Source organism: Seriola aureovittata, chromosome 12 (genome assembly GCF_021018895.1).
Source record: "Seriola aureovittata isolate HTS-2021-v1 ecotype China chromosome 12, ASM2101889v1, whole genome shotgun sequence".
NCBI classification, from domain to species: domain Eukaryota; kingdom Metazoa; phylum Chordata; class Actinopteri; order Carangiformes; family Carangidae; genus Seriola; species Seriola aureovittata.
In genome coordinates, this window is record NC_079375.1 from 2217112 (window position 1) to 2339007 (window position 121896).

The 121896-nt window shown below is 41.6% G+C and overlaps 2 protein-coding genes across 2 annotated transcripts; both read left to right on the forward strand.

Annotated features, from left to right (window-relative positions):
- Positions 1 to 5610: 5610 nt before the first annotated feature.
- Positions 5611 to 102328, forward strand: tmeff1a (transmembrane protein with EGF-like and two follistatin-like domains 1a). Its single transcript, XM_056391405.1, has 10 exons — positions 5611 to 8013; positions 50399 to 50508; positions 56105 to 56234; positions 64886 to 64915; positions 79400 to 79496; positions 80771 to 80919; positions 92497 to 92556; positions 96349 to 96472; positions 97077 to 97238; positions 98556 to 102328. Exons 1-10 carry the CDS (start codon positions 7857 to 7859, stop codon positions 98638 to 98640), a joined length of 1104 nt encoding a protein of 367 aa, XP_056247380.1. The 5' UTR covers positions 5611 to 7856; the 3' UTR covers positions 98641 to 102328.
- Positions 102329 to 105935: 3607 nt separating this feature from the next.
- cavin4a (caveolae associated protein 4a) lies at positions 105936 to 119662 on the forward strand. Its single transcript, XM_056391411.1, has 2 exons — positions 105936 to 106558; positions 116531 to 119662. Exons 1-2 carry the CDS (start codon positions 106151 to 106153, stop codon positions 117110 to 117112), a joined length of 990 nt encoding a protein of 329 aa, XP_056247386.1. The 5' UTR covers positions 105936 to 106150; the 3' UTR covers positions 117113 to 119662.
- Positions 119663 to 121896: the final 2234 nt, after the last annotated feature.

Genomic DNA, 121896 nt, shown 5'->3' on the forward strand with positions numbered 1-121896 from the left:
TGTGTGAGAGGAAAGGCTTTTGTAGGAGAGGTCAGAGCTAAAGCAAACTACAAGGTGAAGTTCAGTGGTGGAGACGCTGAAGTCATGTGACCATGGTGTAGTTGGTTTATAGGCTAACATTAGCTTTTTTTGTTGTCCAGCCATCGTCCGTCCGTCTGTCCATTCTCGTGGACACGATATCTTAACATCTTGACAAAGCGGTGGTCAAAGGTCAAAGGTCAAAAGTTAAAGGTTAAGGTCACAGTGACCTCTCAAATGGTAAATTTGTTAAAAAAGGTTCACCTGGAATGAAGAATGAACTGATTAGATTTTGGTGGCTAAAGTTCAAAGGTCAAGGTCATGGTAACCTCGCAAAATTCTGAGTGGAGGAGGCAGACACCCACGAGGAGGTGATTGTGGTTACTTCTGCTGATTGTATTTAGGCTTCAAACACCATGAAGTGGTGTTCGTTAGTGAAGATGATCCTGTCAGTATCATAAACTGCTGTTTGTCACAGAGTTCATTCACTGTAATGATCCAAGAGACAATGTAAAAATCCCATTGGCTTTCTGTGGAGGAAACCAGGCTGACGCTAACATCCGGTTTGGCCCTGCAAAGATACATCGTCCCTTCTGAACCGTTGTTCAACCATTGTTCAAACTTAAAAAATCCAACTCAACTTCTGTAAAAAAAAAAGGTATAAAATGATGCACAGAGACACAGTCCTTGTTGTGAATATTACACTTGGTTAAATTATTGATATACAAAACAGACTGGGACACATGTTTGCTCTGTAGCTCCACTACTGGAGGGGAACAAATTGTTTTCAGATTTAACGGAACAAATTAGGAAAGGTTAAAGACCAACCAGTGTCCTCCTAAATGAGTTACATCACAGAGATAGACAGAAAGAGACAGACTGAGGACACGACCTGTGTGTCCTCAGTGGAGTCTCAGCTCCATCACTTGTCTCCAGGAGAACCTCAGATTCTCAGATTAAACGGCTCGTTAAGACTTTTTTCCAGCACTTGAGGGGATGTGTGGTGATTAGCGAAGGGTTAGACCCGACCCCCCTCCTCTACAGCCCTGCAGGATGGTTTGGATTATCCACCCCTCTCTGCCCCCCCACCCCCCCCACCCCCACCCCGTTATCAGCAGCAGAGTGGGTTGACAGTCCCTGGTGGAAGAGCTCGTGCTACAGATGGTGGAGGAAATTAGAGTCTGCACGCTACAATCAGGATCAGAGCTAAAACCCCCGAAAGCAGCCGTGTTCCCCTCAGGTGGAAGTTTCTGATCATCACTGCTTTAGTTTGCAAACGTTTAATTTGACTTTACATATCTCACTCTGCAGCCTCATGCTCAGTTTAGTACTTCACTAATTCTTTGAGTCCAATTCTTACTGCAGGACTTTTAGTCATTCTAATTTTTCCTGGAGTAACAGCGCAGTGTTTCCTGCTCTTAAATTATCTTTCGAGACATCCTCGCAGCGACGCCGCTGCGAGACGACAGACTCCCAGTGTCTGCCAATCCACAACAAACGCACTAAGCCAATTAGAGATAACTATCATGGAGCTTAATCGAATTAGTATTGCTGATTCGCCATCCCTCTCTTTCCATTTGTGCCGTGCAATCCACACGACATCCCCTCTCTCCTCCCCCCTCCACCCCTCCCATTTACACTCCATTACAGCAGGCAGGCGGCCCACCAACAAAGCCCCTGTGTCTTCATGTAGGGAGGAGACGTTCAGGCCTCAGAGCCAGTGAAGAAACTCGAGAAATTCAAGTGTGTGAACGCGTCTAAATAAAATGTGTGCGGCAGCGACGTTACACAAAGGTTCAGCCCATATACAGATGTAATATATGTACATATAATGAAATATACATTTTAATTTAAATGTAAACATTTAAAAATGATATATGAAACCTGTTAGAAATTGGAACAATTTAATATATTGACATAATATATATCTAGCCTATACAAATATTTACAATTATGTATGTATGCTTATAATGTAGCCATATGTTTCATGAATATATATATATCCATCCCAAAGCTTGTCAATATATGTTGATATTATAAACAGTAGGGTCCAAAAGTCTGAGACCACTTTCCCAGAATGTGAAGTTAGACGTTTGAAAATTTTAAAAGAGAAAAACATATATGACATGTAGCCTATGTTGTTTTAATAAAAACATACATTAAATAAATGAAATGTATAATGTTAACACATCATTTTTACATATGTGTTCAATGTAAGAATTCATCAGATATTTTAATATATGTAAATGTACAAATTTTACTATGGGTATTTCATATATTTTATAAACTCATATCTTCATATATCCAGAGGGTGTACATATGTGATAATGATATAGGTGACATATATAGCAACATCACTCTTGGTATAGGGACATGTACTGTATGTCATATATAACATTTCTGTATGGGAGATTTCACAGTTGTGAAACTCTGGGTGACACTGAAGGCTGCACCTGCAGAGACCTTTAAGTCACAAGGACAATTTTATGTCCCTGAAACGCTCGGCCAGAATTCATGTTTATTAAATGTCAGCACTGATGAAGTTTGTGCACGAGTTCTCGTTTCCAATTGAAAATCTTTTCTCCACAAAGAGGAGGCGTGGTTTCTTGACCAGTTTCCAGACAGTGATTTACAACCACAGGCTTTGAATTTATTTCTGAAAATCTTATTATATCTTCGTTGCCCAACCTTTCCCAAGATTCATTACGTGCGCTGGTAATAGCAGCAAACAACACTGAATGAGAGCCTGAGGATCACACTGTTAAATGTTAGTATTGTGTTTCAGCTCAGTTCAACAGCTAACGTTACAGCTGTTAAAACTAACGACCTTAAAACCTTAACTTTTTGTAAAATAAAAAAAAATTAAAAAAGCACATTGTCAAGGTTGCTAAGCGACAGGAGCCGCACTTTGCGATGCAACGGTAAGGACGGGCACAGCTGGTGAGGCGAAGCGGAAATCCAGGACAGGAAATATCGCGATATTCAGCCCAAACCTAATGAGAAGTTACTGAGCTGGGGAACAAGTTCACCCCCCCCCCGGCTCCTTTCTCGCCTCCACGCCGCCGACCGATCACCGTGGATCGTTGGTTTCACGAAGTTACTGAAAGGGTCGGACACAGCTCCTCCTATCAGAGGTTTATAGGTGGATTTTTACATTTTACTGTTTAGTTTCTTCTTTTTAAAGTTTTCATCTTGTTTTCAGAATTCAGTCAGGTAAAAAGCAGACAATGTAAAAATAGAGAAAGGTTTAATCTAACACAACATTTAGTACCAGGACACAAATAATTTCCAGTTTCCTATGTAAATACACAATTTAATACTAGACTAAAAGGAAAATACCCAAGTAAATATTCATTAAATATGTATCAAAATGTAACCCTCCTGAGAGACGATCAGGAAATCACCCCCCGTTACTGAATATAGAACAGGCCGGGTCGGAGCCAGGTGAGCTGTGGTTCTCTGTTGTGGGATTGAGACATATGGTGGGAGGAATAATCTGACAGCGACTGCCGGACGACCACCGGGCCTCAGTTTAAACCAAAGCTGATGAAGCTTAGTGAGAAATTAAGACAAAACCTTTTCAGCAGATCAGAGAAGCGGACGAGAGACCAGGAGCATCATCTTCCTCGTCCACCACCAGCAGAGCGTCTCTGTATATATGTTATCCTTCATGTTTCTGCAGAACATCAAACCTCTGAATAGACATTCTTTGGCGGATGTCAGGTCGATCTATATCCCTGATTGGATATTCCTACTTTGATCAAACGTGTGATCAATGAAGTCACTTGATAAATGTATCTCAGTGTGTCCTGAGCTGGGTCTTGGTCACTAGAAACCGAGCCCACCCACAAAACCCGTTTAGGACCAAGCACAACCTCGTCTGCTGCTCACGATATTTCATTTGTCTCGGTTTCTTTTTACAAACCCAGTGAGCACAACCTCTTCAGCCGCTCTACGTTCAGCCACTGAGCAGCTTTGGTCCGGGCCTCGCTCAGGACCGTCTCAGTCATTAGTCTCTCAATCTGTGTGGGGTTTTAGACTGATCTTTGGCCCAGTGTCAGCCTGAAGTGGAGTGAATCCTCTCCGCTGTGGTGTCTCCTTCCACACCTTCTGGAAGGTCTCCGCCTCCGTCCAGGAAGCTAATCAGCGGTGTTGTGAGTGATTTATAACAGGCGCGCTGCTCGCCGCTGTCTGGCAGGCGGTGATAGCGCCCGGGAGAGCTGTTAGAGCCGCCGGCGTGGAACCAACCGTGTCCAACAGCACCACAGAGGACTCCACGCCACCGCCGCCGCCGCCGCTGCTGCTGCTGCTGCTGCTCCTGGATGATGCGAGGAAAAATCTAAACTCTGAGCGTGATAGAGAGACGGCAAACCAACAGCAGCTGGATGAAAGGCGGTGTGCCAAATGAGTCCACCAGTCTGTCTTGGTGTGGTGCCAGTGGAGCCCAAAATGGAGCCGCGAGCCAATCTGAGCTGTGTAAATATTAATCCAGTCAACATGGAGGGGGTCTAATGAGTCATGTTGGGTCCTGTTTAAACAACCAGCTCAGGTGATCACATAGTGGTGATGATGAAATCCTCAATTTTAAATATTTCACATGAGAACAAACCGATCTGTTCGTACATCATCTTAACACAGCAGAGGTCTGAGGATCAGGACCAGGACCGGGACCGGGACTCGAGTCAGACTGGGTCCATATTCAGGGGTGGACAGTAACTAAGGATATTTACTTCATCGCTTTATATTTTTGAAATATCTGTACTTTACTTGAGTATTTATTTATTTATTTATTTTTGATAAACATGACTCTTACTTTGAAGCTTTTTATCAGTGGAATAAATTTTATTTTATTTTGAAAAATGTGACAAACCATACACTGTGTTTATCACAGGACAAAAACAATCACAGCCAACTCCTCCACTGTCAGTCACGTTTGAACCTGTCAGTGTCCTCGCCATGGCGACGTCAGATAAAGACGAGGCAGAAGATTCTTCAGCAGAGACCTGATCTGATCTGAAGTCTGTGTTCCTCATGTCTTATATTACTGGTTACATTTATTCACATATCGTATCAAAACCCTCAAACTGATCTCCTGCCTGTGCATTTGATTCAGTTCATTTGGAGTAGACTTACTGTATGAAGATTTGTCGCTTCAAGTTTGAACTGTGCATCCATGGTTTGTACTTTATTCTCTGAACCTTTGGGTGAGCGACCCTAAAACAGGGGGGAGGCCACATGTTGGAGCCCCCTGATCTACAGTCCGTCAGTCAGCAGGTTGTTGCCATTAGGTTCTGTAAATGTGGAACAATACAACAATGTGCAACAAAGTTTTCTGTACTGCAGTACATGAACTCAAATAAAACATCTGACTGAACAACTTTCACTTGTATTGGAGTCTATTGGACCAGGAAGGCTCTGACTCCAGCGATGGAGCCGTCTCCACCTTCTTCCATATTACACTCAGGTAGAGTCTCTGCTCCGGTCTGTGTTTCTAATGGATCCAGATCAACTGTTGTCATCGCCCCAGCAGAACACATATGAGAAAATCACAAGACTTTTACTTTTAAAATACAATTGCTTCTTTTTAATATTTGTGTGGAGGTAGATTTGTCTCGGTTTTATTTGTGTGAACAACTTGACAATCTGTGTGTAAATGTGCAATCTGTAAATATGAAGCACCTACCACAAATACAAAAAATACATTTTGTAAACTCACAAAAATATCTTGCAAATATAAAGCAGATCTGCAAGTATACAAACAAATCATATCTGTAAATACATTCTATTCATTTACAAATAAATGGGAAGTATTTGTGAATATATTTTCCGAACATTTACAACTTTCAAACAGACATTTGGGAATAAAATGTCTATGTGTGAGGCAGAAAAGCATTTGTGGATCTCAGTTCTACACTTGTGGATTTACATTTTACACACACAGAGTTTTGAGACAAACTCCAGTCATTTCTTTACCATTGAGTTTATTGTAACCATTCAGTCCATTTGCTGTTTACAGCACATTTGGTAGAAAGTACCATGACAACATGGAGGCTATACTCAGTCGGCAGTTATCTTCCTTCGTCCTGTACACTCGCTGGAACGGCAAACTCATCTTACAGGTGGTAACAGTGACTTCTTATTCATGCACTCATTTATGTATAACTTTTGTTTTGGTGAGTAACATAAAGGGAACTACAACTGGCACTTCTCCATTTAAAACTTTTATTGTAAATATCCAGTTGGGAGGCAGCTAGCTTGCCCCCAGTGGGAGAATAATAATAATAATAAATGTAAAAATACAGAAACAGCACTTTTTATTACCAAAATATTTTTATTTTACATTTATTTGTGTATTTATTTCGGTATATATTGATTTATTTTATTATACTTATGTAATTTTTGGTCCCTCATAGTTTTCTGCTTTGTATTTGTACACAGATGTTGACCTCAACCACTAATGTCATTTGTTCACAAATCTAAAATCAATCTTTTTTCTTTTTACATATACAAATCTCTTCAACACAAGCACAATTTCTTCACATGTGAAAAATTGTGCTTGTATGTGATGTGTTCTAGGATTATACTGGATTTTTACTTGTACTTGAATGTGAGCAAAGCAGTAGAAGCAGTCAGCAGGTTCCATTTGAAAGTATTTAATCTGTTGCTTGCCGTCAGTCAGGTGTTAGTGGTTATATTTCTACAAATGAAAGAAACATCAATCAATTCATCAATACATTCTCACTCTAAATGCGCTATATAACCATGTGAGAACAAACCAAGGAGATGAGATGTACTGCTTAACAACCAAATCAACATGACTTGAGGAACTATTATGAAATAAATTCACTCGACACACTCAGGGACAAAGGTGAAGGGCCAGAACAAAGAACACTCAGGTCACCTGTGTGAGCTGGCCAGTTAGCACACCTGTTCTCCTGCTGCTCTTCAGCTCAGCAAGGTCAAGATAACTAAAAAGAAACTGCAATAATCCAATTGGCATCTTCATTGTCACATCTGAATTTAAAGTCAGAATTCTAAAAAAGAAAAAAAGAAATTCACCTGTGGCCCTGCTCCTAAAACATGTACATCCCTAATCATCCCATTTTCTGCATTTTGCAGGTTGCATTCAATATTAAGGAGTGCGTGCGTGCGCGCGCGTGCGTAAGGGGCGTGGAGGTGGAGGGGTGTGTATTGCATCCTCTCACGTGACCAGCCTGTCTGTCCTCTCCTCCTCAGTCCAGATCTCTTTGTTGTGGTTGCAGCTGCTGCTCTCTTTACGCACCGCGTCTCCGCTCCGCTCCGCACCGCACCGCTCCGCCGGAGCCTCGAACATCCTCATTCGTACCGCGCGGAAAACGCCGCCGGAGCGCCGTGATAATCACTCGTCCTGGGGGATCGGGACGTGCAGGGGTCGTTACGTGTTCGACGTCGGACAATTATAATCTGTATCAGACAAAATCTGACGCGGAGCTTCGGTGCGGAGGAAGGACGGACGGACGGCGAGGATGCTGCCGCTGTCTCCTCTGCCTCTACCCTGGACGAACCGGACCGCCTCCGAGGCTTCCTGAACGCGGAATCAGGCGAGGAGCTCTCTGCACATTCCTCCATCGTCACCACAGACTTCTGCACTTTGTCTGCTCCTCTCTCTCTCTCTCTCTCTCCGGTCTCTGGCGCTCTGCTTTCAGCGGGGCACAGCGCGAGGCAGCCGGGGTGTTTTCTGCTGCTTCACCGGGGATTACAACGCTAGACTGTCCGCACGCCTCTGCACCTGAACCGAAAACCGAGTTGAACTGTCTCAGCCGGTGTCTGGAGGTTGGATCATTATCATCACCTCCATTATGATCATGGTGTCAGGCCCTGGGAGGTGTCCCGGCGGGGTTATCCGGTGCCTGGTGTCCGCCTGTCTGCTGTCTCTGCTGCTCTACCTGCCTGAGGCGCGGGCGTCTTATTATCCACAGAGCGGGGAGTGCAAAGGCAAAGGGAAGGACTGCACAGGTAAGAAAGCCGCCGCCGCTGCCGCTGCTGCTGCTGCTGTGTGTGATGCGTCTGCTGTGGGTGCACCTTGGAAAATAATCACTTTCATATGGGAGGGAACGAGCTGCACCTGTGGGTTCACACTGCAGGGAGAAACCAGTGGTGTGGATTTAAGATGTCTCCTGTGACTTCCTGTGTGTCAGAGTTTATTGTGACCTTTGCACCTCATGAGGAATCATATGAGTCTAATTATAGAGGAGTTCTCTGCCATCGAGTGTCTCATGTTGCTGTTGGTGTGTTTGTGCTGTGCACTGAAGTTTCCAGCCCAGTGAAAGATCTGAGTCACATTAATGTTCCTGCAGAAAATCAATGTTATGTCTGTAATATTGAGTATTGGAAGGGAACTGAAGGTATTTGGACCTGCTGCAGTATCAATACATCCTGACAGGGATGGAGTTTATGACATTTATTGCATGTTATCATCACTGTGTTAATGCTGGAGACCTGTAGAAGCTTCTGAGGGTCAGATGTTCGACCATAGCGACTTTATCTTGGCATTTTTAAACAGTATTAGTTTGTCACTGACAGTTTTGGTCATGATACGTTGTTTTAATACGAATACTATGTGGTGGCAAAAAGAAATTTCAGTTTCCACAATATAAAAATTAGTATGTTTTTTGTGTTTCATCTAATTTAAATTTCAGTGTTTTACAACAGTTTTATTTATTGAGCACATATATTCATCACAAATAAACTCAATGCAGCAGTGCGATAAATAACGTGTGCGGATGCAACAAATGAAAGATGAACAAGTCACTTTAGCTGTAAAACGAGGCAAATCTTAATATCAGTCTCATTATATTTCATATAGGAGGTGGTTTCAAAGAGCTTTATAGACTTTACATTTCCCTCCAGCCAAATGACATCAGTGAATTATCTCTGACTTCAGCACCTGCCTGTCTGCGGTCGCTCAGTGGACCAGCAGTAATGTTTTAAAGTCGGCCCCAAAGCCAAAAGAGACACTTTCTACCAGGTTTGGAAACTTTTTAGATTCTGATCGAAACAGCTTTTCGCCCACCTAAGAAATATTGTAGAAGTGCGCCCATTTTTTTTAAGATGCTGAGAAACTTCATTCAGGCTTTTACTTTAAGCAGATTGGATTTTTTTTAACTGTAACACTCTTTTTACTGTTCTTCCAAAGCTCTTCCAGCTAATTCAGAACTGTGATGAAAACAAGGAGTTTTAGTAGAGTACTGGCTACACTACACGGGCCCCCTCTAACCTAAGTCCTTCCCCTTGTATATGAAACTCTTAATGGTTTGGCACCTTTTACATCACTAATGAACTGACCCCCTCCCCATTTTTTACTGTGATTAAAAACAGTGTTGCGCTGGCTGCTATAGCAGCTTCAGAAGTGAAGCTAAAACCAACAAAATATAGTTATCCAATTAGATTTTTCTTTTTTTTTTTGTTGTTGTTTCTTGGCAGAGAAAAAGTTAGCTGGCTCACTTGTTGGTTAAGAGTTCATAACTGGGCAGTAAACTAACAAAAAACAAACATACTCACAGCCTCCCAGCAGAAACTTGAACATTTTTATGTGTCATCCGACTGTCACTTCACATGACAATATTCACCTTTTATGAAAAATGCTTTTGATTCTTTTGATCTGTGGACCCTTATGAACTAAAGGAATATAAATAATTGAGGAATAGATTGATAATAGGACTTCACGACTGCTTCAAATAATACTTTCTTGAACTTTAACTTTACAATTCAATGGAAAAACTAATAAGAAATACATAAAAAATATATTTTACATCTAAATATAGACAATTAATACAATATAAAAATTTATAAAAATAAATTAGATCAACTATGTTGTAACATTAGTGTACTTCTACAACCTACTGAAAACTAAACATATTTTGAGTATATAAAAATCATAAATACAGCTAAATATGAGCAAAATAAATAAGATGAAATATGTTGTAGTGCACTGCAACAATATATTGAAAACTCCAAGACATAAATTCAACATGTTCCGCTCAGTAACTCAGTCGACTCAAGATGAAGCACTCCTGCGTATGTCGCTAACTTACGCCAAAACGTAACCAGGAAGTGGATGGGGGGATGGTTTTTGTCGGGGGGGGGGGGGGTATTTTTACAACATAAAAATATTGGTCTACTTTCACTAGTACGGTATCCTACGCAATATTGTGTGATGTTATCAGCAAAATGTAATAAGTAAAAAGGCCCCTGTCATAGTATTTCAGAGAAGTAGTTTATTATTATTGATGCACCGACATTTAAGCTGAATATTATATATAATGCTGTAGCTGGTGGAGCTGATTTGAACCACTTTATATGTACATGTATATTCAGCAGGTAACACTGCATTATATTTAGATATATTAGGACAGCAGGTACAAATCTCCATTAATAAAAAGCTTAAATGAATATATTAGAGGCAGAGAAGTGTTTCTGTCACTCAGCCTTCCTGCAATATATCCTGACAGCGATTATAGACCCTGCTATCTGCAATCATGTTTGTATCCTGCTGCATTAATATATAATATTCATGAATTCATTATAGTGTTGTCCTGCTCTTTCTCTTTAGAGCTTTTTTATTAAATATTTAAAAGAAAAAAACAGCAGTCATGTAAATGAGTGTTAGCTGTCACTCTGGAGTGTCTGGAATAACCTACTTCCGCCATGTTTTATTAATGAACCACTGAATTGGCTTTTTCTTGTGCTGTTTGCATTGAGAAGTGGAGCGTTTTCCTCACAGATGAGCGACGCTGCCATCCTGATCCCTGCTCTCTCTCTCTCTCTCACACACACACACACACACACACACACACACACACACACACACACACACACACACACACACACACACACACCCCAAAACCAAATACCTATAACACAGGAAGTGTCATTCACACACACACACACACACTGGCCGCTCCATGTTGCACCGTACCAAGTCTTGATTCCAGATAATTGACTGCGCTGCTCTCAGAACCGTTGTTTGTCAGACAACAGAAGAAAGGAAGGCTTTTACAGATGCAGGAGAAACAGAAACAGAATGGCTTGTGGCACTTTGTTGGAAGCAGCGGGCCGATGTGTGCAGAGTTTGAAGGGAAAATACAGCCCTGGAGAAACATCAAGTATTTATAGCGAACCATTATTCACTGGTATTATGGCTGTACTGTAAAACATAGTGTGTGGAGAGTGTGGTTATGGGCTTTCTGACGTCAGTTATAAACCCCTCAGAGGACGATTTGAAGCCTGGAGTTTACTTTTCCCATTTGCTTCCAACAAATTTGTGCAAAGAACAAGGTGCCTGGGTGAAGATGAGGTGAAGATACAAGCAGCAGCCAACATATTATTATGTATTTTTCTTATTGTCATCAGATCCTGTGTGCAGAATCAACCCATGCTAGTCCATCTCTTCACTTTCTGACTTCCCTCCTCTGTCCATTGGCTCTTACTGATGATGTAAATGTAATGTGATGTAAATCTTAAAAACACTTTAGAAATTCATAGTTTCATTTTGAACTAGAATCTCCACCTCATGGTTGTATCCTTTCGCCAACCAGCCAAGCCGCAGGAGAAACCAAATCTTGCAAGGTTGGATGGTGGGTCCAGGTGGGCGGGGCTTGTTGCAAGGCTGAGGGTTGTGACTGTTTTGTTGTGACATCACAAAGTTCCAGAAGTCCTGACGGCTGGTTTTAAGACTCAGTTTCTGAATACAGGCTGTGTGCATTTCTCTGTGGACTGAGGCTTTGATACTTTCACAGTGTTAATATAGAACCTAGACTTGATTTATAATCAAACAACACATGGACATCTGCCTTTAGACTATATGGGACCTTTAATAGTTTTTGGAAACAATGGAACTCTATGGCTCAGAGGAAGAAGATACATCAGGCTTTGATATAGAGCTGCATTGGTTAGTTGTTTTATCGATTAGTCAAACAATCAAAAAATTAATTTGAAACTATTAAAACAGTCAGTTTAATTGATAATGAAAGTAATCATTAGTTGCAGCTCTAGTAGGAAACATCTTGATATCTTCTGACAGACATATTAAACACTGGGACTCCGAACTATTGTATTAAAAATATATTGACATTGTATTTTCTAAAGAGAAGCTGGAGCTTTTCAGAATCACTTCACCACATTAAAAGTCATTTTGCAGGTTTGTGGGTTCAGCTTTCCAGCTGAGTCTGTTATATCCATTGTGTCAGATTTGCCATCTTTTATTTTACCAAAATAGAATCAGTGAACAGTTGGAAATGTTTCTTCAGCTCAAACTGTTTCTTATTTGTTATTAAGACAAACCGAGTTGGAACCAAAACATCTACAGTCAAAGTTTAGTAATAGAAAAACATCAGCACATTGACAACTGTTCCACCATCACAGCAGTCCAACCTGGACAAACAGTTATGGGTGACCCGCCCTGACGTTCTGTCCGTCTCCGGTGTCGATCGTCCTTGAAGCACTCTGAGAACAAATGAAATCAATGAGTATGAATCTCTGCCTCTAATCTCCGCTGTGAATGTTCTGCACATGTTCGTCTTTCTGGCAGCTGGTTTGGACCACAGCTCTGTGCGCCACATGTTTGTGATGTGTCATTTTGTGGTGCATGGAGGCATTGATTCGGGATATACATCTGACACGACTGATCGTCTCCACAGTCTCTTGGATTGTGATTGTATTGATTGCTTCTCGTAGCGCACAGTTAGTCTCATCCAGCAGGTATGATTCAGATTTGATGGGTTGAATAATACCAGGCCTTGCTGCCACGATTCACATTTTATTTTATGTAAGTTTTCCTATTGCTACATAGCTAATGTTAGCATTAACAGCTGTTTAGCTTCCGTTGTTGTTACATTTACAAGTTCAAAGGGTATAATAAGTCCTCTGAGCAGCTACTTCTTCAGGGCAGCATGGACTCTACAGTGACTCGGTATCGGAAAATGATTAGATGGACCAGAGCGAGCCGGTTAGCATGCTAACTTCAGTAGAAGAAAAGAAGTGATAGAAGTAGACAGTAAAGGAATCACTGAGTTATCTTCAATCCAATCTGGGATTGAAAGTTCTTTATACTTCCCCAAATGTGTCCACACGCTGGGACTGACCACAGATACTGGCCACGTCATCTGAGATTGTGACTGGAGGATGAAGTCTGTGAAATGAGTTTTCAAAGACATGAGAGAAGTTTGTTTAGAACGGCTTCTAGCACAACAGATAACTGCACATTTCAGTAGAAATGTGGATACAAGTACTAAACTTGGCACAAATCCACCTTGGGTATAGCTCTTTCGATAAAACACGTTAGCCGCTCAGAAATTCAAGATGGCTGACATTTCTGGCAAGGAAATTTTATTTTTGCAATAAATTCACCCACAATTTTTCCCATATGAATGACCTAGGTGTCAAATCATACATTTTAAAAACGTTGAAGGCGAAATTTGGTACACTGTAAAAAATGAAATGAAGTGGTTTACCTACATTTTACAGTTTTACAAACTTTTTAATTGTATTTAAATGTCTTTTTACTTGTGTTGTTTTGATTTTCTGTCTTGATGCCTTTTATGCTCTATGTAAAGCACTTTGAATTGTTGTTGAAATATGCTATACAAATAAACTTGCCTTGCCTTACAAATTAAAATTCCTGCTGAATTAGAACAACCATAGTGAGGGACAGGCCGAAAACCTTGTCAGCATAAAAATTATTAAATTATTGTTTAATTGGCATTAAGAATTTTGAATTATGAAATTCTCATAGTCAAAAACATAGGATTCAACTACAAAATCATTTAAATCTGTTCAATGGGTAAAACTGTGTTAGAAATATATGTTTCCTATGCTGGACATGGTGGCCATCTTGGAAAATGGCGGCTTTTTAAAATTTCAACTGGCTAATGGGAATTTGCAAATGAATGGCCTCAGAGGGAAAAAACAATTTTGATGCTTGTATCCCCATTTGAAATATTATTACAGTTATCTGCTGCACTTATCATAAATGGAAATATAGTATTGACTCAAATGGCACATAAAAGAGAGATGACCTGACAAATATGCAACGCTGATGTTTCGATGTGGATGTGGTTGTCAGGGACAGTCTGGCAATTCATAGACTAGTCACATGACTGACGATAAACTTGTTCACTAGACACAGGAGCAGGTACAAACTGGACGGTACTTTAAATAGCCTCAGACTCCACTCATCACTCATGCTGATGTTTTACTTGAGTAGGTTTTCCCAGCCCCACTGCTCCACTCTGAAGTTACACATCTTTACTTTCTGTAATAAATCTCCTAAAATGGCAGAACTTGGCCGAGTGCCTGGATGAACCCCAACAGGTACAGCGGTCATAAACCAAACTCTACATCTGTGTTATTTCTGCTGAAATGTCGCCTGAAAACACATCTGTAAACCAGTCCTTGTAGCGACAACGGGAAACGACAGCACAGATGGTTTGGAGGTAATTGAGAAGCAGTGCGCTCACCCTCGCCGGGATAGATGAAAACCTCCTGAATAATGTGACCCTCTGTGAGGCTTTTAAACGCTCGCCTCCCGGGAGAGCCCCTTACAAACTTGTGAAATCTCTCTGCCTCGGTGGCTCATCCGTGTTCATCAGCCCTCTTCACCTCCCGCCGTGACGTCTGGTGGAGGGAAACTCCGTGTCCACGACAGACATCCCGCAGCAGGCATGATTAAAATTTCAACAGGAGCTCTGACATTAACGGAGCTGCAGATGAATATTGATGTTCTGTCTACGCTGTTTACAAGTTACACTCAGGCCATTTAGCAGGAGCTCTCATCCAGAGCAGCTGATGATGAGAACAACAGTAATCCTTCTGCGGCCCAGGAGGGATGCTGCAGAATAGTGAAGAGCAGGTAGAGAGCTGTGAATGTGGAGGGAGTTTTCGAGGAAACGCCGTGGGATGTAAAGCTCTTTGGCGTGGAGTAGTGTTGCTGTTGCCTTTCTGGGATTCACTGATATAACGACGCCTCGGTGGGCTCTCAAGAATGGCCCTTTGTGCTGCTGGGAAATCAGCACGTTAATAAATGGAGGGCGTATTCTGCAACATATAACCAGGATGATCGGCCTGGCAGCGGGATGCTCAGTTACAGAACAACCTTAACAAACGGTCGATGCCGAGCCTTTGCCGCGTCTGATTTGTTTGACTTTAAGTGTTCGGTTCACATCGTGAGAAACCTGCCGGAGCGTCTCCATTGTCTCTATATCTATATGTCCACGTGCACGTTATTGAAAGTGATAAACTTGAGAAGCAACTTGTATTTTTAGAATCCGTGTCCTTGGTGCTTCAGACGATCCCCAGACCTCAGTGTGAGCAGTTGTCAGGGAAACGGTTTCTTCAGCTGGAAGTGGCTTCAGTGAAAGCCCGTCTTTGAGCATTGTTCAGAACAACCAGGACATTGTCTCTGCAAAATGTTTCCGCCGAAATTCTGAGCCAGAACCAAATGAAATGTCATTGACTTCATTGTATTGGAGATTGAAATCTCTGAGACAGAGCTCCCAACAACTGAACAACCAAAGCCAGGTGGATGGACGGATGGATGGATGGATGGATGGATGGATGGATGGATGGATGGATGGAGTCAGTTATCAAAATTAGTGATTTTCTGTGTTTCTCCTGTGTTTGCCATTTGCAGCATGTTGACAGCATTTCTCTTGATGTGATTTCTCCTTATTTACTTTGATTTTTATTAATTCATTCCATTTTATTCAGTTGTCATTTTACCTTTCATAAACTTTTGACTTTCTGTCCTGCATGTGAAAATATTCCGTCCTCACAAGAAGCAACACCAGCAGTGAAAAATGGAATGCTCTTTAAATAGAAAGTTAAGTAATAAATAAGAGTAATTAATATGATGTAATTAAAATATATCCTGTGATACTTATTCAAAAGATTCTGACCTGAAAGACATCTGAATATTGAGCGTAAAAGTTGGTTCTTGGGCTCCAGAAATTGTTGGTAATTGTTGGTAAATTTGCAAATGGTCTCAATATAGTCTTTTGATATGACTAATATTAAATATTACAACAATGCTTTATCAAACTGATTTATCAACAACTGATGGCGTAAACACAGGAGTGAAACTTTATTTTCCAGTTTGTAGAAATGTAAACTGACCATGTTGAAGGTGTGTGTGTGTGTGTGTGTGTGTGTGTGTGTGTGTGTGTGTGACACTGTTTAACAAGCATTTTATTCCTCATGATGGAGCAGAAACAGATGATAAACGACAACATGTTCCTTCTGAAATAATATCAGTGTATTAAAAGAGCAGCAGACACCAGCAGAAACAACAACATTAATCATGTTTCTGGCACAGTAATGACACCACCCCCAGGTTTTTACATATCAGACACTTTTAAGTATTTCCATGCAGATGCGGCTGATTGATGACACTTCACTTGCTTTAATAAACACGAGGACAGGAGGCAGTGGGTGGTGCTGAGATTATTATTCTCAGAATCTGTCTTTTGCGCCTCATAAAAAGTTCATTTCAGAGACTCTCCCTCTCTGTACGAACAGTCACATCAGGACAAAATGTCCACAAATGTTCACGTCTAAATTACATTCCACAGTTAAATCCATCATCCCAAGATATTTTGTCTATATAAAATATTAACGCAGGAAGAATCTTTCACCGACAGACAAGGATGAGGCAGGTTGCTTTTAAAAAAAAAATTAGATTTAATGACTCGGTTTCAGACATAAATGCCATGATAGGAATATTTTTTCAGTGTCGTCACAGTAGTTTTGTGTTTGGTTTATTCCGTGGCTTTATAAAGTGTTTAATCCGGAAGCAGAAGTGTCTTTGTAGCCAGGTTTGTTTTTCATGTAGCTGGAGGAAGTTAAAGATGGAAACCCCCCCCCCCCCCCCCCGTGGCGGCCGTTGACTCCCGCGTCTCAGTCAAGGACGTTTCCCGTCGTCCCCTGGAGGTTTTCGGAGATGTCGGAGCTCGACTCTCTGTTCGCTATCATCGCCCGCTCAAACTCCCCGTCACTTACATGACTGACTGGAGCCCCTCAAACCAAATGCAGGTTTTTAAGTCCTGTGAGACCCGGCAGCATCGATCTGGTGAACAGAGACTTGTCAGAAGGTCTGGAGACGCGTGTCGAGTTCATTTCATAATTTTAATGGTCTTAAAAGGCGTCCGGGTTATGTAATGAAGTCTGGGGGGAAATATAGAGCATGTTAACAGGTTTAGTATAGACTGATGACGGTGACACACTTTGGATCGTTACTGGTCATCTAATCAGTTTTATGAAGTTTGAGGACAACTCTATGTATGGATATTTGGGCCCTGTAGCTCCTATAACTAAAACAATGACAGTTTGTGTTTGTCTGCTTCCTGTTTCAACGTGACACAAAGCTGGCGTGCGGCGTTGAAGACCTTGACTTTTCTGCACAGAAACCTAACGTACACCTCTGGCATGAGCTGGAACACCGACTGTGAACCAGACCTGATCAGCAGCACCGCACCTCCATGATGCTCTGGTGTCTGACTGCGAGTAAATCTCTGCAGACCAGAAGAGTGGAGGCTGTTAGAGCAGAAGGTTAATGATCATGAACACATGTGGCGTGATGTTCGGGTCTCCACGTCGCCTGTGGTGTAAAATATTGAGGTAACAAATAGGTTTGTTCTCATCAGAATCAACATCGCTGCTGTTTTAGCCTTGCTAGCGTCATAACTCTAAGGACGGCCATATTGGTTATTCGGCTGACCGCTTTGGTCCAGATTGAAGTTACCATGCAGTTTTCTGCAGACATTCATGGTTCCCAGAGGATGAATCCTAATAATTCTGATGATGCCTGAAATGAAAATTTGGTAGATATGTAAGGATGCAGTGTGTGAAACCAACAAACTTTGGTTATCCTCTGTACATTTTTTCAAGTGGAACCAAATTACGCACAGATTTTTATGGTCCACAGATGATGAATACTAGTAATAGTGATCCTTCGACTTTTCCTGTAGCACCACCATGAGGTTCACCTTTGTGGTTTTGAGTGAAATATCTTGACTAGACCGATTTTAATGAAATGTGTTTCAGACATTCATGCTCCTCTGTAAGTGACTTCATTGTATTTATTGTAGTCATACTGACTTTTCATTTAGCACCATCATCAGGTCACATTTGAATTTGTCTAATACTTTGGTTTATGATCAAGCACCTGCAGGACAGAAGATTGTGAATATGATAAACATTGTACCTACTAAACATGTGAGCATGTTAGCATGCCCACGTTAGCATTTAGCTGTAGCTGCTGCATGGCCAGACTGTTTGTGTTATTTGATGACTTTCAGTGCAGTTTCTCTCAGTGTTCATCTCAGCATAAAGTCGTTTATAAAAGTCAAAGAATCACTAAGAAAAATGAAGCAAAATGATTTTCGGGGAGTGTCAAGGTTTCTGAAGAGGAGAGACGGATAGATTCTGCAGTGGTTGATATTAGTTTTAAATAAAACCTCTTGTGGACATTAATTGATCCTCAAGGATTAAACCACCATGAGGTCTTGGTGTTCTTTTAGTCAGAGAAACTGCCTGCTCATTTTGAGTTGGAGCATCCTAAAAACGAAATGCCAGGACCAAGTGTGTATGACAGATTATATTTTTGAAGGCCAGATTGGATCAGCCTGCGGAGGGTTTTCATTGATGTCGCTTCACTTTCTCCGAGCGCCGCTTCGCTCCAGCTGAGAAGGAATTATCCACCGATCAGTTTTGCCGGCTGAGTTTAGGGCAAACCAATTATCTGCAGTGCTACAGGGTGACAGGCGCTTTTAATTGTCTTTCATGAGGCAATAAAAGCTGTTTGTCAACTGGCTGCATGTGTACTTTCTAAATCTGCCATGGTTCTCGGAGTTTAATTAAGCCTGGGGGATAAAACGTGTTGAAAAGTCAAGGTGCTCTTCGGGTGAAGCCACAGCTGTCTGTCAGGAGAGAGTCTGTCTATGTCAAACTGTCTGGAGTTGTTTGTTGTCGTTGTTGTTGTTTGTTCACATGTTGACTCTCTGATTCACTTTCTGAGTGAATATTTAAGCCCCATATTTTCCTCTTCTTCTGTGTTTTATTTGAAGTGTTGATCCATCAGAAGATATATTTGTGGTTTTAAGAAACAAAAACCATCTCAGTGTAGTTTTACATCTCCTCTCTCAGGCTTCTCTCTGGAGCTCTAGAAACAACAGGTCAGTGAGCCAATCAGAAGAGAGGAGGCTCTGAGCCTCTCTCCTGATTGGCTGACTGTTTTCTGAGTGATCCAATAAAAATGTAGCAGATATCAGGTAAACAAACCAAATCCTGCAAGGTTGGATGGTGGGTCCAGGTGGGCGGAGCTTTAGGCATGGTTGAGAGCAGTTACTGCTCTTTTGTGACATCACAAAGTTCCAAAAGTCCTGACGGCTGATTTTAATTACTTTTACAGTATTAATATAGAACCTAGACCTGCTTTCAAATCAAACAACACATGGACATCTGCCTTTATACTATATGGGACTTTTAAATCTGAATATTTCAGTTTTAATCATTACAATTCATTAAATTCTCAAGTAGAATCCAGTTTGTGGTTTGTTTTGAATGAATAGAAGAACTGGCTCATTAGCATTGGCTGTGGGGACACTCCAAACACTGTGGGGACCCCAGCCCTGTCATCCTGTGACCACTTACTCATTGCGTGCATCTGTTTACGAATTTGTTTTCCCTCCTTGTTCTAGTTGGATTTTGCTGGAAAAGCGATTTAGAGGAGAATCTGAAAAAATAAAGATTATTTTGTGCAGCAAAATATATTTCTGCCTTCCTCCCCTGTTAATCCCTTAGTTGGGAACATCTGGTATATGATAATTGGATGTACATTCATCTTCTTATAGCAGCAGTGTCATAAATTTGACATTAGATTGGCTTTTTAATCAAAAAGACATACGGTCCTTAGCCATACATTAGCTAGTGCTAAATGCGAATGGGGGCATGCCAACATGCTCAAATGCCGATGTTTAGCAGATACAATGTTAACCACATTCACCATCTTACTTACAAAGTACTACTTCTGCAGTCGTTTGGTCATAAAAAAGTATTGGACAAATTCAAATGTGACCTGATGAAGGTGCTAGATGAAAAGTCAGTTTACTTCAGTTCATCCTGAGGGGAAGATGAACATCTGAACCACATTTAATCACAATCCATCCAATGATTCATCCGCTGCACTGAAAACATAAATATAAACCTCATGGTGGCGCTAGAACCAAAGTCAGAGGATCACCTGAACAAACTTTCACACCAAATCAAACCAGTAGTTATTGAGGTTTTTGGCTTGGGACCAAAGTGTTGTTTCCTTTAGTGAAAGACAAAAAAAAAAGTTTTTCACATCTGTCATTTGGGGGTTTTGTGTGTAGGAGCCGAGAGAGCTCTTATTCCTGGGTGTCGCCTCTGTTTCAGAACAACTCTCAGAACCGTCCTGTCATTAGACGAGTGATTTGTAGTGGAAACCTGCAAACACCTAAAACCACAATCTGTGAGGCCAGCGGCGTTCAGGGAAAGAGCACTCATCAGCCTCTACATTGTGTTTGATTAGCAGTGGATGCTGCAGTGACTCACAGTAAGGTGATCTGGCAGCTCTACAGGTGTGTTGTAGCCTGCAGGCCCTCAGGTGCACATAGAGCCGCCCCCCCCCCCCCCCCGTTGTTTCTCTAGCTCCTCTCCATCGCCCCGCAGCGCCGGCTATCAGCCGCCACGGAAACACTCATGTTTGCACTTCAAACGGGGCTAATCTCAGTCAGCCGCAGCCTCAGATCAGGTTCTCTCCTAAAAATGTAAATCTTGACACCTTCCGACCGCAGGTGAGGACGTGTGGAGCAGCGAGCGTGTGATTGATCCACTTCTTTGATCTCGCTCTCGTTACTTCAGGTTATTTTCGCGGTGATTCTACTGAAGGAACATGAAACCTCACTTCCTGTAGGGGATGATGTTTTTTTTTTTGTCTCCTTACTCTTTGATTGCCACCTCCTCCAATGTGAGGTCATGGGTCAAAAGTCAGGTCAGCTAGAGAACAGTACAGTACAGCAGTGCAGGAAATGAGTCACTATCCTGCTCAAAAACTATTTACCTGACCTTTTCACCACTATTAACTGTGAGAATTTTAACCTATTTGAAATACATCATTCAACCGAGCGTTTCTTCAGGTGTGTTTTGGTCTGTAGCAGACTCACACCACCAACATCATTACCGTGATCATGGTGGCGCCAGAACAAAAGTCATAGGATCCATCTTCTGGGATCATGAATATCTCAACAAAATTGTACACAAAAAGCATGATCTTGTTGTTAGAATTGCAATGTAATAATTTTCATATTGTTTAGTTGTAGCAATGCTCCACACTCAGTGTTTACAAAGGCTAACATTAGCTTAGCTAACAAAGTCACAGCTCATAATGGGCGCTGGGTGCTCACAGCATTAGCAGGCTACTGTCATCACCATCCAGTCTGTCAGAACATAACAATGACTTTTTAAATGAATATTTTCACACCATCTGTCTCTCACCATGTTAGTCAGTTTAAACTGGAGTGGAATTTCATTGGTAGTGGTACAGACTACCAAACATCTGGTATCGTGACATCCCTAGATCTGAGAGACGGCTCGTGTCTCACACCATTTCCACGGGCTGACACGTTAACACCAAGGCTGCTTAGTAAAATTTTACATTGACTGGAGAAATGGCCCAAACAGACAGTAGCAGTAGAGCAGGTTGGCTATCCTTGGTGGTCAGACGGTTGGTGGTTTGATCCCCAGTTCTCCCAGTCCGCATATGGAAGTGTCCTCGAGCAAGATAATGAACCAGAAATGTGGTTCAGTGTCCATGTGCGGAGCAAAGCTGTGAGTTGCTTTGGACACGATGAGGCAGTCTGAGGCCGGACTAACTCTGTGCATGTTTGTAACGGCTCAGATCATTTCCTGAGTGACCGGGAGCTCCTGTTGGTTTTGTTGGTACTTGCTTCTACTCTTGTCTCTGCACAAAGTGATGAAATCCTGAACAAGTCCAGCAGGCGCATCTTTGCTTTGGTGCACGGCGCTGAGACCAAACACAGCTTTCCACTGAGTAGTTACAACGTCTTTAAGTTCACTTTGTGTCATGTAATGTGGATGAATGGCACCACGACTGTGATGATGGATGAGCGTCTGAGACTAGAGCCATTTACAGAGGGTTATGAGCAAGGAGCAGAAATGCATTAAGTGAAGCGGCATCAGAAACACAGCCAATAAGAGGTGAGGACCTCCAACATGGCTGCCAGAGAGAAGGGGTGTTGCATCACCTGAAAGCCTCTGCAGACTTTGTCTTATCATCTATGTGTTCAGGCAGGTTTGCCCACTGACGCAGCAGTCCCTGCAGCCCACATCCAAAACGAGGTGAAACAAAAACCCATCTTCCTGACATCATCCCGACATCGTCTCTTACACTCTGCCTGTGCCGTCGCCGCATCGCTCAACTGACACGTCCTAAACTCCCAGGACGTTTGGGCTTCCAACCAAGGGAACAATTAAGATTTGGCGACAACCTCCTCCCCCTCGCTGAGAAAATTAAAATGATTTCTCTGACACTGGCTTAATGTGTGGGCTGTCAATTATGCGAGGTAATACCGCATGTGTCGATTGCTCTGTAGATTAGGCGTGAATGGCAGGTTTATGAAGGCAGTGAAATTGCGGAGGCCTCATTTGTCAGATTTTGAGTGACTCCGGCCTCCACACTGCTGCTGCTGCTGCTGCTCTCCTTCACCAAGACATGTGTCTCCCTGTGAAACACAGGCCCGATTAAAGAAATAGGGCTCATCAAAATGCTAAATACAAGAGAGGTGATTTAGGTTTGGTTTGTATGTTAGGATGGGTTGAACCGCAGTGTGTTTCCAATCTGCAGGGAGCCAGAATCACTTATATCTGGAGAGCAGTGGCAGTACAGTCATTTGTCTTGGTGGTACTGAGGCTGACAAACAGTCAACACACAGCAGAGCGATGAACAGAGTGGTGGGGCACATAAGACACACAACAGGAACTTCAGGACGAAACTGCAAAGACTAAATTGCGACCGATGTATATTTTTTATCAAAAGTCTAAATCCTTCTCTTGTTACACAATTTAAAGCTCCATATTTTCTCTTCTCCTGTGTTTTATTTAAAGTGTTGATCCTTCAGAACATATATTTGTGGTTTTAAGAACCAAAAACCATCTCAATGTAGTTTTACATCTCCTCTCTCAGGCTTCTCTCTGGAGCTCTAGTAACAACAGGTCGGTGAGCCAATCAGGAGAGACGAGAGTCTGAGCCTCTCTTCTGATTGGCTGACTGTGTTCAGAGTGATCCGATAAAAATATAGCAGATTTTAGGTAGACACTCAGAGAAACCAAATCGTGCAATGGTTGGATGGTGGGTCCTGGTGGGCGGGGCTTGGGCTGTGGCTGAGTGGGTTGATTGCTTTGTTGTGACATCACAAAGTTCCAGAAGTCCTGACGGCTGGTTTTAAGGCTCAGTTTCTGAATGAAGGCTGTGTGCATTTCTCTGTGGACTGAGGCTTTGATACTTTCAGAGTATTAATATAGAACCTGGACATGATCTATAATCAAACACATGGACATCTACCTTTATACTATATGGAGCTTTAAGTTTAAGATTTTCCTTAAAATCTGAGTTAAAGTTTCCTTAAAATAAAAAGAGTTGCACAAAAGACCTCTAAGTCTTCTCCTTAAGATTGTTCACATAAGTATTTAAGGTTTTCTCCTTATATTGCTCTTATACTTAAGGAATCATTTAAAGTCAGTGAAACTGCACAAAAGACCTTAGAGACTGAAGTAAGGGATAAAAAACAGCATCATGTCTGAGTTTGTGTTGATAAATGAAGAAAATGAACACATCACTGTGATGTTCCTGATGAAGTTCCTGTCAGAACAGCAGGAAGATTTGATAGCTGCTTCTTTAATGTTACCGACTTCCCTAAAGTCAATAACAGGCATCACAAGTGCTAATGGAAGCAGAACAACAGTCTCCATGGAAACAGTAGAATTTTACTGCTGTAAAATCTCTTTCACTGCTGCAAAGAAGTAATTCCTCAGCTAAAGAGAAATTAAACCTTCAGTGTCAGACTTAAGTAGAAAACTTAAGGTGTTTTATTCAACTGGCCCCTGATTACATTTATACCAGTATTAATATCGATCTTGTCCAGCTCACGTCACAATCCTCCTCTCGTTTGCACAGGTCCAAGAAAAGGAAGAAACTGTGTATACTCTACTGTACAACACAGGACTGCACAATGAAATGAAGATGTACTTGCTACAAAACACACATACAGAAAATGAATAAACAAATATTTAAATATTTTCAGAATAAAACAGTTAAATAAGCAATAAAACAGATCAAAGTGTAGCAGCATTAAAGGAAGAAAGAAAAAGGAAAACTTGCCTTGCATGTTATATATGATTCAATTCTGTAGGAAGGTTCAGGTCACATGGTCCCACTGATGTCCTGTTGGGAACCTGGAAGTGTTTGGTTTCACTCTGAGACGGGAGGAGATGATGTTTTATCATCTGACCGCTGATCTACGTCCCTCTTTACTCTCAGACCTCCAGCTCCCGAAGGACGTTCTCAGCTCTCGACGTGTTCGCTGCAGAGAGCAGCTGAGTCTCTTTTTATTCACATGACGTTGTTCTTCATGTGTCGGATTCTTTCTTTTTGTCTTTGCCGGCGGATATTTATTCTGAGAGCAGCTTCTGCAAATTCAGCTGGTGTCAGTGGAGAAGGCTGACCTCCCTGTGTGGCTCATCCAGGCACAACAGGAGAGAGATGACATAAATCACACTTCCTTTAAGCTGGTGTAACGTTTTAATGTAAATATCTATATTATATGGATTAAAGGTGGACCTTTTAACTCTGATTTTTATTTTTTACTTGTAAAGGATGATGTAGAAAACCTGCAGGTAACATCAGCAGCCTCTCACTGTGTCTTTCTTCTTGAGGGTGGTAGATCACATCAACTGCAGATGATTCATGTTGACTGTGTTAACGTGTCCAGTGAAGCTTTAGCTGCTGACTGGACTCTGCCAAAGTTTGTTTTTGCGAGTGAAAAGTGATGCATCACTTTGTATTTTTGTAGTTCAATAAACTGTTCTCCAGAGCAGTGGTTCTGAAAGTGGCATCCAGGGACACCCCAGGGGTCCTTGAGGTGGTTCCTGGGGGGACAGATGAGGTTCCATGGTCCTTGATGTGAAAAAGTTTGAGAACCACTTTGAACCACAGCTCATTAAATACAGGAGAGTCTCACTTCTGTATTAACAACAATATTCCCTTATTGCTCTGTGTTTGGTCTCCACCAGCTCCTGAGGGAAATATCTGGCTCTTTAGCTGCTAGATGCTCCACTATGTTCACCAGCTGTTCTCTGACTGAGTCTGTCTGCTGTTTGCTGCTGTTTGATGAAAACACTGAGACTGAACCAGACAGGAAACATGCCACAAAACCAAAAACTAGGAGCTAAAAGAGACTGAAAAGCTGCAGATATTCTCAATGTGAGCGACACCTCTCATTAGATCTTTTGCTGATAGAAAAATATTGATTGCTGCAGCTTTTAAATTTCAATACCACGGCCTCAGAGGAGTCACTTATTCATATTCTCTGTTCCCAGTGAAACCACATCCCTTACTTAGAGCTTGGCATTGTGGTAAACACCATGGTAACAGGAGAAGCCTGGCGCCTCGCTCTCACCATGTTGTGTCTGCGTTAGCAGGAGTCGTCGTCTTTGTTTTTTCAGCCTCTCGGTCTCACTAAACCGTGATCACATCCAGATCACAGCATTTTGCCTCCACTGCTGCTGAGTGCATTTGCTTTTTTCTCCTCCACAATCAGGCTCAGGAGTGAAGCGCTTCCTGTTTCCTAAAGACTTGAGCTCCAGGTTAAAAGTGTATCTGAGATGTGGAGCTGAATGTGGAGCAGTGTTTTCCTGTCAGTTTGCTGTGGATAGATGAGACATCCTGTTAACATCAGCTGACTGTGAACATTAAAAAGCTGTTTCCAGACTGAGATATCACAAAATACTCTGATACGACTGATGACAAAAGACTTATCTCTCCAAAGCCAACAGACATGTTGGTGTTCATTATCTGTTTGGTCAAATTTTTCTTATATGTGAATGAATTATTGGATCAATTAACAGATTATAGTGTATTTTGATTATACTGTGGTGTTTTGGATGGGGTTAACAACATTAAGTCCACTTCTGAATTACTTTTAAAGGGCTTTAATTTTAATGAAGGTTCACATTAAGGGGGAACTTATATATTTTTGGTTGGTTTTAATTCTCTCTTCTTTTCTTCTGCAGAAAACCCATTAAAATTCCTTAAAATTGCATAATCTATTAATTCATCTATTAAGTGTTCTCTTAACACTTTATGAGAAAACAGCTGTACCTTTAAGAAACCTTATGTTTTGATAAAGATTTAAATTCAGGGGTGGCGTTATTGATTAAAAAGCTCCTCAACCACATGGAAATACTTAATACATGAATTACTTAATTAATTTTGCATTTCATTTTTTAATAATAGCTCAGTTCAGGGTGTGATGTTAATGTAATATGGTCAGTTTTCATGTTCATTTTAAGAAAACACATGGACATCTAGCTTTATACTATATGGGACCTTTACGTTGTCAATGGGCTGCACGGCAAGAAGGTTCTGGGTTCGAGTCCCGGCTCGGACGCAGGATCTTTCTGTGTGGAGTTTGCATGTTCTCCCCGTGGTCTCCGGGTACTCCGGCTTCCTCCCACAGTCCAAAGACATGCAAATGGAGACAAGGCTAATTGGATACTCTAAATTGACCATAGGTGTGGCTGTGAGTGTGAATGGTTGTCTGTCTAAAAAATACTTAATTATTATCAAAGTCCCTGAACCGATTAATTTTCCTTTTTTTTTTAAACCCATGAAAAAACTCAAGGTGCAAACACCAGGGTGGCTTTATATATATATTAGTTAGTTGATTGTCGTGGGTTTTTCTCCCATAAAACCAGTGAAACTATGGTGAAATCCAAAGAGAAATTCCTAAATATATTATTATAATCTATTAATTAAACCATGAATTTTCCCATTAAAAACCTTTTGTACCTTCAAAGAGTTTTCATTTTAATTAAGGTTAAAACTCAGGGGTGGTTTTAATGTTTGGCATTTAAATTATCGCAGGTTTTTTTCTCCTTGAAATCCTCTAAACCAGCAGAGACTAACTAAAAATACTTTTTTTATATTCTAATCCCTTAATGAAGCCACTCATTTGTCCCCCTTTTAAATGCACGACTGACATATTTTTTATTCATTAATATTTTCGGTTCTTCACTTCCACATTGAACATTTTACTCAGGTGAAATTTGAGACCTGCACGTGCGGAGATATTAGCACATCTTCTGGTGACTTTTGTAACAGATCTTCCTTCATGACTGAACATAAATCCTCCAATCAATCAACATTTTCCCGGTGAATATGTGTGAGCTGAGAGCCTCCCCTGTCTTTATGTCCCGTCACTCTTGTTATTAGCTGGAGGATAAAGAGCTGCATCTATCTGATGGTGATGAATTCTGCATGACAAAATAACCCACGGAGGCCGATTCAGACATTTATTTATTCTGCAGGAATTGATTGAACCAATATTTTCATGCCAGAGGTTCTTCATAATTCAGTGCTGCTGTGTTTTAATTCTGCAGCAGTCGTACATCATCCTCACGGTGGTTTGTTGGTATGCCTGTCTACAGCTCTCCGGCCTTCTTTCATCCTCCTCAGCCTTTGTCGCTGCGAGTTCGCTGTGGAGCCATTAGCTGCCACGGCGCTCAGGGTTAGCTTCCCCTCCCCATTGATCGCGGACGCACAAAGAGCCTCGAGCTTGAGCCGGGGTCAGCTCCTGTGCATCTCTAAACCCACAGAAGTGTCTGAAGGCTCCTTCAGACACACACACACACACACACACACACGCACACACACACACACACACACACACGCACACGCACACGCACACACAGCTCTGGATCTCTTTGTGCACCAATTAAAATGCATCAAGTGCAAATCACCTGCTGGTTTACTGTTTGAGCTCGGGGGACCGGGGTCTGGTGTCCTCCGCTGTGCCCAGAATTGGAATGGGACCTGATTAGTCTCGCCTGGCCGAGTCTTCGGGAGAATCCATTCAATGCTGCAAAAAGGCAGACGGGGGGGGGGGGGGGGCATATAAATCTGTCTGTGTGTTGGCTCAGAGAGGAAGATGAGCCGGTTTGATGAAGGGTGAAAGCTGCGTTTTTTTGAGTCGTGTTTTGACGTGTTTTCAAGACGTAACTCAGCATGTGAGGTTTGTGAATGTGTGTTCCTGACCTTGAGGTTGCTGCTGGTTTCCATTTCACTCACTGCACCATGAAAATCCACTGCGCTGAGCGAGTAGATTCTAACGTTATAAAGCTGCAGCTAATGACCAGTTCAAAGGGTCTGAAACGTCTCGACAAAACAATTATGTACAGACGGTCATGACTCCATCATGACTTCAGCGGCTTCAGTAGCTTTTCCTCAAGATGTCCACATGATATGGTATAAAAACGGGAATAATGGTGCACATTGTCAGACAGTTTCTCGTGGCAGACATTTATATTGCTGCACATGAAACGTGACAGAAATATCTGTGTAAAGGAATGAAAAAATAGAGAAGTCCAGTTCACCAATTGCAGCATGACGTGGGTGTGATCAGATTTCAGGAAAAATTGCAGAAAAAGGTCAAACACAGCTTCCGAAATCCGGTGTCCAATGTTTGGTGTTGGGTTGGAGGGTTTTTCTCCATATCTGTCCGACCGTCCAACAGGCAGTTCTGAAGAGACGCACAGCTTTAGTCTTGTTTAATAAAGCAGAACTTCGTCCGATACTGAAATACTGAACTCATTTTGTCGTCCACAACATGTATGGTACGTACATGAATCAGTTCTTCTGTATCTGTGTCCTAGATCGGACACATCAGTCATTGCACTCGCATGTCGTTCTCTGTGTACACAGTAGACTCACTGGTGTAGTGTGTGCTTTTCAACGTGGCTGTGTTTTCTCAGATCAGACACTGCTGTTGTGCAATCAGCAGAAATGACTTAACTTTCTTGGCAGCCATTTTCACTTATTTGAAAATACGATGGCGTTCCCTCCCTTTCCACCAAAATGGCGACTTTGGAGGGTGAGGAGTGTCCACCGTTCCACAATCGACTTTTTCACCGTTTTGAGCTTACTTTGCCTTACTTTGGCATATGACAGCAGTCCTTGTTCTGGTCTGCAGCCTCAGCGGAGTTGGCATAGCAGCACATGGAGCACTTCTCCACCTGAGCAGAGCAAGAACCACCATCACCAGCTGCAGTCCAAGACGGGTGGAGTTACAGTCTGTCCATGCTTCCATAAATCACCTTATAAATAAATAAGAGCGCTGTCCAAAAGAATATTCCACATGAACTGAGCAAAAAGTGAGATTGGTTGTGACAGTTCATAAAGAGAAGGCAGCATTGTGGGTGAAGAATAGCAACAAGCAGACAAACAACCCGAAAGAAGCATCAAAGTGGCGGGAAAATGTGTAACACCACCTCATAGTCTTGTACAATAAAACCAGAGTGGAAACAGAAAACGGATTGTGATTCAGATCAGGAATCTACCCAAGATGATTGCCATGTGATTTTCTTGCCAGATCGCCAACCCTCAAAATATCAAGTGTGAGTATGGAAGTACACAAACTGAGATGCGGCAAATGTTGTGCATGGTCATGCATCTGAATCCTTCACCAGATACAATGCAGATGAACATACACAGAGGTCATAGCTGGATGTAAATACACTGAATGGCTATAGCTGTAAAAGTGTCGGCCATAAACACCATAAAAATCAGGGTTTGCAGCTCTTAACTTTGTAGAGTGTTGAGTTTCTGTTCAGATCTGCTCTGTCTGTGTGATTTGCTTGCAATAAATCTGCTTTGTTTTTGGGGTGAAGTGCTGCTTTTACAGTGGAAAGCTCTTCAGAGAGTCTGCACACAGAGCCAAACAGAGTCTGAGAGGGGCTTTTGTCCTCCTCCAGGCGATTCTCACAGACTGTTTACTGCCTCTCTGCATGTTGGGACTGTTTATGAGCCTCGTGGACGCCGCTGTCAGGACGCCATGAGCTCACAACCGACCCGAAATCTGTCACAGCCTGCCACTGCTCCTGAGGAGCCTGAAACACAAAGACCAAAGAGTCATTCAGCCTCACGGCAGGAACAATACATTTAGAAACCTTAATTATAAAGCTGATGCGTTTTGTTTAACGCAGCTGTCATGAAGTCAAAGACACCTGACAGCTGAGCAGAGCGTCGTCTTGGTTTTGTGGATCCACCCGCATTTGCATTTTCAATTTCCAGCTCTCAGGTTGTTTTTATTCTCACTTTTTTCCTCTTTAACCATCTGTCAGACTCTGCCTCAGCTCCGAGTCTTTAACCTCATCATCTCTTAACCCGAGCAATCACATAAATCTCACTGTCAGCGTGTTAACAACTCTGTGGAGATGGGTTAACATTTTTTCACCCTGATATGGATTCTAAAGCAGCATCACATGACCCCCCCCACCCCTCCCCATTGTGATGTGAGCACTGTTCAATTTGCTTTTACAGCTTTAGCTTGACATGAGGCATCGCTCCGTCTCCTCTGGAAGACAAAAGGGAGCTTTAGACTGAACCACTCCCGTTGTGGTCAGTCGGCTGCTGAAAGAATAAAACCTCAGTGAAGAAGCTGAGTTACTGTGATAAACAAGCGGCAAGAGGCAAACCGCAACCAGACAGAAATCGGAGACTTCAGAGAATCACTGGGACTACAGAGTCGGACAGGAAAACCTTTTAATTGAGCAGATAGCAGTTCAGTGTAGACCACAACCACAAGTACTGATAAACAGTTTTGAGCAATGTGCAGTAAATTAAACAATACAGTTAGCTTTTACTCAAATCAAACATCTTTCCGAGACTGAGATGTTCAGATCATGTCTGTAGGTTAAGTACAGAGATGGAGATAGTATGTGGTTAGCTTACCCTAGCATACATGCTGGAAACGGAGGGAAATGACTAGCCTGGCTCTGTCCAAAATGCTACTTACCGGCGCCTCTGAAGCTCAATGATTAACATGTGATATGTAGTTTGTTGCATTGTCCTAAATGTAGGATCCATAGCATTAGCAACTGTTTACTTACCAGTCTAGAAAATACATTGAGAGTTCAGCATCAAACTGTCAACAGCTGTCTCCTCTTCTATTTAAATCACGCTATCTATGTAGCATTAGCAAAATTAGAAATGGCTTCTACACACTCCTACACACTAAGAGTCAGGAAGTCTCAGACCCCGCTTTTCGGCACGACCGCAACAGTGGGGCGAGTCCTACAAACACAAATGTGAGTGAGTGAGTGAGTGAGTGAGTGATGAAGTTATACCATTTGTTGGCTGGTCAAGTGTTGGAGTTTCCCCATTGGTCGGTGCTTTTTCAAAATGATTTGGTACAAATCATAGACTGTAAATAAAGATGGACATAGCCTCTGTGACGTCACTCAGATTTCTGACGAGCAGTTTCGAAGCTCAGAGTGAGCTGCTCCACCGTTGCCGTCTTGGCAGTGTCTGACTCCGCCCCCTAACCCCCGGCTAATCAAATAATGGACAAAGAGGAGGGGTGTGTGAGACTTCGATGCATGCTGGTTTGTAGCAAGCATACACTCATCCACCTGTCACTCAAAGACATCATGCCCTTAATTATACAATAACTTTAAGCCTAATAAAATGTAAACAGGTGAGTCAACAGGTGTCATGAAGGTGGAAATTAGCTCTAGAGACCAAAACTGTTTTTGTACCAGGCTGTAAACATGTTTATTTCTGCTGTAAAGTTGGACATTTTAACATGGGAGTCTATGGGGATTGACTCACTGTTGGAGCCAGACTCTGGTGGCCATTAGAGGAACTGCAGGTCATTGCACTTCAGTGTATGGTTAATGTTTCAGCTCCGGATGCTGATGCTTGATGCAACCACGCAGGCTTACCAACTTAGTGCCTTTGTCGCTAGATTTATTGACCACTTTTACTTTTCTCTCTGAGTTATCATGTTGCAGAAAATCCAGCTGAAATCACAGCTCAGTCTTCGTCTTTAACTGAAGTGTTTGGTGATTTTGTAAGACAATGTCGTTATTACATCAGGATTTTAGCAGTAGCTTGGAAGTGACTGTTGGTTAACATGTAACAACAGAAAGAGAACCATGTGAATGAGAACAGCGTCATTGTGAATGAATCTGTATTAAAATACTGTATGTGTGAGAGAAGAGAACAGACTGAATGCAAACACCACATGGTCCAGTCTTATACTACGTTTAGACCTGGTATGGTTAATGAGTCTGTTGGGAGTCAACAACCCAACAGAGTAACTATGTTTTCATCATCCGGATATGACTTGTATGTAGTAGTGTTTGTATCGAACCCTCAAACATTTGTCTTTTCCCTGACCACAAACACAATCTGTCACGTCGTTTCCTCTCTAATGTGCAGTGTTCAGTTGTAAATATTTGGCAGTTAACACGCCATCTTGTCTGTTTCCTCCTGTTGGATCCACATCTTTCCTCCTGCATCAGTTCACGTCTGTAGCAATGTTACATTTACAATCTGCTCTTAATGAGGCCAAATCTGCCTCTCGGTGTGGTTTGGAGGATCAGATCTGGAAAGCTCAGCTCAGCAGGCTGAAGAAGAAAATGCGAAGCGGTCGGCTGCCGATCAGAAAGTGACATGTTTTCACATAGATGTTGTTTTTTTTTTTTTCAAAGCTGAGATGAAGGAACAAAGGTTTTGGTGATTACGGATAAAAACCAGAGTAGTTTGAGGGTGAAGTGGCTCCGTGCAACAAAAGGCAAGCTGCAATACGACTGCTCCCCGCCACAACAACAACACAGACTGACATAGTGTAAGCTGCACTTCGCTGCAGTGTTCATTCACCAGCCGTTGTCGTATTGAGACAAATTATACTGTATGAAGTTATGGGGCTATAATTATGCAAATTAGATGATGGTTTGCGGGGGTGGAGGCAATTCAAGAGGCTCACACACAAGTTGATTCACAGCCAGCCAGTGGGGGTGATGAAGATGAGGATGATGGTGGTGAAGCAGGTTGCTGGTTTCACATCCTCCAAGCGCTGGAAGGAAACATCTGGAGGTGGAGAGAGAGACAAGTCACCAGAGAGCTGGCTTGCTGCTTCCATTCCGCACACACACGCACACACACACACACAGTGTTTAACAAACTTTGTAACAATCTTATTGTCATGTTGTTGTCCATCATTTAATTGGTTAAACACACAGTCTGTAACTTCTGCCTCTAGGGGTCTCTCATTTAAAACAATAACAAAACATGGTGTTTGTCGTAACATAGCGTGGGATCATGGGATTTGTTGTCTTCACCAACATTATCCTCCTCACCATAACAGACCAGGTGATTAAAACCTGAATGAAAGAAATAATCTGATCTTGGTAAACCTCTGATTTGACTGATGGCAGATTTTATGATATTGATATTGTTTATTAAATTTAAGGTCTAATTCCAAGATTACTCCCTGATTTCTGGCCGCATGGGTGCTCTGCAAACCATCACCTTATATCAGCAAGGCAGGCAGTGAGTGTGGTGACTGATAAATAACGGATAAATAAATGATATGTCATATTGGATTTGCAGATAACTTGATCCAGCGGTAACATGTATATGGAGAAGAGTAAAGGATCCAGATTAGAACCCTAAATAACTCCACAGCTGATAACTGCAAAGGTACAGAAGACATTACTTATTGAGAACATTGGGGCCTAAGGATTATTTGTTGATTGATTAATCTATCAATAATTTTTTTGATTAGTAATTAATTAATTAGATTAATTTTTTTATTACTCAATTAATATAACAACAAATTCACCCAAAATAAATTTTAAAGACTCCAGTACAGTATAATATTGGTTAATAGCCCATAAAACAAAACAAAAAAACCAAACCTTGAAATTTTCCTTCCTTATTTTAATGATAAAAACACTGTAAATCATAAGAATGAAGAAAAAATTCAACACAGAAAATTGTATTTATTTGTTTGAGTTGTTCTAGAGATGATCTGAAGTTTTTATCTTCATGTGTTCAGGAGATAAGTTCATTCTCTGGAGCAGTATTTATGGGAGTTTTTCGACTGGTCCTTGAAAAATCAGCTCCAAGTCCTCCGCTGCACTAAATATGTGACTGTCACATCCTTCTGTCTTTATTCTGCCACTTCAATAAACTCCAAACAACTTCTCCTCACTTTGATATCAGAGTAAAAAGGCACTGCTCCCATTCAGTCTGGGTATAAAACCAAAGATCTATACAGAAGATACCACATTACAGGCAGCGCCAGTGGTATGAAATGGGACACAGTTCCGGTCTCCTAAGTGGGCGTTGTCCCTCAGCCCCTCCCTCAAACCAAGGCAACTGGCATGAAATGTGACAGTAGCTAATTTTAACATCTATACCTGTCTAGACTTACCTCTCTGCATCCTTTGGGAAAGAAAAGATGGATCTGTTTTTCTTGTTGTTACAGCCTGTTGCTGCACAAAGCTCAGGCATTTTAACACTAACTGATGGATTACTTGTCCCTGCCAAAAGAATACAACAATAGACGACACAACACGGATACAGTGCAAATTTGCGCCTTTTTAGCCGCTGTTTTCTTTATCTACTAACGACATCTGATCAGCCCAGTACAAAGTCATGTCAGTTTAATAGGCTAATAATCTGTTTTAGCAATGAAATAAGTTTTATTTAAGTTTTAAAGTTTAATCCATGGTTTCACGCATAAGCAAGTCAATCCCAGAATAACTCTGGTCCATCTAAACATCTGGTTATCGGTCGGCAAACGATGTCGGCAGTTGACAGATCTCGTGAGAGTACGGCGCTGAGACGGAGGCAGGTCTCCAATAAAGTTCATTCTCTCCGGATCTGTTCGTCTGAAAAATGTCATTTTGATGTCAGAATGTTCTGAAGACGTGTGGCTTGTGAAAGATGGATCCGATATTTATTTCGGTGCCTGTGGAGCATATGAATCTGTCATAATGTGTGATCTCGTTCACTTCGCCCATTGGAATGAATCCACTCAAGGGGGCGGGGGGGCGGGGGGGGGGGGGTGGAGAAACCCACGTCACACAGATACAGGGAATAAACGGAAATGAAGAGTTTCAGTTTCCCTACCGTCTCTGATAAAGCGAAGGCAGGCCAAGCCTCTGAATCAGACACTCTGATTAGCTGTGACCCCACCCACTGGAGCCAATAGGAATGTCTGATTCAGTCACGTGACGCTAAATGTCACTGGCAAAGAATGTAGGCCTGGTCAGGGAGGTCCGTGTCCGACTGGAAACACAAGCTTAACATTGACGCACAACAGAGAACGTAAAGCGTATACGCTCCCACGGGCTTAAGAGGGTTAAAACAAACAAATATGACAAAAAAAGTGTGCACTGCAGGTTATTATTTACCTACAAAAAATAGTCCAGTCTTAACTGGTAATCTGTGTTTTACAGTCCAATATAAAGTCTGTCCAAAATAAAGCTCCGCTCCAAGTGCTCGAGCATGGCGGTAGTACTGCTGTGATAAGCCATTTCTAATTTGCAGAACACCATGTTGTTCGGTCTCTGCTTAAAATACTCCCACACTTTAAAGGATCGTGGGTGAGGTTTTTCGCTTCAGCTTGCTCTTCGGTGGAGTCCATGCTCTGACTAGAGCAGCCATCTTACTTCCTGTCTGTCGCCCCAGCCCTAGTAAACATGTTTATTTCTGCTGTAAAGTTGGACATTTTAACATGGGAGTCTATGGGGATTGACTCACTGTTGGAGCCAGACTCAAGTGGTCATTAGAGGAACTGCAGCTTTTGGTTCTTCACTGTTAACTTCACTTTCCAGCCACAGAGGTTGATGCTTGGTCTAAAGCAGTCCCAGTTACACCTACCCAGTTTTCAGGTCTGTCAGTTAGTCCATCTGAATTCATCCTAATGTTGTTTTCAGAAGTGCAGTTTCTGAGCTGTGGTGACTTTGAAAACCAGACTGAAAAATTTCAAAAGAACGATAAGATCTGAGAATAAACATACTTTTTCCAGTATTTTGGCAAGAAAGGCTCGTGTGATAGCTGACTTTTGGGAAGCTACGATGAACATCAGAAAAATGCTCACTGATCGTTTTGTGAGTAAATCTGCACTCTGTTTCAGGATTCAGCACCGTCCTGTTTCACACCCTCGGCCTGCATCGTTGCTCTACAGAAACATTTGTTCCCTGGATCAGCACATCTGTCCATACACATGATGAAGACAGTTGAACAGGGCAGATGTGGATGTTCGTCACTGGCAGCTGTTGAACTTGACTAGGCCTCATTCTCTACGAGGAGCTGTTAGTCCTGCTATTTTCTAAACATGTGTTTTGGGGGAAGTGGCTGGTGGAGGTTTGGTCTGCAGAGACTGGTCTACCTTCCTGTCCTCAGGAAGAACCCTTTACTGTCGGAGACACAGGACAAAAAGCTGCCTCCAATCACAGAACACAGAGAATGAAAACGCCTGCAGGTCTTCCTCTGTGCTGCTTTTCGTGTTTAGTTTTTGGCCTGAGTGCTTTGGACTCCTGTGGCGGTCTGTGGGGAAGGGGAGAGGGGGGGGTAGGGGGGGGGGGGGGGGTTGCATCAGAGGAGAGGTTCAGAGACCCTCAAACACAAGGAGCAGGTGGAGATTTCAAGGTACAGCTGACTGAAGAAAAGACTCCATCACTGTGACAAAGAAGCTAAAACTCTCCAACATTCACTGAGCTCAGAGTCACACCATCATCTGAATTTACTGCGTGCACCCCGACACACACACACACACACACACACACACACACACACCCACACACACGCACACGGTCTCTCTCTTTAATGAGCCTGCTGGAAAGCCATTTCATGGAGGCCTTTAGATAATAGGTGTCAGAGATCAAGTCATGATTCTTCCACTGTCCACACACACACACACACACACACACACACACACACACACACACACACACACACACACACACACAGATACACACACAGAGAGATTTTTATTTTTCTGTAATGGCTCCTATAATGAATATATATAACATGAAATCCTCACGTCTCCATGGAAACACAGTAACTTTATGATTTTATTTCACTCGGTGAAATGAAGAAATGTGTATTTTAAATGAGATCCTGCTTCATAATTAGAAGATAACATCTGTCATGCTGCAGCGCTGTCTGTACGTCTCCTGTCAGGACTCGGAAATAACGTCTGGGATTCCACAGAACTTGTATTTAGTAGTTTAGTTTTTCAGGTCATTTAAATGCACAAAGTGAAACAATCATCGTTGGAAGCATGTAACTTGTAGCACGTCAAACAGACAGTAGAGATGTTTACTGGAGCTAGGCTAACAGTTAAAAAAAACAAAAAAAAAAAACAATGAGTCCAGCCACAGAAATGTTGAAAAATGAAACACACATGTACATTACTCAGAGGGACTGTCTGACAGCCAGAAAAAAAAAATCTTTAAAATGCTCATATTGAAACCAAATCTCAACCTGATCCCCGTCCACTTCCTGTGTGTGGGTCCTGCTGCTCAGCCCTCCGTCGGGTTGAAACCAAATTGACTGAAAAATACTGGGTGTGCTGATGCTTTTACTGCTCATAACATGCACCTGTATAATGGCAGCGTAAGTCAGGCCTAGCAGAATGCCGCTTGCAAATAAAATATAGCCAGATTTATGGTTTAAAGTGCTTCACGTCTGCAAATTGCTTTTCCATTAACATTAACAACAACAATTTTTGCGACCAGTGAATCAGCGAAGAACATCAACAGCGTTTTGCTCCTTTCAGGATGTCTCTCTTCATTTCCCATGCACTTTTTATAAGTGCACCATTTTTAAAATGAAGCTTTAAAAGTATTAAACGGCTTTGGGGAGAATGTCTTGAATAAAACAGGAGTGAATAGAAGAAACATTTGACCAGTTCTCTCTGTGCTGGCTTGTTTTATTAATGCTGAAATGTTTATAATTTAAAAACAATGACAGGAGCAACATCATCTGTGATCACTCAAACATTGTTTAGCATCTATATCAATAATTATGACGACTACAATTATCATGATTGTTAATCAAGATGACTTAACGCAGTAAATGTTAAGGGTCCTATGTTGTGTAAAGGTAGATGTCCATGTGTTGTTTGATTATAAAGCAGGTCTAGGTTCTATAAGAATACTGTGAAAGAATCAAAGTGTTCAGACACTGCAGTGACTCGTTATCGGAAGGTGGTGAGACGGGAGCTAGCTGGTTAGCATGCTAACTTCACAAGAGTTCACATTGGTGTTTGTTTCCACCTCTGGAGACAGCTGTTGATGAGTAAAAGAATGAAGTTTGATGCTGAACTCACAACATTTCTTCTAGATTGGTGAGTAAACAGCTGCTAATGCTGTTAGGTATTTAGCAAATCGCAAAAACTTACATATAGCCACTTTAAAACCACAAATATATCTTCTTATAGATCAATACTAAAAATAAAACATGGAAAATGGAGCTTTAAATCTCTGTAAAGCAGGATGATTCCAGTAGAAACATGAAGCTCTGTTGGATTCCTTGGCTAACACGCTGCAGGTGAGCACCGCCAGCTGTGGGCTGTAAGGCGAATGAAATACTTCATTTCATACATGCACTGAGCTGGATAACGAGTCCAGCTTCAGTCTGCTTCAGTTAAACTGTAGAAATACCTTAATGACAAAACAGGTTGGTTAGTTTCTGATCTGTCTCCTCTGTGGTTGTAGGTTTGTTTGGAAAATATAAAGATTAGAAGCTGGGTACAATTCAAATCTGAGACCAGAGCAGGTTTTTATAAAAGGCCATGATGTACAACTAATAATTCAAAAGAGCACATGAAGATATTGGACGGTCCAAATGATTAACTCCTGGGAAATGACTAGTGCACATGTGATATTAATTTATCAACTTGTCAAAGGATGTAGATCCATCAGGTGTTTTCCTTCTACAGTTTCCAGGGTGTGTGTGGATCTATGACAATATTTAAATAAAATCTGGAAACTGTTTTGAAGCAGATATAAGGTTTAATTGTCTTGTTAGTGACAAACCGAACTGCCAGCAGGCCCGCGTGACCTGACTCGTGTTGGAGAGACATCCCTGGAGGTCAATTACTTCCTGCTCTGCCTTGGCGTCAGACTCCTGAATGAACCTGGAAGGAGTCTTTGGTGAACCCTCTGATCTGTTCGACATGAATAAAACATCAAAGCCGTTATCTCGCCGCTGCGCTCTCGGTTTCACAGGTGAAGATTAATCTGCGGCAACAGCTGATGAAGCCAAACGAGCCAAGCGTCGGCCGGGCCTCCGGGCGACTCCATCTGCCTTCGAGGAAAAAACACAAAACTGGACAAATGAGTCGCAGTGACAGAGGAGGGGGGAGGGGGGGGGGGGGGGGGGGCGGGGGGTGAGGTGATAATTAGACAGCAGGTCTCTCTGCAGCAGCTGCTCAGTGTCACTGTTGGGTTTGAGGTTCAATTCCTTCCAACTTCACGTTTCATATTATTTTTAAGTGGTCTACTGAGGTTATTTCTATGACGATGAAAACATCAACACTTATAGGATCCATAGGAGAAGGAGTGATCACAGTGTGATTGTGATAATCAGTTGCTCTGAGCCTCCCTTGTGATTGGCTGACTATTTTCTGAGTGATCCAATAAAAATAGAGCAGATTTCACATAAACACTCAATTTGATGGTGGGTCCAGGTGGGCGGGGCTTGGGACATGGCTGAGAGCGGTGACTGCTTTGTTGTGACATCAAAAGGTTACAGGAAGTCCTGACGGCTGGTTTTAAGGCTCAGTTTCTGAATACAGGCGGTGTGCATTTCTCTGTGGACTGAGGCTTTGATACTTTCACAGTATTAATATAGAACCTAGACCTGATCTATAATCAAACAACACATGGACATCTACCTTTAGACTGTATGGGACCTTGTAAATATGTAGTACTTACATATAAAATGAAAGGAAAACAATGGAGGCTGTAGATAAAATACATCCAAATATGTAACCAGCTGCAACCTGTGTTGGAAAACAGTAGGCAGCAGCTGGATCACCACTGTATGACTTACAGTATGGATGTTTACATCCTGTGTTGGTCCAGTGCTGCTGCAGCTGCAGGATGAGCAGTGTTTGTGATGTGTGTATGTGCTTCATCAAACAAAGCAAGCGTCCACTTGTAAAAAGCATTGTTCCATAAAACTCTACAGGTTACCTGTAAGACTCCGCAGCCAGGCAGCAACTCTGATAACCTGTCCAGTAGCTAGTTAAACGCCTCAGTCTGATCTCTTTGAGCCAACAACATGGCTGCTGAGTACAGTACAGGTGTGTTGAATGTATTTCCTTTTTAAGTTTTTCCAACTGAGATCCCTGGATATTTGTGTTCAGGTCTGAACTGAACTGTCTTACTTGAACTTGCTACTGGCTGGTGACAGGAGCTGACATCCAAAGAACTAAAAGCACAACTGAATATAAAAATTCAAAATACTCATGCTGAAGGACGTCAGCGTCGCTTTGTTGCTCATAGCAACAAGGTTGAAGGTAAAGGAGGAGGAGGAGGGAGGGTGGAAGCAGGGATTCATGTTTTATTCAAACAGCTGAGGAGAACAGAGAAAAGCTCTTCACACAGGAACTCATCCAGCTGCTGCGGTCAGGAGGTTTAGAGCAGATCCAGGAACAGTGGTTAGTCTTTATTAGGCTGAACAGGCCTCACATCCATCATCACGTCACAGCACACCAACACTCCTCCTCTGTGGGACCCTACGCTTCACATTTTACCCATGAAAACAGTGGAAATTCACAGAGTGGCCATGTGAACAGTGATGGGCGTGGAGTGTTGTGTTACTGTTGTTTGTCACAGAACTGAGTTTTTGCTTTTTTCAAAACATCTGCTTCTCATCAGGCATGGAATGAAAAATACAATCTGTGGTACAGTGGAGACTTCAAACCAGATTCCAGGATTATTTTCTGCATTTTAACGGTTTTATCACGTGATGAGATGAACGATGTGACCTCCTCTCACTCAGACAGGCTGAAGAGATGATTTTCATGCTTGTGCCTTGAGGTTTGTGGAGAAGATTTAGTGTGTGAAATTTTCAAGGACATGGTTTTTTAAAGCTCCATATTTTCTACTCTGTGTTAATCCATTAGAAGATATATTTGTGGTTTTAAGAACTAAAAACCATCTCAGTGTAGTTTTACATCTCCTCTCTCAGGCTTCTCTCTGGAACTCTAGTAACAACAGTTCGGTGAGCCAATCAGAAAAGAGGAGGCTCTGAGACTCTCTTCTGATTGGCCAACTGTGTTCTGAGTGAGTCGACACAAATATAGCAGATTTCACTAAACACTCAGAGAAACCAAATCCTGCAAGGTTTGCTGGTGGGTCCAGCTGGGCGGGGCTAGGGGCATAACTGAGGGTAGTGACCGTTGTGACATCACAAAGTTCCAGAAGTCCTGACAGCTGGTTTTAAGGCTCAGTTTCTGAATACAGCCTGTGTGCATTTCTCTGTGGACTGAGGCTTTGATATTTTCACAGTATTAATATAGAACCTAGACCTGCTTTATAACACATGGACACCTGCCTTTTTACTGTATGGAGCTTTAAGATTGTGATGAATCAACCTAGTTCATCAGAAAACGATGCAAAAATGCAACCATAAAGCAGCCCTGACATTTGGATCATTGCCCACCGTGGACTAATACGACAGGAGATGTTAATGGGATGAACACCTTGGTGTTAACAGTAAATTGTGAACTGTCTGAGGGTGTGTTTTACTGTCCAACCACGCTTCCAGGCAAGTTGCTTCTTACTGCCTTTGTTCTTTCATTCTGATCTTTTTTTTTTTTGGAAGTCCTGATTTCGTAGTCGTCTCTTCCATTGATACCTGGAAACAACAGATACTAAAACTGCCGTCCCATCCATTTCCTCCTTTTCCGACAGAGGAGATGGTGAATGTAGCCAGGTTACCTAACACCACAAACTTTGCAGGATAACCAGAGACTGAGGCAGAGTTTCTCCTCCCTGATCTGACAAGCTGGTGAACAGGTGACTCATTCTCACAGCACCTTCAGTGGTCACTTTAATTTCATGCTAATACTCAGATTTTTAAAAGCCACTTAGGAGACATGTTTCCCATGCATGACTGTCCAAACAGGCAGCTGAATATAGTATGTCCCTTTTCCAACATCTGTTTTGATAGAAAAAATGAAAAAAAAAGTAGACTTTTTTAGAACAGGAAACTCTTTGACCCTGGTGCGGTTGGGAAAGTTTCCCTGTGAGACGAGAGTCCTCCTCGAGAAGCCTTTTTCTCAGTCCAACATGAAACATGGTGAGAAGTAAAAACAGAATCATCTCCTCTGACATTAACAGTTTTCAGACTTCAGTGTGTCTGAGCATTTGTCTGATTCTTGTCTTTTCAGCTGTAAAGATGTAGGAGACGCTGTGAACTGGATTTCACTCGTTGCAAATTTATTTCCTCCTCAGCAACAAAAAACGTCACAGCAGCCTTCAGAAGGTCCTGCAGGTTGAACCAGGTTAATGAAACACTTTGAGCTCTGACTGATTAGCAACTTTAAAGTGACAGTTCGGGTTATTTGACGTGGGGTTGTGTGAGGTACTTATCTGTAGTCAGTGTATTGGCTGCAGTAGCTTCACATCAGCTCCCTCTCAGTTTAGAGGAGCAGCAGGAGCACAGGTACAGAAGCTGAGTGATGAGCTGTGGACAAAGTCAGCAGAAAAAATCATGTTTTAGTTAAAAAAAAAAAAAAAAAAAGCTAATATCAGTTCAAATGCTGATTTATTTTGAATATTTTCACGTTTTCTGCACTACAGTCTGTGAACTGTTCAACTAACTGTTCAACTCACCTTTCTTACGCACAACCACAACTCAGGTACGCACTGTATCACTCTGCAGATCAGCAGTTTGAATCAGAGTGTAGGTGCACTTATACGTAGGAATACGATAGTTCAGAGGGTTTGTTAATAAGTAAAACTGTCCAAGGTGACAATTGTTCTACACAACCCCACCACAATACTACTCAAGTAGTAACGCTATTGGTTTCGGGGATGTTGGAGGACTTAGGTGGTCCATGAGTTTTATTTTAATAGTTAAGTCCTTGGTCTGAAAAAGTCTGCGAAACACTGCTGTAAGGCTACAAACAACCCATAATGCAACACTCTCTGCATGCAAGACATGTTCAGTCCCAGTGACAAATAAATATTATGAAGATAAACCCCTGGAGGAAGTCATCCAGGACGTCACCTTAGACACCTTGTTAGTCTGTGTGTGTGTGTGTGTGTGTGTGTGTGTGTGTGTGTTTTGGCTCTTCCCCTGCAGCCTGTGAATGTTCAGCAGGTGTGAACGGTTCCCGTGTGCCGGCAGGTGGAGTCAGACTGTGGTTCAGATGGAGTAATTAGGCAGCACAGCAGGAGGCTCAGCTGAGAAACACCAGTAATATTAATACTCACTGTGTTTAATGAGGTTTGAGGAGCAGCTCCGTCTTTTCCCTCTATATTTTGAAGAGCCAGTCCAACATGGGGTCTCTGAGTGTGGGGTCTTGTCATAGACATTGAACGTACGTGCAGGTTCAACGCTGAAAGGAAATTTTAAAATCACAGACTCAGAACATTTGTGTCTTTGAGCAGGATGGGGATTCAAAGTCCCATCATGCATCAGTGATGTTGGTATTTTACATGAATGTCACGCCACTTCCCTCCCTCCCTCCTGCTTCACGTCTCTGCAAGGGATAAATTCACTGCTTTGAGAAAATCAAATCGATGCTGCACAGCAGTCCTTGAGAAGGCTTCACTCCTCTATGAAATGAAAACCTCACTGTGGAGATATCAGTGTGTGTGTGTGTGTTGTGTGTGTGTGTGTATTGTCTCTTTTCAAACACAGACACTTTTCAGTTTATGTCAAACAGCTCAGGAATGATCTGTTGTCAGGGGCAGAGCGGAGGTGAATAAATGAGTGAGTGGGTATTTCCAGTGATGAGTCTTTGTCAAGTTTCCTGCGGGGCTGAGTGACATCTCAACCAAAAGCTGCAGTTCCTCTAACGACCACTAGAGTCTGGCTCCAACACTGAGTCAATCCCCATAGACTCCCATGTTAAAATGTCCAACTTAACAGCAGAAATAAACATGTTTACAGCCTGGTACAGAAACAATTTTGGTCTCTAGAGCTAATTACCTCCTTCATGACGACTGTTTATATAACTCACCTGTTTACATTTTATTAAGGCTTAAAGTTATGGAGAATTGAGGGTGTGGCCTCTTTGAGTGACAGGTGGGTGAACAAATGCACCAAAATATCAGCTCCACCCATGCCCCTCCTCTTATTCATTTTTGAGATAGCTGGACACTGCCAAGATGACAATGGTGGAGCAGCTCACTCTGAGCTTCTAAACCACTCTTCAGAAACCTGTGGGTGATATCACAGGAACTATGTCCATTTTTATTTAAAGACTGTGGTGTGGACCTGCTGCAGTTTTACAGCCTGTCGTGACTCCAACCTTTTTTTCATGTGTGCTCTTGGTAAACATTCAGCTGGTTTCTCTTTTGACAACCAGCTGTTCTCCCTGTGTGTATTTGTTTCTGATGCAGTATATAATAAACATATTAACAGGAAGTAACAATCAATATTGCAACAGTCAAAAAGAGAAATATACATAGATACACATATTGAAAAAATTAAACTATGAAAAAAACTGGTGTTCTGTGCAGGGATAATACTCTGAGGTGTTACTGTAATGTGGTTGTTGATGGTTGATGAGGCCGGACGCAGAAGAAAAGGCAGGTGCTGGTCCATCACTGGGAGGACTGGACTGGAATTCTGGTCCTGATACAGACAAACATGTGACAGGACAATTAGTTCTTTATATTCAAACATGTCAGGTCTGTTGTGTGTGTATAATAAATGAACCCGCTGGTTCTGGATCAAACAGTCTCTTTGTCTCACTTATAAAAGAAAAGTTAGTGACGCATCAGGAGCAGGAACAGCCGCAGGAACAGACTAAATTCTGCTACATCGCTAAAACATCTGTCGACAACATCAGTCATACATTTATGCCCCTTGAAGTGTTTGTCGGTGCGGTTTGTCATTTGCACTAATGATACCTTTCGCTACAGAGCAACATTAGATGTTACTCACCAGTCTAACAGAAAAGATGCAGCTCGGCATCAAACTGCATCTCTTTACCCGGAGCTGTCTCCAGCGGCGGGAAGCCACACCAGGATTCACCCGTGTTTTCTTCTTGGTCGCTGAATGTGGTTTCTTGTCGGAGCGATTCTTTGGGATGGAGATAAAGATCTCTTTCTAGGTGCTTCAGACATCTGTGTGTTTCTGTGATGTTAGTCGGGAGTTTTTTCTTTAGTCGGGAGCTGTAGCGTAACTTTAAGCTAAGCTCTTCTTCTCTGTGGGACTGAGGGCAGACTAGACGCTACACTGACTCACACAGCATCTAGTGTCATAAAGTGGTATTACAACACGGCCCGGGATGCTGCTAGTTGGTTAGCATGCTCATTTCAGTAGATATCTCTTGGTCTTGACATCATCACTGTGGCTCCTTCACATACTATTGATAGTGTTAATTCATTTTTTGAACATTTTAAACAAAAATTCTGGCCAGATCTTACACATTACACCTTTAAACGCACAGTCCGTAACCTCACTTACTTCACAAAAGACAGCGTTTGGTGATGTCATGAAGTAGCGTGGGATCATGGGAGTTGTTGTTTTCACAGCTATTGATTCTCCTGGTTTGGATTCCTTCAGTGTCAGTGGTTCAGGAGGTTTTTACCAGCAGCTAAATTATCCACAGAGTTCATCTCCTCTCCACAAAAAACAGACCAGCTATATAGTAGAAACACTGAATGAAACAGGTTCACTTTGATAATCACTGACAGGACGTCTCCAGCAGCTGGGAGCTGAGCTGTCTAACATTTCCTCAGCTTGTTTCTCTGATAACTTCAGATCCAGTCGTCCGACGACTAAAATCCTTCATCTGGTTCAAATATAGAGCTGAAAACCACCAAGGTGTAAAAAGAGTATGTGGCTTAAAACTAGATAAAAGCCAATGTTGAGCTTCTGTCAGACAAACACATGGACACATGATCATAGAGGATGTGATGTCACTGAGACGTGATCAAACAACATGTATCATTACCATGATTAAAGTCACAGATTTCTCTGGTTTGAGAATTGATGGAAGCATTTGTGATAATGTAAGAACACAACTCAACAACATATAGAACAGAGGTCTAGATGTTTTTAGACATTTAATGTTGAGAAGTTACAGATTAGAACTTAAAATAAACTGAAGTTGAATCGTCTAAATCACCAGACATTTGACCCAACATTCGCTCTACTCTAAAGCTGGAGTCTTGGATATCTGGCTTCTAACTACGACACGTGTTGCATCGCAGTTGTTGATCAGTGACTCTGTAACTATCAGCTGATTGGTCCGTGATCACAGCTGACCTGTGAGTGAAAGCAGCAGAGAATCATCATCTGAAACAAAAAGTGTTAGAGCAGCGGACAGAAGATGAGGCATTGACGTCCGTTTCTCCTGGAGTTACAGCCGCAGTTGTGGGGAGGTGGGGGTTGGGGGCCGGCTAGGTGGCCATGGTGACCGAGCCCGGGCTCAGGGGATCTAGGAGGTGGATCTGCCCGTGGGCGGCGGCGGCAGCTGCCACGCTCCGTCAGCTTCTTTAGTTCTGCTCCGGTCCAAAAGAGGGAATTATGTGCATTTCAAATCCCTGTTTCTGTTGTAAAATGTATGAGGGCAAGGAACCTGAAAACAACAAGGCCGAGGTTGACTACCAACACACACACACACACACACACACACACACACACACACACACACACAAAATAACAGTTAATATATCAGCAGCCAGCTTCTCATTCCTCAGATAAGGCATGCAGTGTTAAAACACACACACACACACACACACACACATACTCTTTGGTCTGAACACAGCAGAGACTCTTTCATTTGCATGTCAGTCTGTCGCCAGCTGGAGGCTGCTTGTTGTTCAGCATAATCCTAAATTGTCTGGATATTAAAAATTTGGCTTTCTGAAAACTGAAAACAGGAAACAGAACACACTCGCCTCCCTGTCTCACACACACACACACACACACACACACACGCATATATACAGTGTTTGTTGGCCTCCAGGCTCTGAGCTGCTGATGGATGTGGCTGCTGGTTGGACTTAATTAGCCATGAACAGCCTGTGGACCTGCACAGGACTGAAGACAAGGTTTCCAGTGACAAAAATTTAAACTGGGCTGAATCTGGTCACATCACTGATGTACATGTTCCAGGAGAGTGGCAACCTGAAGTGAAGCCAACACTCACACTAAAACAATGCTGCTGGGTTTTAGGTTTGGGTAGGTTTGACTTAGCATTACGTTAAGTATAGTGACCCATCACTGCATCACTCTTCGCAGTCCACCATTTTTATGCAATTTAGGCCACCAAAGGAAAGACTGGTATGAAAAACATGAATTTGAAATCTTTTTTTTTTTTTTTCAACCCACTTTTAGGAAGCTTTAGTTCAACAACATAGTCATTTGTACCCATTTTAGGGTAGAGAACATAACACAACCCTGCTTGTTTTAACATCCCATGGCTGGGTCAGACCCAGCACTGGGTTACCAAAATAACCAAAATTGAGTTACTTTCATCCCAGCAGTTTTAAAAGTGCTGAAGTTTTTAAAGCTGCAGTTCCTGTAATGACCACTAGAGCCTGGCTCCAACAGTGAGTCAGTCCCCACAGACTCCCATGTTAAAATGAGTGACAGGAGAGTATGCTTGCCACCAGAGGTGTAGTGCTACTTGTTCGTAGCAGAGTACCAGAGCACACCTATGACGCACAGTTAAGTTGCAGCTCGTTTCTAAGGTGATGTAACCACTGCTCCTACATAGATTACTCGACTGTGATCACATTATCAAATGTAAGACTGACTTCATGAACATTTTCATCATGTTGAGAATATGATGCAGCATCAGACAAACATCCAGCTCAGTCATTTTAAATGATACCATGGATGTAGCAGGTTGTAATTAGCGTAGCATTAAGCAGCAGGTGAATGAACACAAGTAGTTTGTGTTTTGAATGATTTCATTCACTGACTTGTGTCTGCTATATGTACATATATTGAATTTCCATGTATGAAATATACATTTTTATTTTATATGTACATATATATAAAAATTATATAGGAAACCTATTAGAAATTGGAACAATTCCATATACTGACATATCTAGCCTATACAAATACATACGTTTATGTCCTTCTATTGCAGCCATATGTTACATAAATATATATCCATCCCAAAGCCTGTCAGTATATGTTGATATTATATAAAGTCTGAGACTTTCCTAGAATGTGAAGGTAGACATGTTTAAATGAGAAATGAATAAGAAAAACATACATAAACATATAGATTTTTAACATGTATGTTGTTTAAATAAAATTGCATAAATAGATAAAATATAGAACGTTAACACATAATTTTCACATAGAACACTATGTGTGCTGTATAAAAATTCATCACACAGATATTTTTAATACATGTATAGATACAAATTTTACTATGGGCATTTCATATATGTTATATACTTATATCTTCATATATCCAGTGGATGTATATATGTGATGATAATATATTCCCTTATAGGTGACATATCACTCTTGATATAGGGACATATAGGTCATATATTACATTTCTGTATGGGATGAACCTCTTAACAAATGGTGGGAACACTTTATTTTACTGCTAATTTCCTGGAGGCTGTTCTTGGAAACATCCTTGTAATTAACAGCTAAATACCAGACAAATTATAGGAAAGTTTCCAGGGAAATTAGCTGGAAAATACAGAATCCGTAAAAACGTTTTATCACTCCTCCTTCATGTGTTTTTGTCTCTTGCCCGTGGCTGGTTTCCCTTGTTTCCTCAGTCCTGGTTTCATAGTCTCCGAGCTGGAGGTTTACATCTCGGTGTGTCCCCCTTTCAGGCGCCCAGCTTCAGGGTTTTTGCGGCAGGTTGTTACTGCGGCCGGCGGCAGCCATTTTTAGGACTAGGGGAGGTCTGCAAACAGTAATTACAGGCCATTACACGGCTCTTCTAAGTACACTCAGCTGTGGTCTGTGACACACACACACACACACAGAAAGAGAGAGAGAGAGAGAGGCAGGAATCTGTGGCTTTTATCTCAAAGAAAATGTGGATAATTTAAGTCGGCTGCACATTTCTGAGTTGTGGAGACCTGTTATTATCAGACAAGACAGCAGAGTGTGTGTGTGTGTGTGTGTGTGTGTGTGTGTGTGTGTGTGTGTGTGTGTGTGTGTGTGTGTGTGTGTGTGTATGTGTGTGTGTGTGTGTGTTTGTCCTCTAATCTACTTCCAGAAAAGAAAACGTTCTCCATGAGCTTTTAGTGAATAAATGTCAATAAGTCACATTATAACATTTTGTTAACTGATCAGTAATAAAACTGTTAAGAGCGTTCAGGAACTGACTCAGAAAGTTCAAGAGGAAACTTTGCTGAAGTGATGTCACATACAGAGTCAGATGAGATGATGGATCTCAGGTTCTCATTTCCCAGAGGCCCTGTGCGACTGCTCTGTCCTGACGGCTGGTTTTAAGGCTCAGTCTCTGAATACAGGCTGTGTGCATTTCTCTGTGGACTGAGGCTTTGATACTTTCACAGTATTAATATAGAAGCTAGACCTGATCTATAATCAAACAACACATGGACATCTACCTTTAGACTATATGGAGCTTTAATGTAAAGTTAAACTTAGAACTGACACCTTGACTCCTTTTTTTCTTTTAACTCTGGAGCTGGAATCTGATGTTAAATCCTAATCTCATCTGGTTCTGCTACTAGAAGAAAACTAGACTTATTATCGACCTTCCCTCAGATCACAGATGTGTGTTCTCTCTGAGCTTACCTGTTATTTCCCTGGTGGAAACACAGCACGCACACTCACCTGTAGCCCAGGTGTCTGCTGTGTTTCTGTGACATGAGGCCTTATTGCTCTGTCTGATAAACAGTCATCTGCTCTGCTTCAGTGTTTATTGTTCATAAACTCAGAAACCCGTCTGGGCCTGTGTTGAGAGTGAGCAGAGCGGGGACGTTAGGAGTCTGTCTGTCTGCCTGCCTGCCTGTCTGTCTGTCTGTCTGTCTGTCTGTGGTCTTCTCTAACCCACCCCCTTTACTCGTCTCTTTGTTGCAGATCTGTCAGAGAAGAAGAGCGACCTGAGGGTTTGCGATGACTCTACCTGTCGATTCGGAGGCGTCTGCAGGGACGACGGCGCTCAGCTCAAATGTGTCTGCCAGTTCCAGGTACATCAGGTTACTTCCTCTTCCTCACTGCCTTTAAAACACAGTTTGTGACACCTTCATTCAATTCATGAAAACACAATAGAATTGGTGGTGTGCAGCTAGACCACATCAGACCAGGTCTAGATGATCTGCGTTTTCACAGTTTATACAAGTTCTTACTGAAGTCTACATGTTATCGTGTTCAGGTTGAGTGTAAGTATAAATGTGAGGGTTTTTAAGCTGGAGCTGTAGTTGTCTGGATGGATCCCTTTCTTTCTTTCTTTCTTTCTTTCTTGCTTTCTTGTTGACAAATGTCACCACTGCCATCATGCTCAGACAGTTTGTTTTGTGAATGAATAAAAGAAGGCGGAGTCAAAGGGAGGTGTGTATGGGGTTCAGGACTTTGACTCTATAGAGACACAGAGTCCAGACAGGCTGGATGGACACCGATGGACACAGCAGTGCATCTTCTTAAAGACCACGTTGGCTCTGCTGTTGTACATAAGCTGTGTCTCAAGTCTGGAGTCGAACCGAAAGGTCCGGTCTGCAGAGGATTTCCTGTTTATCCTCGGCTGTTTTGCAGTCCACCGTACTCTCTTTTTGAAAAGTGATTCATCTACGGTATGCAATGAAATTTGGGATAGGTTGGGCAACAAAGCATCCACCCGTTGGAGCTTTTGTCGCCCGGGAAACAAATTCCGCATTTGAATGAGCCTTGGAAATGGGACAGCCCTCATCATGGTCTTTGAATGCAGCCTCGGAAAGGAGATTTTTGTGAACAGTCAGTTCAGCATATGATCCAGATGTTTTGGGGGGGTTAAAAGCTGATTGGCTAAAGGCACACTTCCTGTCTGGTATGATGGCTACACACGTATGAACACACGCGCGTGAAGAGATTGACGCACTCAGGTGATATTTGCTCATTTACAACAATGATTCGTAACAATGTGTAAACACTTTGTGTTTTCTGCTACATGAAAGTAAAAGGCAGCTCAGAGCTGAAGGAGCCTCTTAATGCTGGAGACTAGATCTGAGTGTACGTGCAGAGTCAGCAGTCTGCAGCACATTTATCCTCTGCGCTGCTAAAATAAGCTTGAAACATATTATAGTTTCTCTGCAGGTGTGTGTGTGTGTGTGTGTGCTGGAATGTAAATCACTCACAGTGTGTACATCACACACACACACACACCTTGACATGTGTGTGTTTTCGTCTATCTCGATGACAGAGTCTCATCAAAGTGATTTCAGAGTCTGATGGAGGTCTGCTCCTGCTCCTGATGGACCTCCTTCCATCTGCTCCGCCCGCCCACCTGCAGGCAGGGCAACACAGTCAGAATATCAAACATCCCCCAACTGACTGAAACTCATCACTCCCACTCTGTAGTCACTCATTTAAAGGACTAATCTGTTAAATTTCCATGTAAATAAACCGTCTGTGCTGGAAGCAGCAAGGATCCATCTATATCCTGATCATTAAAACTTTTCCATTTGCCTCTCTAAACAGAAGACGACGACTTTCAGTCAGCACAAACAAAGAAACTCAGGCTGACTCAAAGTGTTGTTAATGAGCTCTGCTCTCTCCATCTGTCACTTCATTTGAAGCCTCTTCGATCTTCACATCCTTGTTTTCCTGGACTGAATGTGGCAGAAGGTTCGTCTCACCGGATCTTAGGGTTCAGGTTTACTCTGTACTCTGATGTTCAGGTTCAAATTCCCAACTTATTCCATATCGTTTTAGCTGTTTTACCAGAGGAACAGGTGGTACATCATCACAGCTCATTCTCCTTTTAAGTTCAGATTGAAATCAAACACAGCAGCAGGTCACCACACCAAAGCAGAGACACAATGATTAGGAGAGACCAAGCGACACTCTTTTATAACAGGGTATTGACTGGGAGATGCATTCTGATTGGATGCCCCACATTTTTACTTTTGGGAAATGAACTGCACTTATACAGCACTTTTGCCACACACTGAAGACTCGGCCATCAGGAGCAATTTATGGTTCGGTATCTTGTCCAAGGACATTATGACGTGGGCTGGAGGAGCCGGGATCGAACTGCTGACCTCCTGATTAGAGGACGACCCACTCTACCTCCTGAGCCTCAGCCGCCCCAAAGCAAGGGTCAAAATCGAAGCAGCAGCAGCAGCAAAATGTTCTGACTTTTAGTCTATAATATAGACTCACTCCAAAACCATGGTGCCCTACATTTCCCTAATGATCCCATCAGGAGGACTCTTCACAGGCAGTAAACTGAACTTGTCAAGGCTTTGCCAAAGGGCCTCTGAGCAACGCAGTTCCAGCAGAGAGCTGTACAGACTAAACCGATGCCTCTGTGTGAAGCACATGCCTTCATGTGATTGGCTGTTCTGAGAGACAGCAGCTGATCCTCGATGAACACCCTCACCTCAGATTGTGAACGCCACGCTCTGCAGCGTCTGATGAAACTGTTTGTTCTTCCTCTCACTGAGTCTAGAAGGCTGCCATATTTCTCTCTAATGTGACCGTAATTACAACAGAACAGCAGCAGGTGTGTGTGTGTGAGTGTGAGTGTGTATGTGTGTGTGTTTGTGGAGGTCCAGTATTGTTCAGATCTCAGGATTTTTTCTCTTCTCTGCTTCTAGATAAACGCTCTGTGAGCTTTTAGTGAGTAAATGTCAATAAGTCACATTACTACATTTTATTAAGTGATCAGTGATAAAACTGCAAAGAGCAATTTGCCTCTGATGCAGACAATTGGTAGATGCTACAATTTACACGTCCTCTAAACACCTCACATGCAGACAATCGTTCGACTGCAATTTACAGATGTCCCATAAACGCCTCACATGCAGCTATTGGTAGACACTATAATTTACAAATGTCTCCTTAACGCCTCATATGCAGGATCTCGGGAATGGGTACAATTTACAGATGCCTCTAAACGCCTCACATGCAGACTATTGGTAGACACTACAATTTGCATATGTCAACTTAATGCCTCACATACAGGCTTTTGGTAGATAGTTCAATTTACAGATGCCCTCTAAAAGCCTCATGTGCAGGCCATCATAGACTCTAGCTACAGCACACATCATCAGGGGCCCCACTAAGGGGGGTTTTGGACCAGCAGCAGTATAGTGTCTGTATAGTGTCTTTAAGGGAGGTTTAAGGGGGTTTATAGTTAATGTGCCAATATGAGGGGCCATCAGGGGCCCCTATTCTCCTTAGGGGCACCAAGAATTTGCCTGGTTTGCCTCTCCTGGTTTGTCTTTACTAACAAGAAAAAACCAGGAGAGTAAAAAGGTTTGAGAAGAAATGCTTCATGAATCCAAAACTGAAGCAGCTGTCAGAACCACAGCAGCTCAGTGTTAACAGTGTTCACCTGCCACAGTCTGTGGGAGGAGTGAACACTGCAGGGAAGCACAAATATGTTATTACCATGTTGTCTCTGGCAAACTGATGTATACTTCACCAAACTGCTGACGGAGCGAGTGGAGCAGCAGCCTGACAGGATGATGCTTCACTTCCTCATATCTAAGAAAAACATTCCCTCAGCTGGAGTTTGGATGTGAAGGAGACAAACTGCCAAAAACTGAGCACGAGCAGCTTTGAAGATAACAAGCGAGCGGACGTCCTGCTGCTCGCCGACACTCTGATCCTGCCTCTGCTCCAGAACTTGCTCTTAGCACATGAATCTGTCCCTGCCTGCTCTGCAATCTGAATTCACCGACTGAATTTTTTTTTTTTTTATCACTGATTAACTTCTATGAAGCAGCAGCTGCTGCAGACGTAACTGGAGTCTATGTCTGTCATACAGAGTGTAAACCTTCACTGTGTGTTTGTGCAGCCTGTCACAGAGGTCACCGAGGTCGTCTCTGCAGGGGATCCCTGCTAAATGATTGATGGCTGCGAGTTAATAGAGTATGGATTGCTGAGCGCTGATATGTGTCCTTGGCAGCTGCAGCACAGTCGGGTTAGTTTGTCCAAAGCTTCCTGCAGAATGAGAGAAACTGTTGATCGTGCTCTGGTTGTTGCAGGAGTCGCATCATATTTAATGCTCATTGATTTAAAGACGTCACGTGTTACATAACTGACGGCTTGTTTCTGTGTTACCGACATTTCCTCTGTCACCAGCAGATATGGAGACATTTATAACACCAGCTTCGTCCTCTTGCACCTTTTAACTTTCTCTGACATCATCCGTGGCTTTGTGGCTCCGCCCTCTGAAGTTTGATTCAATAAAATACCTTGTTTCTACCTTTAAAGTCCTCAACCTCTGACCTCTGAAACAACAAAGTTTCTTTGCATGTGAGAAGAGAAACTTTATTTAGAAACAAACTTTTTTATTTGCACTTTTAAGTCATGTTTGTTTATTTTTTTCTTGTATATGAAAAGTAAAAAAGTCAAGGTGACAACCTGTGAGGTTGTTGATTTGTTTCCGTAGCTGAGTGTTGATCTCTGTAGTGTCTTCGTGCAGCACTTCCTGCTGATCCTGTCAGTCAAAAAGCAGGGCTGTTTATAGTCCAGACTGAAATGCTTCAACAACTGTTGGTTGGATTGTGATGAAATTAAGTTCAGATGTCCATGCTCACCTATAGACTGTAAATAAAAATGGATGTAGCCCTGAATCCACTGTAGCCATCTTGGCAGTGTCTGAATCCGCACCTAACTCCCAGCTAATCCAAAAATGGGCAAAGAGGTGGGGTGTGTGTGTGTGTAGCCAAGAAGCCATGAAGACTACGGTTCATGCCGGCAAGCACATGTACACCCACCTGTCACTCAAAGAGGCCACGCCCTCAATTCTACATACTAATTGCCCTGGTTGGTCATCCAGCCTGGCGCATTACACAATTAGCATTAATCAGCTACAGTTGATATAATGTACCACCAGATATAATCTGTCACTTATTTTAAAGAGATAGTTCGGGTTATTTGATGTGGGGTTGTGTGAAGAAGTCATGCACTAGACTCAGATCAGCGCACTGCCTGTTAGGAAAGGCAGCAGGAAACACTAGCAGAGCGGTGTGCTGCTGTGGGCGGGGCCAGCAATTTTAGACTTGTTTAAAAGGTGCCCACTGAAGCAATCCAGTATCTTTTAAAATGTACGCTTCATGTAAAATATTGTCAGTGGTTTGTCTTCCTGTCAAAACAGCAATTTCCTTTGGCACTTCCTTTTTTCAACCACTGAACTACCGTTACCCTGCACAAGCACCTACAGAGCGCATTGTATTATACCACTTTCTGATTCACTCAGCTGACCTGAAATAACTCAACTTTAGCTAAAGTGACTGTCCCAGAACTTTGTCTGTTTTCTCTATACTTTGACCAAATTACAGAAACTTCCTAGGAGACTTTCAAAACAAAGGGTGACCGCCACCTTTTTCTCATCGTGTCATTTGCTCTAAAGGGAAATGTCAGGGAATAACTGGACAATGAAGAATGAAACAATGTTCAGTGTCAGCCTAATTTCAAATACTTGATTGAATTAACACATCGTGGTCAGTACTCTTAGCGTTCAGGAGGCCGAGCTCTCTCAGCCACTGCGAGTGGTCATCATCAGGTCTGGAGTTGGAGAGTTGGAGAGCAGCGGTCACATTGAAACTTAATTAACATTTGATTGTGTTTGATTTCCAGTGCCACAAAAACTACATCCCTGTGTGTGGCTCGAACGGAGACACCTACCAGAACGAGTGCTACAGGCGACAGGCGTCCTGCAAACAGCAGAGACTCATCTCGCGGGTGTCTGACGGCCCCTGCTCCACCGGTGAGTCTGCCAGGAAATACATAGGGTCAACCAGGGGGGTGGGCGTGTGGAATTACAACTCTTCATTTATTGATATCGACCAGTGAAAGAGTGTGTGAAGGACATCAGTCAGTGTTTTAAAGGTTTCAGTCATTTAAAATGTCCTTAAAGTGTCGTCAGAGGAAATAATTCATCCGCTGCCTCGTAAAAACAGACGTGACGTGTCTTCCTTTCTTCCATCAGTCATGTTCCTGCAGCTGGTTCCTCTGTCGTCAAGTGATAGACATGGAATTATAAAAGAAAACTGTTGACATGGAAAACTGATTGTTGAGCCAAATAAAATCAAACAAAAACACTCACAGTGGAAATTTTACCTGCTTCTATTTAATGCTTAATAACTTCTAATGGAAACATCATAAAGCCACGGTTAATGATTTGAACTGAAGAAGACACTGGTGCCATTAAATTTAAAAATTCCTTTTAAATTAGGCTACTTAAAAAAACATTATTATAGTTACTATTATTGTTATTATTATTTATTTGTACGATATTAAATGTTTATTTGGTTGGGGGCAACTGGGGCATATTATGGTGTAAAAACAAAAATGTTAATCTGTGATATTGTATTGCAGGTTGTTTTATAAGAATATAATTAGAATATTATTATTATAGTTATATTATCATATTATTATTATTATAATAAACAAATAAAATAACATCTAAATTAATTTATTGTTATTATTTATATTTATTTAAAATGTATATAACTATTTATATCATTATATATATTTATTAAATTTTCTATATTTATTTTTATTTTAATGGTATATTTGTTAATTTATTAGTTGAGTTTAACTTAATAATTTACATATAGGACATTTAGTACATCATTTTCCTTATTTTATTATCTTTCTTATCTTCCTTTTTTTTACAGTGAACCTACTAAAATATGAATTTTAAAAAAAATCTACACTTTCAGGTTACGTAAAAGTTTCTCAAATGCTCATTCAGTTTTATCAAAATAGAGGGAAGTTGGAAGATTTTCATTAATTATAAAATAACACTTATGAACTTAAAATTTCACATATTTGTAGTTTATAAGTTGCTACTGATTTTGAGACCTTTGAGCAACTTGTTTCACATGTAAACAAACTGTAGAACAAAACACTTCCAGAATGATCCACAGTGTCGGTGATAGAGATTTTTAAAATTATAACTTTACTTTAACTTTCTTAAGTTTGAAAATGACATGTGCAGTATTTATTATACTGTCGATTAACTGAGGTCCTGGTCTGTAATATTCACTCCAGTAGCAGTTATTTGTCTTTTTCCAGAAGCTCAAAAAGCAAATCTGTGACGCCTTGAACGCCACACCTCCAAAGTAAAAGATGACGTCATGTTCCTCAACAAATGTTCCTGATATCCAAAGTGACTGTCCGACAGCCTGGCCGGTGGTTGCTCATGCGATTAATCAGGCACCATGACCCCTCTTAAGCACCTCTTCAATTAGTCAGGGACCAATTCAGGCTTAATTCCTTCACTGTATTTATAGTGTCATATTTAAGGTGTGTGACTTCCATTCACCTCTATTGTGCTGTGGTGCAGACAGAAAAACCTGTGTTTTTGTACTTGTACAGAGGAGAAACTCTGTATCTTTCTCACCTCACATCCTCACAACCATCATCACCAGCAGACATCTTCAGCAACAACAGTAGTCCACTGAATACTGTCTAGTTTCCATGGTTACAGAGCCAACAATCCAGCATGACTCTACAGGTGTTAAACTAAATATATGTTTGGGAACTGTGCTCATTTGGAGCCCACACCAACTCACTGTCTCTTCAGCAACGTTATACTAATCGTTTTCACCCAAAGCATGATGGGAACTGTAGTGCCACAGCTCTGACTGTATCATTTACACTGTGCAGCTTCATGTTAACTCACTCAGCTGATCCTCCTGTAATGTGACTGTAAGTGTCTCAATAATGTTTTTAATTGCACTCTACTGCAGCGTTCACCATCATATTTTTTATTGAACACCACACGCCAAGCCCCCAATCCACCACTCTCTCTTTTCCCTAATGTTACCATCAGTCAGATTGATTTCAGAGAACGAGCCAGTTAATCAACTACAGATCAATTTCAATTAGGAGCCGCAGATTAGAACCGTTACAATTCCTCTCTAAAAGCTGAGTGGTTCCCAAACCGCAGTGCTGGGACCCTCCAGAGTCCGTCAGAGGTTTCAGAAGGGACCCCAGTGAAATGAGGATTGGTTTAAAGGTCTCTGGCTCTGAGCCTCTCTTCTGATTGGCTGACTGTTTTCTGAGTGATCCAATAAGAATATAGCAGATTTCAGGTAAACACTCAATGAAACCAAATCCTGCAAGGTTGGATGGTGGGTCCAGGTGGCCGGGGCTTGGGGCTTTGTTGTGACATCAGAAAATTCCAGAAGTCTGCCTCAACCGGTTTGGTTATACTATATGGACCTTTAAAACTATCAAAAATAATAAAAGAAATATCCTCCTGACATAAATAGGGACTTTAAGCAGCGACAGTCGAAGTGAAGGCTTCAGTACCTGTATATATTCTGACACGTTGCAGTAATAATGGAAATCAAAGATCGCTAAGCAACATTTAACTCTAACAAAAGCTCCTTCACTACTTCAGGAAACTGAGGTCGCTCTGAACATTGCTGCAATACGTCTCTTAAAATGACCTGAGAGCTCTTGATATTTGCTTTAGAGACAATTTAATATGAAATGAGGAGTTTGTATAAATCTGTCTGTTACTTCAGCACCACGGACAGCGTCATGGTTTCATCAATACACAGCACAGTGAGGTTGTGGCGTAGAAAGGGAGGATGAAGGTTACCAATAGTAATTTGGTCTTCTTTTCTCAACAATGTTTATTAAACATTTTTCTTACACAGATGTGCACAACTAACAGCAAAGTGCCCCATCAGTCAAAACACACACACTGGCACAAAAGGACAAAAATCACAAAGAACAACTTCTCAGACAAAACAACGTAAATCCCAGATGCAAATTAAAATAAAATTAAAGGTACTTCATCTTTAGCAACTTGAGCTCAGCATAACCGTGTTGCTGCAAGGTTTCAATCAACGAGTACTCATTCCTCCTCCTCGTCTGTGTCATGGTTTACCATGACGGACAATTTGTTTGGATTTTTTTATTTCCTGTCTTTGTACTCCCCTTTGTCCGTGTGGGTTCATCTGCTGTAATGGTCCTTGGTGTTATCTGTTGTTGTCCCTTGTGTCTCCTGTTGTAATTCCTTGTGTACCCTCGTGCTTCGGTTTCCTGTTCAGTTGGATTACCAGTTTTTTGTTAGTAATAACTTTTTGTTATTAAAACATTTTGCACTACTCCCTTTGTGTTGGTTGCATTTGGGTCCAGCCATACCCCCAAACGTGACAGTCTGTTATATCCATGCATTTCACAAGAGCAATAAATGGTCCCCAAACCTATTCAAACATATCCTGTTTCTCTTTTCATATATAAACCACTCTTACTGAGGGAAAAGTGCTTAACATTTGCCTGACCCATTATGCAGCACTTGGTCCGTTAGCCATTTTCCAAAACATTGCAAATGATCTTTTAGCATGTCCCACGATTTCTCATTTCACTTTCCTACCACACAGCACATTCTGTAAAAAGTAGAAAACTGTAGTTGGTGTATATCCACAGGTTTGTTAAATACAGAGAATAAAGAAAGAACTTCATACCAAAGCTTCACAAGGTTATTAAAAGTTGTGTGAAGCCCCAGGTGAAGGAGAAAAGGATTCATAAGGTCACATCCTCCTCTTATACACTAACAGTGTGAAATCAGCTGCAGACGCCTCTCTCTCATCCTCTCTGTCCTTCTCTCCGGTCGACAAACCAATAACAACACTAGTTTTAGAGAGCGATAACTCTGTGTGGAGCTTCTGACTATTAGCTTTGGAGCTAAACCTGCCGCTGACCTGTGATCAGATCCCAGTGAGGAGTTCTCAGCCTCCCTCCCTCCCGTGACCTCACGGCGTGCTCTCTGAAAGCAGCCGACTCTCTGCATTTCCTCCTCCTCTCCTGCTCAGGGAAATAAACTCTTGCGCCATTGCCTCAGCTCACAGCCGCCCAACACTCCAATTAGAGGAAGCATAAATCTCGGGAAGAGGAAATTGCAGGAGGACAGGAGGGAGGCGAGGGAAGCGGAGGGCATATTGCAGCGCCGGATCCCCAGTGTAACGGGTAATAAGAGCACAGCGCCGGGCGGTGCCTCCTGGGAAATCAGGCCACTGGAGTTGACCGCCACCACCAACACCACCGCTGTGATGTTACCATAAGTTTCCCAAACACATCTCTTTAGAGTGGGATGAGAATATAACCCCTGACTGGCCTGCAGAGACGCCTGAGTCCACAGAGTCGCTGGGTGATGAGAAAAATATTAACCTGTTTTGTGTCTGCCTCAGTATGGCTTTGACATACGGCTGCTGATCATCCAGCTGTGCAACATTAAACCAGCAGGTTTCAGGAAATCATACCTGCCTCATGACAATATCTCTCACATACAACATGTCTGAGTGCTTCAGGAATATATTATATAACCACAAGCACATGGTCATCTCTGTTTCTGTTTCTGCCTCTTAGTTTCATTCAATCATTAGCCATACTGCTTGTCCTTAACATTGTGCGAGCGCGGGATACATGGGGTACAGGTTCTATATTAATACTGTGAAAGTATCAAAGCCTCAGTCCACAGAGAAATGCACACAACCTGTATTCAGAAACTGAGCCTTAAAACCAGCCGTCAGGACTTCTGGAACTTTGTGATGTCACAACAAAGCAGTAACCGCCTTCAGCCACACCCCAAGCCCCACCCACCTGGACCCACCATCCAACCATGCAAGATTTGGTTTCTCTGAGTGTTTAGACATGAATTGTAATAACTTTTGTTGATCCTCTGACTGTTCGTTAATGTTTGCTTTATGACTTTAATGAAGAATCACAGGCAAAAACTGTTTTATGAAATTGATATTTCACACTTATTTCTCCTCCAATCACAAATTGCCATACAGATAGTTTAGGTTTTGGCGAACTTTAAAGTTCTTTTCGAGAATTGGTGTTAAATGACTCCTAAATGAAGCTGCAGATAAAAAAACAACACCAATGAAAGTTGTGGCCTTGTTCAACTATTTTTGAAAAACCTTGTGTTTCCCACCGTGACCTGAGCAGAAAATTGAACGTGGAATTGGGTGACAAAGTGACCTTTGTGTTTGCCTCTGGTGAAACACTGTGAATCTTATTTTAAAAGGGTCCATTTTGTTGTAATAAATTCAATTGTAACACCTCCTTCTGTTCATTGCTGTTGAGATCAGCAATGTCTTGTCTTCAGAAGAGGCAGAAAGGGCAAAAACAAAACAAAAAAAAAAACAAAAAAACAAATATATATATATATATATGGTAGATTTGTGCTTTGAGTTGTGATTCACTGTGTAAGGGCTCATTTTTCTGTCCATTATGTTTCACATCAGAGACACCAGGAAAAACCACGTGTGCACTGCAGCAGCAGAAGAAGAAGCAGCGAGCTACAGTCACAGCTTCGGGCCGCTTCAGTAAACACAGGGTCGGCCATGTTTAATTTCCTCAGCAGGTTTTATTGACTCTCTGCTACTGCAGCGTCTGATTCCTCAGCTGCGACAGAGACTCAGTTTTTAATCCTCGGGAGGATTTGTTGATTCGTTGAGCCGCAGCAGAGTTAATGTGACCTCTCAGTAATGAACTAAATGCTCCGTTACAAAGGCTCTTTGTGATTTACGGTCAAATATTCCCTCATGAACATGTTTGGAGTTATTTATCGATGAAAGTAAAACAGTGCTGCATGTGTTTTATAACAAATTTTATACTATAGACTGTAAATAAATATGGATGTAGGTTTCTGAAGAGCGGTTTTGAAGCTCAGAGTGAGCTGCTCAGAGTGAGCTGCCCTGCCGTCGCCATCTTGGCAGTGTTTAAATCTTCCTCCAAACTCCCAGCTACTCCAAATATGGTCAAAGTAGTGGGGCGTGTGTGGAGCCAAGACTTTGGTGCCTGCTTGTCCCCCACCTGTCACTCAAAGAGGCCACGCCCTCAATTATACATAACTTTAAAGGTGCACTATGCGTTCCTACATGACGTCACTTCTGTTGACGTTCGAAGTAAATACCAAACAAAACAGAGCAAGCTCGCCCCTCCCCCCCATGTTTGCATCGGACTGGAAGCCCTTCTGCCGGCGGAGTTCTCGCCACCTTTGAATCGATTCCCGAATATAACTGCAGGTCTTCGTTCGTTTCTTCTCCATTTCTCTCCTCCTCGCCGTATATTCATCCGAATGTCTTTTCTTTGGTCGTGTCCGTGCCTCGGCCATTTCCCAAAATATATTGTTGAGTCGTTAGATCTAGTTCACGGCGCCGTCCAGCTATCTACTCTCAGATACTCACGCTACTCTATCAACTCTGCTCACTGCCCCCCCCATATGTGCACGTGCACTAACCCCCACCCCCTCCCCCAACCATCTTGTCAGTGATTGGCTGGAACATGGTTGGTTATGTTTTGGGGCACAGCCTGTGCCCCTAGTGTTTGTTTGCCGTTTGTGACGCCTGTGTTGTCTCCAGAGACCGCGCTTTTTCACAGTGTATTCAGGGGGCAGGCAGCTAGCGGATCAAGGGGAGATGCCTATGATTTGAGACAAAAATAAAATCGTGCTGAAACCATGCAGGAATGCATAGTGCACCTTTAAGCGTCAATAAAATGTAAACAAGTTTGTTTCTGCTGGGAGTCTATGGGGATTGACTTAACTGTTGGAGCCAGACTCTAGTGGTCATTAGAGGAACTGCAGTTTTAAGCACTTCAGTGTTGGCTTCATTTTATAGTTAATTTGTGAAATGTATTTTCAATATGTTTCAATCATCCCCAGGGTTGAGGTCAATTGCAACATCTGAATTCTTTCATTCAATAAATATTGTGAATGATCTGTCACGTATAATCAAATTTAAATGGAATGAGTCCTTAGCAGACGGATATAAGTTTAATATATAAAGGTTTTGAGTCACCGTGAAAAATATAAAAAAGTGTAGCAACCGTCCACAGTCTCCCCTAGAACTGATGTTTCACTGACTGACAAGCTAACAGGTGACTCTTTGTGAACTTTTCTGTAAAGGAGCTTCAGTGCTTATCAACTGTTTTTCCATCTCTGGTGTTGGATGCATCTACACTGATCAGATGGTTTGGTGTCATGATTTTCTGCCCCTTTTTTTTGTTATCTGATTAAATAAAAATTGTTTCTGGTCACAGTGAAGGATTTTACTGATAGTGGTTTCTTCCTGGCATCGTTAAGCTCTTATTTTGTTAAATTCCGATTAGTAGGTGGATATATGAGATATTAACATCCAAAGAACACGGACACAACAGGACGTCCAACCTGCTGATCTCAGATCTGTTTCAAGGATTAAAAAAAGAAGAAGAGTTTCTATCTTTTCACTTAAAGACTTGAATGAAATGATTTTCTCATTAGCATCAGAATGTTCTCCACACCCAGGAAGATTTTCCTCTGTTTGAAGAGGTTCCTCCTGCAGTTTGAAACGTTTAGTCAATACCGTCCTGACAGAGTCATTAACATCTCCGCTCACTCTCAGACCGTTTCTCCCTCCTTTTCCATGAACTAAAAAAAAACAGTCTCATCATGACTTTGTAAAGAAATGCCGCAGCAAAAGGTGAAATTTGATGGAACAAAGCAGCCAGCGTCCATTTCTTAATGCAGCAGCAGCAGTGTGCCAGGAAGTCCAAACACAGCGTCCATTTCTTAATTCAAGGCGTCCGCGCCAACATTTTACTGTTAGAGTCCATTTCCTGATGGAGCTGCAGGTCTGAGCCAACGACTCATCGCTGTCACTGCCGGTTTGTGCGAGGTGCATTCTGGGATACTGGCTGTATACTTCGGTGCGAACTGTCAGCTTGGTTATGGCATACTAATTTGTTTATTTAGTGGGCAGTATGCAGTATGTACTCATTGGGTATTTAGTAGGCAGTAGCTTAGTAAGTGGTTCGGACACAGCCTGAGCCTTAAAACCAGCCGTCACGACTGCTGGAACTTTGTGATGTCACAACAAAGCAGTCACCTCCCACCTGGACCCACCATCCAACCTTGTGGGATACCTGAATTCTGATATATTTTTATTGGATCACTCAGAAAACAGTCAGCCAATCAGAGGAGAGGCTCAGAGCCTCCTCTCTTCTTATTGGTTCACTGAGCTGTTGTTACTAGAGCTCCAGAGAGAAGCCTGAGAGAGGAGATGTAAAACTACACTGAGATGGTTTATTGTTCTTAAAACCACAAATATATCTTCTTATGGATCAACACTTCAAATAAAACACAGAAGAAGAGAAAATATGGAGCTTTAAAAGAAAAGAAAGTCTTGGTGGTATGTATGCACAGACCGCCTGTTTTAATCTTCTGACCGCCACAGATTAATTGACCCAACTACTGACAGTGGAATCTCTGCAGACATGCACCTGTAGCTGCAAAGAACACATAAACCAAACCACAGGTGTGAAAGCAAACCGAGAAACAAGAGAAGAAGACTGTGTGTTTGATAACAGTGATACCAGCTGACAGTTGTTGTGTCTCTTGTGTTTTCACAGATCCTGGCTCCGGATCAGGAGACGGAGACGGTGAGTGTGTGTGTTTTTTTTTTTTCTATTTAAAGATTTCATTTCCGGCTTCACTACTGCTCTGAGTGAAAGTCCAACACAAATCAATTACAGCTGAATCTTAATCTGCACTACACAAACGTCAAGTGCTTGTTTGGAACCTGAGGTGCGGTTATTCTTCCTCTGCCCCCCACCCCCACCCCCTCGGTAAAGATTAAGTCCTCTGGTTAAGGCCGTGCTGAGCTTTTTACTGATATTCTCAGTCTCGTGGGAGTGGAGCTGAAAGCCTCGCTGCTGCCAAGTTTGGCAACAGAGACACTTTGTGACCATCTGGGAGCGCTGAGCGGTGTGTGTTGTTTAATATGGCTGGGGGGGGGGGGGGGGTTTAATTGGAGGTGGCCTCCAGAGAGAGACGTATCTCCACCATCTGCACTGGGTGGAGCTGACAAACGGTGATTCCCCCCCGCATCGGCGATGGAGCGGGCGAGCCTCGGAGATAAATGATGAAGCCTGACTTCAGCTCTCTGCTCCGTGTTTGTCTTTCACTCTCCAAACATGTTCACAGACCTGTCGAGTGGAGAACGTCAACCTGTGAAACTGCGACTTCTGGGGAAAAAGGATTGTGTTACACTTTTCTGAAGGTTTTCTAACAGGTCCGGCGCTCCACTTTCAGTGTTACAGACAACCTGTGCACCTGCACCGTCTTTTACTTCTGCCCCAGTTTGAATTAATGATGTAGATGTTTCTAGATCTTAGTACCTGCAGAAATGCAACATGTATAATTTGTATATGAAATTCTAGCACAGAGTATCTCCCACGTTCTGCTGAAGACTGACAGACCAGATGATTCCTCGTTCATCCTGTCAGCTGAGGTCCGTTTCAGAGGGAAAAGAGAAAAAAGGTTTCTGAGTTCTTATAGAGAACACTCATTTTGTATCTTGACTATATACACCAGAACATCCCTTAAAGAAAAACCACATGAATCTAACATGTGCAAAACCACATGTGGTCAAATTTACATGTGATTTTTGCACATGTGAAATTTAACGTGAAAAATCATGTGAAATGTGTGGAACATGTGCTGCCACATGGGAAACGTGGTTTTGGAATATTTTAATGTGTGAAGCCTGTGTAAATACCCATGTGAAACCTATGGCATTACATATATAAAATCAACAGTATCGACATATGTGTGACTTGCTAAATACCTTTGTATAAATTATAAAATGTATTTGCTGAAGCAGTTTAGTTGTAGTGAGACTCAGAGACAGATTACGTTAAAACTCTGTTATAAGAGAAAAAACGGATTCATGTGTTTTTTAACAGGCACTGTTAAATGAGGCCAACAAATCCTCATTTACTGGACAGGGACTGTGTACATTTGAGGAGTGTATGATGGGCGATGCAGTTGTAGTGTGTCTCGCTGGGTGGAGTCTGTGAGAAGCGGCAGCAGCAGCAGCGTCCTGCTGTCAGCAGAGTCCAACAGAAACAAAGAGCCTCTCTGCTGCAGATCCTAGTCGATCGATCGGCAGCCTCCGAGCCCCAGCTGAGCTCTCCATGTTCAATACATCCACACACAGCAGGCCAATCTGTCAGCCAGCAGGCGAACACACACACAAACACACACACGTACGTACATACAGTGCACACACACACTTCAGAGTCCAGCCTCTAAATCATGTTGTTGCTCCTAAAATCATATTTTTCTCACAGTAAGTGTGAAGAAGTCAGCAGCAGAGTGAGACCTCTCCATTCATATTTCTAGTGAGGCTCTGGTTCTTTATTTATTTCTGCCTCTCTTCCACTACATTTATCTGGAGACCTAAGTTACTGTGCAGACTCAGATTTTACCTTCAACATCAGATACATTTGATGGATAAAGATGATGACTTCTGGTTTTAAGGCATGTAAACAATAACGATTTACATGGCCTATAGTAGTCTGAACGAGTCTGGTTCTGATCTGATTCCATATGTGATGTTTACATGAAACATGAGGAACCTGATGACCTTGTTTCTAACGATCTACAGGTTTCTTATCATCTCCTTCAGAGCAGACATGTCTCTGTATCCTCCATGTCTCAGGTCCTCTATGGCTGCCACAGACGGACCAACTAATTGATTAAAGGTCCATATAGTCTAAAGGTAGAAGTCCATTGTTGTTTGATTATAGATCAGGTCTAGGTTCTATATTAATACTGTGAAAGTATCAAAGCGCTCAGTCCACAGAGAAATGCACACAGCCTGTATTCAGAAACTGAGCAGAACACATGGCCATCTACCGTCACACTATATGGGATAATTAACTGCTATTAAATCACATTTCACTACAACAACACAAGAATGTGTCTATCAGCTGAATTAAGGCTACAGCTAATGATGTTTTTTCTTTCCTATACTGTTATCTACACTAACTTGCCTGATATTTTATTGGTGAATATTCTTTGTTAGTTACTCTGAGCTCCCCCTGCTGCTGGATTTATTTGACTTTTTTTTTTTTTTTTTTTTTTACAGAAAACAAAAAAAGACTTTAAGGCTGAATAGAAGTTTTAATGACTTCAGGTGTGGATTTGTGCAGCATGCCGGATGGTCATTACATTTCCTGTCATTTGCTGTGGATTAATTTCAATCCCCTCGATGGCGCTGAGCGTTTCCTCTATTACATGACAAAATTACACTTGATGAATCATGGAAATGGCTCCCTTGATGAAGGCAGCCATGAATAATTCCTGCGGCGCTTTGATATTTGATGTTCTGGTTGTTACCACCTCGTCTGCTGCGAACTCAGCTCTCCGCTGGAAAATGGACGCTGTCATGCGAGATGGCATTAAACGCATCCCCTGTAATGATAATAATAATAATATCATAAGATGATAATGTGTGGCTGCGTTTCCATTTGGCCGATAAGCTCCGGGAGTCTGCTCACACTCTCATCTGTGTCTGATAGAAAAGCGTGTGAGCCGTGTCGTGTGTTGATGGTGGAGATGAAATGGTGTCATCAGTGCTAACGGCACGGCGGTGCTCACCGGAACAGAACTGATGTGAGCTGGAGGTTGTTTTGGAAACAAAGTCAAGTCGCTGTTATGGAAAGACGTGCAAAGATAATTGATTGTGTTGTTCAAAGATGGAAAGTGTGAATATACAAAGTTCCAAGCTGGTAAAGAAGAACAGAGGAACTGAGGTTAAATCAAGATGCTTTTTTCAGATGTAAGAGGAGAACGGAGGAATTACAGCTGAACAACTTGCCTCTGGACCTTCAGTAAATTCAGGGGAATCTGACCCAATACCTGTGACATCATCGTTATTTGTGACATCATCAAAGGAATCTGGCCCAGTGCCTGTGACATCAGAGTTCAAAAAAGGAGCTTCACAGACCTAATAACAACTTGGATGTTGAAGTGAATGTTCTCTATAAGTCAGAATTTCATAATTATGTTAATGTGATGATGAACATGAACACAGATGAAAGGCATAAATGATGACGTCACATAGACTGTGATATCATCAGTGATGTCACAGAGTGAGTTTGTAAATAGAACCCATTTCTCCCATCAGACTAGTTCTTTGTAACAATGCCACGCAGACGCAGACAGACTTCTCGCCCCGTTCGTAGGCGACGGAGAGTCAGGAGGCCCTCCGCCGTCCGAAGACGCAGGAGAGTTGTCCGACGCAGACGCTAGGCCATCTCACTAAACATGTAGTTCAGGCATCAAACAACAACTCACTGAGTTATTTCAAGCATCAGAGCAGCAACTGCATTTTCTTTCGTTTTCTTTCTTTTTTTATTTAAGCTTCAACAGCCCTGACTGGTTCTGAAGCTAGTACTCTAATACTGAAAAGACACTGTAATGGAGGAGTCTTTATGTCTGTCTGTGTATCTGTCTCTCTCCGTCTGTATTCGGATTTTCTCAAGAGCCGCTCATCTGATCACCTTCAAACTTCACATCTGTGATGATGGGACGAGAGGAAGTGAAGTGTTGACTGTGAGGTTTCTTGGATGAGCAGGTTGTCTAAACATTAAACCTCCATTTACTCTAAAATGCACTTGCTATTGCCACGGTAACAATTTGTTCTTTTGAATTGATACGCAACAAAAGCGGATTCCTTTGATGATGTCCAGTTCATGATCCACTTTTGGTGAGGTGCCTGATGGCAGTGAGAATTAAGGATATCCTGAACCTCTCTGTTCTGCAGTGCAGTGAGATGAGACGTTTGCTGCAGCTGTATCTGCTTCTCTGTCCTGCCAGAATGTTGTGGGGAGGATAGTTGGTATTGTCCAAGATGGCCTCCATCTTACATTGCATGCATCTCTCAGTCTCATCGTGAGATCATACTGTCATGGTCTTCACATGGAATGATGCAGAAATGGGAAAGAAATGGAAAACCTTCATGTCACAGGACCATGCTGCATGATTACGTTGCCTGAGTGAGGGTAAAAAGGCACGTTGACAATACAGCACTACATGTTTAAAATGTTGCCACAGTATGACACAGTATGGTGTCACCATGTACATGGACAATTTATTAATCAGAGTTCTCTGTGACATCATCAAAGGAATCTGAACCAGTGCCTGCCAGAATGTTGTGGGGAGGATAGTTGGTATTGTCCAAGATGGCCTCCATCTTACATTGCATGCATCTCTCAGTCTCATCATGAGATCATTCTGTCATGGTCTTCACATGGGATGATGCAGAAATGGGAAAGATTCACGTTTACAAATGGAAAACCTTCATGTCCATGCTACACGATTACATTGCCTGAGTGATGGTAAAAAGGGCATGTTGACAATATAGCACTACATGTTTAAAATGTTGTTCAACCCTCCTGAACAACATAATGGCTGATGTGTAACATCACCATTTGCTTGATTTTCAGGCACATTTTTACTTTTAAGTACCAGACAGCAAAATGAATCCTGCAAGTACCTGGCAAGTGTATACTACAGAACATTTGAATCTCTCCCATTTTGTCCCATGTGAATGGCCATAGCAGTATGGTGTCACCATGTACATGGACAATTTATTCATCAGAGTTCTCTGTGACATCATCAAAGGAATCTGAACCAGTGCCTATGACATCAGAGTTCTTTGGTAACATCATCAAAGGAATCCACTCTTGTTGCATCTCAATTCAAAAGAACATGTGGTTAACATGGTAACAGCAAGTTAAGTTTAAAGTAAATGGATGATTAGGCTCTCAAAAAGCACTCATCCAAAATACACAGTCAACACTGCACTTCCTCTGGTCCTAACATCACACATTCAAAGTTTGAAGTGAATAAGATCTGCAGCTCTTGAAATAGAATATAAGACAGAGCGAGAGACAGAGATGCTCCAGTATTTGAGCACTAGTTTCAGTACTGGTCCGGGTTGACGTGGTTTCTGTCAAATCTTAAGAAAAAAGAATGAAAATGCAGTTGCTGCTCTGATCCTTGAAATAACTCAGTGAGTTGTTGTTTGATGCCTGAACTACATGTTTAGTGAGATGGCCTAGCGTCTGCGTCGGACAACTCTCCTGCGTCTTCGGACGGCGGAGGGCCTCCTGACTCTCCGTCGCCTACGAACGGGGCGAGAAGTCTGTCTGCGTCTGCGTGGCATTGTTACAAAGAACTAGTGTGATGGAAGAAATGCGTTCTATTTATAAACTCACTCTGTGACATCACTAATGACATCACAGTCTATGTGGCATCATTATTTATGCCTTTCATCTGTGTTCATGTATCATCATGTTAACATAATTATGAAATTCTGACGTATAAAGAACATTCCCATCAAGATACTGTTATTAGGTTTGTGAAGTTCTGTGACATAAGTTGGTTGTGAGGTTGGTGTGTGTGTGTGTGTGTGTGTGTGTGTGTGTGTGTGAGTGTTGTGTGTGTATCTATAGATAGATAGATGTATAGATACATACTTTATTTATCCCCTAGGGGAAATTCATGTGTCCATTAGCTCATTGTTGATAATAAAAATAATGATAAAAACAGTTAATAACAAATGAACAATAATAATTAGATTAGTCTACTTCCTTTGGCTGAGGTATTGGTTGTATTCCCTAATGGCAGTGGGAACAAAGGATCTCCTGAACCTGTCTGTTCTGCAGCGCAGTTAGATGAAATGTTTTCTGCAGCTGTAGCTGCTTCTCTGTCCTGCCAGAATGTTGTGGGGAGGATAGTTGGTATTGTCCAAGATGGCCTCCATCTTACATTGCATGCATCTCTCAGTCTCTTTGTGAGATCATTCTGTCATGGTCTTCACATGGGATGATGCAGAAATGGGAAAGATTCACATGTTTACAAATGGAAAACATTCATGTCACAGGACCATGCTGCATGATTACGTTGCTTGAGTGAGGGTAAAAAGGGCACGTTGACAGTACAGCACTACATGTTTAAAATGTTGTTCAACCCTCCTGAGGCTGATGTCTAACATCACCATTTGCTTGATTTTCAGGCACTTTTTTACTTTTAAGTACCAGACAGCAAAATGAATCCTGCAAGTACCTGGCAAGTGTATACTACAGAACATTTGAATCTCTCCCATTTTGTCCCATGTGAATGACCATAGCAGTATGGTGTCACCATGTACGTGGACAATTTATTCATCAGAGTTCTCTGTGACATCATCAAAGGAATCTGAACCAGTGCCTATGACATCAGAGTTCTTTGGTAACATCATCAAAGGAATCCATTCTTGTTGCATCTCAATTCAAAAGAACATGTGGTTAACATGGTAACAGCAAGTTAAGTTTAAAGTAAATGGATGATTAGGGTCTCAAAGAGCACTCATCCAAAATACACAGTCAACACTGCACTTCCTCTGGTCCTAACATCACACATTCAAAGTTTGAGGTGAATAAGATCTGCAGCTCTTGAAATAGAAATAAAGACAGAGAGAGAGAGAGACAGAGATGCTCCAGTATTAGAGCACTAGTTTCAGTACTGGTCCGGGTTGACGTGGTTTCTGTCAATGTTTGAACAAGAAAAAAGAATGAAAATGCAGTTGCTGCTCTGATCCTTGAAATAACTCAGTGAGTTGTTGTTTGATGCCTGAACTACATGTTTAGTGAGATGGCCTAGCGTCTGCGTCGGACAACTCTCCTGCGTCTTCGGACGGCGGAGGGCCTCCTGACTCTCCGTCGCCTACGAACGGGGCGAGAAGTCTGTCTGCGTCTGCGTGGCATTGTTACAAAGAACTAGTCTGATGGGAGAAATGGGTTCTATTTACAAACTCACTCTGTGACATCACTTATGACATCACAGTCTATGTGGCATCATTATTTATGCCTTTCATCTGTGTTCATGTATCATCATGTTAACATAATTATGAAATTCTGATGTATAATGCGCATTCCCATCAAGATACTGTTATTAGGTTTGTGAAGCTCTGTGACATAAGTTGGTTGTGAGGTGTGTGTGCGTGTGTGTATTGATAGATAGTACAGTGGCAAGAAAAAGTATGTGAACATTTTGGAATTTCATGGTTTTCTGAGTAAATTTGTCATAAAATGTGATCTGATATTCATCTAAGTCAAGGGTATTGACAAATATAATGTGTCTTAAATAATACCACAAAAAAAAATTGATATTTCGTGTCTTTATTGAGAATAACCAAAAAATCCTCATAGTGCTTGTGGAAGAAGTGTGTGAACCCTTGAATTAATGACCTCAAAAAAGCTAATTGGTGTCAGGTTTTAGCATACCTGGAGTCTCGTTAAGACAATGAGTTTGGGGGTGTGGACTAAAGCTACTTTAACTGATAAAAACCCCTCAAACTTTTGCAGTTTGTTTTGCAAAAGAAGAACACGTTTATGTGAGCCATGCCTCGCCAAAAAGTGCTTTCAGAGGATCTATGATCAGGAATTGTTTATTTACATAAAGCTGGCAAGGGTTACAAAGTGATTTCAAAGACTTTAGAAATTCACCAGGCTACAGTTAGGCAAACAATCTACAAATGGAGACACTTTGGGACTGTTGCTACTCTACCAAGAAGTGGACGTCCAGTCAAAATGACACCAAGAGCACAACAAAGACTCATCAATGAGGTAAACAAACAACCCCGAATGACAAAGATTTGAAGGCATCATTGGAACTGGCTAACATCTCTGTTCATGAGTCTACAATACGTAAAACATTGCACAGCAGGGTATCTACAGTAGGACACCACGAAGGAAGCCACTGCTTACTAAAAAGAACATTGCTGCACGCCTGAAGTATGCAAAAGAGCACATTGACACTCCACAGCGGTATTGGCAAAATGTTTTGTGGACTGATGAAACTAAGCTTGAACTATTTGGAAAAAACACCCAGCACTACATCTGGCGTAGAAAGGGCACGGCATATCGTCATGAAAAAATCATCCCAACCGTAAAGTATGGTGGAGGAAACCTCATGATTTGGGCCTGCTTTGCTGCATCAGGGCCTGGCCAGCTTGCAATCATTGAGGGGAAGATGAATTCCCAAGTTTATCAGAGAATTCTTCAGGATAATATGAGAATGTCTGTACATCAGCTGAAACTCTCTAGAAAGTGGGTGATGCAACAGGACAACAACCCAAAACACCGGAGCAAGTCCACAACAGAATGGTTCCAGAAAAACAAAATCCGCCTTTTAGAGTGGCCAAGTCAGAGCCCAGACCTCAACCCAATAGAAATGCTATGGATTGACTTGAAGAGAGCCATACACATGAGACGTCCAAAGAATATGGCAGAGCTTAAGCAGTTCTGCCAGGAAGAATGGGCAAAAATTCCTCCTCAACGATGTGCAGTTCTGACCCAGAGCTACAGGAAGTGCCTGGTTGAGGTTATTGCTGCTAAGGGGGGGTCAACCAGTTATTAATTCTAAGGGTTAACTTACTTTTACAACTGCCATTTTGAATGTTGAATGAGTGTGTTCAATAAAGACATGAAAGATCAGATTTTTTCTTGTTATTATTTTAGACACATTATATTTGTCAATACCCTTGACTTAGATGAAGATCAGATCAGATTTTGTGACAAATTTATTCAGAAAACCATGACATTCCAAAAGGTTCACATACTTTTTCTTGCCACTGTAGATGTATAGATACATACTTTATTTATCCCCTAGGGGAAATTCATGTGTCCATTAGCTCATTGTTGATAATAAAAATAATGATAAAAACATTTAATAACAAATGAACAATAATAATTAGATTAGTCTACTACCTTTGGCCGAGGTATTGGTTGTATTCCCTAATGGCAGTGGGAACAAAGGATCTCCTGAACCTCTCTGTTCTGCAGCGCAGTGAGATGAGATGTTTGCTGCAGCTGTATCTGCTTCTCTGTCCTGCCAGAATGTTGTTGGGAGGATAGTTGGTATTGTCCAAGATGGCCTCCATCTTACATTGCATGCATCTCTCAGTCTCATTGTGAGATCATTCTGTCACGGTCTTCACATGGGATGATGCAGAAATGGGAAAGAAATGGAAAACATTCATGTCACAGGACCATGCTGCATGATTACGTTGCCTGAGTGAGGGTAAAAAGGCACGTTGACAATACAGCACTACATGTTTAAAATGTTGTTCAACCCTCCTGAACAACATAATGGCTGATGTCTAACATCATCATTTGCTTGATTTTCAGGCACTTTTTTACTTTTAAGCACCAGACAGCAAAATGAATCCTGCAAGTACCTGGCAAGTGTATACTACAGAACATTTGAATCTCTCCCATTTTGTCCCATGTGAATGGCCATAGCAGTATGGTGTCACCATGTACATGGACAATTTATTAATCAGAGTTCCCTGTGACATCATCAAAGGAATCTGAACCAGTGCCTGTGACATCAGAGTTCTTTGGTAAGATCATCAAAGGAATCCACTCTTGTTTTATCACAATTCAAAAGAACATGTGGTTAACATGGTAACAGCAAGTTAAGTTTAAAGTAAATGGATGATTAGGGTCTCAAAAAACACTCATCCCAAATACACAGTCAACACTGCACTTCCTCTGGTCCTAACATCACACATTCAAAGTTTGAAGTGAATAAGATCTGCAGCTCTTGAAATAGAATATAAGACAGAGTGAGAGACAGAGATGCTCCAGTATTTGAGCACTAGTTTCAGTACTGGTCCGGGTTGACGTGGTTTCTGTCAAATCTTAAGAAAAAAGAATGAAAATGCAGTTGCTGCTCTGATCCTTGAAATAACTCAGTGAGTTGTTGTTTGATGCCTGAACTACATGTTTAGTGAGATGGCCTAGCGTCTGCGTCGGACAACTCTCCTGCGTCTTCGGACGGCGGAGGGCCTCCTGACTCTCCGTCGCCTACGAACGGGGCGAGAAGTCTGTCTGCGTCTGCGTGGCATTGTTACAAAGAACTAGTGTGATGGGAGAAATGGGTTCTATTTACAAACTCACTCTGTGACATCACTAATGACATCACAGTCTATGTGGCATCATTATTTATGCCTTTCATCTGTGTTCATGTAGCATCATGTTAATATAATTATGAAATTCTGACGTATAAAGAGCATTCCCATCAAGATACTGTTATTAGGTTTGTGAAGCCCTGTGACATAAGTTGGTTGTGAGGTTGGGGTGTGTGTGTGTGTGTGTGTGTGTATTGATAGATAGATAGATGTATAGATACATACTTTGTTTATTCCCTAGGGGAAATTCATGTTTCTATTAGTTCATTCTTGATAATAAAAATAATGATAAAAACAATTAATAACAAATGAACAATAATAATTAGATTAGTCAACTTCCTTTTGCTGAGGTATTGGTTGTATTCCCTAATGGCAGTGGGAACAAAGGATCTCCTGAACCTCTCTGTTCTGCAGCGCAGTGAGATGAAACGTTTGCTGCAGCTGTAGCTGCTTCTCTGTCCTGCCAGAATTTTGTAGGGAGGATAGTTGGTGTTGTCCAAGATGGCCTCCATCTTACATTGCATGCATCTCTCAGTCTCTTTGTGAGATCATTCTGTCATGGTCTTCACATGGGATGATGCAGAAATGGGAAAGATTCACATGTTTACAAATGGAAAACATTCATGTCACAGGACCACGCTGCATGATTACGTTGCCTGAGTGATGGTAAAAAGGGCACGTTGACAATACAGCACTACATGTTTAAAATGTTGTTCAACCCTCCTGAACAACACAATGGCTGATGTCTAACATCACCATTTGCTTGATTTTCAGGCACTTTTTTACTTTTAAGCACCAGACAGCAAAATGAATCCTGCAAGTACCTGGCAAGTGTATACTACAGAACATTTGAATCTCTCCCATTTTGTCCCATGTGAATTACCATAGCAGTATGGTGTCACCATGTACATGGACAATTCATTCATCAGAGTTCTCTGTGACATCATCAAAGGAATCTGAACCAGTGCCTATGACATCAGAGTTCTTTGGTAACATCATCAAAGGAATCCACTCTTGTTGCATCTCAATTCAAAAGAACATGTGGTTAACATGGTAACAGCAAGTTAAGTTTAAAGTAAATGGATGATTAGGGTCTCAAAAAGCACTCATCCAAAATACACAGTCAACACTGCACTTCCTCTGGTCCTAACATCACACATTCAAAGTTTGAGGTGAATAAGATCTGCAGCTCATGAAATAGAAATAAAGACAGAGAGAGAGAGACAGAGATGCTCCAGTATTTGAGCACTAGTTTCAGTACTGGTCAGGGTTGACGTGGTTTCTGTCAAAGCTTGAACAAGAAAAAAGAATGAAAATGCAGTTGCTGCTCTGATGCTTGAAATAACTCAGTGAGTTGTTGTTTGATGCCTGAACTACATGTTTAGTGAGATGGCCTAGCGTCTGCGTCGGACAACTCTCCTGCGTCTTCGGACGGCGGAGGGCCTCCTGACTCTCCGTCGCCTACGAACGGGGCGAGAAGTCTGTCTGCGTCTGCGTGGCATTGTTACAAAGAACTAGTCTGATGGGAGAAATGGGTTCTATTTACAAACTCACTCTGTGACATCACTAATGACATCACAGTCTATGTGACATCATTATTTATGCCTTTCATCTGTGTTCATGTATCATCATGTTAACATAATTATGAAATTCTGACGTATAAAGAGCATTCCCATCAAGATACTGTTATTAGGTTTGTGAAGCTCTGTGACATAAGTTGGTTGTGAGGTTGGTGCGTGTGTGCGTGCGTGTGTGTGTGTGTGTGTGTGTGTGTATTGATAGATAGATAGATGTATAGATACATACTTTATTTATCCCCTAGGGGAAATTCATGTGTCCATTAGTTCATTGTTGATAATAAAAATAATGATAAAAACAGTTCATAACAAATGAACAATAATAATTAGATTAGTCTACTTTCTTTGGCTGAGGTATAGGTTGTATTCCCTAATGGCAGTGGGAACAAAGGATCTCCTGAACCTCTCTGTTCTGCAGCGCAGTGAGATGAGATGTTTACTGCAGCTGTAACTGCTTCTCTGTCCTGCCAGAATTTTGTGGGGAGGATAGTTGGTATTGTCCAAGATGGCCTCCATCTTACATTGCATGCATCTCTCAGTCTCATCGTGAGATCATTTTGTCATGGTCTTCACATGGGATGATGCAGAAATGGGAAAGATTCACGTTTACAAATGGAAAACCTTCATGTCCATGCTGCGCGATTACATTGCCTGAGTGATGGTAAAAAGGGCACGTTGACAATACAGCACTACATGTTTAAAATGTTGTTCAACCCTCCTGAACAACACAATGGCTGATGTCTAACATCACCATTTGCTTGATTTTCAGGCACTTTTTTACTTTTAAGCACCAGACAGCAAAATGAATCCTGCAAGTACCTGGCAAGTGTATACTACAGAACATTTGAATCTCTCCCATTTTGTCCCATGTGAATGACCATAGCAGTATGGTGTCACCATGTACATGGATAATTCATTCATCAGAGTTCTCTGTGACATCATCAAAGGAATCTGAACCAGTTCCTATGACATCAGAGTTCTTTGGTAACATCATCAAAGGAATCCATTCTTGTTGCATCTCAATTCAAAAGAACATGTGGTTAACATGGTAACAGCAAGTTAAGTTTAAAGTAAATGGATGATTAGGGTCTCAAAGAGCACTCATCCAAAATACACAGTCAACACTGCACTTCTTCTGGTCCTAACATCACACATTCAAAGTTTGAGGTGAATCAGATCTGCAGCTCTTAAAATAGAAATAAAGACAGAGAGAGAGAGAGAGACAGAGATGCTCCAGTATTAGAGCACTAGTTTCAGTAATGGTCAGGGTTGACGTGGTTTCTGTCAAAGCTTGAACAAGAAAAAAGAATGAAAATGCAGTTGCTGCTCTGATCCTTGAAATAACTCAGTGAGTTGTTGTTTGATGCCTGAACTACATGTTTAGTGAGATGGCCTAGCGTCTGCGTCGGACAACTCTCCTGCGTCTTCGGACGGCGGAGGGCCTCCTGACTCTCCGTCGCCTACGAACGGGGCGAGAAGTCTGTCTGCGTCTGCGTGGCATTGTTACAAAGAACTAGTCTGATGGGAGAAATGGGTTCTATTTACAAACTCACTCTGTGACATCACTAATGACATCACAGTCTATGTGGCATCATTATTTATGCCTTTCATCTGTGTTCATGTATCATCATGTTAACATAATTATGAAATTCTGACGTATAAAGAGCTTTCCCATCAGACACCCTGGTCTGACTGTGCAGCCCAGCTGGCTGAGCGTCTCCAGAGGATCTTCAACTTAAGTCTACAAACAGGGAGGGTCCCGGTCCTGTTGAAAACATCATGTCTTCTTCCGGTACCTAAAGTAGGACAACCGGCTGAGATAAATGACTACAGACCAGTGGCCCTCACATCACACATCATGAAGACCCTGGAGCGGCTGCTTCTCCACCTTCTGAGGCCACAGGTTGAACATGCACTAGACCCCCTACACCACCTACAAAGAACATATTGGAGTGGATGATGCCGTCCTTTACATGCTCCACTTCGCCCATCATTACTTGGATGAGCCAGGTGGTTACATGAGACAGGTTACATGACATCATTATTCATGCCTTTCATCTGTGTCATGTGTCTTTGATGATGTCATAGAGAACTCTGATGTCACGGGCACTGCACTAGTGATTATAATAGGAACTTCAAGCAGCAACAGTTGAGGGGACGGCAACGGTGTGATGTGATGACGTACATCCTATCTTGACGCTTCCTGTTGGTTGGGCTACAAGGGTAGGAAGTATCAAAGAGTTGTTTGTGACATCATCAAAGCAATCCAGTGTTCTTGCATCGTAATTCAAAAGAACACATGGTTACCATGGTAACAGCAAGTGCAGTGTAAAATAAATGGAGAGTAAGGGTCTCGACCACTGCTCATCTAAGGAACTCAACAGTCAACACTGCACTTCCTCTGGTCCTCTTCAACATGTGAAGGAAAATGAACACACAGACGGATCACCAGCCCCACACTGAACAGTTTGCTTCCTGTAAACATTACCTGACACACTTTGTTGATGCAGTTTCTCTCTGTGTTTGTTTCTTTTCCACAGACGATGAGGGTTCAGGCTCCGACGTCGGGAAGAAGTTCACCAAGTGCAGCACATGTAAATATGGAGCAGAGTGTGATGAAGACTCAGAGGACGTGTGGTGAGTATTTGACTTCCAACAGTCTTCAGTGTGAAGGAGTGATGTAAATCCAGTAATGAAGGCCCCTCCAAAGATGACACTGTTATTCCTTCAGTGTCTTTACTGTGAAGCAGCTGCAGGAAAAAAAAAACACACACATACCACAGTGTGCTTCACTCACACTGAAACATTTTCAGCGTGATAAGTTGAGATCAACTTGGCCATCAGTAGCAGTGTAGCACAGAAATCTGGGAGATGTACATGCGGTCTCAGTGACAGGCCCCTTCTCCTTCATTACATCCATTGTCACTAGGTAGACAAAATCAGAAAACATCTTCATCAATTTGACAACACATGAGCTGCAAAACAATCACAACACATGCAAATAAACAAATGTGCTGTAAATTATAGTAAATAATAAAAGCGCAGTGGCCTGGATTTGAGTCCAACCTGTGGCCCTTTGCACCATATCATCCTCTCTCTCTCTCTCTCTCTCTCTCTCTCTCTCGCTCTCTCTCTCAGAATTAAGGTAAAAAAGAACTGGAAAAGAAAAAAGTGATGAACCTGCTGGGACACACTCGTTATACAAAGCTTTTAATTTCAAAAGTCACAATTGTGAATTGAACAGAAGTTTGGATCGAGCTTTAATGACATGTACTCTCGTCGCTCGTCAGTTACTGCTCATTGATAAACTTCTCTAATCCACTTGTAGAATATAACTGTTTGGTTTTACTTGACATTACATTATTCACAGTACTTTGAAGACATGACATGTATTGATTCAATACAGTACGCAGCCTTTAACCCTAACCCTTGGTTTTGAGGTTCTTTACTAGAACCTATAAACCTAAAGAATCTTTACTAGATTACTGTATTTCATAATAAAAGATGACTAAATATGACTGAAACTCTTCATCAGCTACGTTTTCATCAGCTGGTTACAAAACAGCTGTCTGCAGCATCTGGAAACAAAGCTATAAGAGCAGTGTTGGGGAAAAGGGTTCGGGTTCTTTTTAATTTTCATGTTTGGAAAGATTATTTTCAGTCTGTAAGAATGAAATCTTTTCATTTTCAATTAATTTGAAAATGTGAAACCTGCTCTGGACTGTATCTGCATGTCCTCTGAGGTATTAAAAAGTAGTTCTTTTTATCTGCAGACAGCCAGACTGTGGGAAATTAATGAGCTGTGTCTTCATTTAGGAGTGCCTCAGCTCATGATTTAGTGCTGATGTGACAAAACATGTTCAGGCTCCAGACTGAGGACAGAACATTTATTCTCTGGCTCCTCCCCTCAGGTGCATATGTAACATCGACTGCAGCGGTCACAATGAAAACCCAGTGTGTGCCACTGATGGAAACTCCTACAACAACCCCTGTCTGGTCAGAGAGGCGTCATGCATGAAGCAGGAGCAGATCGACGTCAAACACCTGGGCAGGTGCCCCGGTAAGAAAGCTGCTCTGGGCAAACTAATCTCATCATTCTAAATCACAGAATGATGCTGTTGTCTCCTCTCAGCTCACTGACCATCAGCTGCAGGTGTGTCCAGCTCTGGATTTCTCCACATGTTGATTTACCAGAATATGTGAGACTGTCCTCCTGTAAAAAAACAAGCCCGCAACAGGTTATTATGACCCATAGTTAGGTTTTGTTGCTAGGCGACATCTAGTGGTGGTAGTAATGATGACAGGAGCAAAGGGAAAAAGTGCGGTGACGTAGTATAAAGAGAGACAAAGTCCACGTCAGGAGGAGGTTGTGGTGGATGGATGAATATGACACAGGAGAGCGCTGTTCCATTCCCATGTGAAAGTAGCAGTTTATATTGTAACCATGACAACAGGGATTGTCTAATGTTGAGAAAGAACTTATTGTAACTCAAATCACAATCTTTTCCTAAACCTAACCAAGCCATGATTGTTATTATATTAACAAAGGTAGGTACACTGCTCTGGGTACAGTCGACGTGTTTATTATTGTAACCTTGACGACCAAGGTTTGGTATGCCTGTCGCTGTAGCGGTGCTATTTCAGGAGACACTGATATGGGTCGTATCAGAGGGTTGAAGGTTGATCAGGTTGGAGGACTGGTTGTCGTCAAACTGATGAAAGGATGAAAATATGAAGGAAAACCAGCAGAATGATGAAGTCAGGATTCAATTCAATTTTCATTATGCATTGCAGGATTGTATAAGGAACAGGAACAGATGTAGTTCCTTCATGCTACTCACAAAAAACAAAAGTTATTTAACTGAATGAATAGATGATCATAAAAGTAAAACTGTTTGTGATATTTTGTGATGGAGTGTGAAGGATGAATTCTCTTTTCCTCAGGAAACAAACGGATCCAGAGTCTGGTGGCATGGCAGCAGATACTGTCTTTAGGTATCCTCTGGGCTTTGTTCAGCACCTCATCTCACTGCTATCACTGATGCTCAGTAGACGGGTACTGATGATGTTCTGGGTGGTTTTAATCACTGTCCTGTCCCATGATGTCCCAGTGTGTGATGTTTCCTGTTAGGCTGTTTTCTATTGCTCCTCTGTGAAAACTAACTTGGCATAGGAATTAAGTTTCATTCAGATGCACTGTCCCACAATAATGTCTTAGGGTTACATTATTTTACTTGCTTTTATATCACATTTTTGAACACCAGCTTATTCATGCAATCATCCAATCATTGGGCAGCAGTGTACACAGTCCTGCAGATACAGGTCAGCAGCTTCGGTTAATGTAAATATCTAGAATCACCTCCTAGCGGCTGTTTCCATCCTCCACTCAGACTAGTTTCAGGTTACATCCCTGTTTATCCAGAGTCATATACAACATGAACCTGTGAAATTTTGTCATAATTGCTGTTTGAAGTCTTGAGTTAGGGCTAAAAAGTGTTTTCTGAAGTCACCGGGACCTATAACCTTAGACCACCAAAGTCTAATCAGTTCGTGCTTGAGTCCAAGTACGAGACCAAGTAAACTACCATTTGTAAGAGAACCAAGACCTTGACCTTTGAACTTTGAACTTTAGCCACCAAATTCTAATCGGTTTGACCTTGGTCTAGATGAACATTTTGACCACATTTGAAGAAATTCCCTCAAGGTGTTACTAAGATATGTGTCCACAAGGCCAAAGCTGTGTTTTGTGAGGTCACCACACCCATGACCTTTGACCTTTGACCCCCAAAATCGAATCAGTTCATCCTTGAGTCTGTCAAAAAGTAATCAAAAAGTTCAGTCAAGACATTTCTGAGATATTGTGTCCACGAGAATGGGATGGACAGACAGACAGACAGCCCGAAAACAATATACCTTCGGCTGTGGCTGTCGCCGGCGCGGAGGCATAAAAATATGGTATAGTTGTTGGTGTTAGACAGCTGGTTTGAGTATTTCTGAAGCTGCTCAGCAGTCTCTTAGAGGTTTTACTCGGAAAGGAGCCAACGACAGTTGACGTGAAGGCTTTAACGCCCATATACATTCCAACACGTTGCCACATTTAGATCACATTTAACATTTAACTTAACAACGGCGACTTCAGTAAAATGAAGTCACTGCAATACATTGCTGCAATATGTCTCTTAAAATGACCTGAGAGCTCTTGATATTTGCTTTAGAGGCAATTTAATATTAAAGAAGGAGGTTTGTATAAATCTGTTAGTTCAGCACCACAGACAGCGTCATGGTTTCATCAATATACAGAGGATAGAGGTTAACAAGAGTTTGTGCTGACATGTCTATGAATAAACTGAAAAAAATCTGTCAAATTAGCAGGTATCTTTCACACATGTGCTCATAATCCATACAATTACTTATAATATAATTGAATATAAATGAAATGACGGTGTCAAATATAACAAAAACGTATAATTACCTGGTAACTGTAACGTATCACAGGGTACAACAAACTGGTCTGTCTCCCATAGTGGACAGTTGAGCTGCAACAGTAGGAAGTTGCTGTGGACTGAGGCTTTGATACATTCACAGTATTAATATAGAACCTAGACTTGCTTTATCATCAAACAACACATGGACATCTACTTTTGTACTATATGGACCTTTAAATAAACCTGAATAAGCTGAGCACCCACATGCACTACATGGTCAGAAGTATGTAGACACCCCTCTCAATATACTTTATTGTACTTGGTTGTTTTTCACTTTTTTCCAAATTTTTCCCATGAAAAAAAACAAGAATTTGAACATGGCTGCAACTGATGATTATTTCTGTTACTTACTGTAAATCTTTAAACTCTACAAAGACCCTGTGAGACCTCTGAGGTCCCTGTGGGATCTGGCACTTAGACTTGAGCAGCAGATCCTTTAAGAGTTGTGAGATGGAGCCACCGGGGATCAGACCATGTGTTTGTGTGGGGCTGAGTCAAAAACAAACACAAGCGTGTGTTCATGGAGATGAAGGAGCAGTGTGGCTCACTGATGTGTTCTTGGACAACACTGGAGCTCTGTGGCCCGGAGGAACATCAGGCTTTGAACAACAGTGGAATCAGTTCAGTGCCGGTTTGACTGTGCGCTGTGGGATTTACTGACAATAACAGAAAATACAAAACATCACCAGACTTCTCCTTTAGAGTGTTTGTGTCTGACCTACTTCCATCATGGCGGTGTGTCTGTGCAGCTCTCTGTGATTACACTGTTCACTGACATGCGAGCGAGAGGGGAGAGGTGGAGGATTTCACCGCCACCGGAAGCGCGGTGTGAGGCTCTAACACCAGCGGACTGTATTCACAGAGTTTTTTTTAGTAAGGTCCGTCCTGCTTAGAGGAATGTGGTCATGAGAACGGGGGTGTGTGTTACATGCTGAACAGTCATTCAGTGTCACATAAGAGCGGCATTTTGGTCATCTTTCTCCTCAGTTTTTTCAATTCCTCTGTGCTGGCGACAGTCAGAGCTGGAACCATGTTGTTTTTGTGTTGTCCATACCTACCTAGGTCCATCTTGTCCCATTCTTGTGGAAACGATATCTCAGTAACGCCTTGACAGAACTAGTTTCAATTTGGCACAAACATTCACTTGGACTCAAGGATAAGGTGATTAGGTTTTGGTGGTCAAAGGCCAAAGATCAGTGTGACGTCAAGACTTCACACAGCAATTTGAATGATGTGCTGGCAACAAGTAGCAGCAAGTCCTCGTAGCTCATAGCATAGTTTTTTCTTCAATATATTAGTGTATTTTTTGCCGAAGGACACTTCTTATTCTACGTCATTGTTTCGTCTGATGATGGAGAAAATAATGTACAAAAAAGGAAAAACTCCTGGCTTTAAAGTTTACCAGATATTCAGTTAAACATCCCATACTGGCTGAGCTGAAGAAGCCATACCGTGGATGCAGAGCCGGGGCTAAGCTAAAGGCTAGGAGATGGAGACATAAGCCTTTTCTACCACCTCCCTCATGGGAAATGTCAACTCCCTGGCTAACAAGTGTGATGAACTGGAGGCACTTGTGAAGAACCAGCGAGCATATCGTAAGTGCAGTCTCATATGTTTCACGGTGACCTGGTTAAACGACAACACTCTCGACCGACCGTTGTGTGGATTTTCCCGGCTTCACTGCAGTACGAGCGGACAGAGACGCCAGAGCAAGAAGGAAGAATAAAGATGGAGGACTGGTTCTGCTTGTGAACAATAGATGGTGCAGCCCCTGTCACGTCACTGTGAAGGAGAAGATCTGCTGTTGGGATATTGAACTCCTGGCAGTTCAGTTGGCAGCTCTACCACCACATGGCAGATCAGAGCATAATCTGGTTTCTCTTTAGCCTTCCTACAAGCCCTGTGTACTGAGGCAGGTTGCAACCACCCACTCATTCAGGAACTGGACCCCGGAGGCCAGTGAGTCTCTAAAAGACTGTTTTGAGTGCACACATTGGAATGTCCTGTTGGAGTCACAGGAAAATGATAACAGCAAGGACCCTGACCTTGATAGAGTTGTTGAATGTACCACGGACAACATTCACTTCTGTATGGACACTGTAATACCAGCAAGAACTATACACTGCTTTCCATACAACAAACCCGGGATCACTAGTAACATCAAGACCCTCCTCAACCAGAAAAAGGAGGCCTTCAGGGATGGAGACAGGGAGAAGCTCAGGTGTGAGCAACATGAGCTGAAGAGGAGATTAAAGCAGGCGAAGGAGGACTACAAAAAGAACGTAGAGAGGAAGCTGCAGCACAACAACACCAGAGTTGTGGAAGGGGATGAGGACCATCACTGGCTGTAAAGAGAAGAACAGCCAGGCAACATCAGGTGATGTGGACAAGGCCAATGAGTTCAGCCTGTTCTACAACAGCTTTGACACCTGTTCTCTCTCCCACTGCTTCAGCTGCAGCTTCTCCTACGGCATCTCCTCCACAACCTGACACTGTGAATGGAGCGACAAGAACTGCCTCCTTCTGAACACCTCCAAGACCAAGGAGATGGTTATGGACTTTCAGAGGTCTAAGCCCACCCTTCAGCCAGTCAACATTCAAGGGAAAGACATTGAGGTTGTGCACACTTAGGTAAATACCTAGGTGTGACCCTGGACAGTAATTTGAACTGGTCCCTGAATACGGTTGCCATCTATCTGAAGGGGCAGAGCTGGCTCTTTTTCCTCAGGAAGCTCAGGTCCTTTGACGTCTGCAGTGAAATGCTGCACATGTTTTATCAATCAGTGGGGGCCAGTGTACTCTTTAATGCTGAAGTCTGCTGGGGAAGCAGCATGTCCAACATGAACACAAAGAGACTGGACAAGCGGGTAAAAAAGGCTGGGTTTTTTTGCTTGGCAGGAGTCTGGACTCACTCAGGACTGTTGTGGAGAGATGCATGCAATGTAAGATGGAGGCCATCTTGGACAATACCAACTACCCTCTCCACAACATTCTGGCAGGACAGAGAAGCAGCCACAGCTCCAGCAACACTCATCTCACTGGGCTGCAGAACAGAGAGGTTCAGGAGATCCTTTGTTCCTACTGCCATCAGGCTATACAACACCTCAGCCATAGGAAGTGGACTCATTTAATTGTTTTATTTCATTTTTATTGACAACTATTATTATTATTGTTACTAATGAGCTACTGGACACATGAATTTCCCCTAGGGGATAAATAAAGTATCTATTTATTTATCTATTATGACTAAATTTCACACAAATTGTTAGTATTGTAGTCATCCACATATTGTTGTCACCACCCCTTAGGTTTTTCTTCTCTTTCTTCATTTCAATAAAGAAAGAGAGAAATAAAATCTTAAGTTGTTCTGTTTATTTTGGTTTTACGCGCAAGTGTTGCGTATTCTACTCCCACCATGGCCCATTCATTTTGGCAACGGCATATACAAACTACCTAGCTACGGTTTGGAATATACGATTAAACTAATAATATCATCTTGGATAATAGTACACATAGAATACATTGACTAACGGAAAGATAACAATTCGTAATCATACAAATAAATGGCTAAAGCTACAATATCAAATAGTGATATTAAAGTGATGTATTAGGTTGTCTATCAGTTAATTCCCTAGAGGAAAAAGGGGTCCAGAGTGGTCCTTAGATGACAGTATTGTAACATGGTGGATATTTACCTTAGAACTGATAAAACATATCTCAGCCTCCTTTTGGGCTACAGAAATGAATTTTGGACCATACTTTATGGAAATCTTTCCAGAGTAATAATGCATGAATTACCTGGTGATGGGACATTCAGTTCAATGACATTTTAATCATACTTTACAAATGTAGAATAATGGTTATCAGCCCAGCTTGGAATGTAGGGTGGTTTATGGCAGGGGCCTGTGGTCCCTCATGAGACCCCCTTTTGGGTATGAAAGGGTGTTAAAGGTGATAGTATTGTTTTCTCTTGTGAGAGAAAAATGAGTCAAGAGTGTGAATCCTGATGGTTTAGCACCTTAATAGGGCTAAATGTTCCTTTTCATGATGCTTGATAAGAGGTGGCACCCACCTATCAGTCCCATGTGAATGTAATAGATGCAACATGAACTCAGTGTCAGTCTGTGGGGAGTGTTGTGATTGTCTCCCATTTGTTGCAGGAGTGTTGATTCGGGATGAGTTCCATGAACTAGCCATAAATTCCGATGATATCTTAAAAGCTAGTTTATTGGTGAGAGGAACTCATTTCGTCCCTGTTTTCTGTCCAGGTGATAGTTTGATGATGGGAAAGTGGACATGGGAGGCTCTCCATATAATCCAGAGCACCCCAGTGTCCTTACCATAAATCTTGTGTCCGGTCACTGGCGTCCACCAGTGTCCGCTACAAGGGATACAACCACAAGGAGGTGATTCTAGTTTTTTAATATTTTTTTCCAACAGTTCCTTTTCATTTTGTCAGTTTTTGTATTTCATTGATTGAGACAGCCTGTCTTTATTTTTGTATTTTTTTTTGTGACTTTGATGATATTCTGTAAACACAGATTTCTGTGGATTTAGCTTCAGCCCCTCACAGTGTCGATCTTAGACCGCGATTGGAGTGTGTGTGAGACCACACATAAATCTACCTGCTGATGCCACTATCGTCGTTTTATTGAATCCAAATTGGAAAATCCCTTCATCCCGCCTTGTTGAGCTTCAGAAATGGGCTGCCATAACCTGGGTGAATTATGAAAGAGGCCCAGTCCTCACCAATAAACTGCCCTGTAAATGAAAAGCATTTTATAGAGCCTCAGAGACTCTCAGTGGTTCTTCAGTTCAGACTCAAACACTCACTGATCCTCAGATGAAAGTGAGACGGTTTCTCTGATTCACTTTACAAAATGAAGTCAGTGCAGGTTTGACTTCTCCTCCACCACATCTCAGAGGGAAATACTTCACTTTTTAACACACATGAAACATGCTTTGGATTTGCTCTCAGCAGGTTTTTGAAGGTTGCAGTAATATTCCCCCACCCCCCACCCCCCACCCTTCCCCCTTCTGATTTCTGTCTGCTTGGTGCAAACAGGAGCTACAGGGCTTTATATGATGCAGATGTGCATGAACTAAAAAGCTAAAAACATGCAGCAGATATTCAGATATTCAGCGACACTATGCCTCAATAACATTTCATCAGCCCACATTTACGTTGTAAATGTTGATCCATAAGAAGATATATTTGTGGTTTAAGAACCAAAAACCATCTCAATGTAGTTTTACATCTCCTCTCTCAGGCTTCCCCCTGGAGCTCTAGAAACAACAGGTCAGTGAGCCAATCAGAAGAGAGGAGGCTCTGAGCCTCTATTCTGATTGGCTGACTGTTTTCTGAGTAATCCAATAGAAATATAGCAGATTTCAGGTAAACACTCAGAGAAGCCAAATCCTGCAAGGTTGGAATGTGGGTCCACGTGGGCGAGGCTTCCCCCTTAGCTAAGAGCAGTGCCTGCTTTGTTGTGACATCACAAAGTTCCAGAAGTCCTGACGGCTGGTTTTAAGGCTCAGTTTCTGAATACAGGCTGTGTGCATTTCTCTCTGGACTGAGGCTTTGATACTTTCACAGTATTAATATAGAACCTCCTTCCTTCCTTCCTTAATTCCTTCCTTCCTTCATATTAATTTCAGTCCTTCCTTTCCTTCTTCAGTTGATCTAAATGTGGAAAAATGATAGATTGAACATTTTAAACACTTCTCTCAGATTCTTTATGCCTGTGACACCTGAGGATGTTTTCCCTCTGCTGTTGGTCTTGTGTAAAACCCTTGAACCGTTTTCCCTGAATCCCAGATCCCCCTCACCCCACCCCCCCCCACCCCCCTCTGGTGCTGTGCTGTAGACGGAGGTCATTATTCCAGATTAACTTGCTGATGTAGTAAAATGCAGGATTGATGTTGTTTCACCTTCGGTGAACACTGCTGACTGCACAACTGTGACCGTTTCATCTCTGCCATAAATCAGCCTCATTATTGAAACCGTGTCAGACAAATTAATGTGTCTAATCACCAATGTTTTCAATTAACCCACAAACCAAGCGTGCAGTTTGTTTCCATGGAAGCTGAGCTTTGATTCCAAAAGACATTAATCTGCTTCCTATTTGAACCTGACGCAGAGGAAGTGTGTGGAGACGAGTGACTGCAGACATGTTTTACAGTGACTCCACAGCTCTGTCAGAATCCAGAGCTAGCTCACTTTAATGGTGAAAAAAATCAGTATTATTACTGTATTACCCAAAATGTTATTACTTCCACCAAGGAGGTTTTGTTTTCACAGATGTTTGCTGACCATTTGTCGGTCGGTCGGTCTTTTGGTCGATTGGTGTCAGCAGGATTACACATGAAGTACTGAACTGATTTGCGCCACACTTGGTGGAGGGATAGTCCTGGGCCAGTGACAAACCCATTTCATTTTGGTGCTGGCCCAGTTAAAGCAGCAGATCCAGGAATTTTTATCACTTTCCATAACATTGCAGGATAGAGCACTTTCATTTTCAATTTATGTTGATGTAAAAAAATCGGACATATTTATGGTGTTGAGATCTGTGACTGGATCTGACAGACCTGTGTAGGATTGTTTGGCCTTGCCAGAGGTATGTGTTCTGCTGAGTGCCATTCTAGTTTAATCACATGCAGATGAAGTGCTTTAAAAGTTGCACTCTACATAAAAGTGCCTAACGGCTGCACTGAAGAAACCTGGTTGTTGTTGCAGTGTTTGACTTGGGGTCGGACCAAACCTCTAAATCCTGAACAGTACAGTTTCTGTAAACAGATCTGTTTACCAAATTTTTGTTGATCATTATCATTGCTTTTCTTTCCAAGTATCTGCATGAGCAATGTCACAGACAGATTTATATGTTTCATTCTTCATATCCACAGCAGCTTTGAAGGGAGAAGATAAAAAGTCACGTTAACTCCTCTGATCCATCACTGGCTGTGTTGGGGTGTTGGATACAAACCTCATTTGCAGTCACAGTTTGCTGTCTGATGTTTTTTCCAGGGGCTGTGCCAACACCCAGAGCTCCTCCAGTCTCAGTACATCCTCAGAGCATCTTCTGAGATCTGATTTATGTTGATAGACTCACCTTGAATCACAATGTGTTGTCTGATGGGAGACGCTCAGCTCCCTCCCTCTGTCTCTTTCTCTCTGGGTGTTGGCAGGAGACGGTAAACCCAGCAGGATATATGGATTTCTTGTCAGTGGTTATGGCTGTAAGGTGGCCGGTGACCAAGCGTTTGATTGGCTCAAGGAGGTGGTAGGTGGGTGGGGGGGCTTGAGGGGCGTCTAGCACCCTGAGGTGAGGAGCACCTGCCCTCTCTCCTGATCTGCTTTCTCTTCGAGGCGTCAGGCCAATCACCACATTCACAAGGTTTGATTTCAAGGACCAAATAAATTCAATCGTTTTACTGTGAAACAGGAAAGTTGTAAGGTTTTTCTTGTGGTCATTTTTCACACCTTTATTTTCTTTTTTTTTTATTAGATTTTTTCAAATCAAATAAATACAGTAAATAAATAAAACTACATAAATGGGTAAAAGACAAGGAAATGATAATAAAACATTTCAAAATATGAATACAATAAATGGTCAAACAAAATAAATAATGGGTTGAAATTGTGGGTCTGGACTAAGAAAAGATGATATCTATCACTTGAAGATCAGGCTGGCAGCAAGTAAAAACGCAGTTAAAAAATTATGGCTTCAGAAGAATTTCCTACTGTCCTACTGATGACTTACTCCATACGACTCCAAAAAGAACTGGGAGAAAAATGATGGAAAAATGTGTTTATTTAGCCAATGAGACAGAATCTTTATTTCTCTACTTATTTTCATAATGTGGAAAATATTCATAAATAAAAAAGTAAAAAAAAAAAAAAAAGAAATTGTGGGTCAATTAACTGCTTAGTTGATCGACTAATCAACAAAGATTTTGATTTGTTCTTGATTTGAATAATTTTCAAGCAAAAATAATGAAAATATGTCAAATATTTGTAGATTTCAGCCTCTTATAGGATGATCTATACAACAACTATACAGATGTGTCTGTATACTTTTGGCCGCATAGTGACAGGTTTTGTCTGTTATTGACTGTTTCCATTTTTCTTACTTCAGCAGATTGTTATGTAATCTGTGTTTTCATTCTGTTTTCTGCAGATTTGGCATCACAAAATATTTCATCTTTCATGTTTTTTGAGTCAGAGAGAGAGAGAGGGAGGGAGGGAGGGAGGAGGAGAGAGAGCGGAGAATGAGAGAGAGGGAGGACAAGGGAGTGAAAGAGGGGAGAGGAGGTGAAGAGAGGGGGAGAGGAGAAGGATGGGATGGATGGTGACAGGGATGAGTTGGGAGAGGGAGAAATGGAGATGGAGGAGAGAGGAAGGAGGGATGGAGGGGGAGGAATAGAGAGAGAGAAGGAGAAAGCAAGTTTGTCAATATTTCCAAAGGCATGATGGGAGCATTAAAAATGGATGAGTGTGTGTTTGTTTCTTTGTGTGTTTCAGGTGTGTGTGTGTGTGTGTGTGTGTGTGTGTGTGTGTGTGTGTGTGTGTGTGCTGGTTAACATTCCCAGCAGCTCCTCCTCCAGCAGACAGCACGAAGACATGAAGCCTGTCGACAGAAAAACAACCACAACAACAATGCACCAAACAAACCCACTGCTTCTTTGTTTGTTTGTTTGTTTGTTTGTCGTCACCCACCACCTTCTCACACACACACACACACACACACACACACACACACACACACACGGACAGTGAGACTCTGATTGACCCTTCCCCACCTCGACTCTGACAAACAAAGCGAGACCCAGACAGCGAGTAATCATCCTCTGACATCCTACACATCCTTTAGTCTGCTTTGAGGAGCGAACAACACACAAAACACAACACACACACACACACACACACACACACACACATGCACACAGACTCAACACACAGATTAGAAAAGACAGCAGACAGGAAGTCAAACGTTCAGGTGACGGCGCTTCAGACTCAGCAGAAACGACTGCCGCCTGGATGAAATCTGTTGATTTTCCACGGTGTTGTTGGAAAAGTCGAGTTGTTCTCACTCACTTTGTTTGGAGGAAGTGTAAAGTGTGTAACTGACACTGTCCCTCTGTGTCCTCCACAGCCGACAAAGAAAAACTGGGGAAGAAGGACGACAGCAGTCCCTTCAAAATAAATGTCTTAGGTAAGGAAGCTACCCGTTTTTTTTACAACTTGAGTCTTATTTTTGTGGTTTTGTCCATCATTTCTTTACATCAACTGTAAACAAAGGTTATTGAACGACTGCATCCTCATAGGTGTCGATAAAGAGAGATGCAGCTCTACTATGAACAGGAGCTGTACTGAACGTCAGTACGAGCTAATTAAAGTTTCCTTAGAATAAAGACAGTTGCACAAAACACCCTTAAGTTTTCTCTTTAAGGTTTTTCACTTTAGTATTGAAAGTTTTCTCCTTATCTTGCTCTTATACTAAAGGAATCACTTACAAAGTCAGTTAAAATGAGCCCACAGGTCATCTGTGCAGCAGCTTATTATGACCCATAGTAAGGTTTTGTTGGGAGGACATCAAGTGGTCCTAGTAATTATTACAGGTCAACAAAACACAGCAATAGGACACAGGAGAGCGGTGTTTAATTCCCATGTGAAAGTAGCAGTTTATGTTTTTTCTGTTATCCATCAACGTTTAATGTTGAGGAAGTACTTCCAAATCACCATCTTTTCCTAAACCTAACCAAGCCATGAGCATTATTATAGTAACCATGGCGATGAAGGTAGGTATGCAGCTCTCAGTAAAGGTACAGTCCGTGTGTGTATTATTGTAAACAATGAGAACGCAGGTCCAGTACGGGCGTTATTTCAGGAGACGCTTCTATGGGTCGTATCAGAGGGTTGGAAAAAACGTCCAGTGTGGTCGTTCAGGTTTGAGGACTGTTTGTCATTTAAACAGTCGTTAAAGATCTATTTTAACAGCAACTTGGACGAGTTTATGGGGACAAATGAAGAAAATGAACGGATCCCAAGAACAGTGTTCTGCAACAGCAGAACCCAAGCAATGGCGACCCAGTACAATCGGATTCTCTTTTGCTAAGTCCTGATGCGTTCTCCTTCACAGCTTTCTTTGACCATTCATGACATTTTCCATTGAAGTCGAGGAGAAGTGGTTAGGAAAGGAGATTATTTTGATATAGTCATTCAGGCTGGATGAGAGGTCAGACGATCAACCAAGTTATTACAAATCCTCCTGAGGATCTGGACCGCGAGCCAGGAGCTGCACTGCTAACATGGCAGTAACAAAAATCTCTCGGCACGTAAACGACCAGTGAGACTTTGTGTTCATTTTCACTCCGATTATGTAACTGCATTGTAAATCTGCTCCTCCGACTTTAATGCAGCTGATGGTGAAACTTCCTATGGCCTCTCAGCAGTCTGTTAACCTCCATGTGAACCTGCTGAGGAGCAATAAGTGAAGGATGAAATTTGATGAAAATCTCCTTAATACACAGTAATGTGCTCACGGGGGGGGGGGGTGCTGCCACTGACAATATTGTGAGTTCACCATCCTTTAAACTGAGACGCTGTAATTTCCCACAAATAAACACACAGATTAGCAGAGCGTTCCCCATCCAGCTGCACGATGCAAACATTGAGTCTGGAGATCAAAGAGGAGATGAAACAGAATCCGGAGGGTTTTATTATCTGCAGCTCGCTCAGTGCATTCATATCATCGACTGAAACATCGATGGGGGGGGGGGGCTCCGTCACTTACTTCACTCTGAGTTTCCACTTGGACTCAGAGACGGACAATAGAAGGATCAGATTAAACTGCTGCATTGTCAACATCACAAACAGCGAAGGTCACAGCAGCACGTCTGACTATAACACTGTGAGACAGAAGAGCTGAGGAAGGTTGCGTTCAAAAGCTGCAGTGTTCACATCCGTTTATCCGTGGCGTTTCCTCCTCTGGTTGGAGCATGATGACAGTGACACCACCCCCCAACATTTAACATTTACTTCATGTTTCTGTCACTCAAGCTTCCCAAGGACTGTAGAGAAAACCTGCTCAGAAAATGTTTAAAAAGGTTAAAAACATGGAGAAATTGTGGATTTCAGCTGTAGTGGATTCATGTGGAAGATGTATAATGTCTCCATAAGAATTAATCTAATAAAAGTCAGATACCATACACACTGGTAAAGTATTTCCATTCCATTGATTAATTTACTGTCATAATTAGAAGAAAAACACACATTAAAAAGGGAAATTAATTAAATGAATTGCCACATTAGAATCCAAAACTCAACATCTTACCTGTAATTCATGATCACTGTGAGGCTGAGGGACGTTATGTCAAACAAATGTCCAAGCAAACACTAAAACACAAAGGATTATGGGTAGATGAAGACAGTTGTAGTTAAAAAAAGAATAAAGTCTGGATGCATGTTGAAATGATAAATCATCAACATGTCAATCATCAACACATTTATTTCTGCTGTAAAGTTGGACATTTAAACATGGGAGTCTTTGGGGACTGACTCACTGTTGGAGCCAGACTCTAGTGGTCGTTAGAGGAACTGCAGCTTTTGGTTTCTTCAGTGTTGGCTTCATTTTTCAGTCCTGGAGGTTGATGTTTGTTCATCAAACTAACACAAGAAAATAAAATGTATGAAGAAAATTTCTGACCAAATATGTGTGATGAAATGACAGTTTGTCTTAAAAAAAAAATAGCAAAAAAAATACCCCAAATAAAATCGACTTTGATAAAGAAAACATAGATGTTGCTGGATTTCCTCTGTGTAACATTACAATCATCTGCCATTAGAAAAGTTAGATAAATAATGATCATTAATGTGTTTCTCTCAGGGAGGTTTGTACCTGACAGATTCCCAGGATGTTAAAATGACTCATTTGCTGAATCTTGTAATTGCGACATCACAGTGAAGGTGTCATGTTCCTGCAGGTGTATCCTCTGTGTTCTGTGAGTAAACAACGATAGGTTGTAATAAGTAATAAGTAATGGTCTGGTTAACACCGCTGCAGCTGAAAATCAACCTGTGTGAACAGTAAAAAAACTCATCATTACACTTTGGTTCGTCTGATCTTCTTTACTCAATATATAAGATACTGACGGTGGATAAATAGTGAAGCTCTTGCGCTTGTGAAACCAATTAAACTCTTCTTCATAATCGGCCTTCTCATATTCCTGATGATCTAAAAAGGTTTTATTAAATATTTCAAGCTCATAAATCCACAAAGTGTAACAACTGAAGTCGTAAATGTTCCCCAACAGTGAACTTTAAGACCCCAACCCAGGGTTTGTTATTAAAAGCTTTTTTTATGTTAATGTGACTTTTGTACATCGCAGATCAGTCATTTAATGAGCAGTGCAGATTGCTTTGTCGGCTGTTTCTCTCATGCTGCAGTGAATTATAGTGAAGAGAGACAACTCTGTGATTGAAGAATCCCGTAATGTGCAAAGCAGTTGTATTTTATAATTTATCCCCTCATACAGCAGCTGACACAGGATGACAATGATTCAGCAAATAAAAAGAAATATTTTATCATTTAACCAAATTTTGACATCCAAATGACATTTCAATCTTATATAAAACAACATATTTATAAAAACTTGTGTGTGTATATATATATATATATATATATATATATATATATTTGTATATATATTATCCTCACCAAGATAGGGACATGAATTCAATGTCTAATGTTATGATTTATTAGAAAATAAGGACAGAGAAGTAGAAAACCACAAAAAAATTCAAAAACAACCAAAAGAAAGTTGCATCAAGAGTTTAGGACGGAAAAGTCAATGAAAAAGGTGGTAAATTTTTAATTTTTTTAATTCATATACAGTATATATATATATATATATATATATATATATATGTAAATCATTACTATCACCTGTGTCATATCCTCATGTTTTTTATTTGTCGTGTTTTTTTTCCCCTTCGACCTGTTCAGAAACCACAGGTCTGGATCATGGTGATGGTTTCTACGCCGGTATGCCTATCCCCTGCGCCGACAGCTACGCTGGCTTCTGTGTTCACGGGAAATGTGAGATCAAGTACAACATGGCCACCTGCAGGTCTGTCAGTGATCCTGTTACTAATTAAAGCTCTATATTTTCCTCTTCTCTTGTGTTTTATCTGAAGTGTTGATCCGTATGAAGATGTAACCCAAAGAACCAAAAACCATCTCAGTGTAGTTTTACATCTCCTCTCTCAGGCTTCTGTCTGGAGCTCTAGTAACAACAGGTCGGTGAGCCAATGAGAAGAGAGGAGGCTCTGATCCTCTCTTCTGATTGGCTGACTGTTTTCTGAGGGATCCAATAGAAATATAGCAGATTTCAGGTAAACACTCAGAAAACACTGGGTGGGGCTTGGGGCTTGGGGTATGGCTGAGGGTGGTGACTGCTTCGTTGTGACATCACAAAGTTCCAGAAGTCCTGACGGCTGGTTTTAAGGCTCAGTTTCTGAATACAATTCAGATTTTTTTAACTCAAATATCATTTTCAGTATAAACTAAAAAGAATACAGCTAATATACTTCTGTATCTGCCCGTGCATTATGGTGCATTCACACCTCTTGTCTGGGGCCTCTCGTTATTCTGGTTCAGGTTGAGGTTCAGGTTTAAAGTTTCTACGACAGGTGTGTTCAGTCATTTCATTGATCTCTCCCTGTTTTCCTCAGATGTGACTCAGGCTACAAAGGTACACAGTGCGATGAACCGCAGGACTTCAACATCCTCTACGTGGTCCCCAGTGGACAGAAACTGCACTACGTCCTCATCGCCGCCATCATCGGCGCCGTGCAAATTGCCATCATCGTCGCCGTGGTGATGTGCATCACAAGGTAAAAATGGCATCCACTAAAAGCTAAATACTTTAAGACAAGCTTAATTTCAAAAGGCCTCAATTTCCAAATAAAGTAGGTTTGAAGGGGAACATGAAATCCACTTATTTATATTTATAACGTTATAAAGGTTTGGTTTGAAATATTTTTAACTCTGAATGAATATAAGTTATTCCTACTCATTGTTAAAGTATGTACCAGGTCTATCACAGGTCTGGGGTCCATTAAAGGATAAAATAATGTCTTATCATAAACAAAGGGGATTTTAAATCGTTTTCTGTCTGTTACTTTTTAAGGGGTAAAAATCTCTAAAACTGACAAATTAACATCAGAGGAATTAACTAATGGATGAATTAATGGCTTATAGTTATTATATAAATAATATATATATATATATATATATATGTATGTATGTATATATATAATATTTAAATTACAGATATTACAAAGTTAATTTCAGGCACAACATTAAAATATTATATTGTCACTGAAAACAGCAGAGACAGAATTCAGAAGAGTTTTAATCCTTTTGAGCTGAAATGATGAAAGGACGGATTGTGTTCTCCACCACAGTGGTTTTAATCCACGCTGTTAACCTGCAAAAAAATACCTTTAAATACATAATAACACAGTATAATACTTGATGATAATCCCTTAATGCATATTAGGCACATTAATGCACCTTAACCATTAGACCACCGGGGGCACCCCATGTGACCGACTGGCAAGTGGGTCCTCATGCCTTAAATTGGTGTTGCTTTGATAAATTCACCATATATTTCTAATCTTAGTGTGAAGATCTTCTGACAGCAGAAGTAATTTCCCCCTCTGTTAGTTATTTTACTTTAGTTTGGTGGATGGGTCCAAATACTACAATACCCATGAGCCTGCTGCAAAGGTGGCTGAATAGAAGCCATTCTATGGGAATTTGTCTAAAATTAAGCTAGAGAGTAAATTAATTGAAAATGCAGATTGTATTTACAGTGTAATCTTTAGCTCATTTGCAGCAGAATTTCCCACTTGGTGATTGGACATAATGCACCTTGGGAGTTGTAGTTGGCTTCCGTCCTTCAGTTTTTACTGTATGTCCTCATATGATTGTACCTTTTAGCTTTTTATCAAAGAACCAGATGTTTTCTCAGGCAGTTGTTCATCTAATTTATATATGATTCAAAAAGGACAGCTGTGGAAGGAAACAGAAAAAAGTTTACAGTCACCAGTAAAAAAGTCTTGAAAGGAAGACGATATAAAAATTTCTGTCAGTGAAAATAAATAAATGTTATTAAATAAAATAAATGTTTCTCTCCATCTCTTTAGGAAATGTCCAAAAAACAACAGAGGTCGCCGGCAAAAACAAAACCTCGGACACTTTTCCTCGGACACTAACTCCAGGATGGTATAGCCGTGTGTGTCGGGGGTTCTTTTTGATAAGTTTTTTCTTACGGCGTGGGAATGCCATTTTTTAAAAGTAGATGTGTGGTATTCGTTTATTTTTTCTCCTGGGAAACCATTAAAAAAAAGAAGAATGAGAATATTTATTTAAGGGGCCTTATTTTCTCTCCTTTCTGCTTTGAATGGAATTGTTGCGCATTTATTTGTGCATTCTGTTTTTTTTTTGGTTTTTTTTTGTTTGTTTGTTTTGGCCGCAAGACCAAGAAGAAGAAGCTGAATCGACAGAACCCACTGTCACTTTACATTGTTACCATGTGTAATGTCTTAATTACTTTAACTGCTTCATTAGAGGTTTCGTTGAATGCTTTATGAATATGGTACCTTTGGTGAACTGGCTAACAGAGTAATGTCTGCTCCTCTGGAATGTGCTATTTATTGAAAATGATTACTTTTATGCCCCTCTCTGTTTCACTTTTTACTAATAATGTGCAGCTGATCACCAAATGCAGTTTGTTTTAAATTTTTTGTCCATTTTTGTAGGAGGTGAGAAGGGGCCAGCCGGTGATATAGATATGTTTACACTTATTCTTTGGTATGAAATTCTGTGTAAAGACTTCACTGTGTTTAAACAAGCTAATAATTTATTATTATTATTATAATTATTATTTTCTTCAAAGTAGTTTTTACTCAAGGTTTATATGTTAACTTTTATTTTAAAACATTGCTTTCTAAATTCTAGTTCCTGTATATTCGCATGACTTGTGAAAACTGTGTACCGTGGTGTAGTTTTAAACTTTTTAAAAAGAAAAGCTGACGGCTTCGACGCCTCCTCCGTCTCAGAGCCGCAGAGATCCGGCGACGGTGGAGGAAAACCCAAAGTCGGACAGAAGAAGGGAGGAGACTGAGTGGGAGGTGTTTTATCTGTGTTAACGAAAAGGAATGTGTAATAGTTTAAAATCAGTCTGTTGTCTTTATCAGGAGAAAGAACAAAAACACTTTGATGGTGGGAAAATCTCGGCGTACATTCTCCCAAAAACCACTTTTGCTTTAATGAGGAACAGATTTGTGTCGATTGTAACGCTCAGAGGCGGGAATGTTTTTTTGCCATCTCCGTTCCGAAATCTGAATTCAGAGGATTGTAAAGGAAGGAACTGAGGTAAAACTTGTAGTGATACTTTTCATGTAACAGGAAGAAGTTTTGGTTGCTGGATGATGGCTGCAATCGAGGCTTTTCTATGAATGTGAGAGAAAAATGTTGTCTCGTTTTTTCTTTCTTTTGTTTGTCTTAATTTTGCATTTGCTTCTCTGTGAGACATTCCAAGCACAGAGAATCCCTCACGATAATAATCCTATGGGCAATATTTAAGACCGCATCTCTTTCTGGTATGAACATGCAATCAGATACAAGTCGTAGCTAACGTCTCTGAGCGTAATGGCTTAGGAAGTCGTAGCATTAAGCAGAGATAACAGACAAATACTGTATTTAGAAAAGGCAGCCAGACAAGAAAACATACAGCAGATTTGGTCTCTCGATGGACACTGTACTTCCAAGGAATGAAAATGCCTTTTCTGTGTTGTTCCCTTGTGTCCTTGACTTCACTGTAACACAACCTGTTGTTATACTCTTTATGTCGAGTTATAAGTTTTATATCAAAGTCCCATCATGTCTTTGCAAACTGTCTGAAACTGATAACTGAACTGTGTTGATGTATAAATTCCACCTCCCTCCCACCTCAGCACGGTTGCTCTGTATCAACTTTTTTTTGAGGATACAATTAATGTCTCACAACAAACCAATCATTGCAAGGTCAATCACTAAGGAAACCTTCTAGTAGCGTCCAGCGATGACGCCTTGACAGGTTTAAGTTTATGTAAATGGATCCTTCAGTTCCTTCACGAGTGCAACTGTACACTGTATTTGTCATGTTCAGTATTGGGGAGGTCAGAGACATCCTATCTTACTCAGTAGAGTTTGGTATCTGAGAGCAGAAGCTGACTGCACTTACAAAGTCAAACTGTCACAGTGTTTTCCAGCAGTATTTTAACCCCAATCTCACCTGTTCATGTCACATTAGATAGCCGATTCTCTTCATGAAAGTCTATTAATGCCATATCTTTACCAGGCATCAAAATATTCAAAGTTGATTTGTTCCAATAACTTGAACGCTCCTAAATTCCACAAACAAAATGTTTAAATGTTCTGTTTTGTCTCGTGTGCGGTGAAGACAGGTGAGCAGTATATTCTGAATCAGGACTTTCAAGGGCAATTATCCATCCATTAGGTGTACTGCTTATCCTTTGAGGGGGGCTGGAGCCAATCCCATCTGACATTGGGTGAGAGGTGGGGAACACTTGCACAAGTCGCCAGTCTATCACAGGGCTGAGATATAGAGATAAAACAACCATTCACCCTCATTCACACTTAGGGTCAATTTAAAGTCACCAATTAACCTGCATGTCTTTGGACAACATGAACCCAGAACCTTGAGGCGACAGAACCAACCACTGTATCATCTTGCCACCAATTATCTATGCATTAACTCTGCTTCCATTTACATCACTGAGCAACTTAAACAACTACAACTGAAACTGCAAGAAGAGAAAAAGAACTTAAAGACAGTGATGAGCAGTTGTGGAAATAATAAACAGGAAGTCGGAGCAAAAAAGTCTCGAACCTACAGTGGCCTGAGGGTTCATTCACACCAGCATCGAAAGTTTGGAACAGAATCGAATGCTGACCTTCAAGGTAACGGAGAGCCGAGGAGTCTAAATGGAAGAAGCCACTGTATTAGCTGTGTAGCACCAGTCTGGTGACAAGCTAGCATGTACCTAGGTAGCTAATATATTACTGTAAGCTCACTTTCCAAAGTAGTTCGCAGACTGGCCGCTGTAATTCACTGTCTGGACATCCAAAGTATAGCTACAACTGGCCGGAATAAACTAGATAGGGGCCAGGTGGTTCCCACTTGGTTCACTGATGCCAGAAAATATAGCCAATAGCATCAGTCCTCAACCACAGCTGGCTGGATGCAAGCTTGATAGCTCTACCATTATCAGTAAAAAAAACCGAAGTCATGCTAAGTTTAGCTAGCAGGATAGCTAATTAAGTAGATAGCCTTGGTCGATCGCATGAAAAGTGAAAGCTAAAGAGAGAATGTCAAACTTTCTAACCTTGTGTCAATGTCGAACAATCGGTTTCAGAAAGATACAGAAGTGATCAGAGACAGTCACCTCCCAATCCAACATCAGAAGGGTGTTTGAGGGAAGGGGATTTCCAAAGTTATTTGACCATCCAAAAAGCACTTCTGACAGAGTATACTTGCCCCTGTAAAGCAATTTACCTGCAATGGAAGGTCCTGATTCAGATTTCCCGAACGCTGCTTTCCTTTCTGTATCTGTGGAAGATGAAACTCTGAGGCTGTGCTGAGGGAGGTTAGTCTTCTCTGTGTGTTTGTAGTTTTTATTTTCTGTCACAGGAGTTTTTCTGTAGTGTCTACAGGTCGTAGATGAGCCGCCCTCCCCCTCCACCCCTACCCTCCGCTGAGCAACGTGTTTCTCCTTGTTGTCGACCATCGCAGCCGTAACTTCTCTAAATGTGACTAGAAAGTGTTTGACATGTTAATATTCTGCATGTAGACTTTGAGAGGCTATTTTTGGTCTCTGACAAAATAAAAAAGGAAATGTTTTTTTAAAGTAGACCACTGCGCAGATGTGTCATTTCATTCATGCGTGTCTTTTTTTGTCCGTCTGAGTCCGGATAGGTTTGTTTTCCTTGTGTTTCACTGTTCTTGCTCTCATTTTACAACGTATTCCACTTCCTGTGATTGATAATGTTTTGTTCACAGACATTGCATGTGTGTGTGTGTGTGTGTGTGTGTGTGTGTGTGTATTACTGCAGAAACACAAATTGTTAAGGTGACCCGTACGATCAGTCAGTTCAGTTCACGCAGACAAAGGACTGTTGTGTTTTTCCTCTACAGAGACTCTATGCCCTAATTCCATACTAAATACTAACATTATACAGTACACACTATCTTCCAATGTTGACAGTGCACTGTTTACAAGAAATCCATCTGTAACATTCAAGGACATCAGTCCCTTTAGAAAAAGCATGTGAACTGTAAACGTTACAGGTTTGCAGGTGACAAAAGTACAAATTTTATCTTATGATCTTTAAATAGTGTAAAGTTAACAGTTTTGAGGTTTCTACAAAGACTGAATATGTAATATTATGTTATTTATATTTGATATTTCTTGCATTGTAACTTCCACACAGTGGACTGATGAAAGCCTTAGTTTCAACAGTGTTTCTGAAAATGATAAACATGTCAGGGTTTACTATCCATATTCTGAGACAAAGCAGCATCTACTACAGCACTCCCTAATACGGCCTGAACACATCAGGAATAACAGCTGTAAAAGCTTTGGTGAACACTGACACACAGCTGACCAATAGCACGCTAACTTTTGAACAGACGGAGAGGTGGACAGTCCAAAGCAAGCTATCGTAGCTTATTAGCTCTGTTGCATCGCTCATTTTTCTTTTACCTCCTCTGTCAGAGTAGAAACAAACTGTGAACTTAATCAGTTTACTAACTGACTGTTAGCAATCTTGTTAGCTCAGAGAGCTTCGTTTTCACGAAACGATTGTTCTGTAAGCGGTCGTCACTGCCACTAGATGTCGCACTACATCATTAGCATTTCAGACCAAAACAAATGCTTTGTCAGCCACCTCCCTCCCCCCAAGGTTGAACTGGGAAAGAAATCAGCCTTGGACTTTATGGATGTTTTGGTGGTCCACCAGCTGACTGGGATTTGAGCAGTTAGTCCCCATGGCCAGTCCTCCTGTGCTCTGGTCTCATCTCTTTCTTTGTCTGAGGCCTTTTTTAGATGGAAAATGTGGTTCCATCAGTGGAAGAAATTCTGGAAAGTCACTTTCACCTTACATAGAAAATAGTTGTTTCTCTCTGTATTCTTCCCCAGTTACCTTAGCGCCGGCAAACATGGTGGTGGTTGGTTTAAGGAACTTGACACAACCCAAAACGTTTTGTGCGAGACTAGCTCACCACTAACCCTGCAAGTGGTCACTACGCCACCAAACGTCCAGCCCCCATCTGTTTAATGTAGATATGAGTAGGTTTTATTAGTTCTGAAACATAACATGGAACTGTTCCGTAACGTTCCATAGTCTTTTAATCATGTGTGCAATTAAATGCTTCTAATATCTACCCCACCTAGATAATCTGTGGGGGTTTGAAAATGAGGACAGGTGAGGGTGAATGTGGCCATGTCATCATTATCAGCCCCCACCCACCTGTCAGAGAGGAGGGGCTGAGTCATTAAGTGATGCTCCACGTTATTAAAAACTGCTCGTCTGCAGAAGTCAGAATCAGAGTAGAGGTCACCGCCTCTCCACGTGACGTGTCGTACATTACTGCCGGGGGCAGGGCCTCAGCCACGCTGCCCCAGATAAATATAGAGTTATAGAGCGGAGGTGGTGGGTGGGTGTTTGTGGGGGAGTGTTCAGGGGCAAAAGCAGCTGCTGGCTTCAGTCGAACAGATTCAGCGACTCCAAACCATCACACTATAAAAAATGTATAATTAAATAAAACACCCATCAAGATCCAACATTCATTCATGTAATAGAAGTCCCTGATACTGAAGTAGTGGCTCCCTCAAAGACAGGAAATGTCGGGATGAATGTGAAACTGAACAGCACTGAATACAGAGATAAATCCAGGAAGAGTAAGTGTGAAAAACTGAACTAAAAAATAATTCTATTTAACTGCAGTCAGAGCAGAAACAGAAAATAAAAACACTGTGGTTTCAGTTAATGAAAATAGGACAGTTACACTACAGGATATTAAAGAAAAGTAAAGTAAAACACACAATAACTTCAACCTCCTCTTCATTTATAGATGAATCCTCATTATCTCAAAGTAAGACTTTGCTTTTAAACTGTGTTTGGTCTGATTTGACTATAATCAGTGCTTAATATGAACATTGATGCCATCAAGTAAGTGCTAAATTGAAGACATCACCCAACTGTGAACACTGTTCCATATGCAATTAAAACACATTGCTGGAAAAACAAGGCTAATGTCAAGGCAAATAAAATGTTGCATTACCTGTTGCATTAGCCACTAACATCGGCTAACTAAAGGCTTAAAGGCTAAAAATATGCAATATCGCTCCCAGCTGGCACAGGACATCACTGTAATGACAGAAAGACGTTTCTAGTTGGAAATGAAAATCAGGTTGACGTCAAAACCCAGCGTTGGCTGACTGACACTGTGACGTTTAGCATGTGTTTAGCAGATGTTGGATTGGGTTGGGCTGATGTTTGTACGCTCAGTTCATTGGCTGTTTGGGGCCAAATAGACTCAAACTACAGAAAGTCGCCTGTTTTATTGGCTTATTGTCAAAATGTTATTTTGCTGCACTTTCTAAAAGCACTTAAGCTAACCCGACCCTCCACCTCCTTTGAGGCTGACCCCTTACGTGCAAGGAAGTCAGGAAAGCTAATCCTCTCAGAATTTAGGGGGGCAGCTGTAAGTGTGATATTTTTAACACATCAATGTGTGTATTTATGGCCAACACACATTTTATAACACATTCTTATTAATAGATGACAAAGCAAGTTCATGACTTCCGTGTCATGCAGTCAAACTGAGCTAAAGACCAACAATGAATCACTCCACTAAATACTAAATACTTGAGATGTGTACTGTACACTTAGCAAATAACTTGTGCTCAGGATAAATAAATTATTCAGACGAGTGAGTGTTAAAATAGTGTCACTCTGACAGTCCTCACACAGTCGTCTCTATAAAGAGCTTCAGATCTCAGTCTCAGTCAATGTTTGGACTCTGCTCCCAAAGGGAAAGTAAAAAGGGCAAAGCTGCAATGTTTAATCCCCGAAAACATTCCAGCACAGTGTAATCAGACCAGACAACTGTGGCGTCTTTGCATCTGTCACTGCAGAGCGAATGAGAGTGACTCCTAAGCCGCTGGTGATGTACATGTTTCGCAGCTGCTAGCATGAACATGTGAGTAAATAACGGAAAATTATGAATCAATGTGCGTGGGTCTAACAAAGCAGAGCAGGACTCTGGTGGGGATTTCCATCCTCCTCCTGCTTTGCTTCTTCCCCAAATGTCCGAGTGTCGCCTTACAGAGAGTTTTTATTTTTAGCTGGGGGGGGGGGTTTCGTGTGAGTACTGGCGCTCCCCTCTGAATGTATCGCCTGGCCCACATCCAGATGAGGGCTGAATTCAGGTTCCCTTTGGATCCTGAAGCCTTTTTTAAAGGCGGTAGGTGGAGTTTCCCTTCTCCCCTGTCCCCAGACCTGAGTTTGGGTCACAGCGGTTGGGTGTTGCCACTCTCCAGTCTCCCTGCTGGTAACCCCAACAGTTCTGGTCCCCCTCCCCAAACTAAACGACACGTCTGCTAATTTCAAGCAACTTTCAAACAAATTTGAATCAAGAAATTACATTTTTTTTTTACATCGAAACAGTGCAATGGATCAGCACAAGTATCGCACGGCGGGCGTCCAGGAGAAGCTGGAGATCATTGGGGTGGAGGATGAGGCTGGAAACCCCATCAGCGCCCTGACCATCCTGTCGCTGCTGGAGCGTGTGGCTGGCATCATCGACAACGTCCAGTCCTGCCAGCAGCGCATGGAAGAACGTCAGCTGGAACTGGAGAACAACATCAAGACCATCCAGGGCGATGTCCTGAAGCTGGCCAAGGACCACACTGACACCAGCGGCACGGTGGAAAAGCTCCTGCAGAAGACCCGCAAAGTCAGCGCCAATGTCAAGGAGGTCCGGACGCGCGTTGAGAAGCAGAACGTACGGGTCAAGAAGGTTGAATCCACACAGGATGAGCTGCTCACCCGCAACAAGTTCCGGGTCGTCATCTATCAGGTGAGCAGAGGTTTGGATGCAGCTGATGAGTAAAAATGTTGTACACCAGAACTATCTGGGTTCTGAAGGAGTTTGTAGATGTAAGAGATAGAATCAGGGCCAATAAACTGGAGGTACCAAGGTGCTTGGATTTACTAGTGTTGTAACTAGAAAAACTGATGTTTGGACAGAACTTTACTAGACAAATAACACAAATGAGCAAAGAGGCACACTGATGATTATACGTACAGTACAGTAATTATGTAAAAGTAGCCATTGTTATTCCGACTTGTTTTGTGCTTAGGACAAAAACAAACAATTTGAAGACCTCTGTTTGGGCTCAATGAGCTTAAAGGATAATTTCATAATTTTTCTAGTATGATTAATCAAAAAATTATATTTGATATATTCCAATATGAATTTGGTGAGATCATTCTAATGACTTGAAAAAGATAAAACATTCCCACTGCATTAAATTATGGTTTGATCCTTTTCTTTCTTTGTTTTTTGCTTGTGAATTCTTGCACAATTTTGCATCTTGTGGTCACCAGGCATAAACACATGCAACCTGTGATGCCTCACTAAATACAATGCAACGTGGAGCTTTGTACAGATAAAAAAGACTTATAGGCCACGCTCTTGGAAATTTACATAACATTTTTAGAGGTTGCTACAATGGACAAACAACCAGCGTTTTCTTTAGGACTCCATCCCTCTCAATTACATGCTTTAATCTTAAGAGAGAAGAGAGAATCTCAGAAGTCGAGGCAGAGCAGCTCCACTCTGGATTATCAGATCCAAGGTCCAGTCCAGGTTTCCGTTTACGAAGAACTGGAGCATAATTAGGTTAAGTATCAAAAGTAAAATAGATTCATTCCCTCAGGCGATACAAACTCCCTGCCAAGCAGCGAGATCTTAACTCAAATGAACTCTGGCTCAATTCATTAAGCGGTGGCCGCAGCGAGAGTGGGGGATGTGAGGAAATGAAGGGCGGTTTCATTTCAAACACTTAAGACCCATCGACTCCGTAACACTGGCAATTTATAGTAAAAGTATCCTCATTACGCTGAGAGGGCACACTTTCATCAAATGACTTTAATCAGGTCAGGTGAGACGCATGAAAACAAGACGATTCACTTCAGAGTTTCAGTGGTAATCTGAAACACTCCGACGAACTCTCAAATTTGGAGGAACGCAGCCAGTTAATTGCTTTTAGAAATCACAAGCCTGGAAAGCAGAAACATTTGCATTAAACAAATCTTCCCCTCCGAGTCGTGCAAGGTCGTGTCTCCAAACAGACATGTGATGCAGAGAGAGGGAGAACACTCTGAGGCGGTTGCGTTGAAGAAGTCATTGCTAAAGAGATGGACAGACTTTATAACAGCATTAAATTGGAGTTCTGTGGGATTTTCTGTGCGAGCGGCTCGTCAGATGACAGACAGAAAAAGACATTTGTGTGAACTCAGAGTACTTTAATGGTGATCAGAGACACTGTACATGGCTGCAGGCTAATTACAAATTCATCTGGTAATGAAGCTTTGTACGAAAAACCCTGTGTCCAAACCACTTCAGTTGACATCATACTCACATGTTGCATGTCCTGCGTCACTGTCGGTATCCTTATTACCTCCGCCAAGGAGGTCTGTTTGTTAATCAGCAGGATTATGCTAAAAGTACTGAGCCAATTTGAACGGAACTTGGCGGAGGGATGGGGCACGGGCCGGCGACGAACCCGTTTCATTTTGGGGCAGATCCGGATCATTTACTAGGAATTTGAAATGTTTGTTCTGAAGTCTGGTGCATGTTGTTTAACATTTGCCTTGGTTGAGGTCTGCACTTCTTTCTTCTTTCATAAAATGATAATTTCCTGTTAAGTACTGAACTGTGCTCTGACTCTTCTCTCCTGTGAAGGGCAACACTTTCTCCACCATGTCAAATATAATGTTGACGTTCTACTATATCCAAAATATAAAGTCGCTAGTAAAGAAAGTTAATCAGCGGAGACATAGGTTTATTAATTTAAGGGAACAAATGAAAATTCAGGAATATAATTTTTCTGAATTGAGATGATTAAGATCATAATTTAGAGATAATGATGGACTATTAGAGGGTACGAATTATTAGTATGAAGAAATGGGACGCCTACCTGGTTCAGCAAGAACAAAATATCTTGATTTGTACAATGTATACAGTGTATTTCTGGTGACACTGCAATGATTTATTTAGCTGTGCGCATCCCAGCATTCAACAACAGTCCCTTACAATGACCTTAATTATTAATTTGCATCTAAAAACACATCAAACGTATTCATCTAAATAATGGATTTTTCTGCATAGGTTAAGCAGGTTTTATTTTTAAATTTACAAAATAACATTCCAAGTGCCCCGTAATCCGTACCTTTAAAGAAGTGCAGGGATTCATCACAAATGTGAGGTTAATAAATGGATTAATTAATGGGTTATGATAAATTAGAGAGGTTTGAATGGATTATCCCCAGGATTTAAGGGATTTTTAGGCAGTAAAATTCCATTAGAATTTACTAAATAGCATAACCTTTTTTCAATCTCACTTTTAAGGAAATTTTGCCCTTTAATTAAATAATCCATAAAAATACTTAATTTTAATTTACCCTTAATATTTCTCTGAAATATCTTAATCAAACCACGGTTAATCGGTAAAATAGTGGAATTTGAAGATGGTGACAGTTTTAAAGAGAGTGGAAGACCAATACTGGATGTGGTGTATGGATTCTTTTTTCAGTTGTCTACTGACAACAATAAAATCTTATAGTTTGTGCCTCTAATCTTTTCAGTCGTTAAGAAATTTAATCAGCATTTTCATTCATTTCTTCCAACATCCAGGCCATTACGGCAATGAAACTAACCCTGACTCTTACTGAATAGAAACCTTGATGCTATTATGGATCAGGGATAAGCTCCCTGCAGATATAAGTTCAGCAGTCAGTACTTGATGCTGTCCTCGTTAATGTCCAGACTTCAGAATAGTAACCGGAGCGCTATGTGCCGCTAACAGCTGCTGTGGATCCGTGACAGAGAGAGAGACTTATTCTGGGATCACAGCATTCTCCCCCTCCGCCAGCAGGGACACGCTATAAACTGCTGTCAACCAGAATCAGGGTCTGACATAGCAGCTTATCACAGGGGTCAATGTAAAGATGGTGGGGGGGTTGTTTGGTCAGCCTAACCTGCTGCTGCAAGCACTGCCTGAAGATACTGTAAGATACAACTATGATAATGCCAGACAAACTAAGACAAAATAATGTAATTTAATGCAGTGTAAATATATATAAAACAAGGCAAATGAAACTGAAGGAACTGATTTCTTTGGCCAGTAGGGAGCAGTGGAACAAGCATATACTGTACATAACCCACCTATAGCTGTTATATCATCAAACAGCTGCCGACCTCCACATCCAGAACAACATGATCATTCCACCGGAGTCATGTTTGTGTCCACCTGATGAATGTAAATCCAATATTCACTCTCTTTTTGGCTCCTCACCATCCAGCTCCTGAGGGAAATATCTGTCTCTTTCAGCTGGCAGATGTTCCACTGTCTTCACCAGCTGGACTCTACCTGTGTGTGTCTGCTCTACCTGTACTGAGCAGGCAGGTTTAGACTGAACCTGACAGTAAATCTACTGCCAAACAAAAACTATAAGCTAAAAGAGGCTAAAATGCTCTGTGGTCTTTTGTCATTGAGCTGAATTAGCTGTTAGCAACTCCTGTTTGCGGTGTAGCCAACAATGTACAGAAAGCTGTCACTGGATGAATGTGATACTGAAACTGAAAACTTAAAAACATGAAGATTCTTAGGCAAGTTCTGATATGGATAATAACTAGGTGGACATCAGACATAATGAAGAGTAAGCCACACTTAAATCAATATATGTTTCGGGGCTATATGTTAAGATTTGACTGGACTATGGACCCCCATTCTCTCCCATTCAGCTCTGCAGCACCCCCCTAAGGGGACCCCTTTGGTCTATGTCCTGCAGAATGTCCATGTCTGTTACGATGAGATGAATCTTATGAGGAGTAAAATTGGAGAGGCTCAAATATTTGCTATTCACCAAATGAAAAGTCAGACAACTTCCGAGTTGTTGGAAGGCTAGGCTAGCAGTTTTAAGCTTAGGGTGACCGGGGGGGTATTCCATCAACGTTGCTCAGGAAATCTGCGCTTACTTGAAAAAGCCTGGTTAGAATTAACATCGACTTTCACTTCAAGCTCACGCCGCTCCATTAATTAAGCCGAGCCTCATCAACATTAACTCAAACCACGTTTGAACAAGCTGCATTATGTGCAAGCACAGACAGTGTCAAAGAGAAGATCATGTCACAAAAAGACAGGAAAAAAAGAACCGTCTTCTTCTCAGCAGCGGAGCAAAGCCTGCTGATTAGAGTTTCCACCCGTCCTGTATAATACATGAATAATGTAATGTCAAGTAAAACCCAACCAGTTACAGCTACAAGTGGACTGGAGAAGTTCGTCAGTGAGCAGTAACTGATCTGCTCTGTTTGAGAAAATACACTGTATAATCACCTTTTTCAGGTAAAGTCAGCTGTACAGCGCTCTGATAGCTCACCTGGCAGAGTGCATATTATCAGTGTTAACTCATAACCACAGGTTTGAGTCCGCCCCGTGGCACTTCTTTCACGTCATCCTTTCTCTCACTGTTGCAATCAGAATAAAGGCAATAAGTATTTAATTAATTGTATATTGCCAACTGCAGTCTATATTATAATCTATGTTAGCCTATATTATACATTAACCAATGTAGGTAACAGGGCAATAATCACCACATTGATCATGCTAATAATCCATCCATCGACCCTAGTTTCCGAACACAGACATGAAAAAAGTGATGTGAGTGCAAAAAGATACTTGATGGAACTGTCTTTTGGGATTCTGTTTCTGGCCATTGGAAATACATTGAAAAACTAAGATTGACAGTTAGCCAGCTGAGCTGCTAAGTTCAGTGGTATCAGTTACCGTGGTTACTGAGCAGGGAATCCAATAAGCCAAAGTAATGGAATGCTGACTTAACAAAATAAGCCATGATTTTCCTATCCCTATTTTAAACTATGAATTAAAGCCAAACGTCTAGCGTTGCACTTCTTTTGGTCAGAAGTGAAGCTAAGACCATCTTTTTTTTGTTGTTGTCTCTTGGCAGAGAAAAGGTTAGCTGGCTCACTCATTGGTTAGGAGTTCATAACTGGTCAGTAAACTAACAAAAACAAACATAGTCAAAGCCCCTCAGCCAGAACTTGAAAAAATAAATGTTTATGTTGGAAAAAGTGAAGAAGTCCCCTGACTGTCTGTAATGGAGTTCACACAACAATATTCACAACCTCTTATTAAAATGCTTTTCATTCTTTTGACCTTTGGACCCTTACAAACTAAAGGAATATAAATAATTGAGCAATAGATAGACAATAGTACTTCACGACTCCTTCAAAGGTAGGGAGTCGTCATTTTATCAGTCAGCCTTCACCTTAGTTTATTACAGTACAACAAAATACATGAAACCGGGACAATCCCCCTTTATTATTTCATCGGTAAAAACATTGGATATTTTAATGATATATTGTCTCCGGTTTTCATTTCAGATCTGGACACCTTAGGCTAAACACATCCTGGACCTCCCTTCGCACTGGACACAGAAGTATAACTGATATCCATCTTCTAAAAGATTTTTACTACTTAAAATGTTTCTTAAAGTATGTGCACAGTAGATACTCCCTGTGTCTGCTGGTCCACACCTTACAGTGTCCAGGTTTAGTTGAGTCTGGTCCCGGGCGGCTCTGGCTTTCTCTCTGTCCTGCCTGCAGAGGAGACAGTTGCGGTGTTGAGTTTCCTCATGACTGATGTGCTGTCGGTTATTCTGAGGCCTCCGTTCATCTCCTAATATAGAGCTTCAGCTGCAGTCGTTTAACAGGAAGCAACAAGCGGTTTGTTAGAGACAGTCGTCGCCAACGGCTGAATAATGAAGGCTGGGACAGTTGGGCAGTAATAAGAAAAAGATAAATGGCTGCTGGTTCACACTCCCAGGGCCACTCCACCTCCGCTGTTGTTCTCAACACCGGACATCAGAGGACAATGTGCAATTTTAGATAAGTTAATGGGTTTTAGTTTATTATATTTCTGCTGTGTGGCAACGAGGGAGGCTGAGCAATGACGAGTTATGACTTCAAATGTCTGCAGGCAAACACACGATTAAAACAAGAGGTCACCCAGAGAACATTGCTGTAACACTGGACAACATCCTGCATCTCTGCAGAAACACATGGTCCTGTATTCTCCAGATAATTAACTGGAAATTCCTTCATAATTTCCTAAAAATTAGCTGGTCATTTAATTTAGCTGTAAATTACTGTAAAAGGAAAGGTCTATGCAACACAACACAACATGAAGTGTTTCCAGGGGACACTAAAAAGTGATGAACCTGGCTGGGACGCACTTAATCAATGCCTTTAACTTCAAAAGTCACAATTGGGCATTGAACAACAAGTGCGTCTGAGTCATGTTCCATATCTTAGACCGCTCTCTCTAAATTGATAATGAATAATAATGATAATTAATTAATATTTAAATTTATTCTTGAATTAATTTTTTTAATCCAACGAACAGACAAAAAAAAGCCAACTATTTAGTCTTAGTATGATAAAAAAAAAATAATAACCTGAGAAAACCGTACAGCTACTTGAATATTTTCTGCTGTGACTGTAAAGAATTACTGCGGGTTTTACATTTCACATTACAGTTTTATATGATAAATTAAAAACATAATTCCCAAAAGTGAAGTGGTTCGCACTGAATATTTTCTCAGGAGGCGGTGGAACAATGAATTATGTTACATTTACCCAGACCCAGGCTAGCTGTTTCCCACTGTTTCCAGTCTTTGTGCTAAACTAAGCTAACTAGTTGCTGGCTGTAGCCACACCCAAACATGAAAACTCCTCAACTGGAAAACTAAGTTTTTTTAACCCAATATATCAAAAGTTCCTTTAAAACTTACTTAGCTAGTAAAAATGAACCTCAGTATCGCTGCAGTATGTGGAACCTTTGAAAACTCTGGGATGGTTAATGTGTGTGTGTATTAACATAATTACTGAATTAGTTTCAGATCTCAGTGTCGTACATATGATGATAGTTCAGGTCTTGAGCCTCTCTCTCTCTCTCTCTCTCCCCCTGCATCACCACCACCCCCCGAGGTTATTAATACAGGCATCGACCCACATTCGCTGCCGCTGTAATTATTGTGTCATTCAGTGTCTGGACGTGCTCTGATGACTCCTCCCTGATTAATGAGTGTGATCGTTGCAGGTGGCCGCAGCTTAATTAGGATTAATTGGCTTTCACATCCAAAGTCACCTGTAGGGCGCAGCAGGTGGAGCAGGTTCCTCCTGGAGCTGGTTTGTTTCTGTTGGTCGTCAGGGAACGTATGCCAGTCCTGCTTTTTTTGAAATGATAAAATAAAGGTTTGGTGTATTTTATGAAAGACAAAATGCAATCTCATCTTTTAAAATGTGTGTATACACACACACACACACACATATATATATATATATATATATATATATATATAAATGTGTATGTGTATTCCAAGACTCAGACATAGAAATGCACCAGCTAATCTGTAAATGCACGAACCACATTTCCTCACAATCAAGCCAATAGCTGTTGAGATATTTCAGTCTAAACAAAGTGGTGGCCAGATCATCACGACCCCCGCTGCTAAAACCAGACGATGCCATTATAATTATTATTATTATTATTATACCACCTGTCTTGAGTTACAGGTGTCGTTGCTGCCAGTGGCTTCCTGGCTGAATGAGTCTCAGTTACTTCTCCCCAAAATAGAACAACTTGATCTCATTAAGATGGCTGGTGTGTTCGCAGGTCGGGTCTGACCGAGCATCTCAAAGGAATATCATGTTTTCCATCTGAGCTTCCATCATCTCAACGAGAAGCATAGTTATTTATTCCTAATGCACAGAAGAGACAGATGAGAAGATGGTGGTATTGGTTTTCTAGGTCTGGGAGGGTTTGTGCAAGTGCAGCCGCAAAATCTTTAAAGAGCAAACAAGAAGCAAGAGGATTCAGATTCAGAGTTTAGATTAGAAAGATTAGAAATCCAGCAAAAAACGTCTTTAATGGGAAGATCCTGTTCTCTTGATCTTGATCTTCTCCAGAGTCAGATCTGTTTCAGATGGATATCAGTTTCATCTTCATGCGTCCAGTACAGATACAGGGCCAGTACGTGTTTAGCCTAGCTTAATATTAAGAGTAAAAGCAGGGAGGAAGCTGCCCTAAATGTCAGAGTATTCCTTTAATGGGTGAAATGAATGGCTTTGCATGTCCAGGTGTTTTCAGGTAACTTGACTGACCGAAATGATATTAGGTCAGCAGCTTCATTCAACGTAGTGAAGGAGTAGAAACACCTGGACTACAGGTGTGCAAGGCCTTTAAGTTCATTGTGTTGTCTAGGCTCCACAGCAGCAGCAGCTTCTTCAGTCCTCAGTCAGTGTCTTAACAGGACACGTTCAGCAACAATGCGTCTGGCTCAGACACGTTTTGGCAGTGCTCTCGGCTCAATACCGAATCAATACAGCTCTGCACTTACACTACATTCACGTCATATCCTTTAGATCGTAATTAGGAGCAGCTGAGTGGGAAAAATCATTCATGTTGGCCTCCAACTTTGTAATTCTAGGATGTGTCCTGGTTGATGAAAAGACCCACAGACGAGTCAACAAACTGATGGCTGTAAATTCACCAAAGCTGGCCGAAGTTACATCCACATTAAATCCAGTATTTACACTTCAGCTCATTTTATAGCAGCTGTTTGTTTGTATCTGGTTTCTGCTTCAAATCTGTAACACAACAAAAGAAGCTCATTGGAGCTGTTTATCTGCTGTGACCACAATTAGCGCCAGAGCTAACAACCTTGAAATAATGTGTTCTCCCCTTTAAGACATAAGAAAACAGATTTGAAGCCTAAAAAGACGCCTCTGGTCATGGTTCTTGCATTAAGTGCAAGGGATTTTCTCATATTGCAAGACGTATTGGAAAAAATATCCACTGTAGTAAAATCTATCGTCAAACTTTATAAACACATATTTCTGTTTTAGGCTAATCCTGCAATTAAAACTCCACATTTCCCTCTTCTCCTGTGTTTTATTTGAAGTGTTGATCCATAAGAAGATATATTTCTGGTTTTAAGAACCAAAAACCATCTGAATGTAGTTTTACATCTCCTCTCTCAGGATTCTCTCTGGAGCTCTTGTAACAACAGGTCAGTGAGCCAATCAGAAGAGAGGAGGCTCTGAGTTGAGCTGACTTTCTGGTGTTTTCTGAGTGATCCAATAAAAATATAGTAGATTTCAGGTAGACACTCAGAGAAACCAAATCCTGCAAGGTCGGATGGTGGGTCCCGGTGGGCGGGGCTTGGGGCATGGCTGAGGGTGGTGACTGTTTTGTTGTGACATCACAAAGTTACAAGAAGTCCTGACAGCTGGTTTTAAGGCTCAGTTTCTGAATACAGGCTGTGTGCATTTCTCTGTGGACTGAGGCTTTGATACTTTCACAGTATTAATATAGAACCTAGACCTGATCTATAATCAAACAACACATGGTCATCTACCTTTAGACTATATGGACCTTTAAAATCCTGATGATTCAACCTAGTTCATCAGAAAAGGGTGTAAAAATCTTACCATAAAACAGCCGTGATCATTGGTTTGGAGCATTGCCCATCATGGCCTAATACAACAGGAGATGTAAATGGTATAAACAGTAAATGGTTAACAGTCTAAGGGTAGGTTTTACTGTCCATCCATGCTCAGAGGCCTTTGTTGTTTCTTTCTGACCTTTTTTTTAGAAGTCCTGATTTCCCAGTCGGCTCTTCCATGGATACCTGCAAACAACAGTTACTAAAACTGCTGTTCAATCTGTTTTCTCATCTGTAGGGTGAGACGGAGATCCCATCAGTGGCCGTCACTAAGTCTCCTAAAGGAACCGGCTTGGACGGACTGGAGATTGATCCCGACTCCTACGACATCCCCGCCGACCTCTCCTCAGATGAAGAGTACCTGAGCGTGGAGGAGACCGACTCCTCACGAGCCGCTCGCCTCAAGAAATCGGTCGTGAAGAGCACGGAGACCCTGAAGGCCGCATTCTCCAAGGAGAACATGAGCAAAACCAAAGACAACCTGGGCACCAAGTTCCACCACCTGGGTGAGAAGGTGATGCCGCCCGAGCGGAGGGAGAAGATGCACCAGGCCGGTGAGCGGCTGAAGCAGTCCGGCGAACGGCTGAAGGAGAACATCGCCAAGAAGGCTCCGAACAAAGAGACCTTCCGCATCAAGCTGAAGAAGGAGAGAGCCGTCGGCGAAGGCCAGGAGGGTGCTGAGGCCGACCCCGAGCTCCACACCCAGGGTCGGGCCGAGGAGTCACCGGTGCCGTCCCCGGGGGTCACCTACACCGAGGTCGGCCTGGAAACCAAGAGGGAGGGGCCTGTGGAGGAGTCCAGCGCCACCCGGATAGGATAGGAGGATTACAGGAAGTAAATCGGATGTGATAGGACAGCGCTGATATGAAGAGAAGGCGGGACACTTTTGGAAGATTTAGAGAGAAGGTCTGTGATTGGTCGACAAAAAGGATGCACATTTTAATTGGTTTGAATGTTTTAAAACAGAAGAAGTTATTGAGATGGGTAAATTACTACATGATATTTATTAAATCAGGTTACTCCATTAAATGTTACGTGTGACAGTTTTTAACAGTTACATAATTCAAACCTCTTGATCTGATACAAACTCAGACACAAATGTGAGAAAGTTTATTTGTGATGCACTAAGAAGAATTGAGGTTCAGGGTTTTAGATAAAAAGGAGTTTGACTAATTTGTGAGTCCAAATTTCAAGAGATGTGAGATTGTTAACAAGTTGTGTTGTTATTAGTAACCAGATGAGGTTAATTTGCACAAGATGGCCCAAGAAGGAAGACGGCAAAAGGCTGATGAATGTTGATGTGAAGTCTGTGTCTTGATCTTTTATCTGGATGTACATATAATGTCGTACATACTGCCAAAAAGCATGGAGGTGAAAGTGGTCCGTGCAGGCCTCAGCTGGTCTCTGAGAAGCCTGGTGGGGAGAGAAGAAGAAGAATAACACGGATTCAACGTCAGACTGGTTTCTGTACGCCAAAGCAGTAGGAGTAGAAGGAGCTGAAGTTAGAGTGAACTCTGTGGTGATGGCTGAGGGACACGTTAAAACTGCACCAGGTAAAGAGATTTCACTGGAAATCCGACATCAGTAAAATGTAATGAGTTCATGTCATGTGGGATAAATAAACACTGACGAGCTGAACTGTGGCAGTGCGACAGGAGGAGAGCCGGTCATGGTTAGATGCCAGCTTTTTGGAGCCACAAGTCTGAACCAGCTGTAGGATGTATCGGGGTAATGTAGGATTTATCGGGGGTAGTCCGGTACAGAACAAAACACAACTGAAGTAGGACCATCAAGGCCAGAGAAAGAATAACTAGAATCACCTCCTCATGGTCGTCTGCCTCCTCCACTCAGACTAGTTTCAGGTTACATCCCTGTTTATCCTGAGTCATAGAAAATATGAACCATTTGTGTGAAACTTTGTCATAATTGATGTGAAATCTTGAGTAATGGCTAAAAACTGTTTTGTGAGGTCAAACTGACCTAGACCTTTGACCTTTGCCCCCTAAAATCTAATTTGAGTCCAAATTTGAAGAAATTCCTTCAATGCGTTACGGGAAGTATGACGTACACAAGGACAAAATTGCATTTTGCAAGGTCTCCGTGACCTCGACCTTTGACCATCAGAATCTATTCAGTTCGTCATCATCCTCCACATTGAAGTGGACATTTGTGCCACATTTGAAGAAATACCATCAAGGCGTTTACAAGATATCGTGCCTACAAGAATGAGATGGACATATGGACAACCTAAAAACTATATGGCACCAGCTCTGAGTGGCAGCAGCTCTGAGGCATAAAAATTAGTAAAATAAAATCAAAGATAGAATAAGATAAGATAGTAAATAACTTTGCAATGACAAGAATGAATGAATCTACTAAAGGCATAAAATGTCTTAAAAATTTACATCGATTTTTTAAATTCCTGACAAACATTTAACGTCAAATATTTATTTTATATCATCACATCCCGGCTCTATAGTGAAATATTCAATATCAAAACATCATATGACTCATTTCACCAAACTTCATCCTGAAATATTTGTTTGTTTGTTTTTTAACTTGAGGATCTCCAGAAGAATTTTAAATAGAGTTTTGTGTTTTAACATCAACATTTGACAAAAAAAAATCTTTGTCCAGTGCAACTTTAAGTCGAACTGAGCAGCACATGTATTAACCAGCTTTAAAACCTATCAAACAGTAACACAACTCATGGAGGCACAAAGCTGATCTTTGTTTGCTCAGACAAACTAATTACTCCTAGTGGTGATAGTGTAGTGGATTGAAGGTGGTCTGAGCTCTGCTGTTAGTGGCTTTAAAGTTTTTTCTGCACTGCTGCTTTTTAGTGTATGAATGTTTTTTTTTTCCAGTTTTGCTGCTTGATATTCAGAGTTTCATTTATTTATTTATTCTAGAGCAGTGATTAGTGAGATCACAGCTTTTATCAGGGTCACAGCAGTTTCAGTCGGATCCTGCTATTGTCTGTAGAAGCTTTGCTTTTCTAGCGCTGCCATTATACAGTAGTACAGCGTCTTATTCTGAAAGGTATACTTCCTGTATAGCTTTTAACTCATGACTGTATTTATATTGCTGTATTGCTGCTGCGGAGTGGATTTGATGCAATTAGGTTTATAGTATTTGGTTTGAACATTTTGAACAAGGTCTCATTTCTTACTCATGTTTCATTTTTTTTTCATTTTGGGTCACAGCTCAGGTTCCAGGTTGTGTTTTGTTTATACAGTCATCTTTCACGTGAAAATCAGCTGATTGATTGAAGACCTGTGTGTTGTTTGGGCCTGTGCTGTACGAGCAGTACCAGATATTAATCATGATGTTTTGTTTTTGTATAAATAAAGTTCTCATGAAACCTCAACGAGTATGTAGCAACATTATGAAAAAAAACAACATCTTTTCAAGGACAATGTGTGGAAAAATATTGGGCTTTTTTGGGGGACTTTTTCTTTTACATCTCAAAAATCCCTGAATTTCACTGCAGCTGAATCAGTGGAATTAACGGATTTGTTCGTCGTACAATGTTTTCATTCTGACGTTCAACATGCTAATTTGCACTGTCGACACTGTCATCCTCCAACTTTATATAAACCTGCTCCGCAAATGAGTCAATGGCTCAAATACAAATAAACTTTTAGTCCAGTTAGCAAAGGAGTTAGCCACGCAGCTTTGCTTTGTGCTAACAGTTAGTACTACCGTACTACTTAGAGGTTAGCTCCTCAGCTACAGGAGTTGTGACTTCCAGCGCCACCTAATCACAAAGACATGCAAATGGATTTTACCAGGATGCTTTATGGTGTCACTGACAGTGAACACAACGAGACATGAGCCACATCACAGAGACAGAAGAGGTACAGTAGCTGTGATGGGCCAATCTGATGATCTGACGACCATTAACAAACGATGTCATAGGTCGAGATGCTACTGGAGTTTACCGGTGTGTGTTGCTCATAAGGTGATCAGGCTTCAGTATTTTATTAGTATAATATTTAGCATAATTTGGGTGAGGTGGAATTGTTTTTTCTCAAGTTTGGAGGATTTTATTTAAGGCTCATCTGTCTTCTCATTAAAAATCAAGACAAAATAAAAAGCATTGATGGGTTTTTTTTTTTTTTTTTAAAAGGATTGGAGAAATGATTATAAATAAATATCCGCAGCTAAGTGGCATTGTGCTGAATATCTTTGATTTCTTTTTTAATTTCACACAATTTCCCATTCATTTCATCCAGTCAAATATGAATTTTATCAAATTTATAGTTTAATATTGTTCAGTCACCACTCAATATGACAGACACTCTATCAGTCCATGCAGGAATATTTGGTAATTGTTTCACAGGCGTGTGATTTTATCAGTAACATTTGTTTAGCAGCAGCCACAGAGGCTCGGATCATCTCTCCTCTCTGACTCTATCTTCACTGATCTCGTCTATCTGCGGCTCGGATTAAATCACTGACTTGATGTCTGCTTGAGCAAAACACGATCACTCAACTGAGTCAGCAGAGCCCTGCAGATTTGCACTCTCCGCCGGTGTCGGCCTCTAAATGAAATGCCAATCATTCTGGAGGGAATTTACAGTTCGACTCGTCTCTGTGTGGCCGGAGGTCGAAGCAGCAGTTTGTCAAGTGTGAATTTATTGGCTCTAAAACAAACACTGGGGCCCTCCGTTCCTCAAAGACTCCAATGAAACCAGCCAGCTGCAACATGCAGTAAAAATGAGGAAGAGTCATCAAACAGACACGTCTGCTGGTCCAGAGCTTTATTCTGAAAAGGAACCAGCATAATTTCATTAGTAACATGTCCGTTAGTGTCTGCTGAGATGTGGCTACTTTCAACATAGTTCTGGTCAAACTATGTGCCAGTGTTTAAGGTATACTAAACTACAAGTGAATGCAGCAATCTACAAACGTATTAATCTTTTATGTTGCAATAACTCACACTACACATTACAATTATCTTTTCTATACAGCCAACACACACATCTTTGTGATGAATCTTTAAACAGAAAGCAAGAAGAAAAGAAAAAGAAAGATATGGACCTGCAGAAGTCTCAAAGACAATCTTTTTGGAGGGAAAATGCTCCTTTCATGCAGCCGTTATACTGAACAGGACAAATCAAACATGCCTCATGGCCCTGGAATAAGAGACACGATTACTGAGTGAACAGAGCCCAAATTAATATCTGACATGGCACCAACAAGTCCTCCGACCTCAACGGCCATATAGGTCACTTGTCCCTCCCTTCAGATACAGCAAGTAATTACAATACTATAAGTTGAAAAGGTCCGTTGCTACCATCACCTACAAGAAGACGAAGAGAAGGCACAAGAGCAGGATACGTAGACCACGATCTATTTCTCAAGTATGGAACGCATCCTCCGAACGGAGTACAAATGAAAACAACTATGTTTCCATGGTGTCCCCAACTGAGGCCGAAAGCTACATCACCTGACTTCCTCAGAGACGAACTATAGGGTAGTTTCTTAGGGGTGGGCGGTCTCGCCTGTACGTCCATTCATTATCCATACCAGGTATCTTTGCAGAGTCGCAGGGAGGCTGGAGCCAATCCCAGCTGACATTGAGCAAGGGTGGAGTAC

Excerpts from the sequence above, each read along its gene's own strand:
- tmeff1a (XM_056391405.1), top strand. The coding sequence starts at position 7,857 with ATGATCATGGTGTCAGGCCCTGGGAGGTGTCCCGGCGGGGTTATCCGG. Across the intron at positions 56,235-64,885 it reads TGACGGCCCCTGCTCCACCG|ATCCTGGCTCCGGATCAGGA; the intron begins GTGAGTCTGCCA and ends GTGTTTTCACAG. Across the intron at positions 96,473-97,076 it reads TACAACATGGCCACCTGCAG|ATGTGACTCAGGCTACAAAG; the intron begins GTCTGTCAGTGA and ends TGTTTTCCTCAG.
- cavin4a (XM_056391411.1), top strand. The coding sequence starts at position 106,151 with ATGGATCAGCACAAGTATCGCACGGCGGGCGTCCAGGAGAAGCTGGAG. Across the intron at positions 106,559-116,530 it reads TCCGGGTCGTCATCTATCAG|GGTGAGACGGAGATCCCATC; the intron begins GTGAGCAGAGGT and ends TCTCATCTGTAG.